This window comes from Pygocentrus nattereri, chromosome 4, assembly GCF_015220715.1.
Source record: "Pygocentrus nattereri isolate fPygNat1 chromosome 4, fPygNat1.pri, whole genome shotgun sequence".
NCBI lineage: Eukaryota > Metazoa > Chordata > Actinopteri > Characiformes > Serrasalmidae > Pygocentrus > Pygocentrus nattereri.
Window position 1 is genome coordinate 47,057,169 of NC_051214.1, and position 138,562 is coordinate 47,195,730.

The following is a 138,562-nucleotide window of genomic DNA, read 5'->3' on the forward strand; positions in this document are numbered from 1 at the left end:
CTAAAATGCCAACTTTTCCTACTCGAAAAACCAGGATGGTGCTTTTTGGGCTTTTTGTAGGCTTTTATTTTACATTTTAAATACCAGTATCATTCATTTATTTAAGTTGTCACCTCACTGCACGGTCCAAACATTTAAAAATGAAACATTTGAAAGAAATGTTACTGTTCTGATGATGTTCTGTGTGTTTTTTTTGTGCAAACAGAACAAGAAGAATCATACAAATAATCAATTAGGACAGTGTATCCAAAGACATTAAATTGATGCAACATATCGAAATCAGATACACACAGACACACAAGGGAAAGCCAGACCATCATCTGTAAGCTTGTCTTCAAAAAGTTGGTTATACTAATTCAAAAATCTTAGGCTTAGTTTCTACAAGTGTAAGGACCGGAGAAGTGATTTAAGTTGATCTTTGGTTCTTTGGTCTTATTGGACATACAGTATTTTTGAGGCAAAAGTCTTCTGCAATTTGCTCTAAGCACTTTACTAGGAACACTAATTCTGGTGTAGGGTCTCCTTTTTCTCTCGAAACAGCCTCAATTCTTCGTGGCTTGTATTTCACAAGACACAAATTGGAAAAATTCCTTTGAATTTCTGGTCCATGTTGACATGAATGCATCAAACAATTCCTGCTGATGTTTTAGCTGCACTTTCATGCTGTGAATCTCCTGTTTTACCACATCTCAAATGTGTTCTATTGCATTCAAGAAAGCCGAACTCATTGTCATGCTCATGAAACCAGTTTGCGATGACTTTTGGTTTGTGACGTGGTGCATTATCATACTGAAAGTAGCTGTAAGATGATAAATTGTGGCCATGAAGGGACGAACATGGACAGCAACAATACTCAAATAGGCCACGGCATTCAAAGGATGATTGGTGTTAACAAGCCCAAAGTGTGCCAAGAAAACCCCACACCATTACACCACCTCCACCAGCCTGGACTGCTAACATAAGGTAGGTTGGGTCCATGGATTTATACTGTTGGTGCCAAATTCTGACCCTACCATCTGTGTGCCTCAGCTAAATTCAGATTCATCAGACCAGGTGTTTCGGTGAGCCTTCGTCCACCGCAGCCTCCGCTTTCTGTGCTTGTCTGACAGAACTGGAATGTGATGTGTTCTTCTGCTGTTGCAAACCATCCACCTCAAGATTCGATGTGTTGTGCATTCGAAGATGCTTTTCTGCTCAGCACAATTGTACAGAGTGGTCTGATTTACTGCGGCCTTTCTGTCAGCTCGAACCAGTCTAGCCATTCTCCGTTGACCTCTTTCGTCAACAAGGTGTTTCCGTCTGCAGAACTGCCACTCACTGGATGTTCTTCTTTATTGTACCATTCTGAGTAACTCTAGAGACTGTTGTGTGTGAAAATCCCAGGCGACCTGCAGTTACAGAAACCAGCCCGTCTAGCTCCAACAATTGTACCATGGTCAAAATCACAGAGATCACATTTTTTTCCAATAGAATTTTGCTTAGTATTACTTTTTTTCTGAGCACACTTATACCACCCGTTGATTGATGCTTTGATCGATGCTCACTACAATACCCAGCATGCATTACGTAACTAGCCGCTTTTACAGGCTAAAAAATAAAACATAGCCGTACGTCAGCCATCGAACAAAATGGTAAAGAAAACAGTGATTCCAGCTTTATTCACCAAAAAAGCACAGCAGAGAGATGTTTTTCTGTTTCATGCAGAGAAAAGAGGCCAAACTTATGTATCAAGATGGCCATGTGGCTACCGTGCTAACTTATCTTCTCATCTAACGAGCCATTTCTGTCATTTGATAAGCCATATTCTCATCACTGGATTTCAAGAGAATTGCTACAGCCATACACCTTTAAGACATTAGGCTTCCTAGCAGTAACATAACAAAGAAAAACATTTAAAACACCTAAGAATTCACCCCAAAGCAGTTACAGTTAATAAAAGCTCCTCCCACCTTCAATATACTTCATCAGAAGGGGGTTTTCCTAGTTGTCAAACTGAAAAATCTCACTCTCACTCTGCTTGAAAGCTGGTTTTAAATTGGTTTTATACAGCCTAAAGCATTGATTTTGAACGTTTGTGTATCTGACAACAGTTTAAAAAGGCATTAAACTGAGTTCTGGTAAGCAAATGTGAGACTAGTTCGCTCATTTGAGTTGTGTTTTTGTGTAAAACACAGATTTGGCCACTTCAGCTGCCAGTCAGTCACTCGAAAGTGAAAAATGAAAGGCAACTCCAAGAGAGTCATTTGCATTACTGAAAAGACTCGGGTGCTGGGGTTAGCTGTAAACCCAGAGTGGGCAGGAGTAGGAGGAGAGCTTCAGAGAAACCGGTAAAGCACTGAATCTGTGTGTGCGTGTGTAGAGTGACTCCTTGTTGTCTAACCCTAACCCAGGAACACGGTGGGTAAAGGTGAGATATCACAGGTGACTATTCACTATAATGCACAAAAATAGATAAATACCACACTATGAATCACGCCATCCTAAGATACCATCAGGAAACAAGCGGTTATGCACGTTTTCGGCACCATGAACACTCACGCTTATGGTAATTCCGCCACTGAAAGGACAAAAACAGCCAACGGTTACAGGCCCCACAGGAGCTCACCCTACATACTGTGGGTGTAGATGTAGATAGAATACAGTACTACCTTCTGTAATATATGTTTATTAGGTACACTCTTAAAAAAGATGGTGCTTCGAGGGTTCTTTAGTTAAGAAAATGGTTCTATATAGAACCATGGGCACTCAGAGAACCATTTGCATGGTTAAAGGGTTCTTCAGATAGACACAGAGAACGTGCAAAAGATGCTGTTATATAGAACGCTTTTGAAAAGGGTTCTGCTATTGTTTCAAGCTTGGCATGGTAACAGTAGAATAACCCTTTCTGTGCTATATAGAACCCTTTTCAAACAGGTTCTATACAGATCCATATATAACACATTCTCCATCAGTGTGAAGAACCATTTCAGGATCCGAAGAACCCTTTGATCATGCAAAAAGTGTTCAAGGTTTTGCGTGGAGACATTTTCCTAACCACAGAAACTAAAATCTTTGTTAAGACTGCATCCATCCATCCTCTAAGCCGCTTCTCCCTCAGGGTTGCACAGGGGTGCTGGAGCCAATCCCAGTGGTCATCAGTCGGAAGGCTGGATACACCTTGGACAGGTTGCCAGTCCATCGCAGGGCAGACAGACGCAGACAGTCACTCACACCCAGGGGCAATTTAGCAGGTCCAATTGGCCTGACTGCATGTCTTTGGACAGTGAGAGGAAACCCGCGCAGACACGGGGAGAACATGCAAACTCCACACAGAGAGGACGCCGGTCACCCGGCCGGGGAATCGAACCCAGGCCCTCCTCGCTGTGAGGCGACAGCGCTACCCACCACGCCACCGTGCCGCCCTGTTAAGACTGTATGCTGAATGAAATGATTTGAACACTTACTCACTACTCAAACTTTCTCTTTTAGAAGTGTTTTGCTTTTTAACCTTTTGAAGACAATCTGGAAGGAGGAGTGTTAGCACAGACATCTACAGCTATAGAGGTCATTTTAATGGTGATAAGCATCGTTTACATCGTAGATAAATGTAACGTGATTATGGTAGTTATAGCGAATTGTGCTGCATAAAACAATAGATGGTTAAACAGAAGCTAAGACTCTCTGGGGTTTATCTTAAAGTTAGGACAGTATTTAGGAGATTTAGTCTAGTTTAGGATGTTTGTGTACTACTTATCTGTGACCCTGAGGGGATAAGCCTAAACATTGACCTCTAAAAGCTCCTTCACAGAAAGTTATTACCAGTGGTGGACGAAGTACACAAATCATGTACCTGAGTTAAAGTAGAGACACCCAAGGTAAAATATTCCTCCAGTAAAAGTAGAAGCTTCTCCCTTTAGACCTCAACCTGAGTAAAAGTACTAAAGTATTTACCTTCAAATGTACTTAAGTATAAAGTAAAAGTACTAAAAGAGTAATTCTGGCTCTGATGTCCTGTTATCATTTTTATAACCAGACTGGCTTCATGAACTCATTTCAGGTGAAAGTCCTCCAGCGTCTCTCTTGGTAAACCAGTCTTTTAATAGAACGTCATTAATTAGTGACGCTGACGTCTATTAAAATGATCAGAAGCACAAAACACTGAAGGTAAACAGTTTCCATCAGGGAGAACCGAGTGGCTCTGAAATCACTTTTTACACACAAGCAAAGTTTCAGTTTCAGATTTATTTACAACTTAGTTCCAAGTTTAAGTTGAATAAAAACTGGCTTTAAACTCAGGATCACAGATGAGCTCCTTTACTGTGTTGATCTGTAGGCGTCTGTTCATAAACATAAACCAGCCCAAACTCATTTACTATAAAATGAAATGGTGTTTGTAGAAATTCAGAAAAAAGCCGCGTCAGTCTCGACTGCATATGTGGACATATTTCTATATTGAGCTCTATTTACACAAAGTTAGGTTAGTTCATCATTTAGGTGACGCATGTGGAGGAGTTTAAAAAGAGCTCCAGATGTACCTACAAACAAAGACCAGAACTGTCCAGGTGGTCTTCTCTGTAGTTCTTTATGGATGCGAAAGCTGGACAGGACAGGAAAAGTCCTGGCGCCTTTGAACTGTGGTGTTGGTGAAGAGTTCTTAGAGAACTTTGGACATCAAGACAAACGTCTTGACCAAATCAAGCCTCATATCTCACTCAAGCTCAGATAACCAAACCGACGTCCTTATTTTGAGAGCCAATTCATTGGAAAAGACTGTTGGAACAGCTGAAGGTAAAAGAGGAAGAGATGCAATCAGTGAATCATGAACCAGTCATTCAGGAGCTTGAAGATCCAAACAGAAGACAGGGTATTCTGGAGCAACACTATCCATGCGGTCACTAGGAGTCAGAGCTGACTTGATGGCACTTAATAAATACTAGCAACTTGACAACGTTTGAGGCAAATGAGTAACGATTTAGGTTGCAGTCCGAACGATGCTTTGAACATGTCAGTGAGGGCATAAACATATAAAGATATCATGTGCTGTATATTTACTGATCTGCTGAAGCGGATGTCTCTGTCGGGGATGCTCCAAGATGAACCCTCCAGACAACTTTCTCTCGTACACAACTGCACGATTACACAAACTATAGACTATAATTTCAGAGACAGAAGAGGAATTTCCAGGCCATTTTTCAGAACATCTACATAGCTCAGTGGCTGAGATGTAAACAAAGACGTTCAGGGTGGTTTGGTATGAAATGGGTGATTCAGAGTCTTAGATTTCTTTACAGTGGTGGTGATAGGAACCAGGTGTCACCAGGACTACAACACTCTCCAAAACCACCAGTGAACCTACTCACGTTTTCTAAGCTTCACATGGAACGTTGAAGATATTGGTTTAAAAAACAAAACTTTTTTCTTACGACATCCTGGACGTGCCTCCGCATTCTTCTCACAACTATCGCAAAACAACTCTCCGATGTCAAGCAGTGCATTCAAAATAATTTCATGTAGTAACTTTCTGTGAGGGATCTTTTAGAGACACCAAATGCTTTGGAGATCGTGGTCCAGATTCAAGAAAGCGTCTCAAAATAGACAATCTACTTAAACGTTGCCACTTCAAGACTTCATACTTCAGACTATAATTAAGAAACAAATTTTTTTCTTAAGAAATTGATTTTTCGTCATTTCTTTGTGAACTTCTCTTCCAAGAACACTTGTAATAAAAAGTGGTATTTTTGAAAAAAACGGGCCTCATTCATGAACCGTTCTGAAGAAGAAATTTCTTCTTAAAACCCACTTACTCCCATTTTCACGAAGACTCTGACGTTCACTAGCGTTCTCTTAGCTGTTTTTAGGTAAGAACAGAATCCACACACACTCAAGAGCACAACAGTTGTGAACAGATGTGTTAAGAACACTGAATCTGGTGGCTTTTCTTTGGAAAGCTGCTGTTAATCTGGGCCCTGATTACCATCAACACTGTCTTAATGTCAAGACACTAGACGTTTAATTCAAGTTCGCACACTCAGCGTCATTCTGAGAGTGAGTAAAAGCAAAATAAGGGGCTATAATGTACGAAACGGTGCAAAAGGCAGAACAGTAACAATAAACAATACTGACTACTTAATATTCTATTATTATTAAATATTTCTTTAACATGACTTTTTAACATTTACTCGTCCTTATAAAACATCTGAATATGCAAAAATGAAAATACTGCAGTTTCACTCCTATAAATTGAGCGAAAGTGAAAACAAAGAGACCGTTTTAATCGAGTATTCAAATTAATTTAATTTGCCTAACATAGAATTAAAACATCCTTAAAAAAAAGAAAAAAAAAAAAGAAAAAAAAGAGTAAAGTAAAAACAGAACACAGTCAGATTGCATTTCCTCTCGTCCTCCATACGCGTGGTGTTAACGTTCTCCAAACAAAACCCAGAGACGTCTTTCAAACTGACACATTCACATGGTGGGCAAGACGGGCGTCTCTCCTGGAGAGCAGCATCGCGCGCACACACACACACACACACACACAGATGAATGCAGAGAAACGACTTGAGCGATACCAAAAAAATAAATAAATAAAAAATTTCATGTGTGTCAATAGCGCAGTGACCTGTGTGGAACCGTAAGATAGACGCTGTCTGGGTAGTGTGCTCTCATTTCTGCAGAGACGTCCACTTAAATACATTTTTCCTTCTTATTTGCATAGCAACCTTGAGTGTGAACCTATTTGACCATAAACATGAAGGACTTACAAATTAAAACAACTCTCGGAGAATGTACATGATCAAAAAGTACTTCCATAAAGGATAAAAGGGCTTTTCTGAAGGACTCTGGATAAGAAGGGCAGCATTCGTAAGGCTACACGACACCTACATTTTATGGCATAAAGCATAAAGCTTCAGATATCATCCGGGCTGCTTTTGTCAACTTTGACGTCATTTTCACTTCACTTGAAGTTGAAGTTGCTGTCGGAGGAAAACCTTGCATCTCCATTTTTGGCATTTTTCAGTTGTTGACATAATTTGAAAGTATCTGTCACTCTTTACACTGTTTGTAAATTTTATGATAAGAGGCCTAAAAGAAATGACCCAAAATGACACGGGAGAAATTCTGGTTCCATTGACTTGCATTGAAAGCGAAGTATGTTTTTTCCTTCTCCTGTAAAGTTACTATTTTGGAGATACGAGCTTTCTTCCGACAGCAGCGATAAACGTTTATGTAGTTGAGAGGCTTATGTAGGGGACGTAGAGTCTTACGAATATGCCCCTTAGAAATATTTCACTAGAGTTTGTGTATTTACAGATAGGCAAGTGTTTTATTCCTCCGTCTGCCTATGTTTCGAAGACTTGTAAATTATCCTTATGTTCAAAACGGAATGTGTATAATTCACATTTGCAGTGTATGCAGAGACAGCCGCTGTTCACACTGACCCTTATCCATCAAAGTTGAGCAAAAAGAGCACAGGTTTGACCATCTTTACCCTTAAACTCGGCATCCGATTCATGAAACTTTTATACGGCATGGAAACGAGTGGAGATTTGGGCGCACTCAGCTTCAGCGAGTGAAATCAAGCGCCAGCCTACCAGCGCCTCATTTACATATCATTTACATAAAGCACTCTCTGATTCATGTGGATGTTTCCAAAAGAAACAGCGCTCAGCGGCTTGAGAGCGATGGTTGTGTTTGTAGGTGGAGTTGTGTTCAGTGCACTGCTCCCCCTACTGACCAAACTTTATAGGGTTAAAATGGGAAAGAATAAGCTGTGAAATGAACAAAACGTCTTAGTCTTGTCACACAATCACATCATTCTACCGTTTACTAAGAAAACTAAAGATTGTTTTTACCCCTGTGTTGATTTGCCATGTGCACAATTTTTATATACGTATTATATACAAGTATTACGCTCAAATTGAGTTCGATGAATGAGTTAAATCGTACAAATACACCAAACTGGTGATTAACATAACCGCTACATTTGCGTGAGCTCACTTTACGATCGGATACGCAACTTTGATGAACAAGGACTATTATTATCATCATCATCATCATCACCCCCCTTCATTACTGCACGCTGGTGGTGCATCCTTCACATTTGGTGAAAGCATCTGATCATGTGACCAAATTCATTAAATCAACAAACAAATCTGTCCTATTAAAAAATATATAAAGGGCGAGCATTCTTGCACACACACATAAGAAATGATTCCCAATATGACATAAATCATACAGCCAAACATTAGTGTTGTCCACAAATCTTATTTACCAATGCAGCTTAAAAAAAAAATTAAAATAAAATAAAAAGGATCCTCCACCACCATGTATATTAGTTGTTGTAGAAGCGTTCGCTGCTAACAGTAAGACAAAACATTCACACACAAAGAAGATAAATATTCAATGGGTAAGAACAGAGGAGAACTCTAATGTACATTACATTATTTTTATAATGGGAGGAGTCGTGTGCATCTTTTCTCTGACTCTAACTGCCTCTCGTCATACAAAGCCTCAGTTTAACAACAGCAGTGTAATTCCATCCAACTGCAGAAAAAGGTGTGTTGACGTTTGCACTTGCATCATACAAGAACAGCTGTCCTTGAATCCAAAGAAACCGCAGTATTAAGGTTGTTCCTCAAATAGCAGCTCTACAACACTACAGTCAGAATTAATAGGACAATTACCTTTAAAGGGGCAATACCTGCATTTTTCAAGATAATCCCTACCTGTCGCATCTGTAGCAGATGATCAATTACCACAGATGTCAATCTAAACACGTTGGGCTGGATGTAGAAAAGAACACAAAAGCTCCTGCCTCAAAACCCATGTAGAAAAGATTTCATGCTTAGTTGATTTTCTACGTGGAAATAAGTTCAGACGTCCTCTACAGAGAAAACACTGTGTTTTTCCCAGTATGTTAAACTGGGCGAATAAATAGGAATTATGCAGGTAAACTTGCTTTTAAATGCCATATTTCAGTGTGTTGTCTGTAGAGGATGTGTTGCGTAAAATCTGGCTGGTTTACACAAAAGACGTAGTCATCCTAACGCCGTTATATTCTTCAATCAAATTATCGCAAAATGATCCTTGAAGTTTTATATTTACATTATATAGTATACATTTAAATGTTTAGTCACAAAGTTCAACAACTGCCCTGTTGCTTCTACTATGAGTGAGTTTTGAGTCAGTTTTACATTTACAGCATTTGGCTGACGCTCTTATCCAGAGCGACTTACAATTTGATCATTTTGACACAGGTAGGCCAAGGCGGTGTTGGGAGTCTTGCCCAAGGTCTCTGATTGGTATAGTGTAGGGTGTTTGCCCAGGTGGGGATTGAACCCCAGTCTACAGTGTAGAAGGTAGAGGTGTTAATCACTACACTAACCAACCACACAGTTTTACAGGGACACATGGCAAAATCATTGGTGGAGGTTTTTTTTAAAAAAAGAAAAAAAAAAGAAAAAAAAGAAGAGGTTTGAAACAGATGCAGCTGGTAGAGATTAAGCTGGACAATGGTAGATTATCACTTATCATCAATAAGCGTTTAAAGCCACTCCATGATGGGGAGGCGACCAGACGAGTACCCTAAGTAAATGAACATCGGTAGCTGTTACAGCAAAGTGTTCACACACATCCTGGAGCAGAAAAACAATGTGAAGCAGGAGGTTAAGAGGCGTAAGAATCCCACTGAATGCAAACGAATGAACCAGCACCCTTTGGAATGTACCCCAAAATTACTTTAGACGTCATGATACACAATCACCTTCACTCCAGCCAACCAGGACAATGGACTTCATGTGAGAAAACATCTTTACAGGCGAGATCCACGTGCAAAGTATTACGCTATGCCTGTTCCAAAGAATAAGCCAACCATACTGTTTAACCAACAACTCCAAGGCAATCTACAATTCACAAAACACCTCTTCAATAGCATAACGGAGTTTCTACTGAGTTAACACGTTATCAAAGTTTCTGAATGATGCCGCCACCTGCAAATTTACACAGCCGTTAAAAAAAACAAACAAACAAACAAACAAAAAAAAAAAAACCCACACCACTCTATAGTTCAGTAGGCACTTATGGTCTGTGGCTGAAAATCCTTTAGCATCGAGTCCACAGCCACGGATCAACCAACATAGCAATGTTAAAACCCTGCCAAACAGCCAGATGTAACACAATGAAAGCCTTAAACCAGACCCTCAACAAAGAGCACAATCCAATCGAAATATATTCAGAAAAGATTCTCAAACAGAACTTCACTCGTGACGAACCGATAAGGCCTGTCATAATTACTACGGTCACCCGGTCACAAATACTGCAATTTTCTACAGATGTCAACAAACAGAATGTAAATCGAGTGTGTCGGGGTGAACAAAACAAAGCATACACTTAAGACACATCCTGGGGTCTTATAAAAACAAGAAAAATTCTAGCTTATATGACTTTGTAATATAACGCCTTTAAAGGGCAGCGGCGAGTAATGCTTATTTATCTGATAACACCTAAAGGCGTGGCGGTAAGAACTGTTTGTTCATTGGGTGTTCGTTAGGAACAAGTTTAGAGGGCGGCGGTGAGTGACATTTGTTTATTTGATGTTTGTTAATAACACCTTCAGAGGGTGGTGTTGAGCAATGCTTGTTTATTTGATGACACCTTTAGGGGGCAGCAGTGAGTAACGTTTGCTTATTTGATGTTTGCCAACAGCACCATTATAGGGCTGTGGTGAGAACTGTTCGTTAATTAGGTGTTCGTTAATGCCCAGTTCAGATGGCAGTGATGCTTTTTACTTGATGATCGTTAATGACACCTTTAGAGCACTGCGGTGAGTAATGTTTGTTTATTTGATGTCTGTTTCTAACATCTTTAGAGGGCAGCAGCTTATTTTTATCATAGTACCTTTAGAGGGCGGTGATGAGTAATTTTTTTATAGTTGATGTTTGTAAAAACCTTTAGAGGGCATCAGTAAATAATGTTTGTTTATTTGTTTATTCACTAGATGTTTGTTAATAACACCCTAGGGCAGCCGTCACTAACATTTGTTTATTTGATGTTTGTTAATAACACCTTTAGAGGGCGATGACTAGTAATGTTTGTTTTAGGGGTGGCGGGGAGAACTGTTGGTCGATCAGATCTTTGTTAACACCTTTAAAGGGTGGTGACGAGTAATATTTAGTTGATAACATCTTTAGGAGCGGCGGTCAGAACTGTTTGTTTATTAGATGCTCATTAATAACACTTTTAGAGGGCTGCGGCCAGTGATGTTTGTTAATAACAATGTTATTAGGTGGAGGTGAGTAATGTTAATGTTAAATTATTTGATGTTTGTTAGCACCTGTGAGTAATGTTACCTTTACAGGGCAGTTGGGAGCTACTTAGTATTAAGAGCCATGAAGCCAGACAGCTAATATGACCACTTTAGGCTTGTAGCTTAATACCTGCACACAATGAACAAAAAATACAATTATTACTTGAAATTATTTAGACAGCAAATAAATAGTCGGCGGCTAAAATCTCAATCATGACAGGCCTAGAGACAAACATGTTTTCTCAAAGACAAACAATATGCTCTCTAAAATGATTGTTGTGACTCTTGGATTGGACTTAATTTAAAGCGACTATAAATTAAAAAAAAAAGCAAAAGAATACGCCTAAATCGTTAAAACAAAAATGAGTAAGAGGGTTCAACACTCCTCCAACGCAACAAACAAAACCTCCAACAAGTTGTGATCAGTCACTGGCTCAGTAATATCACCCCCATGAAAACATTCAGAACCACTCACTCACACACACACACTCATTTTTCAGTATATAAGCTATTCCTCCCATCTCTGTAAAACGTGACAGCACAGTCAAGTCCAAATCCCTTTTCTTCACAAAACAAAAAAGTCATCCCTTTCAGTACCTGTTCATATATATATATGTATATACAAAGAGTAGAAACAAAGTTGTGCAAGACACACAGAGACAAAAAAAAAAGACAAATAAAAACTCCAAAACAAGCCAAACCACTAAAAATGTGGTTTTCCGTACAGATTTGTTTCCCAGTGTCCTTCATCTAGACCTTCTGAACAGGTGGCTGGGCAGCACGCTTGCTGCCTTTCTTCATGCGGCTTCGGGCATAAATACGGAGGAAAAGAGCGAGGAAGACCACGGCCACCCCGAGGGCACCCACGAAGGTGATGGCGTGGCCGTAGATGAAGCAGGACAGCAGGATGGCGATGGCCTGCCGCAGGGTCATGATGATGGTGAAGACAGCGGCGCCGAACTGGGAGATGGTGTAGAAGATGAAGAGCTGACCGCAGGCAGAACAGATGGACAGCAGCACGGCGTGGAAGGCGAACTCTGAGTGACGGGACATAAAGGCCAGAGAGTCAAAGAACGCGCCCTGCTCCAGCAGAGAACCCACGGTGAAGAGACAGGAGAACAAATTCACTCCAAACATCATCTGCACTGACGACATCTTATACTTGAACAGGTTGTCCTGCCAAGAGAAACGGAACAGTTAATGGTTTTTATTCACATGTGAGAAAGTGTGGTTTCACCTGTCGGATCGATGCACTACTGCACCTCACGTGGGTGTGTTGTTTGTTTACTGTACCAGGAGCATGACTGTTCCTGATGACCAGTAAGATAAACATGCATTTATTGTTAGTCCAGCTGATGTGGAACAAAAGCATGTCAACACATCTACAAATTCCGATTTACTTCTATATATGTACTGCGCTGTTGTGCAGTTCTCACTGAGGACTATTTACAGTACTGCGCAAAAGTCAAGAGTATTGCTAGAAAATGGACTGAGGGGTTCTCACTTCCTCAAACACCCAACAAAACCCTCAGCCAAGTGACAATTCAGCCAAAGGGCATTTCCACTGAGTTTATTTTTAATTTCTGCATAATTAAAAGGTTAAAACGTAAATTAAGTCATTCAGAGTGATTTGGTGTGAAATGAATCTGTTCTAGAGACTCAGAACAGTTCTCAGTGGCGGTGATAGGAACCAGACGGTCGTCTCTAAAAGCTCCCTCACAGAAAGCGGTTATATGAAAAGGTTATGGATACACTGCCTGGTGCTGAAGGCGCTGTTTTACAACAGTTTTGAGGAGGGTTTGGACTACGGCATCTTTTCTTAATACACGCACTGCAGAAAGCAAAATAGTATCCAAAGTACTTGTAGGATCACTGGTGGTTTTGGACAGTAAATAAAAATGGCTGTACTTGTGTGGTAATCATATTGACCCCTGGCTTCTATCACTATAAAGAAATCTGAGCCTCTACAACCAACCATTTCACATTCAACCGTTTAATTCATATCTCAGAAAATGAATTACACTATTTTTTTTTTTTTTTTTTTGCAAAACTGGTTGAATTCTCCTTAAACTTAGCATTTTTAGCTATGAGGCTAATCCAGCAAACTTAAAATGGAAGTTTATATCCACCAAATTCAACAGTGCTAACAGCATGCCTTAATGATAACACACTTGTTTTAAACTGCACAGAGTTGTTGAGTCAAAAATAGACTTAACATTACTTAAAATCAGCCTTTAGGACAGCTACTACTACTGGTTTTAACACACTTTTGTCCATTTTCAAAGGTAACCGTGCATTACGCAGGGACAAAAACCAGATAGGACAACTATGATTTAGGCACAGTCTGCACAGTGGTAACTGGTGTGGTACAGTTTTTGCACTGTCCCATTCGTACCTGCCAATTGGAGGTGAAGCTGTCGAACATTATGTATCCAGCTAGGATGACGACACCAGAGAAGGTGGTGACAGTGGACGGATGTTTGTTGGTGGAACTGGACAGCAGGAACATGCTGACCCCCACGGAGATCAGCACGGCTGTGAAATATTCCCAGTACTCGTAGCTCTTGTGTGACACAAGCTTACCCATCAGCATCACAGGAATGACTTTGGAGGCTTTGGCCAATACCTGAAAGAGCCAGAGAAAGAGTCAGCCTCAGTTACAGTGTCAAGGTAATGGGTTAAAAATACATCTCAACTGCCTCAATTCTGGAACGTTCTCTTTTATTTGAACCCACGGGCTACAGTGGTACTGCTGGGGGGGCTGTTGGCTGCCAGTATTTATTTGTTGATTTATTTTTAAATTGTTATAAGGATCCTTCTACTGATTTAGTTCAAACTAAGGTCCCAAAGTTAAAAAAAAGATTCAGAAAAATGATTAAGCATTCAGAGCTTAGTGAGCTCAGAGAGATATTTACAAAGATAATTTTATGACCTGTCTGAACCCAGAACACGAACATAGAGGTGTTTTTAATTTCTTTTATTAAAAAGGTGAAAGATTTAGATTTAAGAGATTTATTTTTTTTGTTTAATAAAAAAATGCTGTCCTATGTTTTCATGTCACTACTAAAAGATAAAGTTTTCGTCTGCATGCGGAGCCTTATTTTAGCCACGGCCCCACATTTTAGAGCAGAAAGTGAGGCTGCATCCCTGTTCCTCACTGCCACATGGTGGGAAGTTATTTCTTTTTGTGTGAATGTGCCCAAAAGTCTGAAAACTAATGTAAAACATTGGAAAAACCAGCCAACATGCCAATGTTGGTTTACACCAGTTTCTTGGAAAAAAACTGAGTGAGCTTTCAGATTTACAGGTATGGCATATTTACATCATGTTGTAAAGTTTCTCAGAGGTATCCCAGGCAGTTACAGTTTCTAGGCTATGAAGGAACAACTGGGTGAATCAGTCTGCTACAGCGCCACCTTGAGGCAGAGCAGTGCTGCATCTCTAGTTAGTTAAGAACTCCAAAGATGGAAGCTTACGGACTGTGGATGAAGCAGCTAAACAATGAGCTTTCCCTGAATTTCAGGGTCTATTGTAAGTTTATTTTTCAGGAATCCCCCCAAAATTTTGATTGAGTCATTCAAGGGGTTCAAGAAGTTAATTAGGTCCTGGACTCCTCATGACCTCCTGTATTAGGCACCTTGGGTGCGTTGGGCTTCGTACCTCTGATATGGGCAGATAAAAACTTGCGTGTCATAAATCAGTGGTTGAGATGTGAGCAGAGCCATTCAGAGTGGTTTGATGAGAAGTGGTGCATCGTAGAGAAAACCTACTGATCCATATTTCTTTACAGTGGTGGTGATAGGAACCAGGGGTCACAATATCTACAGCACAAATACTGCCATTGTATTTATCATCCAAAACCACAAGTAAATCTAAACTTGAGTTTATAAATGAAACGTTGAAGGTGAAATAGTGGAAAATCTGAAAAATAGGTTTTCTTTGGGGACTATTTTGCCTTACAACATCCTGCATGTACCCTTCCACCATGAACAGATTAAAAGACACATGTTTTAGGCCAAAACTTTATCACACTTGGATACCAGGCAGTGTATTCATAACCAGTGTGTATGTAAAAACCTTCCATGAGAGAGCCTTTAGAGGTGGGCATCTGGCTCCTATCATCAACTCTGACTGGGTTAGATTCTCTAGAGCAGAGCATTTCACACCAAACCACTCTGAATGACTTTGTTTACATCTAAGCCATTTATCCATTTGACATTTAGCCAGCTGTGGGAACTAAAAATGCAGAATGCCAGCTTTTATTTTAAACCCTACAGGCAAACCATGTGCTCTACATTTAGCCCATTTTAGGAAACTAGTATCAGGATAGAAAAAAAATCCCAGTAAGGAAGTAATGCTTAACAGTCAGTTGCACATCCTTTGCATGTAATGATAACCTCAAGTGTATTATGCACAGACATCACCTGACTCTGGGTATTTTCCCTGGTGATTTCTGCCACACTGCAAGGCACTTATCTATGTGCGAACTGCCTATTAAGCTACAAAACCAACCCCTCAACACACTTTTTCTGGGGTAAATGTATGCAAATCCAGATTTTAATTAGGTCCTCTTTTTACATTTTGTTTCAGCACACAGACACAAGGCGTAAATTGTGTGAAGAGTGTAGACGCTAAACTAAATTTCATTCTGGCCTCCTACAGTAAGTTACTGTTGTCTGTACAATCTTGTTTTGTGAAGAAAAAAAAAAACATCCCATGTTTTGGTCATTTTGTGTCACTGAAACAAACAGAAAAAAAGTTGAATGAATGATGCAGATATATAATTACATATAATATATGCAATGAATTGACTGTACAGGGAAATGGAAATAACATTTGCGTGTTAAATTAAAGCTGACTGTGTTCACATCAACCCCAAGTCAGCATGTGTTTAAAATATGAAGTGCTGCAATACAGAGACAAAACAGCAACAACACAAAACCAGGTATTATGGGGCTCCACTATTAATTATACTTGCAAGAGAGAAATATAATGGTCATCATGATGATTCATTGAGTAGGCAGAGTTTTTAAAAAATGCAAATTACAGAAACTGGCATTAAACTGAACACTTACTGAACACTAACAAACAATGTAGAAGGCTCCAAAATATGTCAGTGGAAAATAATAAGCTAAAGAAAGATCTCATTTGAAAAAAATATACAAACTCCCATCAGGCCTGGTTTCTTACTGTAAGAAATAGCAGCATGAGAATTTAAAAATATGGACATTATCATGCAAAGTGACATCTGCACATCACTGATTCATCAAGAGGGTATATTTTCAAGTCAACCTGAAACAACAAAAAAAAAATCAAAACACTTTTTTTTTTTTATTTGGTGAGTTCATGTTCCTAGTCATATTAAGCACCATTAATCATCTCACACCATTTAAAAGACACGGATCTTGTTTTCCCGTAACCTTTCATCAAAGTGCAGTGACTTTTCCCCCAGATGGTGGATGGTGAGTGTATTAATCTGCCTTTTCAGAAGTGAAGATTTATGAGCTACACAGAAAGCAAATTGGCCAGTGTAACAGTGAAGAACCACGGCAGTAGTGTGACACATATGGGATACTAAAGACAAAAACACTTCTTTGCTCTGTATTACACCCTTCTGAGCACATTTAGCCTCCTGCAGTTTGTTGATGGGCATAAACAAGGATTTCTCATCTCCTCATAACCCTTACTCCCCTAATACCTTGAGGTCCATACGCCCACAAAGACACCACTGGCCTCACAAAAACACAAAAGTCAAATAAATATATTCCAAGCTGGAAAAGTACACACTTAAGAAATTCTACATTATTATTCTATATTAAAAGATTTAAATTTGATTACTTAAGGTAATCTACAACATTTTCATATATATGCTTATATGCATATATATGCAAATATATGCAACTCTTATTTTATTATTATTCTTATATTGTTGTAAACAGTCTAGAGATTTAACTTTTAATTTTTATTATTTATAATGTTTATAACGTTACCCGTTTCTATTACTGAGTGCCTTACTTCTATTTCTCTGCTGCTGCTGTAATACTGTGAATTTCCCCGCTGTGGGACTAATAAAGAATTATCCTATCTTGTCTTTCTGTGGTTTATAATTGCTGCTTTTGCCTTTAAACCAACATTAGGTGACCTATTTTTCTTTAAAATTACAGCTTATTTTCTTGATACATTAATTCAAAGGACAATGGCATCTCAGTCATTGCCACTCTGGGATGAATTGCCTGCTATGCTATGTAACTATGGAAGAATAAGCACAAGACCCCAAGTGAGAACTGTGTAATGCTTAGTTTGTTTAGTTCGACTACGGGTTTTCAGCTACGTATAAGAAGCAGCTCTGTTGCCAGCATGGACATCTTAGCAGAGACTGCGAAGTGACCAAAGACATTGCAGGAGGAAGTGAAGAAGAGGAAAAGACAGCGAGACTGAGATAGGAACGTGTCAGAGGGTAAACCTCAGACTGGCTTTTACTCGTTGGCATAAAATGACGCAGGACAGTCTCACGGCTAATGGGAAAACAGTGAAAATCCGACAGAAGAGTGTACATTCTTGCTAGTGTTATTTATGGAAGATTGTGACGTAGGCTGTAACTTCTCACCGTCTCAGAGAGTTTTGTAGTTTTTCAGGACACCAAAAGTCATCTTACCTTAGTCCCGTTTCAGGCTTAGTTAGCATGCAAAGAAATAAATTCATCTCACGCCTGAAGGTTTGGTCAGTCTTTGTTAATCTCATGCCAAATATGGCTTAAAGCAAATCCTTAAATTAAATCCTGTAATGTTACTCTATATTGTAAGTCAGCATGGCTCTCTTCTTCTCTTCTGATGTCTTTGCCCATGCCGAATATACCTCCTCGTTGCACACACGTGCATCACACAGTGTGACTGCTAAAGTTTACACTACCAACTGTAATTCCAAGTGCAATCTGTATCGCGTATATGCCTGTGTGACGTGTGTGTGCACAAAGGGAGAGGCAAGGTTCTGTATCCTACAGCTCCTCAACAAATACAGCTGTCTGTGAGAGGGGCCTCACGTGTGATCTGTATTTACAACAATGGTGAAATACACTCTGCAACCACAGGTGGACCCAAGAGCAAAAGATACCAATTCTCACATAATGCTGATTAAAAGTGAGTCACTGCATATTACCTGTGTGGGGAAGCTGATGTACTTGAGGGCCTCGTACTGACACCAGCTGCTGAGTATGTTGGAGAGGGAGGCAAAAGAATATTTGTACATGGGGGCGCCGTGCCTCGGCTGCTTGAACAGAACACAGCACAGTCCAGACACCGTCAGCGCCAGGATGCGGTTCATAAACACCAGAAACTGAGAGTCCCTGAAGCGCTCTCCGCCACCCTCCGTCTCAGAGCCGCCGTACGAACGGGTCATCACCCGCTCCTGCAGGACACCCCACGTCAGATACGAAACCTGCAGCACAAAAATTGGAAAGGAAAGGGCGGGAAATTTTCTGCTAAATTAAACTGAAAGTTTGAAGTCACAGTTTCACCCCTTTCCCCAATTTTGTCAACCATTCAAGACAGGTTTAATGTCTGAAGTGTACGTCTTTAGGTTTGCACAAAACAAATCAAGTAATGAAAATCAACTGAATCCAAGCAGCACACACACCTTTTAGAGCCAATAGGGCACAACTAGGGGCCCAAAGTGTGCAAAGAAAACATTTCCCCACACCATTACACCAACAGCAGCCAAAAATGTTCACACGGCAGGCTGTGCGCAAGAATTTGTGCTGTTTACGGCAAATTCTGACCCTAACATTTGCATGTCAGAGCAGAAATAGAGGAAATTTGACCAAGTGATGTGTTTTTACAATCATCAACTGTCTAGTTTGGGTGAGCCTACGGTAGCTTCAGATTCCTGCTCTTGGCTGACAGGAACGAAGCCTGTTGTGCTCTTCTGCTGTCGTAGCCCATTCACCTCAATCTCTGACACGATGTGTGTTCAGAGACGCTTTTCTCATTACTATTGTAATGACCTGTGCAACTGTAGCCTTATCAGCTTCGTGAAATTCTCTAGAAACTCCAGACACTCCAGTTTTGCTTGAAAATCCCAGAGATCAGCAGCCTCTAAAACCCTTGAACCACAGTCAGTCAGAACACAGTCAGAACACAGTATTTCCCCATACTGACATTTGTTTTGAAAGACTAACTGAAGTTCTTTACTCATGTCTGGTGGTTTTACATGTTGCACTGCTGCTACATGTTTGGGGAACTGCATGTTTGAGCAGGTGTAAAAGTGTTCCTAATAAAGGGAAAGGTGAGTTTTACACTGAAGTTATAAGGAGTGTTTCTGCCTGGAGTGCTTTTGTAACAAGGCACAACGTAGGCAAATCATCAATGACGGATGAAGTACGCAAATCATGTACTTGAGTTAAAGTAGATACACTCAAGTTAAAATATTACTCCAGAAAAAGTAGAAGTTCCTCCCTTTAGACCTCCACTTGAGTAACTACAAGGATTTGCCTTCAAATGGACTTAAGTTAAGTGATACTTTTTTAATCCCACAACCAGGGAAATTCCACCTCCGCATTTATCCCATCTGTGAAGTGAAACACCACATACACACTAGTGAATACACACACACTAGGGGGCAGGGAGCACACTTGCCCGGAGCGGTGGGCAGCCCTATCCACGGCGCCCGGGGAGCAGTTGGGGGTTAGGTGTCTTGCTCAAGGACACCTCAATCATGGACTATCAGCCCTGGGGATCGAACCGGCAACCTTCCGATCACAGGGCCAGTTCCTTAACCTCCAGCCCACGACTGCCCCCAAAAGGTAAGTATCGGAAGTAAAAGTATGAACTAACCTTTCGCAAACAAGCAAAGTTTCACTTTGAGATTCATTTGCAATTTAGTTACAAGTTTAATAAAAACTTGCTTTAAACACAGATTCACAAATGAGTTTTCCTTTAATAAACTGCATCTCTAGGTCTCTGTTCATAACAAACTAGCCGAAACAAATTTACTACAAAACGAAAGTGTTTATATAAATTCAGAAAAAAGACAACAGTCACGACTGCATATGTGTACATATTTCTATTTACACAAAGTTAGGTTAGTTCATCATTTATGTTGAACAGACTCTCCCAAAGTTTTACGCTGCTGCGCTGACGTTGAACCGCGTGCTGCGCTGGGTCGGTATGACCAACAGGTCAAAACCAGCTCTATACAAAGTGACCGCTGGGCCCTGATTGATGTACGTCCTTCATGCTTCTTCCATTTTGACGTTATGTTTTTATACACACATAAACCAAAAGGAACAATAGACTTCTCATAACGCAGTGGAGTAAAAAGACATTTGATTTGAAATGTAGTGGAGTGAAAGTAAAAAGTTGGCCAAAATGGAAAAACTTCAGTACAGACACACACACAAAAAAATCCTTAGTACAGTAACAAATGACATTTACTTAGTTACTGTCCACCACTGTCCACCACATCAATGAGAATCTATATCAGTCTAAAAGGCACAGTAACAAAAACAGCCTGTTTATTTATGAGAGATGAGAGGTTGGAAAATGAGCACGTAAAAATATATTTTCTATATAAACCTCCTGAAATGTCACAAACGTATCTAAGCGGAAAAAAGTTAAATGCAAGATAAAGGGAAATCATCCCCAGCTTGAAGATATCGCATAAAATGAAAGCTCACCTGCAGTCCAGCAGCACAGAAGATGAGTTTGAACGCTTGTCGTGCTGATGAAGTGGATTCTGCCTCATTTCTGGTTGCTGCAGATGCATCGTCCAGCAGGGTGGTCTTAGAGTCACTCCCAAACACGCAGGCCTTTATTACGGGGAAACAGAGACCCCGCCCTGGAAACACAGAAGAAACTTTCATCAAATGGGATGAAGTTGTCTGGGGAAAGATGGAGATATATAGCAGTGGTGACCATTAGAGCTAAAGCAAAACAACTCTTTGATAACCGAGCGTTTGCTGTGGAACGAGCTGCCGCTGCAGGTTCGATTGGCACCCACTCTGTCACGTTTTAAATCTAGTCTTAAAGCTCATTACTATTCCATGGCTTTTATGTAACTTGTTTTATCTCTTTTAAACTGTTTTTACTACTACTGTGTTAAAGGTTTGTGTTTGTGCAGCACTTTGGTCAACTAACGTTGTGTAAAATGTGCTCTATAAATAAATTGACACTGACATTGCCATTGGCATAACACTCAATCCTGTTAGCACCTCTATGGGATTCAAACAGTATATTGCCGCCAAGCTGAAGATGACAGTGATGTACGCAAAACTTTCATAAGACCTAAAGTGACGTATTTCCCTCATAAAGTTGGCCCCACACTACAAATGAAAACGTGGTTGATTCCACCGTCACTTCCTAAATATGTTGCTGGTTAAAATCAAGGCCTTTAATTTCGCTCTTGACGTCCTAACCAACGGGAGGGCTTGCTTGGCTGTATAGGCATCTACCTAGAAACTACAGAAAAAACAACCCTGATTGGACAATTATCTGCTGGGCGTTTAAAAATGTCGCAGTTTAGTTTCCAACTAATAGTGAAATAAGAGACTTACAATATTTACAGAGCTTAAATACAACAAGCTTCATTATGTTAAGTAAAAACTAAACTAAAATCACACATTATCTCCTAAATCAGTAGGATTTATCTTTCATAATACGTGCATCAGAGTGAATATTCCCATCCAGTTGAGCCCTAACATGAACTGGAATTGCAATCGTCCATATTTAGGATGAAATGGTACAATAAAGAAGCAACAGCGCAACTAGCACTGTTAGAATCATCAAGCACCAGAAAAAGCTTAGGAGGGTCATATCAGTGCTTAAAAAGAAGTATTTTAAAATCAGATCATATACAATCTGCATATGCAACACTCCATGCGCAATTCTAGTAAAATATTCTTAAAGTGTAAATATAGTTTTTTTTTGCTTTATTTATTCATTTATAATTTTTATATTGTTAATTTTAGTGAATAGATTTTATGGGAAACAAAGTTTTTTTTTTCTTTATCTTATCTTAGATGTTTTTTTATCTTTAGTGTTCTTTTCTTGAAAGCCTTGCTGCAGCACTGTGTATGGGCCATAGTGGGACTAATAAAGGATCATCTTATGAGTTTAAAGGGGGCAGTCGTGGGCTGGAGGTTAGGGAACCAGCCCTGTGACCGGAAGGTTGCCGGTTCGATCCCCTTGGCTGACTGAAGTGCCCTTGAGCAAGGCACCTAACCCCCAACTGCTCCTCGGGCACCGTGGATAGGGCTGCCCACTGCCCCCTTGTGTGTGTGTATGTGTGTATTCACTAGTGTGTATGTGGTGTTTCACTTCACGGATGGGTGGGATTTCCCCATTTGTGGCATTAAAGTAGTATCACTTAATGTAAAACAATAGTCTGGTAAACAACCAAAGGCACAAAATCCTCCTCTTACCCTCAGTTTAGTCAAAAATATCATGTCTCTAAAGATGAACAAAAGCATGCACAAAATTCAGACTTAAATAAGGCAGAGCTGCTACTACTGTTTTTAGTTATGTAAGGCTTTTATTCCATGTTTACAGAAAGCAGACGGTCATAGGAGGTCAGAAATCATATAATCTAATCTATTAGAAAGTTCTTAACAACTTGATTTTAAGGTGAATGAGTGGTGATTTAGTCATGCACTTAACACAGCGCTAACTGGTGGGATGAAAGCTTCCACTACTTGTTAGGTACATTAGCACCAAAGCTCTACTGCAAAACTAAAGAGAGACCAAACAAGTTGGAGTAAAAGAGAGAAAATAAGGAGAAAATTTTAATTTGATTTTTTTCCAAACTATTTAGTTGAACAAAGATTGCAGTTGATCAAAGAATCAGAGAATTCCAGCAAGCCTGATGATTTACCGCACCTGTTTCCAGGTAGTTGATCCGATTGAAGTAGCTGATGAGAAAGTATCCTGGGATGACGATGGTGGAGTAGCCGAGGATGTTGAGGAAAAAACGGAAAAGCCACACGTCCTGCCAGCCCTCCAGGAGTGGAGTGTCTGCAGTATCAGCTAACACACACACACACAGACACAACAGCAAGGCCGGACGCACACTGGACACAGACACACACGTGGTTCAGATTAGTTAGACTGAATGGCATGTTTACCCTCCGCCGTCTCTAAGGTGTAGCTACACACTTCATTTGTAAATTTGTCACACAAAGGCAATATTCAACCACACAAAAGCCTCTTTCAACACATTCTACCTTCACGCTAAAACCCAAAACCAACAACTGCATTCAGTCACGCTCCTAAAATAAACCCAGAGCGACAGCAATTCAAAACTCTTCAGGGCAAGTCATACAGGAACTGCTTTCACAGAGATGCACTCTAATCAGTTTCACAGCACTGAACACTGCTCTGATGAATAATATAAATGGTTTTGAAAGCAGGATTGTACAGTCATCGGCGCTGTCCCGAGCACTTATTTAAAGGACCCACATCTTACACTTTTCCTGCATTTTCATTTTAAGGTCCACTTCTGATCATTCTGTAGTTTTCATTACATGGTTTTCCAAAATCTCTTTGTCCTTTAGAATGAGGACGTTTTTGAGACTGATCTACGTGAAGGAGCACTGCTTTGATCCTGTAGATTGTGCCTCTTTGAAAAGGCAATACAGGCTAAAACACTGTAACTTCAGGGCCAATGGGCAGACTAAACTGCTGCAGGCTGAATAGTGAATAGGTGGATGTGGCGATGTAGATGTCGAGATATATATATATATATATATATATATATATATATATATATATTTCAGTTTTTGACATAATTTCAAAGGACCTGTTGTTCTTTACATTGCGTGTATATTTCATGATGAATGGACCAAAAGAAACGGCCCAAAATGACTTGGAAAGACATCCGGTTCCATTGACTTCCATTAAAACAACAGTTGGTTTTTTTCCCCCTTCTCCTGTAAAGTTACCATTGTGGAGATACGAGGTTTTCTCCCGACCACAGCGAATATATATATATATATATATACACACACACACACACACACACACACACACACACACACATACATATACACACACACACACACACACACACACACACGTTAATAAAATATTTTAACATTGGCAGAGTTGATCACTGTAATGATCTTCCTACTGGACTTCCTAAGAAAACAACACATCCTTTACAACTCGCACAAAATGCTGCAGCATCCTAACAAAAATAAAAACAAGGCGATCACATCACTCCCGTTTTAGAAGAGCCTCACTGCCTGAACGTATCGTATAATTTTATTGCTCTGCTTTTAGATTTTAAAGCTCTAAATGCCTTTAAAGCACGGCTTATATCACAGAGTGTATGTCTGTTTATGTTCCAGCACATAATCGTAGATCTGCACATAGCGGCCTTCTACTAATACAGAAAACACAGAGAGGCCTAGTTCAGTTACTCCGCTTCTAAACTGAGCTCAGCTCACATTTTATTAGACAGTCAAGCTCAGAGCTCACTTTTAAGAAGCTTTTAAAAAATGCATCTCTTTAATGTAACATTTAATTAAAAATGCTACACTGGTATTTTGTCTTTTACAACCCCAATTCCAGTGAAGTTGGGATGTTGTGTAAAACATAAAAACGTGTTGCAGGCATCAAATTCAAAACGAGTTGTTCCGTTTATCCGTTTGAACATTAAATATCTCGTCTTTGTAGTGTATTCAACTGAATATAGGTTGAAAAGGATTTCCAAATCAGCGTATTCTGTTTTTATTTATGTTTTACACAACATCCCAACTTCATTGGAATCGGGGTTGTAAGTTAATCCGTCATTTTCTAATATGATTCTAAACTAATACTCATAACTTTGCCCTAAAGGTTACAGGTTACATACCTCATCTGGACATTAGACACTTTATTGGGTACAATATATGCACATATTTATTTATTCATTCTGTGGTCATTATATGCCATCATCTGTAAATTTTGGTACAGTCATTATTGCACTGCATCTCTCGTCTCAGGTTATAGATATTATCACAGACTGTGGTATTTTTTTCCTCTATTTGTACATATGCCTGTAGATAGGTTTGGTTTATTTATTCTTGTTATATGTCTACACCCATTTACGGTTACTGTATAGTGTTGTGTGTCTATTGCTGGCTGCTAAATTTCCTTTGGGATCAATAAAGAAGTATCTATCTATCTATAATCCATAAATCTGACTGACTCTCTCCTGAAGGGCAGTGTGAAAGTGCACACACTCCTCTTAGACAAAAAAAATGTTAAAAGGGCTAATATGATCTATCAAAGTGAAAGTGTAAAAGAGTGTGTGGTTAGCACAGTTACAAAGACGAGAGTAACAGTCATCAAAAGTGATGCAGCAGCATGTAAAAGAAAAATAACTTGCTCTATAAAGCCGAACAGCACTGTATGAGTATGTGTTGAACATTCTTAGAGTGGGCCTCCTCCAAACCCAAGCTGCTTTCAACAGAGCCTCTTTGTGCACGAGACTCCGTCAGGCCACGACAGCACTAAAAGTCCTACAAGCCAAAGCAAAAGCACTCTTTTAAATTCTTTTAAAATGGGAAAAAGAAGAGCTTTTGGGACAACTGATGCCCCCAAAATTTTAATAAATCATTTGAAACCCCCAACCCCCCCCCCCCCTCCCAAAAAAGGCCTCATTTAGCCTCTGGTTACCACGCCTCTGGTTAATACTTTAAATTTTCATACGTACACAGAAATTCTATGAATGTGAACGAAGCTGTTTGGACCCTCATCCACTAAAAGTGTCAGTCCTCACTCTTCAGTTGAAAGTTGTCAATTTCAATTTGACTTGAAACCGATCAAAATATACACATATATCTTAATTCTAATGAAAATGAACTGGCTTATATGCAGAAATCCATCCGATATACTAAAACCGAAGATAATAAACACAAATTTAATGGTTAATGTGTCCACAACACCACCCACAAGCACCACACAAAGTTACAGGTAGAAGACTAATGTCTGTACTAACCCTTAACTATATTTGCAAAAGTCTACAATTAAGCCTCTTGTCAATAGACAAATGTTCTTTACAAGCTCATATCCGGATCCCAGGACATGGTGCGACATCCATATTTCAGTCTGAACTTTAAACACATAAATTATATTGAAAACAGTCAGACGTGCAGCTTATAAAGGTGAACCTAATCTTTATGCCTCCTTGTTATATACAGGAGGTAAGGTTATTTAAGCAGATCGAGATTTAATCTGAAAAGTAAAAATTGGATCTTGTGCAATTTATGAAAACCAGTTTATCAAGATCTCATTTAAAGTTTGTGAACTGGCTGAATGCGCTGGCTCAGGGGAGTGTCTCAAAATAAGGCCCTGATACATTCGGCTTAATATCAGTTTAGACAGCTACAGTGGAAAAAAAATAATCAGACAAATGCAATGAAGCTTCTGAAAATAATGAACATTAAAAGTATATTTCATAAAGCCAACACTAAAGCCCTAAAACTAGCTCTAAACTAATGGTGATGACATGTTCAACCTGCAAAACACACGAGTTCAGTTCCACATTTGATCCAATGACACCCTTGAAATAGACTGATTGAGAATGGGATGTATGGTGTTATATAGAACCATTTTCAGAAAGGTTCTGTATAACACCAAAAGGGATCCTTCTGTTGTGACCAGCTTGACATCGGAACAATAACAGAAGCCTTTTGGTGTTACACGGAATCATCTATACAGGTTCTATACAGAACCATCTCAATCAGTCTAAAGAACCTTTTCACCATGCAGAGAACAACCTGAGAATGAAATGGTTCTATACAGAGCTCACAGTTGTAAATACACACTAAAAACCACTGTAGAACCATCTTTTTTAAGAGCGTCTTCCGATTCAGGGACAGTCAGTGATCACTATTTACATTTTCACTGTAACTCAAGTTAATGAAATCCTCATACCCAGGCAGCTAAAGAATTAGCCGGCTTGAAAAAGGTCTTATTTCTTTTTCTAGGTCAAGAGAGAGCGGGGAAATCTCACGGGGGTCATTTAAAATGTATAACTAATTACGCTGTTTCGATAAAAAGCAGTCATTTTTAAGCCAAACTGGCTAATTTTGCCAGATGCTTAGCTCGGTAAACTAAGGTTGTTGTCTAATACGCGCACTTCCCTTATGACTAGGGCGCCTAGGTAGTGCCTAGAGCTCAGGCCGGGAGACAAGAACCACGCGCCCTATCTAGGCGCCCTAGTTCCAGCACAATATATTATTAGGCAACGGCCGTACCCATTTAGCCAACCAGCTAAGCTAAGAAGCGAAAAAAAGAACAAAATCTCTTTCTACGTATGCAGCCGAAAAACCAAGTCAGGACAACTTTTTAATCATTAAAAACTTTTTGTATGTCAAAGTCCACAAAAACGAACGTAGTGTCAGTCTTACCTCCATAAAAAAGATGACATTTTTTCACAAGAAAGTTTAGTTTTGCCAGCTAGTGAGACGGCTAGCCTCAGCTATATCGTTACACCGCCACGGCGCAACGCAGTACAAAAACGGTCTCCGGGATTAAAAAATAAGCTCCAGGGATCTTTTTTTGGTTCACAGGCGAAATTTGGCTTTGCCAGCTCATCGGGTAACTAACATAAACTCGCTGGATAGCTGTGTGTCTCACACAGAGACCCAACAAAGATGATCATCGTCCTGCAACAGCTCAGCGGCTCCCCAGCATTCAACAGCCGACAAGCCTTTTCCGGTGCTACCGGATAAAAATATATTAAATGACATCTAATAGCATTATATTCCCAGATGTATTGGATCATGCATGCAGCAGCTGCTCCAAACGAGTGGAAAAAACACAGGAAAACGTTAGGCTTTACTGAAATTCTGTGAAATTTATTTCCAGGAGATGCCAATAGGACTTTTATTTTGAAATCTAATGAGGTACAAAATCTTAAAGCTGCAATGAAACAGATTCTTACTAAAAGCAGATAGTTCGATATGTTTAAATGTTTAAAACGTGTTGTGGGGGGGACTCCGCTGATTAAAAGTCATTCAAAGTGATTTTAGTGTGCAATGTTCCGTTCTAGAGAAACCTACCGAGTGCGAATGGTTCACAGTGGTTGCTGATAGAAACCAGACACTCACCTCTAAAAGTTCCCTCACATGAAGTCGTTGCATGAAGTGGTCATTTATGTCGTTGTTTTATGGTAGTTTTGCGAACACGTTTTGGCTTAAGGTGTATTTTAGTCATTTTATTAGAACCCCTGTATAGTTGAGGGGTTCATGCAGGGTGTTGAGAGGCAAAATAGTCCCCCAAAGAAAACTTCTTTTCTTATAATAACTACTATTTTACCATCATCAGTAATCCATACAAAAACCCCAGACGACACGTGTGGGTTCACGGGTGGTTTCGGGTAGTAAACACAGTGGCTAGAGCTGTGCTGTTGTCATGGCGACCCCAGAATCCTAACCGTCCGATCATTAAAGGGTCGATGTCCTTCGGTTTGTACGTTATGTATTTCATTTTTTGGCCACGAGGTCAGCTTATGTCCTTTGTGACGTTTTGTGACCAAAAACACTCTACACGAGTAGGCATGTGGGCTAAACAGGTGGACGTGTGTAAATGTGTTGATTTTCATGACATCACGCAAACAACACATTCAAAACAGCTGGTTTTGCAGCGTAGTTTTCTATGGATGGACTGTGAGGGCATCACCAGAACGTTCTGAAGCTTGGACAATGTTAATATGACACCACAGTGATTTATACGAATCCTACATCAGCGCTAAAGATTGGGGTCAAAAGTTTAAGCCTTGTCCTCCTCCAAAGAGAGCTCTATTTGCATAGAAGTCCAAAGAACTGACAGCACATGAACAGAAACAGATTTTGCTTTTCATTTGTCCCCAATGGATATTCAGAGGAAGTACGCTCATGAAAATGATCCAACTGTATAAAAAAAAATACTCTCTGGTTTTGCATATTTATTTATGAGAAAGGCTGGAATCAGCTAGCACCGGGGGCATTTTGGATAAACACCAAATTATCACGTGACTTACAAAAAGAAACAGCAGTTTTGACTTACAGATAAAAGGAAATGAACCCAAAGTGACTGGGTTAACTGAATTAAAGTAGGTCGTCATCCAGGAAGTTATTGGACGACACACAGAAGGGCTGGTCAGGGTAAATGTGGCCAGTTTGGGACTCTCTGTACTCATCACAGGGGAAAACAGAGCCCATTCAAAGGGACCTTTATCCAAGTTCAAACCGAAATATTTAAATTTTCCATCATTGCTCATCCTCCAATTTGTTCCTCTTACACCACTTTCCTAGAAAGACAAATCTTACCTCCCTGATTTGCAATACCAATTTGGCAATCAGGGAAATATTTTAGTCAGCAGTGTGACTAAAAGACTGATATGTTTACTAATAGACTAAAAGGCAATATTCCAAACATGTTTGCCATCTGCTAATAATAATAATAATAATAATAATAATAATAATAATAAAACCTAACGTTTTTCATAGAAAACACTTGTAAACAACAAATCCAAATCATTTTAAAAAACTCTTTAATACAAAATAATCTGCTTGTTTTTTTTAATAGAGATCTGTAAAATTCAACTGTACATCTTGCAATTGTAGATGTGTAACATTAATATGGCATTTACATCATGGCAGCAGAACTGGAAATATCACTACATTGTGCTGCTGAATTCTGCTGGACAATTAAAAGACATGTGACTTATTTCCTGGTTATTTATGGCAAACTGCACAATAGGAAATGCAAACTGTGCTCAGCTTGTTTCAGTATATACAGATTTTCCCAAACTGCTCAAAAAACTGATCTTTTAAAGCAAAGGAAAACAAAACAAAACTAAAAAAAAAAAAAAAAAAAAAAGCAGGAACACCACATAATAATCCAAATCTACAAAACATCGCAGGCCCAGCTCTTCACTCCGCAGGCATGAATGAGCTGGGTAAGGTGTGTCTGATGAGGCTTAAAGGGAAATTCCACACTCTAAACTTCTGCATACTTCAGTGGCTGAGATGTAGACGGTCATTCAGTGTCATTTGGTGTGAAATGGTTGATTGCAGAGGTTTCTTTACAGTGCTGGTGATAGGAACCAGAGGTCACTATGACTACAACACAAATATAGACATTTTATTTCACATTCAAAACCACTAGTAAACAGACACCCATCCTCCAAGTTCGTATATGGAATGTTGATAAGTGATAAATCTGAATTCTTTGAGGCCTTATAATGTACGTCTTTCCCGTGAAAGCATTTAAAAAACCCATTTAACTCTTTAGACGTCTGGTTCCTATCACCAACACTGTGATTAATTCTGACTCTTAAGTTTCTCTAGAACTGAGCATTTCACGCCAAACCACTCTGAATGACTTTGTTTACATATGAACCATTTATTCATACAGAAATTCTGGAAAAACTGAAATTCCCATTAAAAGGATACTCTACACACTGACTGCTGACACACAAATCCATGGATCAGGACAGTCCTACACACGTCTAGGACTTCATATGAATACAGAAAGGATTTAGCAGGAAGAGGAAAAAAACAATTTCTGTCTTTATGGATTTGGCATCATTTCTGGTTACTAATTGGTAAAAAAATACTGTACTCAAGTCCAAAGCACACAGAACCAGTTACTTTAAACATCTGCACTGAAAAATGACAAAATGTGTCACAGTTTTTTTTTTCCCCCCCCAAGTGTCCCAAAAGTTCACAGCACGGTGCAAGTCATGAGGAACGCCAAAATGAGTCCGCTGGCGTCGCAGAACCGAGCTGCTCTGAACATCCAACTCTGTGTTTAAAGAAGCAACTCCGCTTTAACGGCCGATTTGCATGACATCAGTTTAGGGGAAGTCTAGGCAACACTCACCACACACGCAGTTACACTGAATTAGAGATCATATGACTTAGCGACTCTGGGACGAGGAAGCGAAATTCATTCTTAAAAAACAGAGACGGGTGGGGGAGGGTGGGGTGAAATATGAGAGCTGTGACGACTCAAAAAGTTGTAAACCTAAAAAAACACTCCAAAGCCAGAGCGGACAGCGCTTCATCTGTTCAGCAGCTGACGCTAACATCTTCACCAAAGCCTGAATTCACCTCCGGACATCTTCACTTTTGTATTCATACTGACGTTTGCCACTTTATGAGGTACTTCACAGATATACACTACCGGTCAAAAGTTTGAAACCAATGTTCTATGTAAACCCAATAATGATTAACACGCATGTACTCAAACTACTGTAAATTAAAAATGAAATGCTGGATGATCCAGAATGATGAATCTGTCGGAGACTCTAAAATGAGAAAGTTGTAGATCATCAAGAATTAAGTAACAATCAAATTGCGTCAACGTCAATGCAGACAACTCGACAAAATCATAAATAGACAGAATTTTATTTTGAATGGAATAACTTATTGCATTTTTAAAAAAAATACTGAATAAAACACCTAAATATTCCCACATTGTGGATTAACAACATTGGGTTAATATAGCATATTAAATATATAAAAGAGTAGTACACAGAAAATGGCAAGTGATTATAAACTTTTGAACGGTAGTATATTTTATATTTCATGATCTACATGATGGGATTAAGTCATTCATGATCTCAACACTGAAAACCGTGGACCTTTCAGCAGCAGGGTGGACGGCGTTTTTAGCGGCGTTTGACAAAAAACATGCAGAATTTCCAGTTCATTTTAACTGCTTCGTCAAAGTAGTGTAAGATTACTGTATTTGTTTGCTGCAGACAAATTTTCGTCACCGATCACTAACATTTTTATGTAAAAATAGGAAATATGCTAAGCATGGATTCTGTTTTTCACTCCAATATGTTCACACATTTCAGCCCGTTTACAAAAGCCATTCCTCACTTCATCATTCCAGATCACTTTGGCACTGAATGACAGATTCTGACAAGCAGTTTTGAATCCCAAACATAAATTAACACCTACAGCACACAAAAGCTGGACTATGGAAAGGCACTAAAAAGAAAGCCATAGTTAGTTTGTTTACTGGAGTTTACTGAGCTCAGATCTCAGCACACTAATTCTCCCGTCTGTCCGAAAAGCCCTCAGAAGTTCACGCCAACAGTTCTGCCCATGATCTGAATGTCATCAAACGGGAACAGTGCAAGTATCTGAAAGGCAAAAAGCAGAAACGGTGTTAGTTTTCACATGAAGAAGTACGGTACACTGGGAATCCACCCAGAATTTTCTGAATGTGTGTAAAACAGAGACTTGGCTACACCGGCAATGCATAAGTGTGTACTTCAATTCAAGTCCCGTACAGTACTTAGCTTTAGTATCCTTTTACTAAACTCAGTTGCACCACAAATCCTTGAATTATGCCTTAGCTAGTAACAATTAATGGTTACACTTTACTGACGGGCAGCATTTTGAAGGCTGTGTGATGCCTACGCACTTAAATGATGGTTCTTGAAGGGTTTTTAGTAAAGAAAAATGGTTCTATATAGAACCATGAACATTCAATAAACATTTTCTATGCTTAAAAGGGTTCTATGCATCGATATAGGCGTCTTCAGATTGTATATAGATCCATTTCGAAATGAAAAAGGGTTCTTCTGTTGTAACAAGCCTGACATCGTAACAACAGAACAAACACCTTTTGGTGTTTTAGGTCATAAAAAGGGTTCTCTGAATGTTCAAGAACCCTTGACGAACCATCTTTGAGTGTTTATATAAACCTACATAAACATTTAGAGTAAGCCTTTATAATCAGTGTCAGCTGTCAACAGTTTCCGAGCAGAAATAAGAACAAAATTCACAAAAGCAGCGAAAAAAAAAGCTCAATTTTGACTAATGCATACATTTTAACTCGATGACAATGATACCCCAAGATATCGTAACCAAAAAAGTCAGATCATATTTTATTTTCCATGTGGTTTTACTTACTCTTACAACCGGCTTAGTGGAACATCGAAATATCTGGTTACTACTAAGCTCAATGTAAAAACCAGCTTGTGTGGTAAAACAGTTTGGATTTAGTTTGTCGCTTATTAATGCATAAACCTGAACTTAGCAAAGATTATAACTAGCCCAGGTTTTAACATACATATAGCTGGTGCAACTGAGCCAGGTCACTGTCCAAAGGCAAATGGTACATGGTCAATGTTAATCAGCCTTGACGATTAAAACTACAATACTCAACTTGGCATTATAGTGCACATTAGTATATAATAACTAAAAATGACTGGGTGGTGGTTTCAAATCAAGCACCACTGTGTATCACTTAGACAAGTCCCCATGCTATATGACGCGACCTTGGGTTTGTGAAAATAAGTGTATAAATAATAAATAATAAAATAAAATAAATAATACATGTAATTTACATTTACATTTATGGCATTTGGCTGATGCTCTTCTCCAGAGCGACTTACAATTTGATCAATTTACACAGGGAGGCCAAGGTGGTGTTGGGAGTCTTGCCCAAGGACTCTTATTGGTATAGTGTAGGGTGTTTGCCCAGGTGGGGATTGAACCCCAGTCTACAGTGTAGAAGGCAGAGGTGTTAACCACCACACTATCCCAACCAATAATAATAATAATAATAATAATAATAATAATAATAATAATAATAATAATAATAATAATAATAATAATAATAATAATAATTATTATTATTATTATTATTATTATTATTATTATTATTATTAGACCAGCATACAACAAAATACATAAATAAGATGAAAAACATGAAGCATGTTTTCTCCGTTCTCCGGGTCCCAGTGCTTATGGGACCAGTTTCCAAAGGCGAAGCTTCTAAGCTTCATTATGAAATGAATCAGCCAGCAGTGCTTCTCCACTGAGAAAGCTCAAGACTTTCTGTGCCAAAAAACTGCCCTACAGAGTTGGTCCAAATGAAAGAGTGTCAAGTCTGAAAACCTAACATGTTTTGCACCACTTACTTGGCCGGCTTTAGCCATCCTTCAATATAAATAAATAATTCTTACATCATCATTGCCATCTGCGAGGTCCAGCGCCGTCTCGTCCTCCATGTTCCGGATCATTTTGTCGGCTCCTGCTTGGCACAGACGGGTGGTGATCGTGGCATCCTGCCGGCCGACAGCCAGGTGAAGAGCGGTGCAGCCGTTCAGCATTGCGGCGTCCACATTAGCGCCCCTGTTCAGCAGCAGAGTCACTGCTTCCACATCGTGGAGCTCTACCGCAATGTGTAACGCTGTCTTCCCACTTGTGCCTTCCTGAGGGGCAGAAAAGGTGTGTGACGGGTCAGAAAAACAGGTGTAGCGACATACCTCTTTAACCTCTCAAGCCCTGTAAGAGGGTAAATAGTTGGAACAGCCTGCAAATTGGCATGTAATGTTGCAAATGGAACCGAAAGTGTCCAGCATTTTTTTATGTGATGGTGCCATTAATACACATTGACTTGGCCTATCTGTAAAATCATCCATATTATTAATTCAGTAGCTTTTTTCCAGTACTCATGTTGGAAAGATGTCTATAGCTTTGTGACCGAGCTCTGTGAACCTGATCGGGGGCCTTCTGATATTTTTAAACATGCTTGATTTTTACATGCTTGATTTGCGCACACTGGTGCACAGTCATGTTGGAAGAGGAAGGGGCCGTCCCCAAACTGTTCCCACAAAGTAGGGAGCATGAAATTGTCCAAAATCTCTTGGTGCTGAAGCGTCAAGAGTTCCTTTCACTGGAACTAAGGTTCCGAGCCCAACTCCTGAAAAGCAACCTCACACCATGATCCCCCCTCCACCAAACTTTACATTTGGCACAATGCAGTCAGACAAGTACCGTTCTTCTGGCAACCGCCAAACCCAGACTCGTGATTGGTCACTCCAGAGAACACGTCTCCACTGCTCTAGAGTCCAGTGGCGGCGCTTTACACCACTGCATTCCACGCTTTGCATTGCGCTTGGTGATGTAAGGCTTGGATGCAGCTGCTCGGCCATGGAAACCCATTCCATGAAGCTCTCTACGCTGTTCTTGAGCTGATCTGAAGGCCACATGAAGTTTGGAGGTCTGTAGTGATGGACTCTGCAGAAAGTCGGTGACCTCTGCGCACTATGCCCCTCAGCATCCGCTGACCCCGCTCTGTCACTTTACGTGGCCGACCACTTCGTGGCTGAGTTGCTGGCGTTCCCAATCGCTTCCACTTTGTTATAATCCCACTGACAGTTGACTGGAATATTTAGTAGTGAGGAAATTTCACGACTGGACTTGCTGCACAGGTGGCGTCCGATCACGGTACCACGCTAGAATTCACTGAGCTCCTGAGAGTGACCCATTCTTTCACTAATGTCTGTAGAAGCAGTCTGCAGGCCTAGGGGCTCGGCTTTATACACCTGTGGCCACTCAAGTGATTGGAACACCTGAATTCAATGATTTGGATGGGCAAGTAAATACTTTTGGCAATATAGTGTATATATATATATATGTGTGTGTGTGTGTGTGTGTGTGTGTGTGTGTGTGTGTGTGTGTGTGTGTGTGTGTGTGTGTGTGTGTGTGTGTATTTTGCTGCTGGCAAAAAAAAAAAAAAGAAAGAAAAAAACAAGAACTCATCTCCATTTTCAACACCAGCTGCCCTATACAACATGCTAAAGTTTCACGATGAATGGAGAGATAGAAAAGATCCAAAAAAGGTTCGATTAACTTCCATTCAAAGTTAAAGAAGTTTTTTACCAGTAAAGATACTATTTTGGAGACATGAGATATTTATCCAACAGCAGTGATATTAGCTATAACTCTCTTTGCCTCATCCTATAGTGTGTGCAACACAAAAAGACAAGATATTCTCTGAAAGACCGATAAGTTTATGGTGCTCTATTCTATTCGCATTTTAAAGGATACCCAGCTTAACATCATATATCATTTTGACCTTAAAACACGTTACAAGCTGGCAAGTTTGTTAATGCTGGAAGACACAACAAAAAGGTTTCACAACAAAATAAGCTCTACTCACCTGGATGTTCAGATCGGCACCTTTCTTTATCAGGAGCCTCATGAGGCGGTGCTGTTTGTGCAGTGTGGCAACATGCAGACAAGTGAGACCTGATTTTTAAAGAAAAAAAAAAAATGATACTGTAAAGCTACGACATTTTTGGACCACAGAATTCAAAATTTCACCCAGTATGATGCAGTCTTGATATGATACATTTTTCAATACAGCAATAGTAAGGAAATTCTGAATGCATAGGTTTGCATGCATGTGCACCAGAGGTGTAATGACCACAGATTTTCAGTTCCGATATTATTTTCAATTCTGAGGTCAACACAATTCAATTTTTTGACTCAGATAGATAAAGGTTCTCAAGCAGAACTTTTTCCATGCTTACTGTACCATCTTCAAAAAAGAAAAAAAAAAAATAATAAAAAGAAAAAAAAAAAAACACCCCCCCCCCCCCAAATAATACAACTCTTAGAATTTATGATTGATTAATAAAGACCCATTTGCGGCCCACTCTCCCCTGATAGGCAGCACCCAGTTTTGATTACTGACAGTGGTTTCCATGAAAGATGATAAGCGAGAGATTTGATTTCTGTAACCGTTGCGCTCTTCCTAGAAACACATTTAAAACAGATAAAATAAACGAATAAATGTTTATCTGCTAGCCTTCTACAATAATCACATGCAAACCACACTGTTGTCATGTCAACAGGCCTGGTAATTCCAAAAACATCTCTTTACTGATTTCCTCCTTTCTATTATTGCCATGTTTCTGTTTCTGTTCACGGAAAAAGCCACAACAAACTGAAAACAATTCCACTTTCACTGAAATCTTAGCATTACAGTGCACAATGTTCTCCTTTCAACGTGACTCGCTCAAACACTGGGAACTGAGACGCAAACAGGAAGGAAGAGGTACTAAATTAAGCTCCTGCTTTAAGAGATCGTGTTCCGCTCCCTGCTGCTACAAGTCAGTGACTGAGGACCCCAAAACATCCTTCTACTCCGCCAGCCATCCATCCACACACACCAACCAACCATCAAGACCAGTGTAGTACCTCTCCAGTTCTGCGTCTCAAATACTTGGGCCAGTTTGGTGGGAGAAATATCCAGGATCATGTCACTGGCACACTCTAGTCTGCCATGCTCACAGGCCACATGCAGCGGGGTGTTCCCATCCTGGTCCTGCAGCTCCAGGCACGCCCCGTTCTCCACCAGGGCCTTCACCACATCGGGCTGGTTCAGGTACACGGCAAGGTGCATCGGCGTCTGCGTGAGAAAGAAGGCCGTTTGTATGTCTGACCCTGAAATAATAACACTGGCACAAACGCAGGCGATTATGCTTCGGATATTAAAGCAATGCATTACTATTTTGATGTGTAGGTGGTCTGTCAGGGTTTAATCTGGTACACTGAAGATGGAGGGTTATTATCCCATTTGATGGAACACGAACAACAAACTTTACAATAAACCCCCACTTGCACATACAGTGGGGAAGACATATCTATGACTATTTGAAATGATGTAGAAAAATAAAAATCAATTTAAAAAAAAAAAAGGAGGTTTTCTTTAGACAGCGATGAAATGTAGGCAACATTTTGTTTTGTAAAACATGAGAAAAGAACAAAATAAGAAATTTTACTTTTATTTAAGCTGGATGTTGACCCTCTTACCATAATGGAAGAAAAAATAAAATCAATGCCATTAAAAGAGGACTATAATAACTATAGGCTGTTATTTCTATCCAATATATGGTGCAAACACAAGCAGGTACTTTTATAGCTAATTGCATCTACAAAAGCATTAGATATGAATTAACGTATGAAATAATGAAACAGAAATGACACGGAACTGTTTCACAGGTGAAAATGAAACGCAAATTAACCCAGAATGGCAAGATAGAGATTTAATCTTAATCCTCCTGATGAGCTCCATTCATAATCATAAATTCTAAATTTCAATCAAATGTTCTAAGACGTCCAATTTAAAGGAGCACTTGAAGAAGTCCATCTCAAATGTTAACCACTTGCATCCTGTGCTCAACTTATCTTGGCCACTATCTTTCGATAACAAAAGAGGATGCTGAAAGAAGTTTAGCAGATTCCACCAAAAGGAGAGCAACAATGCTCAGCTTACTCAATGTAGGAGTGCATGTTGACTGTGCCGATGTGACTAATATGACCAATGTCCCGTCGTGATTACGTGGATGTCGGTAATCTCGGCTCAAAACAGCATTTCCATTAGTCACAGTTTAAAATGCTGACTGCAACCACTTTGCCTTTTCACTCAGTTTCCTCCTTATTTTTTTTTTTTTTTTTCACATACTGCAAAACGCCTCACATAACTTTTCTTCTTCAGACTATTTCAGACGCTGCAGGCTTCTCACCAGAGACTGTGAAACTAGCAAGAACTTTCATGCTGAATATTTATGCTTGCCTCCAAATTTGAAGGCTTACTTACAGAACCCATATCACTGAAAACTGAATTTTCCTCAATTTATTTCGAATTAAAATTTGAAGTAGTAAATAACATTGTTGAACTATTAAAATATAATTGACTGTCAAAACAGCCTGTTATTAAAAAAATGTACACACACACACACAAGCTTGAACAGCCCTGGTCAAATGACTTTTTGTTGAGTGTAAAAAAAGTTAAAACATTCCCTACAGAGAACATAAAAACACGGCATTTTCTGCACAATTTCTGGTTATTCTTGCAGAGCTTACTACGCTGGGGGACAAATGATAAAATCTGGATGTGCTAGTTTATTTTCACTTACAAAACCATCTAAACATATATAGACACATACAGACACTATTATTTACATTTACAGCATTTGGCTGACGCTCTTATCCAGAGCGACTTACAATTTGATCATTTTACACAGGGAGGTGAAGCTGGTGTTAGGAGTCTTACCCAAGGACCCTTATTGGTATAGTGTAGGGGGCTTGCCCAGGTGGGGATTGAACCCCAGTCTACAGCGTAGAAGGCAGAGGTGTTAACCACCACACTAACCAACCAACTATTATGCAAACGTCTCGGGCACCTAAGCTTAAGCGTGTTATTCCAGTAAAAACACCACATATCAGTAGATTGAATACAAATGACCAAAAAATTACCAAAAAAGTATAAACTAGTCAATATGGTTCTAGATTTCTCCATAATGCCACCAGCACTCACATGGATTTGTTCAATTCCATCAGTATTGATTAGCCAAACCAGTTTCTGGTTCATGGCTGCAGTTAATACGAGCTTCCATGAGGAGAGGTTTGAAAATATTTAAACAAATATTTTCACTTCATCTTCATTAAACAGATTTTCTGAAGAGATGAACAGCTTCTTAACCCTCCTATGATCTTTAGACGTTTACCGACTCTAAATCATGGCATCACTCTTCATATGTGATAATGTTTTCTACTTTAACGGGAACAACTGAGTAAACATAAAATTAACATGTGTTTTCAATGTTCTGTACACATTTTGTACACATCTTCTTTTTTGACCCCAGGCTGTTTTAGTAACTGGATTTCAGCCCAGATTGCCTTTTAAATGAGGCACAATACAAGCCAATCAGAACAGAGATGAGTGACATACAGTAGATCAGTCTTAAAGGCATGGTATGGTGTGTGTGGGTGAGTGTGTGTACACACACAGTTCAGAATATATAGTCATGTAAAAATAATCACCAAAGAAAACAAACAAAAACAAACAAACAAAAAAAAAAAAAAAAAAAACCCACAAATTTATTATATATATATAACATTTTGGTTTAATCACCCATACAAAAAAATGGACCTAAATATAAAATGTAGGTCATGGGACCTTTAGCCTTTAAAAACTACACTAAAACCTCAGCAGACACAATAAAACAAGTACTGCTAAATGATATCTGAGTACTTCAGAAATATTTGTGTATGATGACTCTCATTTCTGGCTGAAGTGGAGTTTCCTTCACAATAGCCTTGACCAACCACAATACCAAAAGCATGCATACACTAGGATGCACTGCAAAACGTTTCACCGTTATTGTGAATGAGGGTCTACGCTGCGACTAAGACCAGCGCAAGCGCCTGGTTATGGACGATGTGTCTCACATTTACCTGATACAAGTTATTCTGAATGTCCAGGACCTCCTTCGGGAACAGCTTCGTGAGCTCGTGCGTGGATGGCTTCAATGCATGGATAATGGCCAAGTGTAGAACTCTGCGCAGGGAGAAGAAACACAAGAAAAGAGCTTCAGGTTAAAAGGCATTAGAGGTGAGCTTAGCGTTCCACAGTTAAATGTGAGGGGGTAGGCCACGCGCAAGCAGAGGAAAGTATTTCACAATCACTGCTGGAAAGAAGTATGCTGTAAATAAACGATACTAAGAAATTCTTCACACCCTTCTGCAGCATGAGCGTGGTGGTAGGCCATGCGGCAGACAGGCCTGCGAGTGTTGCGCAACGCTGGAACTTCTTTACAGACAGTCAGATCAGGACTCTCAGCACAATTCGCTTCGTGGAAAACCGGACATTAAAGCAGAGCTAGTTTTGGTCAGCGAACTCCAGGAGACTTCAGGCGAAATACCGGAGAAAACTTAAAGGAGCCTATGCAAAACAAGGAGGAAGCCTAGACAATGGCACAGGTTAAGAGTACAGGAAACAGTACACAACCACAGAAACGTTTACGGAAGCCTCTTCGGCCGTCTTTTCACCTACAGACCTGTTTTTACTTGACAAGCACAGCGCAATTCTTTTACGGAAGCCTCTTAGGCCATCATTTCATTTACAAACCCACCTCTACTTGTGAACACAAAAGTCGCTGAAACTGCTAAGGAGTGCTATAATACATGTGATGTCTATGTATAGTGAAATACTATAGCAGGAGCCTAGCTATTGTCCGTGGGTGTGTGCAAGACGACAATATTAAAAAGTGATCAAATGTTTTTCTGAGCGCGTCATAAATACCCCAAGCACACAAAGACAAACCAACAGCATGTTTTACTAGAAAGAGCATAGTTAGTGGAGTATGGCTGTATATAGTGAAGGGCAGCATGTAAAACACGGAGCAAAAATCGTGGTACTCACAGTTTAAGACATTATCTTTTCTTCCTTTATCTCTTTTTTTTGAGTGCCTTGCTCAAATGATAAAACCTAAATATCTTCTACTATATCATCCAGCCTTCTAGGCAGGGGTAGACAGATTTCACCAAGGCAGGAGGGAAACGAACGGGACCCTGACGGAGGAAATTTGTCAACAGTCCTGATGTGAAATAATGTTTCATCCGTATGGAACGACGTACTGGCCAATCGAGTCACCGAGCCGATTAATCTCGTGGCCAAAATTCAGAATTTTACAGTTACTTATTTTATTTGAACTGTATTTACGATTAATAAACATGCTTAGAAAAAGGAAATACTCAAATCTTCACACTACTAAGAACTCTGTGGTCATGTTAGAAATCAATGTGGTTCCAGCTGACAAATTCCAACCAGTCTTATTTGACGCAGTTAGTTCAATGGGCAATGTCAAGCCATTCATCTGGGCAGTTTGCAGCTCATAAGCTAAAAATAAACTATATATAAATCAGTTAAAATGACATGATTGTTATGCCAAAATCATCAGAGACAACTGTTTTAGCTCTTTAAACGCGTCTGTTTTCAGAAGCAACCAACCACCCACGTCTTGCGTGCATGACAATACATCCACAGATAACTGACAGTCTGGCACAATATATTTAGTGCTCAAGCCTCAGGTGTGAAAAGTAGATGTGCTGGTATTCATGGCCAAAAAACAGGCCCGGGGTGAATAATCACAACTTAAATCACATCCACAGTATTCAATAAAGAAAAAAAACGTTCACCTAATCGTTCCGTCACCAGCAGCACTATGGTGCTACACTTGTGGTAAAGAGTTTTACCACTTTACAGGCAGCAAAAAAAGTGATGGTTGGTGCCGTGCATCATTACTGTCAAAATCTTACATAGGATATAATCGAGCGATTGCCCATCCCTAACTAAGGAAACTCATACTGGATACATGGCTGGCACACACACACACACACACACACACACACACACACACACACACACACACACACACACACACACACTTAAACCACGGCCGTTTTAGCACACAGGGAATACTGCTCTGTACAAGTAAAGACCTGTATCACTGTTACAGTAACACACAAGGAAATAGCCGTGGGGGGGAAAGTATCACTTCCCAATCGATTCATGAACTCTATAGACTCGCACATACACCAGTGGAAAAAAAGTTTAGTTAAGATCAAGGCATACAGGCAGTGGGGGAATGAATGGGATTTTTCCAGAGAGAGGAAATCTGTCAATAGTCCTAAAGTGTGATTCAGGCCCTTACGTGGGAAATTGTTTTGCCCATAGGGAATGACTGGGGGATTTCATTGAGTTTCACTGCTGCTGACGACTGAAGGGGGGAGTAAAGTGAAAAAAGTTTCCTCACGGCCCAGAAACAGAGACGGCGGAAATAAAAAGAGGTCATACTGGCTACACATACACACACACACACAGGTAAAACGACCATACCCATGTTGTTTCTCGCCTACGTAACATTTGATAAAGACCGATCAATAGTGAGAAACTTTGTGCACACATGGAAAGCTACGATGATAAGAGGAAAAGGGAAAGCTGATGAAACAGACGGCGTGGGTGTTAAGTCATGCACATTTACTTTGTACAGCGAAATACACAAAAGGTTTTCAGACATCAGAACATGCATTAACTCATCTCGTACGTCGTTTTCTGATGTGTGGCGTACGCCGCTCTGTACGAGCCCTAAACAAAAGTGCTTTTCTACAAAGGGAGCTATGAGAACGCGTTTCCAGCCCAGCGCTGGGGAATTCCGCAGCCACTGTGTGCACTTCTGCTTTCTCACACAGATGCGCCACCGATAAGAGATCCAGTTTCTAGACCCGTGTGATGGCCTGCAGAGTTATATCAGAAACATTGCAAACTGTTCAATCACACACACACACGAGAGTGAATCACCAAAGACATTTCACTAAACTGTAAAGCCATGGACGGAGCAAATAATGTGCCCTTGCTGAGACTCATGCAAAGCCAAAGAAGTCAAACCTCGGAAGGTTTATCTTTATACACTTTCTAACTATCTACGCAACAAACATACACAAACTAAATCATCTCAACAACAACATTAAAAGAACAAATCTGAAAAACGGGGCAAATAAAGTTGTGCTGTTACTGAAACTCTCCCAAAGTATCAAAAATCAGCTTCCTGTGAATACATACATCATAAACATCACACACACACATACATACATACATACATACATACATACATACACACATACATACACACACACAAAACAGGGGCAGATTTGAATGAAGATCTGTTCATTTCAGGGTAAAACCTCTCATTGTACCGCCGAACAGTTTAAACACAGTTATTGGCAGTTTGTCCAAAATAGTGACAGAGGAAACGCTGTTGATGTAAGGGCTAATTTTAGCCCCAGAGCCAGTTTAAAAAAACAAAAAAAAAACAACAACAAAAAAACACACACACACACACACACACACACACACACACGAAGGTGCAGCTTTCCATGCGCACATCCAACACCCTGTTGTTAGCAAGTCCATGACAGGCCAGACTGAGCCTACATGAGATCACAACACCTAAACCAGCACGTCAAGCCCTCTAAATACACAACAGCTGTCTGTGCTTGATTTGGGGCTTGAAACCAAACAAAACCAAGCCTGCCTGTTTTTCAGCGGAAGTCTTTCAATGAAAAATGCTTTAAAGCTTCCACACTGACATGCAGGGGTGTTTAGAAACTATGTACTCAAAGACAATGTCGGTGCAGTCCTCAGCATTCTCGAAAGATGATACTTCTAATCAAGAACACGCAGGAACATTCGGGTTTTCCTCAGTTTGGAGCTTCAGTGCTTCACTTTAGATGGAAAGGATCCAAAAAGAGAAGAACAGGGCCTTAACAAATATAAAGTTATGCTGATGCGGATGTACTAAGAGGTTGGGCTCCAAGTCTACGGGGAAATGGGAGATTCCCTATACATTGTTACAGCATTTATTTTCCCCCAGAGTCATTATTTTGCAAAGAAACACAGACTTTAACTTTGTTAAACTGAAACTAGCTTTACTTCACTATGGTCCTTTCCTACGCACCCCTGCTCATTTGTATATCTGTTCCAGCTCTGCAGACTCTTATTCTTAAGTAGTGCAGCTGTTGTAGTTATATATATATATATATATATATATATATATATATATATATATATATATATATATATATATAAATAAATAAATAAATAAATAAATACAGAAAATGTGCATCCAGCACATCTCTGTAAGGTCCCCTTTGGCGTTACATTAAGAAAACAGAACAAAACATTAACTCATTAGCTTTATTCATGCTAACCTGAACATCATATGTTAATCATGACACTCCAAGTGGGCAACATGACGATACGTTATAGATATTATGATTAAATGACATCACTGTATGCTTTCCTGAACAGATTGCGGAGCCTGTTGATCGTAAACAGGCCTTGCTAAAAGCATTTTTCATCCTTTCATTAATAAAGAAAGCAGTTAGATCAGTTTAAGCGAAGTATCACGATAGCACATTTTTTTTGCCAAATCGCCCAAATCTAATTCTTCATATCATAATACATCTAATATTATAGTGAAATGTCTTCAAATATCACGATTTTACATTATCGCCCACCTCAGATAAGTGGGCATGCGAGTTTTGGAAAATACTGCGATTCATGAAGTATCGCGATCTTATATTTTCGGTGGTATCGCCCACCTCTAATTCAGAAGCCGTCACAGCGCAGGCAGCGTTCTCGTGAAACAAAAGTATCGCGATTTCACGTTATCGCCCACCCGTAGCGAGATAAGTTAACCCACCGTGCTACTGTTGGGAAAAATAATATAAAAAACAGTGAAATTCATCAGTTCCGACCAGCAGCAGCACAAAACTGCTCGATTAAAGTTAAAAACCTACGTGTCTCCATCTTCTGTGACCGTTGCCAACACGTTTACTTCCTCCTCGGTGTACTCCGAGCTCCTCTCCGCGCTCGGCGGTTCTGAAATGCTGCACTTGTCTATGATTTCTCCCAGACCGTCCACCGTGATCGAGGTGATCGAGGAGGACCCATAGGCCGAGTCCAGCCGCTCCTCCACCACACTCAGCTTCTCCTGCTCTCCAGCCACGGATCCAGTAGACACGCCGCTGTTGTACTGGTCGTCTCTGGTCAGAGACCTGAACGAGTCAACACCAGAGTCAGTCCGACTTTCCTCCAGCCTCCAGTCCAGCTTCCCTTTCTCCCCGCCGCCTTTCGCCATTGGGTCTAATAAACAAAACAAAGGTGCTAGCTTTCGATCGGACTCCTTAGCTGAGGATCACCGCGCCATTGTAAAGCCAACGTTTCTCATGACCCCCTCCAGCTTCTCTTTTCGCCTCCCCCAAACGTAAAACACGCGAGGTTCCACTTCCATAAACTAAATCTGGAGCTTTCTGGAAGGGAAAGTTTACAAAAAGTGAAAAACGCGTAAATAAAAGCGCTCTCTGAGCGTCACTGAAGCTTCAGGAGACCGTTAAAAAGACGGTTACCAAGCTACCAGCTCGCGCTCCGACTCTGGCGAGAGACCGAGCGAGCGAGAAAGAAAGCGAGCAGGGGGCGGGGTATACTGTGGAGTGGGCGTAGCCAGTCACACGACATTGGTTGTGGGCTAATGAGATGGGCGTGGCGTGCGCCGAATGTTTGTGTGCAGTGGGGGAATTCCCCCGGCAAACTGATCCACAATGACACTCACTGCCTCGGTGCTATTCAGTGGGAAGTCAGCCAGAGACATTCAGGACAAATGTAATCACCTTTTGCAATGTGGTCTGGTCGACTTAGACACGCTAAAAATACAAACGATCTCTGCACATAGACCAAAACATGTATAGATTTCAGCTTTTTTTTGATGAGCTGTCTGAACAGCTACTTATACGGACAGTAACATGATCATACACACACACACACACACCAACAATCCATCGTCTTGCGTGTGAATGTTAGTTTCCAGAGTCCACATTATAATACCTATTATGTCGAATCAATTCCTTATCTGTTTTTTTTTTCTTGAGATCACAAGATATCTTGAGATCAAAGGAAGATTAAATCTCGAGAAAGTGACTATTGTTATCTCGAGATCTCAAGATGATAGTGCAGAAAATTATAGCTACCTCGTGGCCTCACTGGACTTCCATAACACATAGACATTGAAACATATGTAAACATATCTGAATACCTGTATGTATATGTTTAATCATGTTTTACAATAGTCTAATTGTTAGCAGTGAAAAAAATAATCAACTGACAAGCAGAATAATCGACTGACAAGCAGAATGCATGCCTGAAGTAGACACATCTAAAACAATAACGAGTCTTCTACTTTGAAATGATGTCTCTTGAAACATTGGTATTAAACTTTTGTTTTGTTTTTTTTTAATGTAGGGTTTAGAGATGCACTACAGTGCGCACTTAAATGCTTCCCTGCTTTAAGAGACAATTAAAAGTTTGGTTGAAGGTTCGAATCGGACGTGTTGGAGCAGCAAGAATCAGTCCTGTGGTGCAGTTCAGGTAGAGGAGTCCAGAAAGCCCTGTTATTACAATCAGCGAGCAGTTTCTCTGTGTGGCCAGCAGGGGGAGCTCTGGCGCAGCTGCAGAATATATACAAAGACAGGCCTCTTCGTTAAGAACACCACCTTGTATCACTCTCTGTCCATTTATCAGCTTCACTTACCACATAGCAGCACTTTGTTGCTTTACAGTTAAGCCGGTAGCCCATCTGTCTGTCTTCAATGGTCAGGACCCCCACAGGACCCCAGCAGATCAGGTGCTATTTGCGTGGTGGATCATTCTCAACACTGTAGTGACACTGACATGGTGGTGGCGCTGTGTCCACTCACCGTCCACTCTGTTAGACACTCCTACCTTGTCGCTCCACCTTGTAGATGTAGAGTCAGAGACGATGGCTCATCTGCTGCTGCACAGTTTGTGTTGGTCATCCTCTAGGCCTTCATCAGGGGTCACAGCATGCTGCCGACAGAGCACTGTTGGCTGGGTGTTTATGGTTCTCAGTCCAGCAGTGACACTATTCTCAGAGAACCCAGAGTTAAATGGTAAGAGAACACCCCAAATAAAAGCCGCTGTCTGTGGGCTAAAGCTCATTTAATCTGCTCTATGGTGGGACATGGATCTGCAAACCACAACACCCAGGCAGGGGGTCTGAAAATGGTCAAAGCTGACCTTAAAGCTATTTACCTGGAAGAAAAAGCCCAAACATCTGCCTCATGTTGGTGGATGAGATATTAGTGGAAATGACCATAATGTATAGGATGTACAGGATGCACAGGATGCGGACATGGATCTAAAATCAAAACAGCACTGTCTCTCTGGAGTAAAGCTGAGCTGAGCCTGGCTTATGGTGCTGCAAGGAACCCAAAGAACCATAAGGCCCAGGCTGGGGGTCTGAAAAAGTCCAAGTGGACTTACAAACTACAATCTTTTTTGACAAGTAAGTGTTTTTTTTACTTACTTACTTACTTTTTTTACTTACTTGTTCTTTTAAAGAACACTGTTGAAAGCTTTTAGAAGCTTTTAGAATTGTAGCTTTTAGTTTTTTAAGTCTGACTGTAGAATTACAAAGAACTTATACTTTGCCTCATATAAACAAATTGCTAGTGCAACAGTATACAAGTATTTTGTTCTGTGTTAAAAAAACTAAGAATATTTACAGGTCGAAATGATTTCAGAGCAACATTAATTAATAAATGCTAACAGAATGGTATCAGAATGTTATTAAAAGCTTTTAGAATTGTAGAATGTGTTTGCGATTGTTTTGTTTTAGAATATATGAGAGCCATATTTTGAGGTAAAAATGTTGTTTTGCTATTTTAACTGCATTAATCTATACATGACTATTAAATATACGATTTCAATGACAAAGAAGACAAATGCCGAATAACATTTACATTTATGGCATTTGGCTGACGCTCTTATCCAGAGCGACTTACAAATTTGATCATTTTACACAGGTAGGCCAAGGTGGTGTTAGGAGTCTTGCCCAAGGACTCTTATTGGTATAGAGTAGGGGGCTTGCCCTGGTTGGGGATTGAACCCCAGTTGTACAAGTTGTGAGGGATGCATAGTTTTCTTAGGAAGTCCAGTGAGAAGATCATTACAGTGATCAACTCTGCTTACTTTCATGAACAAGTTTCTTTGCGTCGCTCTGAGACAGAAAAGGCAGAACTTTAGTGATATTTCTCAAAATATCATCAGCATTTTTGTTTACATGCGGAAAAAACAGAACTCAGAGTTCTGATCACAGATCACAGGTTTTGTACTTTCTGAGTTTTAGTACCGAAGATCAATATTATCCATTTTTTTGGATTAATTGTAGAGAATTTGCTGAGGAATTTCTGACACACAGCCGGTCAGTCTGTCTGCAGAGTCTTGATCATCAGAAGGAATGGAAATGTATAACTGGGTGTCATAAGTTTTGAAAATTGATATTTGGTTTCTTAATGACATCACATCAGAAGGTAACGTGTACAAAGAAAAAAGGATATGTCCTAAAGCTGAACCTTGAAGGACTCCACAAGAATATTATATCTTTTTTTGATGATTGATTTCCCATTTACACTATGATTTGTTTATTAAATAAATATGATTTAAATCTTTCAGAAATTGTACCTCAGAGGCGAATCAGTATTCAAGACAGTGTATTAGAATCTTGTGGTCAACAGTATCAAAAGCTGCCCTAAGATCCAAAAAGACCAGAACAGAAGACTTTTGTGCATCAGCGCTGAGCCTAAGGTCATTCACAACATGGACCAATGCTGTCTCAGTACTATGGCTAGAACAAAAACCTGATTGAAACTTTATACATAACTTGTTTGATATTAGATGCACATTAAATTCTCTGAAAACAAATTTTTGCTAAGATTTTACTTTTAAAAAGGAAAGTTTGAAATGGATCTAATTATAAAATTAATAATGGGGACCGTTCCACTTATTTTCAAACTGTTGTTTATGACCATTTGTCTTTTACTTGGTGCTTTCATTAAGTATCAGCGATAAACCCTTGATTTTATGCCAAATGTAACAATTTTCTCACATTTTCTTAATGACATTTGGGAGATTTTTGGTCAAATGCATGTCACTGTGTTTTTCTGTCATGTGAAATAAAAAGTGGCAAATTTGACCTGATAATAATTTTATATTAATTGACTTTTGCTACATTCAAAAGTTCCGATTTAAGGCGTTTCATCATTACTTATGACTTTTTTTCAAATATTATATCCTGTTATAGCAAATATATGGTTGTGCAAGTAAAACAAAACAGACCTAACAGACATTTAACAGATAGAAATAAAATAAATAAAACGTATAATCTCCTCGTTTGTTGCATTATTATTATTCTGTTACTCTGACTACATGTGCTGAAGAGATTGGCAAACAATATTTCATAAAAGCCTTTAATACTTTAATAAGGAGTGAGGTAACACCAGTGACAAAAATACGGTGCAAACCATCTTTAAACAAATTCACAAAAAAAGTTTTAAAAAATGATTAAACTGTCATTTATGTGTATTTGTACAGCTACTAAGTTATGCAATAACAATGTCTAAGTTTAAATGTTAGAAAAAGAAATACATTTTAAGACGTCTTGCCGCTCTAAAAGTGGACGTTTCTGTAGAATGACCCTTTTAAATGCTTTGGGAACATTTTTAAAAGTGTTTACAGTGCTTTAAAAATTAGATGCTAGATGCTAATTGCTTTTAGATTGCTATTAGGATGTTTTAGAAAACCATGAGAACACATTTAGAGCAGTTAGAATGCTTTTACAAGATCTTTACAACTACTGTAGAAGAACGCTATTAAACGCTTTGGGAACATTATTAAAAGCTTTTAACATGAGAAGCCTAGAAGTGGTTGTAGGGCGCATGCTGGTGGGTTTGAGATAAATAAATAGGTATCACTTGCGACCCAACATCCCACCCCACCCTAATACCCCACCCCACCCTAGGTGCAGGAGGAGCGGCAGAAGGTGCAGGAGGAGCAACAGAAGGTGCCGGAGAAGCTGCAGAAGCTGCAAGAGGAGCAACAGAAGGTGCAGGAGGAGCTGCAGAAGGTGCAGGAGGAGCTACAGGAAGTGCAAGAGGAGCTACAGAAGGTGGAGGAGGAGCTGCAGGAGGAGCGACAGAAGGTGCAGGAGGAGTGACAGGTGTGCAGCAGGAGCTGCAGTAGGTGCAGGAGAAGCTGCAGAAGGTGCAGGAGCAACAGAAGGTACAGGAGGAGCTGTAGAAGGTGCAGGAGGAGCTGCAGAAGGTGCAAGAGGAGCTACAGAAGGTGCAGGAGGACCTGCAGAAGATGCAAGAGGAGCGACAGAAGGTGCAGGAGGAGCTGCAGAAGCTGCATGAGGAGCGACAGAAGGTGCAGGAGGAGCTGCAGGAGGAGCTACAGGAGGAACTACAGGAGGGGCAGGAGGAGTTGCAAAAGCTGCAGGAGGAGCTGCAGGAGGAGCTACATGAGGTGCAGGAGGAGCTGCAGAAGGTGCAGGAGGAGTTACAGGAAGTGCAGGAGGAGGTACAGGAGGAGCTACAGGAGGTGCAGAGGGGGCTGCAGAAGGTGCAGGAGGAGCTACATGAGGTGCAGGAGGAGCTGCAGAAGTTGCAGGAGGAGCTACAGGAGGTGCAGGAGGAGCTGCATGAGGAGGTGCAGGAGGAGCTGCAGAAGGTGCAGAAGGTGCAGGAGCAGCTGCAGAAGGTGCAGGAGGAGCGACAGAAGGTGCAGGAGGAGCTACAGAAGGTGCAGGAGGAGCTGCAGGAGGAGCTACAGGAGGTGCAGGAGGGCCCCAGTCTGCGCTGCTTTCTTCTCTCTCCGCTCAGACCTGGAGGAGCTGCTGCCGCTGGGAGGCTTTAGCACACGCAGCGCGTGCACACGCGTCGCACGGTGCAGGCTGCACGCGGCTTCAGCGAACACATGGCGCGCGCGTTTTTTTTCCGTGCTCCTTATTAATTTAGTCTTCATGTCGGCGAGCGCGAGTCGCTGAGTGTCGTCTGTGCGCGCGGGTCGTGGATGATGCATGGCCGGTTGGTGCTGCGGTCCGAAGTGGAGCTCGTGATCCATGCCCCGCCGCCCGCGCAGACATGTCCCCAGCATCGGCCGCCGCGGCCACGGCCACGGCCACGGTCTGCGCGAGCGCAACCCCGGGAGACGAAGCGGAGAGCCCCCGCGAGGAGGTGAGAGAGACTTAGAGAGGCGAGGGCGAAGTCAGCTTCTTATTCGCAATTGCTCGTTCCACCTTAAATGGCTTGGTTCCACCTTAAGAAGCTGACTTCAGCTTCGTGACTTATAGAAACATGCAGTGCACTGCCTTCCATGTTTAGAGCCGCGCTTTCTGCTCCTGCACGCGTTCACGTTTTCGCGCAGGTTTGTTTCTGCAGCGTGGCGTTTACGTGTTCGCACGCCTTCGTGTTCCTGTAGGTCTTTTTTTGCGTGCGTGTGCTTCGTGGAGCGGCTCATTGCTGACGTGCTGACAGAAGCACAGAGTCTCGAGTCTCTTTATGTTTGAGCAAAGCACAGGTGACCGATTTCGTGTGTGCGCCGAAATGAAACCCCGTCTGCGGTGCGTGTCGCCTCTCTCTTACACAGCAGACGGAGCAGAGCGGGTTCAGAGCCTGTGGCGAGCCCGTCTGGTGTACAGTAGACTGCCCACTAGGCTTTATAGGTAAACAGTAAGCCACAGTTAGGACTGTACTGGTTTGTACCTATTCAGCTAGTTACCTCATTTGTGTTCAATCAACCAGTTTATAGGTAACAGTGTGGCACACAGGGCTGCTTGATTATAATCATAATCATGGCTATTTGGGGGGGTCGTGGACTGGAGGTTAGGAAACTGGCCCTGTGACTCCGCTCAGGTTGCCGGTTCAACCCCCAGGGCCCTGAGGTGTCCTTGAGCAAGACGCCTAACCCCCAACTGCTCCCCGGGCGCCGTGGATAGGGCTGCCCACCGCTCCGGGCAAGTGTGTGTGTGTGTGTGTGTGCGTATTCACTAGTGTGTATGTGGTGTTTCACTGCACGGATGGCTTAAATGCGGAGGTGGGATTAATAAATTATCACAACTTATTTTGGTCAATATTTAGAATTATTTAACAGGATTACTCCTTGATCTTGGAAAATGCATTTTTAGAACTTTATGCATAAAATATGTACATATATACACTCAGAAAAAAGGTACCACACTGTCACTGGGGCAGTACCCCTCTTGTCACTGGGGCGGGACCCTCAAGGGTACATCCCAGTACCTTTCGTCAGGGAACATAACTGAACCATAATTCACTGAAATGACATTTTCTAAGTTGTACTGACTCCACACACCCCATCTGGTCTCCAGGCTTTTCTTTTGTTGTTCTGTTTAAAACATTAGCTTATGTGCTTTTCACTGGGGGGAAAACGCACTTGAGGTGTGCAGATGGACCTTAAAACCGCTGTCGTACCTTTGAGGAAACATTTACATTGTTTGTACCTTGATGAATGAAAAATGTGCCTGTACAGAATTTCTAACAGGATATATCAAAAGACGCCTGGGTTTGATTCCCTGGCTGGGTAACCAGGGTCCTCTCTGTGCGGAGTCTGCATGTTCTCCCCGTGTCCGTGTGGGTTTCCTCCCACAGTCCGAAGACGTGCAGTCAGGGTAATTGGAGATGCTAAATTTCCCCTAGGTGTGATATGTGAATTAATATGTCTGTGTGTTAGTATTGTGATGGTCTGGCGAGCTGTTCAGGGTGTTTCCTGCCTTCCGCCCGATGACCCCTGGGATCTCCAGCACCTGAAAACTACTAAACATATAGAAAAAAATAACAAACAAAAAATAAATAACAAAAATAAAATTTGGACCCTCAGGGAGGGACGTACAGGATCAGAAACTACATAAGCATGTCCGTTAGAGATTCCACCTTCTGCGTAATTAAATTGTTACAGTGCTGAAGCTGAATTTTCAAAATTTTCTTAACTCTCCCTTTAATGCAAACAGCCGGCTTCTCCAAACAGCGCACGCTGCCTAGTGAAAAAAGCTTGCAGGCATAGACACGAGGTTTAATTGTTGGCCCAAGAATTATAATGGGCTAAAAGGGTGATATAAGCCGCATTGACTGTGGTGTAATTGTCGGTGCCAGACATTGTGGTTCCAGCATCTCGGAAACAGGAACAGCTTCCCCCGAGACGTTCGCACGCTACAGTCTCCAGAGCTCACAGAGAGCTGTGTGATAAACAAAAAACAGTCGGTGAGCAGTTCTGTGGGTGAGGACACCTTGTTACATGGCTCATATCACACACTGTCTCATTTCGCTTTCTCACATTCCTCATATTTCATCTCACATTTCTGTTATAGATCAGAGGAGGATGGGGTCCCCTTTGGTCTTGGTTCTGCTCCAGGTTGCCTTTAGGGAGGTTTTCTTGCCACTGTTGCCCTCGGTGATGCTCATTCGGAAATTGGACCCGACTTTATGTTAAGATGCTCTGTGACAAAGCTCTTTACTGAAAGTGCTAAATCAAAAAACGTGAAAATAAACTGATTTTACGTACCAAAAACAGTCACGGCTCATTTGCATGAGCCAATTTTTCAGCCTCTCTTTATCACTTAGAATTAAGCAGGCTGTTTGTGTTACTGTGCTTTAAATACTGATATATGTAAATTACCCTTCATCTGATTGGCTGCCCTGTGTTGTGATTCATTCAAAAAGCAGTGTTGGCTGAAACTCCTCATAGGTTAATTGTGAGGGGCGGGGCTTTGTCGCTGTAGGCTAAATAGGTGGATATATGTAAACATGACATCACAAAAGCAATGTAATTGAATTGATTGGGCTTTTGAAGTTCAGTTTATTTGGATTCATGTATGGACGGAGGAGCAAACAGTGTGCTTTAAAACAATCATCAGACTCTCATTTCAGAAAGGTGGGGAAGATTCAGTTTTCCATGATATGGACCCTTTAATGAGACAGGTTAGAGGACATGCTAACAAAAAGGCCATACATTCGCAACAGTGGTGAGCAGAAGGGCGTCTTTCGGTACGCAGTGCATTGAACAATGAAGTAGATACAGCAGTAGAAGACTGTGGTGAGGCTACACTCTTAAAAAAAAGATGGTCTGGGTTTCATTAGTAAAGGGAATGGTTTTCTTCAGGACCTTGAGCTCCATATAGCACCATTTCTGCTTAAATGGGTCTTTGCATGATGAAATTGTTCTTCAAATTGTTGGAGAATGCCTTCTGTATAGCACCAATAAGGGTTCTTCTATTGTTACAAGCTTAACAATAGCAGAACCCTTTATTTATGATATATAGAGCCATTTTTAAAAAGGTTCCATATAGAACATATATAAATATATAGAATATTACATTGTCCCTCAAGCAGAGTTCATGCATGGAATGGTTCTATATAGACCTCATGGTTCTAAATGGAACCATTCCCTATACTAAAGCACCTTTTGAAGAACCATCTGTTTTTTTGATAGTACATCATGCGCAGGTAATCATGCAACCATGAAAAGCTAGATAGATGGGAAAATGTCGCGCGGTCTGAAAGCTGATTTCTGCTGCCACGGGCAGATGGTAGATCACAGTTTGGCGTACACAACACAAATCCATGGATTCATGGGGGGCAGGGGACGTTCGCTAGCCAGTCACTGTATAAGGCTGAGATATATCCTCCACTTTATTCTTGGTATGAATTTGATATCCTACCTATTAGACATGCAATTGCCTACTGTGTCTGCCTGTATCACAACCAGCATGATCAAAGAAATAAACTTGACTTGCTTCTCTTTATAGTTGATCGATAACTAAAAGGCTTCCATATAGAACCACAAAAGGGTCTTTGACTTGAAACAGTAGTGGAACTCTTTCTGGTACTATATAGAACCATTTTTCAAAAGATTGTTAAAGAAGCTGTAGAACCACTTAACCATGCCACGAACAGTTCAAGCGTTCAGGTTCTTTAAGCTGTCGTATGTACACGTTGCTTTTACTACAGAACCCTTAAAGAACCCCCCCCCCTTTTTTTTTTAAAGAGGCGTGGAGCTCCAGTGAGTGTCAGCAATGAAAGGAAAGAAAGAAGCGGCATAAAGTGATAATTGCTTTCTTTAGATCAAAGACGATTCAGAGAGGTTACCATGACAACCGAGGAGGGTTGGGGGTTGATGCTTGGCCCCACCCCACCCCTAAGATACATTCTGTGGCGCTTGGTGTGGGGAAGGCTTTCTTGCCATACGTGAGGCCGCTGAAAAACAATGAACGCTTTCATCATAAATGATTCAGAGGCAGATCCAGTTTTTTTTTAAAGCTGATGTTTTAATACTCAGGACTGTATAACCAGTGGTCGAGTTCTGGGTGTTCAAACTTCAGATTTTGGATGGAATCACTTTCATTAGCTCTGCCGTGGTCAGTCAGCACTGAGGTCAGTCACGTCCCTTTTCAGGATCTTTTGTGGATTCCGACTCTAATGTATCTTCCGTCCTCAGGAACACTGTGGGACATGAGCTACTCAGAGCTGCTCACTGTATTTAACACTCGATGATTTACCGGTGTCTCTCAACCTGGTAGCTCTTTAATCAGCATTTGATCTCCTCTAACGAAACCCTACAGTGATCACCAACAACATTTATAGTATCAGACACAGTAATAACACTCATCACTGTAAGTTAGGAACACTGCCGGCAGTCACTACAATTGGGAATTTTTTTGTTAGGCTGTTCACAGTGTCTTATAAATGTGTCCTGTATCCAACATTAGTCTAAACAGATCACACTCCTAAACTGACCCTCAATGGGCCAAAGAAATGCTTCATGTCGTGAGTTCATCCAGAGGTAAAGTGGAATGAACAGTAACAGGTTTCATCTTCTCCAGCATCGCAGGAGCTAATAGGACGTTCAGATGGCTGACAGCTGGAGCTCGCTGTGAAAATGGCATGTTATTCTGCCACAGACACGTCTTTCGTTCGCATGCCTGGTTTCTTTAAACTTTGCTTTCAGATGTTCGACTTTTCTTTGACACTAGTCTCGTTCTCCTGCGGCCGCAGGTGGCCAAAAATCAATTCAAAATCTCTTCGAACACGGAACGGTTCGGATTAGTGTCTTCTAATTTTATTTTTACTAGAGACGCACCAATACCATTTCTCCCCTTCAGATACCAATACCAGATACAATACAGAGTACCAGTACTAATGCTAAGCCTAACCTAACTGGCCTGATATTTATACAGTTGCATTTAAAAAAAATAATTTTGGTAAAATCTGTGTTCTGTGTCACACTCAGCTTGGCTAGATGGCATTTACTTATTAGATGCTTAAGAAAACTTTTGTTTATTTACTGCATATATTTACTACTTACTACTATGTATAATTAGTAATAAGAACCATGTTTAACAATGTAAATAAATGTAAAATATCTTTATTGTGTAAAACAGTTCAAAACAGGCTAAACCTGTGGTGTTTACACTTCAGCACGCAGCAGCTTCTCTGGCTTAAAACCTGATCTGAATTTTTCCCACATCCAAATTTCTCGAGTCATTTGTCTCCTACTTGTGTCTTGTTCATTCACGCTCGACTATGAGCATCAGTTCAGTTAACATCAACATCACTCCCTCTGTCAGTATCAGTGAGTTAACGCATAGGCCCAGCTTGCGGGCTGCTACACTAAATGCTAAATCAAGGCTAAATGCTGTCATGATGCAGAGAGTCCAGTGGTTCCTTCAGCTCTCTCAGTATTTTAGACCATAAGTGACCACGACATACGAGTGATTAGGTAAGCGGCTCCGTTACCGTGTTCTTAGAACGGAAACCTGCTGTTGCAGATTATGGCATGAGCAATTTTACTGCCGCTTGTTGTCCCACCCCGCTGACATGTTCTGAAGTTCTGTCTACTGGTGCACATGCATGAGAACTTGTAGAGAGGAGAAATACCACTCTGGTTTCCTCAAACACTAGAGGGCGCTACCGAGTGAGTCCGAAATGAACGGGTTGATATGGAGCATTTGAGCAAAATCATAGTTTATACATGTGTAAACATTTTAATGCAAAAGAATAGTCTTTTCCTGAACAGTGACTAATATAAAACGTTTTAACAGCCCTGTTATATTTTAAGAGCTTTTAAACCCGAGTTATAGGAGTTTAAAACTGCGCTCCATGCATGTCCATGACGTCAGTGAGCGCCAACAGCCAATGAGCTGCTCCGCTCGCCAATCAGTCATTATGCTCTAGCAGGAATGCCCGCCCTCTGCTGCCCAAAGTCCGTTTGCTGTAGAAAAAAGTAAATATATAGTTGAGTTTTCTTAGTTTTTAGTGAAATACATCCTTCTTCTTTCTAAAATTAAAGAAGCGTTCTGGGCGACTGATTAGACACTAGCTTTCCATTTTTAGCCGTTGAGCTCCATTTACTTCCATTCATTGAGGACTCACTCGTGGGCGCCCTCTGCTGACTAGCTGCCCTGTTTTTGATGTAACGGGAGGAATAGTTACCGGCTCTGGTGCTCTGCAAAACGGCCTGTAATGAGGAGCAGTATCAGCTAGAGTCTCAGTACTCAGGAGAGTGAGACCTCTGCTGGCGTGGAGGGGAACTGACAGTTTCACTGACACCAAGCACAAATCAGATGCATTGTTGCTAAAATCTTAAATCCTTGTGAGAAATCGCTTGTGTGCTTATTTTTATTTAATCCTTGTGTCTGTGCAGTGAGTATGTGAATAAAAAAGCATTTGGTACTGTATATTTATATCTATATAAACCAAAAACAGCGCACTGTTTTACAGCGGTGAAGATAAAGCGTGTAATAGGCTGCTGAATGCTCACTTCCTATTGGTAATCCCCATGTTGCTTTGCTCCCTGTTTGCATGAAGTTAAACTCCCCTCAACTTTGCTGCGTCGCTGACTTGGCCCACTTAATGTCATCAATGTTTATGCTGCCGGGGCGGCATGGTGGCGTGGTGGGTAGCGCTGTCGCATCACAGCGAGGAGGGTCTGGGTTCGATTCCCCGGCCGGGGTCCTCTCTGTGTGGAGTTTGCATGTTCTCCCAGTGTCTGTGTGGGTTTCCTCCCACAGTCAGGCCAGTTGGACATGCAAGGTGTGAGTGACTGACTGTCTGTGTCTGTCTGTCTGCCCTGCAATGGACTGGCGATCTGTCCAGGGTATATCCTGCCTTCTGCCCGATGACCGCTGGGATACCCTAATATAGGCCTTTTATTCGTAGGAGGAAAAGCAAAATGAAAAGGCCGCTAATAGCGAAAAAACAGCTCTTTACAACAGTACAAACTAATGATTCAAGATGGAAAAACATTGCTTGGTCTGATGAACACTGATTTCTGCTGCCACAGGTGGATGGTATGTCAGGTCCAGCAAAAACCATCTGCCCAAAGTTTGTTTAAACCACCAGAAGCTGAAACGCTATGATTTGTTCTTGCGGCTGCATTTTCAAACTAGCCCTGTTTGGCGGGAGAATCGCGAACCTGGCAACACACTGTATCAGTGAAAGTGTGGTTTTACATAAGCATCTCTTCTGTAGGCGCTCAGTCAAGAGCGTGTTCATTTAACATGAAGATCTCATGCAGTGTGTAAATCTCACTTATGGATGGGATGAAAATATCGATAATAGAGATCTTAAGTGATCACATTAATCTAAAGGGGGGGTGGAAAGGGAGGAATATTGCTCTGCGGCCCTTTATGACCCTTTTAAAAGATACTTCCAACTCGGTAATGCACCATGACATAGTGCACGCATCATCTCTAGCTGGTCCCTCAAGCATGACAGCAACTTCAGTTTACTTCAGCACACATCTAGCGCAGTCTCCAGACCTCAAGTGGAGCCCCTTGAGAAGAAGTGAAATGGGAGGTTTTTTAGTATAAATTTGTGATGCCATCACGACAGCAAGTGCCTGTCCTTAAATACCAGGCACTATGATTCCTTCTTGTTCAAGTAAACAGTTTTTTTCAGTATTTGCATGTGGTTTTAGTTCCAGTCCAGCCTTTTACAGCTCATCTTGCTCGCTGAATTGTATTGTGTTTGTTTCTGACACAGTCCTTATGGTAAAGTCTGTCCAGTCTGTGACCATCTTGGCAACATCACCAGGCAGTTATTTCCAGTCGTACAAGATAAGATCTCTTTGAATAGGGTGAGACATAAAAACTTGATACTGAAGGTCAAAATATTGTTTTAAAAATGTAAAATCACTGGTAAAATCTGGCAACTACTTCGTAATATAAATGAAAAGAATTCTCCATCCATGTCCTTCGTCCAAGAACCTCAATGCCAGCGCAGTCACAACCAACAGCCTTTCTTCTCTTCTGTAGTTCTTACATTATTACGGCACTATGTTTGATGACAGGACTGTCTTCTAGTGGATATATTGCTTACCATCCATGGCAATTTAAGCTAGACGTACACCGCGGTTTCAGCCCGTTTTTAAGTCCGATTTGGTTGGAGCCGATTGAGTTTCATGAGTCAAATTTTGTCGTTCGCTGTGTAGCGTGAGAAGGGAAACAATGCCCGATTAACTGCCCAGACGAGCTTCGATTGAGCAGTTAGAGGATCGGATGGATTTCCGACATGTCAGAAGTTTTGGTCGCTTGACTCATAAACCAGTTGCTCAAAGTCTCACCCAAAACCACACACAATCACAACCACCACTCCTGCACGAAGTCCACATTTGCGGTACCAGCGTCATATATAGAGCTGCACCTGTTCTTCGGCTTCAGTGGACAGTGTGGGACAAGTTGGCAAAGCTGTTGTAGCGGTTTGTCAATGGCCGAATGGGGCTTCTACACCTAAACAGCTCACTGCCTGTCCAGTATGGCACTGTGTACACATGGCTGAATCTCAGAGGGCTATTTATTAGACATGTGATGCACTTTCTGGGTGCAGGAGCAACTATTTTAATATGTGGGGCACTATGTAGGGAGCAGGGAGTCAGACGGTTACATCATTTGAAATGGACATGTTTTTGTTTTTTCGTACTTAAAGGGAGCCTTTAGGCTAACAAGATATCTTTGTCCACTTCCTAAAAACCAAATTGGACGACTTCAATCAGTCAACCTTTATTTTCACTCGGAGGTGCATTGAGGGCATTGACCCTCGTTTACAATGCAGCCGAGTAAATTGCAGATTGAAAACGTTGAAATACAATTCATCCAAATAAAACAACTGATAATCAGCAAGACCAGATGTATAAAAAAGTAAAAAAAAAAAAATAGCTCAAATAGAAAAGAGGCATAAAATATCAATAAAATATATCATAAAAACATTAAAATTAAGTAACCAGCTCAGATAATAAGCAATACGAAAACTAAAAAATCGGATTATTTACTAGAATAGAATAGTAAAACAATTAACATCAAAAACAGTTGCAATAAAGTAGTGAGATGATGATGATGATGATAATAATAATAATAATAATAATAATAATGATAATAAAAAGCAGAAAGGAAAACTCAACTAAAACAGTCACAGGCTAAGTTTTACATCAGTGAGCGAGTTTTAGAGACTTTTGTAGTGAATTCCTGCTCACTGGTACTTTGCAGCTAAAAGCAGGGAGGAGGAGAAGGATCTAGATAGCAGAAGGTGATCGAGGGAGGTGATTGCAGGCCTGCTGCTTTTTTATTTGAAAGGTGACACACATCTCTACCATAACATAACATTATTGTGTTTTTGCACTGTATGTATGTTGTATTATCTGCAGTCATCCATCCAAGTGTTTTCGAGCAACCTGAGAAAGATGTTCAATTCTTCTCCTACTCCTAAACATCTAATTAATGTTTCTGTCATTTTTAATATCCATATGCAAAGAATTCCCGCTGGATCAAAGGGGGTCCTACTCAGTAAGCCCATGCAGTCTAATAGCATTTCCAGATAATGAAGCGCTCAGCAGACGGGGGAAGATTAGGTCTGTGTCAGGTCATCATTTAGTCAGGGATGAACAAAGAGCGGCTCTGTTCCCTACGCGGTGATGATGCAGCAGTTACGCTGTGCCAGCCGACTTAAATCCTATCAGGAAAGTCATTGTGCCGTCACTCCTTTAACCACGGAACCTCTCTGGTTATTACATAAGGGCCATTCTTCAAAAGACTATTTAGGCTGAACGTGGAGCTGTGGGACATGAGCTGAGCGCTAGACGAACAGAGGCGTACCACAGAACACTACTGAGAACCCTACCTTTTCAGGTAAAGTGAGAGTTTAGCAAAATTCACTCCCTTACTCAAGAAGTAGTCAGTCAGCCTAGACTGGAGGTGTTTAAGCTGTACTTTGTCCAAAGTCAACAAAATCTAGGATGCTCACATTATCAGAAAAAATCAGTAGAAGTCAATAGTCACCCAAATCTTTTCTGTAAATACATCAGCAAAACGTTTCTCAACCCACACAAAGTCTTAAATTAGTGCAGGATGATTGTTCACTGTGGTTTAGGAATGTTTATGATATGACTATAAAAATTATAACACAACTTGTAGCCGAATGCTGCAGGCAGCCACTTTAAACAGGAGTTGGGCCAAATTCTGACTCCCTTCACGCTCACATACCTCACGCAGGCAAGTAGACGGTTGATTACCTTCACAATTTGTTTAGAAACATATATCTTCAGTTCAAAATGTAGCAATAATTTATGAACAGAAAAAAAAACCGCCTCTCTGTCCTGAGTGTTCAGCCACACGGTGACGTTTTGCTCTGTTTTACAGGCCACAGTAAGTCATACTGTGCTGTAAAACACATTGACAAGTCTGTGCAACCTTAATGAAGACGTGCATGTGGTTCCAGCGAGCTGATAGAAGTGCTGTGGTTGTATTTATGGAAAAGATTTGGGTGGCAGCTGAGCTCTGGTGCTTGCTAGCAACATTAGATTTAGACATCAAACATTTAGACATCAAACTTGTCTCGGATGGGATGGGAACTTGTGTGGGTAAGCTGGTAAGGTGTGGACATTTGATTTTTCACCCCAACCTGTTCTTTAACACTTGCTGCCCATAGAAACTCCTGTGGAGTAATGTATAGGTATAACAGTCGTCACCTCTGTCTGAAGGACTGAATATGTTTTTCTGCTCAGTTAAGAAAATGCCATATTGTGCTTCATTAAAACAGAATGAGTAACAGTAATAGGAGCTCAGACGAGGCCTTTGGGCTCATATCACAGAGCCGACAAACTCCAGCATGCTAAAATAATCTGCAGGAAAGTGGGACGCCGCTCTCCAGCAGCCCCCTCTCCAGCAGCCTTATCAGAACCAGCAGCAGCTCGCTAACCAGAAAGGATTCCCGCCACATTACAGCCTGAAAAGCCCTGCAGAAACCGCACAGGCCCATCAGCGCAGCCGCGGGTGAGAGGGGAATATCGCTCAGGTTTTGTCTGACGGATTAGCTGCTTTACGGTGCAATCCGGATTTGCCCAAAACTGAGCCGCTGCAGTCACTTCTGGTTTTGCCAGGAAAATAATACAGCTAATCTCCCAGGGACTCGACTGGATGGTAAAACACACCTCCTTCCTGGGATGTTTGCAGTGGTGGACAGTAACTGAGTAACTGAGTAAATGTAATGAGTTTCTGTACTTTAGTATTTTTGGTGTATCTGTACTGAAGTTTCTCCGTTCTGGGCGACTTTTTCCTTTCACTCCACTACATTTCAGAGTCTAATATCCGACTTTTTCCTCCTACATTTTGAGAAATCTGTCGTTCCTTTTGGTTTCTGTGTGTATAAAAACGTAACATGTCAAAACGAAAGAAGCGCAAAGCCAGAGCACCAATCAGGGCCCAGCGGTCACTTTGTTTAGAGCTGGTTTTGACCTGTTGGTCATACCGACCCAGTGCAGCACGCGGTTCAACGTCAGCGCAGCAGCGTAAAACTTTGGGAGAGTCTGTTCAACATAAATGATGAACTAACCTAACTTTGTGTAAATAGAGCTCAATATAGAAATATGTCCACATATGCAGTCGAGACTGACGCGGCTTTTTTCTGAATTTCTACAAACACCATTTCATTTTATAGTAAATGAGTTTGGGCTGGTTTATGTTTATGAACAGACGCCTACAGATCAACAGGAGCTCATCTGTGATCCTGAGTTTAAAGCCAGTTTTTATTCAACTTAAACTTGGAACTAAGTTGTAAATAAATCTGAAACTGAAACTTTGCTTGTGTGTAAAAAGTGATTTCAGAGCCACTCGGTTCTCCCTGATGGAAACTGTTTACCTTCAGTGTTTTGTGCTTCTGATCATTTTAATAGACGTCAGCGTCACTAATTAATGACGTTCTATTAAAAGACTGGTTTACCAAGAGAGACGCTGGAGGACTTTCACCTGAAATGTGTTCATGAAGCCAGTCTGGTTATAAAAATGATAACAGGACCAGATCAGAGCCAGAATTACTCTTTTAGTACTTTTACTTTATACTTAAGTACATTTGAGGGTAAATACTTTAGTACTTTTACTCAGGTTGAGGTCTAGAGTAAGGACTTCTACTTTAACTGGAGTGATATTTTACCTTGGGGGCCTCTACTTTAACTCAAGTACATGATTTGTGTACTTCGTCCACCTCTGGATGTTTTGATGCGTTTCCTGTGATCGTTATTTGACTACTGAGCAACTTTAAAGAGGAGAAGCACTTTGGTGATCTTCTTCTCTGTTGGGGCTTCGCGAAGAAAAGATTCAACACGTCAGAAACAATTATACTAGTAGACTTATGGCAATTACATGCATGAATGCTTTCACTAACAGCAAGGAGATCACAGCAGCCATAAAGTGCAGTTTCTGCCCGTTTTGGAGGTCTCTCGGTTGAACTATGCATACAATGCATGCTTTGCAAAACCAGAGGAGAACTACATTTTCATCTTTGCAGTTGAACAATAAGTTAAGATTTCTAAAAGTATAAAAGTTTTTTTTTTGTGTTTAAATGCTGTTTTGTTTATTGTGTCAGTTGCACAGGACTGTTTGTTGTAGTGTCCTGTTACAGGCTGGTGCTGGCACTGAGAGACTCTGGAGGCTGGCTAGACAGAGGGCCACATGCAGCGTCTCATGGTAGCACATGCTCCCAACTGAGGGACTTATTGTGTTGTTTTATGCTATTCGCTATGGTTATTGTTATGTGTAAGTGTTTTATGTGTAATTGTCCGTTTTGGGTACAATTGCCCCCCCATTGCTTGCTAGCAGCTTAATGCAGCATTTCACACAGAGAGCCAGCAGTGTCCTAGTCAATTTGATGTAATTTGCCTGTGCAAAAGTTTTGGCACAGTGTATGTTCTAAAGGTGCACTGTGCAATTCTGAAGAACGATTGTTGTGATTTAAGATTAAGACCCCTATTCATCCCACAACAGGGAAATTCCACCTCCGCATTTAACCCATCCGTGAAGTGAAACACCACATACACACTAGTGAGCGCACACACACACACACACACACACACACACACACACACACACACTGGGGCAGTGAGCACACTTGCCCGGAGCAATGGGCAGCCTAATCCGCAGCACCCGGGGAGCAGTTGGGGGTTAGGCGTCTTGCTCAAGGACACCTCAGTCATGTGCTGTCGGCTCTGGGGATCGAACCAGCGACCTTCTGGTCACAAGGCTGGTTCCCTAACCTCCAGCCCATGACTGCCCAAGTTTGAACATGCCTTTTTAGATCTTTGTGGCCATTAAACCCTCCACACACCTTGTATACACAAATACCGTGGTATAACGTTAGTGATCAACCACACAACGAGCAATGTAGACCGGTAATGTTAGCTCGGTGTGGGTTAGCAAACTCGCTACAGTTTCTACTGTGAAGCTGACCAGTTGCTATCATGAACATTCACAAAACAAGACAAAGCAATACTGACCTATTCTGTTAAAGAGCAAAAATGAGTTAGTGTTACCCACCTGTCCAGCAGGAGCAACCTCCTCATCGGTTTTCAGGCATTTCTGCTCTCAGTGAAGCTGAAGCTTCTCCTTTTGCCAGCTTCTTGTTTGAATTTTCCCATTGCGCCCTAAATTGTGCATGCATGCTGTGGCAGTCACTGTTTGGGGAGGGCAAAACAAAACGTGAGGTGGGCTGACGAGTTCACGAGGCAGGACTGACATGCATGTGCGGCCGGACTGGCTATGTAAACGAAAGAGAATTACGGGAGGATTACAGCACACACAGAGGGTGTGCGACTTTATTCTCCACTCAGGATGGCGTTACTCCACTTTGAAATATAAATATGAACTGAGCAAATAAAATAAAAACGTGCTCTAAAGTTGTGTTCCCTGTACGGGACTAAGAAAATAAACAAAACATGTAATTTGACCCGGGATATTCAAATGTATACGCATGACTGTATGTCCTCTGTGCTTTTCAGTTCCCTCTCACATGATTCTGTCTGTATTCCATACAGAGCAATAATGTGTTAACTACCTCCTCGTTTCGCTCTGATTACTTCAGCATAACATCTGCTCTTCTCATCAGCCTCAGAGTGAAAGCTGTGATCACACGCATGTAACGTGAGACAATGACTGCACTATATTTGCTCATTGCATATTTGCAGGGCAGACAGGATCAAGCCATTATCGTGCTTCTGTACCCTTCTTTCCTGGCAGGGTGGAGCTCAGGGGGGCTCATGTGACAAGGTGGGGAGGATAATTAAGGAAGCATCAATTATTTAAAGCATGCTGCTGTGTAAAGAGCACAACACAAGCCATGCCGTTTCACGCTCATGGAGCATCAGCCTAAAAGCACATCAGCGGAGAGCCACTGTCCATGCCTGCCTCGTATGTACCGTACTCTTATGCCTTAAAGGAAATAGGTTTAAAACCATTTTCAAGCCTTCTGCTGACGTTCTGCAGTGTAGATCCAGAGATATTGAATTTTTTATATTACAGAAACTATAAAATTTGATACCCCACGTTTCCTAGAGGTCATCTGCAGTGTTTCAGCTTAGTGGGGGTGCGTCAATATCAGCACTGCACTGCAATTAACGAAACCTGAGGCAGCCAATATGGTATTTTTGAAGAATTTGGAGGATTTTGTTTGTGTTTAATATTGTTATGCTTTATTGGTGACAGCGTCTGTACAACTCTGTGACTGGTCAACACCTCTGACTTTGACTTTGAATTTTATTTTAGACCAAAAGAGTTGTTAGAGTCTCACAAGCTTCAGTTCCTGTGCTAATAGATGCTGCATGTACTAAGTTCCACTGCAGTTCTATACAGAACATAGAACTTGAGTAGTCTGTTGACCTGCTACTGTTATGCTACTGAAGTTGTTTTTTGGAAAAGTGCTCTCACTCGCTCATTTATTGTACCCAAGTATAAATACTTTTATTTATTGTTGATTTAGGCTACTCTTAGGCTCTTTGGCTGCTGTGAATAACCAGAACACCAACACTATTAGGTGTAATGTGAACGACCAATACACTTTAAGCCAGAAAGATATATATATATATATATATATATAATTCAGACATTATACACATCAGATCAAGACTCAAGCTCATTCTTTCTGTGGACACTATGGACAGAAACATCACCAAATGGGAAAACCACAGCTAAGGAAGACTGTCTATTACTGTTAATAACTAATAACTGAGTCACAATTGCTGACAAATTCACTTCAGCTACGCTCATAAAAAATATTCTTTAAGGGTTCTTTAGCAATGGGAATGGTTCTATTTACCACCATGAGATCCATATAGAATCATTTGCATGCTTAAGTGCTTGTTTGTATGCTTGAATGGTTCTTTGCATGGTGAAATGGTTCTTCAGATTGATAGATCGCTTCTGTCATCTCCTCTGGGGACTTTGGTTAAATATTACATGGTTTTATGGTCGTTTTATAATCAAATCTTTCATATTCCGTCTCTACCCTGTCATATTCAAACACATACAGGCTGCTCCATCAGACTGCTGTGGCTTTTTTTGGCCACAGTTTGTGTTTGAAGGGAGTGTGTAAGTGAAGGGAAGTGTACAGATTGTACAGACTGTGGTGATTCTTGGGAGCTGAGCCTTGTTTGTGATTGAAGCGTGGCCAATGATGTCACCAGTGCGGTTTTCCCTGCTTTGTTCTCTGAAATGACTTTGACAGTAAAAAGTACGTATCTTCAAACCCCTAACATGATGCAGCATCTTCTGACACTAAAAAATAACCAAATAAGACTTGCCTTTAAGTGGAAATACTATATCTTACACACTTTGGGCCATTTCAGCCTGCTTTTATATCTGAAATGTACTTGTTTTTGGTATTTGCTGTTATCGCACAATTATTTTCCCAGTGGCCAGACATTCCGTCTGTTCTGCTAAAGCTAAGAGCTAGTTTTTGTCCTCCAACCCATGATCCCTCTGTCCTGGAACAGTGCCAGCTCAATGACTGGGCAACTGTGAGGAGCTTCTGCTGTTTCCTCAGCCTCACCGTGCCCTAGGGTGAGGCAAGATGGCAGCTGCCCCAGGATGTTTGGTTGGAATTTCTGCACAACCTCTGAATGTCTAGGCCCACAGGATTCCCAGGAAGCTTTTACTCTTCCATTTCAAACAAAGTACTGAAGCGAGAGCTTGTGTTCACATAATGACGTTTAGTTTAGGCTGGTCCAGGCAGCATTTTACAGGCTTTGATGTTACTCAAATTCTTATTCTCATTCTCAATACTACCTTCAAAAACATTTAAATGTTTACATTTTATACTTAACCATAATACATACAGACAGTGAGCTAATTTTGCATTTTGACACATCACAGTCTCCAGTAAATGATCATTTAATCAGCAATCATCAGCGGTGGTTGGTCAGTGTAGTGGGTAACACCACCTCTGCCTTCTACACTGTAGACTTGGGTTCAATCCCCTGTTTGGACACGCAGCCTACACTATACCGATAAGAGTCCTTGGGCAAGACTCCTAACACCACCCTCGCCTACCTGTGTAAAATGATCAAATTGTAAGTCGCTCTGGATAAGAGTGCCAGCCAAGTGCCGTAAACGTAAATGTTCACTGATTACCAAACAGTAAAATTCCACAGTCTCAAACTGTTTGTCAATACAAGTGCTTGAGCTTTTGCTAGTAGCTTTCCAGACCAGCTGTTTTATTTCAGGCCTAAATTAAACAAAAACGGTTTCGGAAAGTTATGTTGGGGTTGAAAAAATTTTGTGGCACTTGACTTGAAATGAAACTTTCTTTGAACATTTTTTCTCATTTTCATCAATTTCGCGTACAATCTGCAGCCTTTATTTTCTGTATTTAGGTAGTCCAGTAAAACAGTTCAGCACGGAAAAATTTGTGAGTGCTTGGATGCTGACAGAATGGTTTGTATTATACAAGCTGAAAGCAGTATGCCTGGAATATAGTGTTAAGTCACTTGTAAGAAATGCTTTGGCACCCACTGTAAACCCCAGACACTGATCATTAGCATTTTACATGTGGTAGGCCTGAGCCACTTCCTGCCGCTGACTTCATTCTAGCAGATTTGGTATTGAGTATAAAGTAACTGTTGTGCTCAGTAGGGGTGTAAAAATGCAAGCAACAACCTGAAGGCAGCAGTTCAAATACAGGAGTGGCCTTATAATTATTATAGATTATTATAGAGATTATAAAAATTATAATAATGTGAAATAAAATATCCTCCTTCTAGCAATTTTTGCCAAAGAACTCAGGCTATTTTAATTTCCACTACTGTCCCTCCAGTCACATTTGTGTGAATCGTCATGTCTGTCCCTCCTGCTCTGCATGTTGCCTACCTGAACCTGGACTGTCTTGACCCTGACTTTGGATTTGCCCATAATAAACCTCGCTTGTCAATTCAAAGAAAAACTTTGAAAAATCTTTTCAAAATTGATTGTGTGGATGGGGCCTTAAAGAAGAGACCAAAAAGGGTTGCATGGCCAAATAGCAAGAGATCTCAGTTCAAGCAATAAACCTCTCTCTCTTTTACAAACACTTTCCCAAATGTTTCAGAACTGCTACTTCCAACACAAGATTTCCAAAAGATTTGAAACTTTCATGATTGTCAGGCTCATTTTTATCATCCCTTCAGAAGTGTTAAAATATAATCAGATCAAAGTGAATTGTGGTCAGATCTGAGCTTTTATGATGCACTGCATTGTTTCCTAAATAGTTGTAAATTGAATCATTGTGAGTACAGAGATTCACACCCCTTGCATTCACAAATACTTCTTTTCTTTCCTCTTCCTTTTTTTCCCTGTCCAGCAGCGTCCCCAGAAGCAATCCCTGAGCAAAGCCCTGTGCCGTGAATCGCACTGGAAATGTCTTCTCCTCACCCTGCTCATGTACGGCTGTGTGGTGGCCATGACCTGGTGCTCGTTAACGAAGGTGACTCGTCTCACCTTCGACAGCGCTTTCAAAGGGAAGTCAATGATGTACCATGAAAGCCCTTGCTCCAATGGCTACATCTACATCCCTGTGGCCTTCCTGCTCATGCTCTATGTTGTCTACCTGGTGGAGTGCTGGCACTACTACATCCACAGTGAGCTGCAGTACAAGGTAGATCTTGAAAGCATAGCGGAACGGGTTCAGCGGATGCAGCAGGCCACCCCTTGCATCTGGTGGAAGGCCATTAGCTACCATTATGTACGCCGGACAAGGCAAGTGACCCGCTACCGGAATGGAGATGCCTACACAACCACACAGGTTTATCATGAGCGGGTCAACACGCATGTGGCGGAGGCTGAATTTGACTACGGGAACTGTGGGGTGAAGGACATCTCCAAGCAGCTGATGGGTCTGGAGGGATTCCCCATCACCAAACTTCGCTTCACAAAGTGCTTCAGCTTTGCCAATGTGGAGTCAGAGAACTCTTACCTGACGCAAAGGGCCAGGTTCTTCACAGAAAATGAAGGTCTGGACGATTACATGGAGGCACGTGAAGGGATGCACCTCAAAAATGTGGATTTCAGGGAGTACGTGATGGCCTTCTCTGACCCTGACCACTTGCCATGGTATGCGAGGCACTGCACATTCTGGATAGCAGCCGTAATGACACTTTCCTGGCCCTTGCGGGTTTTGATAGAATACCGTACAGCTTACCTTCACTACCATGTGGAGAAGCTGTTTGGCTTTGATTATGTCCCTGTCACACCTTTGGACGAGCGGCCGTATTGTCGGCATATCCCTCGAGTCAACACCATCGACAGCACGGAGCTGGAATGGCACATCCGTTCCAACCAGCAACTGGTGCCTAGCTATTCAGAAGCCGTGCTGATGGACCTTGCACAGCTTTCGGCCTGCAACACATATTCTTCCCGCAGAGTTAGCGGCTACCGGCAGAACTGCGAGCGCTGCCACAGGGCCATCAGCAGCTCGTCCATTTTCTCCCGCAGCGCCCTCAGCATCTGCAACAACAGCAGTAGCCCCCGCCTGCCCTTCAGCGGCAGCCGCTTCTCTCTGGGACGACTCTACGGCTCCAGGCGAAGCTGCCTGTGGAGGAGCCACAGTGGCAGTCTGAATGATCCGGGCTGCCCCACCGAAAGCACACGCTGCCTAGCAGGTCGTCCTGGCCAAGAAGAGGACAACCCACCCTCACCTCCAAACTACCAGGATGCTCTGTACTTCCCTGTTCTGATAGTGCACCGCAACGAAGGATGCCTCAACCATGACCACCGCTCACTGCATCGCAATGGCTCATGCGTGGAGACATCTTTATGACCCGTGCTTGAGGTTTGCAAAGCGTTGACGTTTGCTAGGAATTTCACTGACCTTCTGGTTGGGGACAAGAGCATGATCACATCTCTATGTGTTTGCTGGAATCTTGCGGACACAGGTATAACGGGTTCGTATTGAGGAATGTACCTTCAGGGACTGTGTTTGGGTCAGAATGAAAAGTCTTTCCCAGATGCGGATAATAATGAAACATTTACTCCCGTTAGACTTTAATAATGAATGGAAGGCACTATTTAGAGGAACTGGGACTTTTCTTTTGAACTTGCCTGTCTGGGTCAACAATATGACCATATTGCTGGATAATACTGACTTTTTCAACAAATACAGAGCAAATGCAGGTCCATCATATGCATAACAAAAATATAAGTAGCCAGTGTACGGTAATGTTTCTGTCATTGTAGAAATGCTACAGCATGAAGGAAAAAATTATTCTGCTTATTCCGTCCCCTGCAGGCAAACTCGTCTTTTTGGCTCACCTTGTTAGCTTTAGTCATGGTCCCCAGTAATATGAGAAAAGAATAAGATACAGGTCCTGAGTCTAGGAGATAACTGTCTTAACACTAACTTTACCTTTCATATGTTTTGGTAAATTGTACCAGTAAAAAGTCCGGGATAGGTCCTGTCCTGTGCCAGGGGAAACTCCAGAGTCAGTTCTGAAGTAAATGTGGCTATAGTGCTGAACATGTGAAACTCTACCCTCTGGAATTACTGTGTTTTGTAAAAGCTGAATTGCAAAAAACGGATCTTTCCTCTCTCCTGCGACCATGACAAGATGACATAAACGGACAGATTAGCTACGTAAGGCATTTTACCTCACGCCACTAACTTCTAATACATCTGACTTGTAAAGCAGAGAGAGAGAAGAAATGCAAAAAAATGCTGGACATGTGTAAATACTGCATCTCCAAAACAGTTTTTCTTCCTCTCCTATTTATAACGACGGAGTCATTGCTATGAATAATTTAGTGCAGGCAGACTAAAGGACATGAGAAGTTCAGACAGAATACATCATCTCAAGACATTCAAAGGTCTGGGATGCAGCTGATCGTAATTACTGTTAATAAATATACTTTTTAAATCTCTTGCATAGTTTTCAGCACAAGAATATTTGTTTTGATACAGCATGAAATCACTTAACTCCTTCTCCTCTTTCTTCTTCTTCTGTTCATTTTTACAGTAATTTAAGTGCCTAAAGTTAGTTTTTTTGTATCAGCACTTTGGTTAGGCTGTTTAGATGCTGCCCATTTTTCATGTGATTTAGGCAAACGTGATTCTTCCACTGCATCGGATCCATCATCATACAGGGCGCTAATTAGGCTCGGACTGAGGAAGGAAGGGAAAGATAAAACCCTAGATCTGCTGAAACGTAAAAAACCCTTCTGCTGAAATGCAGATTGTGTTGTAGCTAATACTAGACTGTGATACCAGAATATACAGAGCTTCAAACAGGAATATTACAGCACCGCTGCCCATTTTGGACACTTTAGAGAGTCGTATTATTCCATATCACAACTACTTGAATCGAAGATAGACAGCTTTGTTATAATTACACTGTGGGTGTTTTTCCACTGCAGAAAGTACCAGAACCTTTGGCACCAGTAAACTGGAACTGTGTTCTCCATTGGCCGTCGGTGCAGTACAGAGGGTTCCAGTTTTATTGTTGTTGGTACCAACAGGGCCGAATGGCTGACTCCGCTGTCTTTGCTAAGACTTACAGCTAATACGTTCTAACAGTTTGTTTTTACTTCTCCAGGTGAATATAAAGTCACCAAGTGCTGTTACCATCAATAGGTGCACCAGAAATCAAACTGGTGACTGGAATGTTGATGTGTTCACTGCTAATTTTAAAATTACGATAGATGATAAATGCGAACTATCCATTTGAACTAGCCTTCATCGAATGAGGTGTTTTTGACGTGCTTTGGGTTTGGTTAGACATTTATGTGAGTGTGAGCACAGAATAGCGCAGTACATTGTTTCCCAGCAATACATAAGCCAACCCTTATTAGCCCAACAATAACGGACGCAAAAGGTCATTAATTAGCCGAATGGGGTCTTTTAGAGTGGCATAAAATGACAAGACAATACAAAATGGTTCAAGCTGCTGTCAGGTAGGTGGACATCCTTTGTTTTCCATTTGGGTCACTTCTTCTTTTTTAACGTGCTGGTGAAGAGCACCCATCGTCCAGATCTTCTTTAGCAGGAGCTAAGAACTTCATGTTACTCACTTCAGCCCTGTGGCATTTTAGTTATTGCTTTCAAGAAGGGAGTTCTTGCATGTGGCTGTTGAATTTGTGATGTGGCTTTAGAATTTGATCGTTGGCTATTATTAGCCAGATCTTGATATCAGCGCTAGCTCTTCAGTATAACACAAGTGTGGCTGTGTTCATGAAAGCGTTCAATGAATCATCTGAGAATATGTTCTGCATTCTCCTGTTCTGTTTCTTATTGAACAGTGAGCACTTCTCATGCTACTTATTTAGCTGTCATCTTGTTGCTGTTGAAAGAAAACCTTCTCTATATGTCCCAAAGTATCCAGACTCTGACATAACGTACATGATCACCACCGAAAACATTGACAAATAGAATGGGATGCTCTGGAGCAGTTGCACATGAGCTTAAGGTCACCATGCTCAATGCCAAGTGTGGACTAGTGAGGTTTAAAGCCCCCCAGCACTGGGCTGTGGAGCAGTGGAACTGTGTTCTCTGGAGAGAACCTTTGGGATGAGTTGTAGTGATCCACAACTGATCATCCAACATCAGTACCTGACCTCACTAATGCTCAGACAAATCCTCGCAGCAATGCTCCAACAACTTGTCTAAATCCTGTTACTGTGGCAAAGAGGGACAAACTCCCTGTTAAGATGCTGGGGTCTACAAACATTCTGACATAGTGTATCATAGAAGCCTTTATTTGAGAAGGAAAAACGTTTTTAAATGTAAAAGTATGTTAATGTAACCTGATTTTATTCTAAGTGATTTTGGACCATTCAGGCCATCAGAATTCATGAAATCTCATGACAATGATCTGTTAGTGGACATGCCATCCTATCACACTTCTAACTCGTTGTTTTACGTTTTTCCGCATTAGCCGAGTCTAACCCAACATACACAGTTCATAAGTATCCCATCATGCATTGCTGATGGGGTAAAAAAAAAAAAAAAAAAACGGCGAGCGGGCTGAACTGTTGGGCTTCCTGTTAAACGTACAGCAGATAAGGGCTCAACGTAAAGCACAACCAGTCACTCCACACTCACTGTAGGAAGAACTACTGACTCTAATGCATGCTCAGCTATCACTCCATGTCTATATGTGCTAAATAGTGCTTTTTTAAGACGTATTGCATTGTAATATTTGTTATAAGTAGCTTCGAGATGAAGCTGTGTCCAGTGAAGAATATTCCTCCAATAAACTGACACTCAGGTTTCTGTGCTTACGTTTTGTGAACCACACTGTAAATACCAATGAAAATGCTCATGATAGTTAGTGCAGGAATGTAGAATCAATAGCAGAGAAATGAGTCAGAATTTCCTTATTAAAGTGATATTTTGGCCAAAAATGAAATGTGTATGACCCCTAGAAACCCCCCCCCCCCCCCCCCCCCCCCGCTCCACTACACGAATACTCAATCAGACAAGACATGTTTGGTTTCTGAAGTTTGTTTCTTTAGTTTTTGTATTGACAGGTAATGCAAGCTTATACCCCACCTATTAGCATGGTGTTAACTGCATGGTTAAATCAACTCACTTTTCTGAAAAGGTATCCTATTAGCGAGTAATACCATTTATACATTAACTGTTTCATAAAATTGAACAAAAACACCAACAAGGCCAATCAAATTGGAACTATATGGCCCTCCAAGTCTCTTCTAAATTACCTTACACGTTCTGCCGTGTCTCCTGAGCATAATGCTTGTGTGAAGTTATACCAAACCATTTGCTGAGAAAGAAAGTAGGCAAAATGCATTTGTCCATGCTGACATCCGCTGGAAAGTTCCCAGATGTTGGGATTCAGCTGATTAGCCACCTTGCCAATGCGAGAGACGACAGTGATTGGTGGCGTGAGTTGATGTTGCTTGTGAAACTTTGCAAAAATCAACAGAATCAAAATGACACTGCATTTTGCATCAGATTTCGAGGTTGAATTAATGTATTGACATTGCACAAAAAACATCATGCAATTCGCATCATGCAAATTGGTCAACATAAGCTTCCACTACCTTTTAGCTACATTTGTAATGGGGAGCGAGGATGCAGATGCGGATGCATATGCGGAGATAAGTGAGATTTATTATGGGCAAATCCAGGGTCATAGAGCCAACACAGATTGATAGAGGGGATTGATAGACATGACAAACCAGAATACAACATACAAAGCGTACAACCAGAACAGTACAAACACCACAGCAGATAACAAAGACCAGCCAACACAAGGGGCAAACACAGGGCTTAAATACAACAGGGCTGACGAGGGACAGGTGGAAACAATCGGGTCAGGAAACGAGGGGGCTGGACCAAAACAAACTCACATAGGCTAAACCAAAACATGAACACATGGACAGCACTGGGAGGGGCCAATCGTGACAACATCAGCCACATAATGACAGTGCACAACTTCAGGTACCAAACATGTTCTGGCTGATTGACCCCGTTTGTAGGAAGATTGTATAAATTAGATTTTTGGCTGAACCATTGCTTTAAGATTCAGAGTTAATTGTGTCCAAGAGTAGCTTCATTCCTAGATATGCCACACCAGTGATGCCATTTTTGGGAAGGAGGTTCTTGTTTAACGAAAAGCTCATGAAGCTGCTCATCATAAACTTTCCACAATGAGAATCAAGACGAGTTATTAGCTCAATCTGTCAAACTGACGTATTTAACGATTGTATATCCTTGACATAAATGTATCTTCGTTCCAAAAAGCACGTGAGGTCCTTTAACAGTCCTAGGAGGCTATCTAGGAAAAGCAAAATGTGGGGTTGAGTTGGATTTCCAACTGCAACCTGTTATGAACTTTTAACTGACCATCTCAGTGGTTTAAATGATTCTTATTTGGCGAACATTTAGTAATCTTTGTATCTAATTGTGATGTGCTAAAATGTGTGCACAGAAAAAAAGTTGTTTTTTGTGTTTTTTTTTTTATGTTCCATAACAACAAGCTATAAAATGTTCTCTTAATGGTTTGAATTAATGCATTAAACTGTTAAACAATGTACTACTGTTTGTGGCCACTGGTACACTGACTGTGATGCAGATGTGGATGATAATCACATAGTTAGAGTCATAATGAAACAGCTGTAGTAAACTGCAGGACATGAGAAAGTGCCAGAGTAGGCAGATATTACATTTATGGCATTTTGCTGACGCTCTTATCCAGAGTGACTTACAATTTCATCATTTTACACAGGTAGGCCAAGGTGGTGTTGGGAGTCTTGCCCAAGGACTCTTATTGGTATAGGGTAGGGCGTGGGGATTGAACCCCAACCACTACATTATCCCAACCACAGGATAACCAATGTTACTAAAGCCAAGCACATTATAATTATAACCAGTCAGAGTAAAATATGTTGGTTTACAATTTGTTGGTGGAACTGAGGCCTTCTGGAAACTTCCAAAAGCATTTCACTGCCTATTGCATATTTCCAGAATATGAGGAATACTAATAACTGCTAATGAGCAGCTACTGAACCCCTGCTGGTGGAGACTGTGTGGAACAGCATGTCTTCTGTTTAGAAATGTGCACAAAGCTAATTGACATACATGAATTCTGTAGACACAATGTTGCCTTTACAGAATGTGGCATATAATACATCTGAGGCCAAACGTGTATCGAAGTTGCAAAAAACTCAATAAAGCAGTATCTGTTCTGATTCAAATGAGCTTCATATGAAACATTCTTGTCTGAAATGTTCATTTTCATAGATTCATAGATTTGACACATCAGATGTGATAAACACTACTTTGTTTCACAGTGAGAGTGTTTACATGCACTTAATAATCCGATAACTGCAGAAAATCAGATTTTGTCAGTAATCCGATCAACGCGTTTACATGCAGTTGAGCAATCAGAGCTAATGGGGAAACTCCAGGTCTACAGGAGTCAGACAGTAATCAGATTTCCAACTTAATAAATCAAAGTATGTTTATTTAGTACATGTCAACACACGCAACTAAACATGAAAACATTTTCAGAACCATTTCAGCAAAACCTTTTTTGAAGGCGGTTTGATTCACGGTGCTTACATACCATCACAATATACGTATAGAATCCTGATGAATGTCCTTTTTTGAATTTACACTGTAAGAGTTCTGTACTGAAGAGCAAAACCTCCATATGAAAGAAAGAATTCACCACAAGCGATTTTTCAACATGCAAAATTCATTTCCTTAATTTCCAGTGAAAACAGCCATTAAGTACAAGTTCTTCATTTTTCAGGAGATATTTCTGAGGAGGATTAGATATAAGATAGTCCACTTGCATAAGGAGGAAGGACTGATTAAAAGCTACAGAGAAAATGGGGCTCCTAACAACCACCTGGAAGACCTGGTAGACACTAAAACTGCCCCCGTCAGATAAACAGCAATGAAAGCTTTCATCTCTGAGAGAGAGGAGAAAATCAAGCTGCTTCAGATCTGAAAACACACACAGGTGTTTCTGTCCATCCTTCCACTGTGAGAAGACCACTCAGCGCTGTGGGTCTGAAAGGATGTGTAGCTGTCAAGAAGACCTCATCGAGAAAAGGAGACGGACACACCAAACAAAGAAACTAAATGATGAACTGACCATCGCAGAGTCCAGACCTCATCATCACTGAATCAACCAACTTCTAAGACTGAACTTTGGAGGTGTGTCTGCAGATTCTTTGAGAAACTGAAAGTGAGTCTCCTAAAAAGAACGGAAGCAGTAATAAAGGTAAAGAGTGGCACACTAAACACTCAGACATCTGATATTATGTTTAGATGTTACGGCTTCTGTGTGAAGTTTTTTCCAAGGCTGAAACATGAATATCTTGTCCTGTTTTGTCTGGAAATTAAACGAATGAAGGTCTGACGTTTGCACAGTGTATACGCGTATCCTCTTAAATTTTGCCTATTTTATATTTCGTTTTCTTTAACAAAAATAAAACACAGAAGTGGTTGGTTTGTTTTACATTTCATTTTTGGATCATAGTTTACATTTTGCTTCGTTTTCCTGTTCTCAGTGTGATTTCCGTAAATAAATGAAGCACATTTGACACTTGCTCATCTGGAGGCAGCGACGGCCTGTGTGCGTTTGCGGCGGACTTTAGCTTGGTTGGTGCGCAGAACCTTTCCAATGCAGTACTCACTCTCCAGCCCAACGTCAGTGAGGCGGATGTCACACTCCAGCAGGCTGCTGTTGTGAGACATTCCCTCCTCCAGCACCTTCCCTCCATCCTGCACAGCAGCAAAACAGCACAGACAATACAGCACATCAGTTAGACGTCTGGTTAGACTGGCTGCCAGTCATTACTGCACTACACTGTACAAAGGTGGAACGCATGCTAGTGGACACTTAACACTACTATTAATAACTGTTTAATTCAATAATAGTGTATATTTTGATAGAGGACTGAATATCACCCACTCTTTTCTCCCTGTAAATTATTCATGTAGTCCAATGAAGTTGATTAATTTAGCTATAATTCTACAGTCCGATCTTTAATCACGTAACGTTATTGATTCCGGTTTGTTTAAATATATCACAAGGCATATCACAATCACAGTACGCAGAAATATAATCGTCAAATAAGTATTTTGTCCATGGTTTATATTAGTTCTGACTCCTGGATAGTGTTTCTCCAGAAATAGTCTGTCTTCTATTTGGATCTTCAGGTTCTCAGTGGCTGGTTCACGATTCATCTGATTGTGTCCATCCATCTTCTAGCTCTTCCAAGCATAACTGTCTTTTCCACTGAATCGAGGGATTGATGGACACATTTTTGTGCAATGTTAATACATTAATTCAACCTCAAAATTTGATGCAATTGATGTTTCTGGTGATTTTTGCAAACTTTCACAAGCAACATCAACATCGTCTCTCGCACTGGCAAGATGACTAATCAGCTGAATCCCAACATCTAGGAACTCAGGATGGATCCAAAATAAGAGCTTCGGTTTGGTTATCTGGTCTTCCAGTGAGAGGTGAGGCCTGATTTGGATGAGGATCCATTTGTTTGTTTTCTTTGCTCTCTCAAAAGTCTTCACCAGATGTCATTCTCAAAAGAAATGTCAAAAAAAAAAAGTTCTCAGATATTCTCTTAAAATAATCTTAAGTCCTATTCCTACCATAAGTTCATTAAGATGCATTTTGGATTTGTATTAACTGTCATTTGCATTATTTAGATTAATCCACTCAGAGGAGCAAAACTGAGGAAAAACACCAGATCAAGCGTTTAAAACTTTTTAGCAAACAAGAACTAAAAGTGACGGTGGAAGAAACAGACACCACTATTTGGAATATATGATAATTGTGGGGTGACGGATGCAGAGGGGCAGGAGTAGTAGAGCTTAGCTCATCAGCTCTTACGGCTTTAAGACAAGTTTGAGCCTCTCATAAAGTTACGAAAACATTTAAGAACAATGTTTTCAAGAATAGTTAAAAGAAAATAAGATAACTTGTAAGAAGTTACTAGAGGAATAACAATTTCTCATAACTTATCTCTTATAAATGAAGTCAAGAAAAGGCACACATTGAAGAAGATTTTCATTCTTAAGGCACTTTTGTGAAGCTGGCCCCTGGTCCTCGTTTTGCCGAGTGCCAATCTGTGTTCTATTCCCTGAGTGCTGGATCCTCTGTTGTTAATAATTGATCTGTGTAGACAAAAGTCTACCATTCCCACATTTTCTCCGTAGTGCTCTTTCCTGTCTTCCTTCAGGTCATCCAGATTTCCTGTGGTGAGTGTTGTTCCACCAATCCTGAATCCTTAATTATCTTCCGTCAGTTCTGCTTCTCTCATAAGCTCTGCATACAGGTTAAACAGGTGAGGTGACAGTGGGCAGCCTTGTCTAATTTAATGCCAATGTTGAACCATTCTGTCTGTCCATTTTCTGTCCTGACTGTGGCTTATTGATCAATGTAGAGATTCCTCATTAGAACTCCGGTATTCCCATGTTACTGAGAAAATTCCATAATTTCTAAGTCAAATGTTTTACTGTAGTCAGTGAAACACATTCTGATCTTCTTCATGAATTCCTTTTCTTTTTTTAATGCGTATATCCGCAATAATATCTCTAGTTCCTCTGCCGTTCCTGAGTCCTGCCTCCATGTCCGGCAGTTCATAATTTTACTGCCGTGTGATATTAAGGAAATTGTGTGCTTAATACTCCAATACTTAATATAATAAGACAGAATTACAAGAACTCTCTGGTAAAATGACATGTTTTGCTGATTTTCTACAGCAAACAGGGTCCATATCACTACTGTTGGAACAAAACCTTATACACTATATTTCCAATAGAATTTGACCGTTCTTCCAGAAGCGCAGTGAAGGCCTGGCTCGCAGTCTCCGCTCTAATTCATCCCAAAGGTGTTCTATCAGGTTGAGGTCAGGACTCTGTGCAGGCCAGTCAAGTTCTTCCACACCAAACACACTCATCCGTGTCTTTATGGACCTGCTTTGTGCACTGGTGTGCAGTCATGTTGGAACAGGAAGGGGCCGTCCCCAAACTGTTCCCACAAAGTTGGGAGCATGAAATTGTCCAAAATCTCTTGGTGCTGAAGCTTTAAGAGTTCCTTTCACTGGAACTAAGGGGCCGAGCCCGACTCCTGAAAAACACCCCCACACCATGATCCCCCCTCCACCAAACTTTACACTCGGCACAATGCAGTCAGACAAGTACTGTCTCCTGGCAACCGCCAAACCCAGACTCATCCATTGGATTTCCAGGCGGAGAAGCGTGAGTGAATACTTCTGGCAATACAGTATATCTCTAAAAAAGGTAATTGTACAGGACAAGAAAAACATCCTTAACTTTTCAGGGAAGTAAATAAATAAATAACTAATAAGTAATTTAAAAAATGTTCTGTTGGTCTGTTCATCAGTAAAATTTCGAGACATAATAATTTAACCTTTATGTCAAAAAATGAGAAACTACAAAAAAGATTTTGTCCTGATGGCAAGGATATACTATATTTTTCTCTTTTCTCTTATAACATGTGTGTGTTATGTACCAAAAAATCATAATTCATTTCCAAATTCTCTTTATGCCTTAAGAAACAGGTTATTTTTGTTACCATGTCATTATGACGATTTCTGATTTTCTATGATTTCTGAGTTCTGATTTTCCTATATTGCCTCATTCAAAAAGTAGTCCTTTAAGGTTGAAACACTCCTTACAACTTGGTGAGTGGGTGGATGTAAACTGCAGGCTGAATACAGAGATACTAGTAAATGCTTTAGCTTTTGTAGCATCACAAAACCAGTGAGTTCAACATGGGCAGTAGATTGCAGCTAAGCTTACATACGTGGACTGCATGGATTGAAGAGTGAATGGTTTTGAAATTTTAACAGCATTAATATACTGCATCACACTCTTTTATGTCAAAATGGTAGGAAAATGTATTTTTTCATGACAGGGCCCCTTTAATTACTATTTATTTGCTGAATGTAACATTGGAAAAAATTAAACAACAAATTTAACGTAATATATATAAAGACGTTAAATTTGTTGTTTAATTTTTTCCAATATGTTCCAATATATATATAATGATTTTTTGTTGTTATTCTCTGCAGAGGATATGTTTACTTATTTTAACTTAGAAAATCAATAAAATATCATTTGACTAGGGGGTGTTTAGACTTTTTGTCAGCTTTCGTCTACGGGCTAATTCAAGACTTATTTAGTATTTAAACAGAAAAGATCAAATAGTTAAATATTAAATGATGAAGTGTTAAACAGGCCAGTGTGTCTATGCTGACAGACACCTGCAGTAGCATCGCTCGAATACACTGTAAATATTTGCTTTTCTTCCAGTTAAGCGACAGGCTTTTTTACTCACGGCAGCAGAACAGTGTTCCAAGGTCAGAGCACAGCGATGACCAAGCAGATCATGTTCTGCACTCTGGGTACACACAGGCTAGACATCATGATTCTAGCAGTCTAATGTTTCTTGACAAAGGAGCCAGAGCTTTCTCCTGAATGAAGCAATTATTTCTAATGTAATTTTGCTTTGAAGCGAGTGGAAATGGAGGGGTGGAACACCCCAGTGAAGAAGCAATAGAGATGATGAGACCCCCAGGGAGTGGTAATCCCATTCCACAGCTCGGCCTGTTAGTGCACTTCTGTCCCGGCTCCGTTAATAATTGAGCATGCTTTACGGTCAGATTGACGAGAGGGAACCTTTTCATGTTCGAGTTTGTAAATTGAGCTGCTGCGAAGAGCCGGATCACATTAAAAACTGAATTCACTCAGGTGTAGCTCATAATCTGTTAGAATATGGCTAAGAAACATGTCAGTTTGCAAACATGGCTAATCTTAAATCCTCCTAAAGCAAAAAATCCAATTTTTGCCTCTTACCCTTAATGAAGTCAATCAAGCAAGGCTTGAGGTTAAGGAGCCAGCCTCGTGACCGGAACAGTCGCCGGTTCGATCCCCAGAGCCGACAGCACGTGACTGAGGTGTCCTTGAGCAAGACACCTAACCCCCAACTGCTCCCCGGGCACCGCGGAGTGGGCTGCCCACCTCTCCAGGCAAGTGTGCTCACTGCCCCCTGGTGTGTGTATATTCACTAGTGTGTATGTGGTGTTTCACTGCACAGATGGGTTAAATGCAGAGGTGAAATTTCCCCGTTGTGGGACTAATAAGGGTCTCTTAATTAATTAACACAACATATCCCCCCAGCAAGTCTGGTGCTAGCTGCATTTTGAAATCATCATTAATCTCTAATAGACTCGATTATATGATTTCCTGAGCTCAGCCATAACTCGGTCAACACTTGATCAAAAACACCTCTACAATAATGCTAATTTCCGCTACAATCCCTATGATTCACATGAACGTTTAAACCTTTTAAAATACATCCCACGTTTTAAGTAAGTGATACTTTTTAAATCCCACAAACGGGGAAATTTCACTTCCACATTTAATCCATCCATGAAGCAAAACACCACATACACACTAGTGAGCACACACACTAGGGGGCAGTGAGCACACTTGCCCAGAGCGGTGGGCAGCCCTATCCACGGCGCCCGGGGAGCAGTTGGGGGTTAGGTGTCTTGCTCAAGGACACCTCAGTCATGGACTGTCTGCACTGGGGATCGAACCAGCAACCTTCCAGTCACAGGGCCAGCTCCCTGACCTCCAGCCCACGACTGCCCCAATTTGAAGTTTGCAAACAGACATAAATGTCCTATGTATCTGTTTTACAGTGACTCTTTATGTGATGAGCCCTGGCACAGAGCTGGCAACCCGTTTTCCATTCCTAACAACCACGGCTCGTATTCACACTCAATAACATATCTAGAACTTCCAGAGGGCCTGGAGTGACTTTCATTGTAAATTGTGAAATTCAAATTGTGATCTGCTGATTCCTTCCTGTTTTTTCATAGGTCATTTGACATGTAAGGCCTTCAGTTCAGCTTCTGAAGTATTCGGCTACACCAAATCTACCTAGATACGACCGAGAAAACAGTTCTGACTGGGCAGTTTTTCAATGAGTGGTGCAAGATTTGAACCTTTTTGTTTCCAGCCAAAAATTAACAGTATAAGAGTATTGCTTTTAGAGTTTAAATACAACATAATGGAATACTCTTTTAAATAACAATGAACTACAAATTACGGTTAAAGAGCCTAAATTAAGCACATGGCCTTGCAGTCTCAATAGACAAACACTGGCAGTAGAATGGGTCGTACTGATGAGCTCAGTGACTTTAAACATGGCACAGTCACAGGATCCCATCTTTGCCACAAGTCAATCTGTGAAATTTCTGTCCTGCTAGAGCTGCCCCTGTCAAATGTAAGTGCTATTATTGTGAAATGGAAGCGCCTAGGAGCAACAAAAAGCTCAGCCATAGACTACCGAAGCTGTAGACTACGCAAACTCATAGCGTAGGGCCACCGAGTGCTGAAGTGTGCTGAAGAGTCTATCCTCTGTTGACTCACTCACTAAAGAGTCGCAAATTGCCTCTGGAAACAAGAACAGCAAAAGAACTGTGTGTCAGGAGCTTCACAAAAGGAGTTTCAATGTCCGAGCAGCTACACACAAACTCAGAATGCTCAAACGTGGGGATGGGGTGTAAACTTTGGTAGAGTAAGGATAATGCTGTGGGGTTGTTTTTCAGGGGTTGGCCTAGGCCCCTTAGTTCCTGTGAAGGGAAATCTTAATGTGAGATTACTTAACGACCCAATGTGGTTTAATTGACGTGTGACGCTAACATAAGATTCCATTACTTGTTACCTCCATTAGCCTCATAGCTCTTGAACAATAAGAGAGAAGTAAACTTTGGACAATGAGTGCATCTTTACAGACTGTTGTATAAGGAAAACTGTGAATTTTAATGTTCCAGCACTCACCACTCCTAGTCTGTTGCAGGACAGGTTGAGGCTCCTCAGTGTTGAGTTTTGCACTAAAGCATGGGACATCGCTGTGGCTGTGGGCTCTGTCAGCTCGTTGGCTCCCAGATTAAGGTTCCGCAGAGTGCCATTCTTCAGCAGGGCCTGGGCCACAGCCTGGCCACCTTCATCCCCCAGCCGGTTAAGTCTCAAATTGAGGTATAGTAGGGAGGTGTTTTTGGAAAGAGCGTGGGCTAAAGCCTGGGCTCCTGAGCCCCGGATCTGGTTGTCGTAAATGTCCAGGCGCTCCAGACGGCTGCGGTTCAGGAGCTTGCCAATGGCTCTTGCTCCTCTGTCGCCTATGAGGTTGTGCGAGAGGTCAAGCTCCAGCAGAGAGGGATGGTCCAGCAGGTAACTCAACAGCTTCCGACACTTCTCATCGTCCACTTTGCTCTGATTTATTCTGAGAACCTGTTAAGGAAAACAAAATAACAAAAAAGCAAAAACATCAACAACATTTAATTTTAATTTTAATTAAGACTTTTCCTATCAGTCACTTAGACACATCTCACTTTTAACTTTTTTAATCTTAAAGACTTTAGCTTAAATACTTTCAGTTTGTTTCTAAGGCAAATATCAATATGTCTATGTACAGAGTTTGGCAGTATACTTTGGAAAAGTAGTGATGGCTGATTACAGTCATGTGCAAAACGTTTGATCACACTTGATCAAATTGCATATTTTGTTGATTTTTTAAATGAAAATAAGAGATCACATCCTCTGCAGGGAGCATGGCATACGTCACCTTTAAGTACATTTCAGTGAACATTTCTATGTTTTAGCCGAGTAACATAATGGGAAATAACTTTTTTTTTTCCCTCAACATTTCCAATATCTAATCATTCAGCAAACAAACAGTAATAGTTCATTAAAATGTGCAGAGGTGTGTTCTCTGTAGAGAATGAGTTAACGTATTTGCACTTAGAAAATCAACAAAAACATGTAATTTTATTAACGGTGCCCATTGTTTTGGTACAATGTGTAACCGATCACATTGATTTATCAGTCTACTCAGGCTTTAGCAGAGCTCAGTAACACTGAGATTAATAACTGATCACATTGATTTATCAGTCTACTCAGGCTTTAGCAGAGCTCAGTAACACTGAGATTAATAACCGATCACATTGATTTATCAGTCTACTCAGGCTTTAGCAGAGCTCAGTAACACTGAGATTAATAACCGATCACATTGATTTATCAGTCTACTCAGGCTTTAGCAGAGCTCAGTAACGCTGAGATTAATAACCGATCACATTGATTTATCAGTCTACTCAGGCTTTAGCAGAGCTCAGTAACGCTGAGATTAATAACCGATCACATTGATTTATTAGTCTACTCAGGCTTTAGCAGAGCTCAGTAACACTGAGATTAATAACTGATCACATTGATTTATCAGTCTACTCAGGCTTTAGCAGAGCTCAGTAACACTGAGATTAATAACTGATCACATTGATTTATCAGTCTACTCAGGCTTTAGCAGGTCTCAGTAACGCTGAGATTAATAACTGATCACATTGATTTATCAGTCTACTCAGGCTTTAGCAGAGCTCAGTAACACTGAGATTAATAACTGATCACATTGATTTATCAGTCTACTCAGGCTTTAGCAGAGCTCAGTAACACTGAGATTAATAACCGATCACATTGATTTATCAGTCTACTCAGGCTTTAGCAGAGCTCAGTAACACTGAGATTAATAACTGATCACATTGATTTATCAGTCTACTCAGGCTTTAGCAGAGCTCAGTAACACTGAGATTAATAACCGATCACATTGATTTATCAGTCTACTCAGGCTTTAGCAGAGCTCAGTAACACTGAGATTAATAACCGATCACATTGATTTATCAGTCTACTCAGGCTTTAGCAGAGCTCAGTAACACTGAGATTAATAACTGATCACATTGATTTATCAGTCTACTCAGGCTTTAGCAGAGCTCAGTAACACTGAGATTAATAACTGATCACATTGATTTATCAGTCTACTCAGGCTTTAGCAGGTCTCAGTAACGCTGAGATTAATAACTGATCACATTGATTTATCAGTCTACTCAGGCTTTAGCAGAGCTCAGTACCACTGAGATTAATAACCGATCACATTGATTTATCAGTCTACTCAGGCTTTAGCAGAGCTCAGTAACACTGAGATTAATAACCGATCACATTGATTTATCAGTCTACTCAGGCTTTAGCAGAGCTCAGTAACACTGAGATTAATAACTGATCACATTGATTTATCAGTCTACTCAGGCTTTAGCAGAGCTCAGTAACACTGAGATTAATAACCGATCACATTGATTTATCAGTCTACTCAGGCTTTAGCAGAGCTCAGTAACACTGAGATTAATAACTGATCACATTGATTTATTAGTCTACTCAGGCTTTAGCAGAGCTCAGTAACGCTCAGATTAATAACTGATCACATTGATTTATTAGTCTACTCAGGCTTTAGCAGAGCTCAGTAACGCTGAGATTAATAACTGATCACATTGATTTATCAGTCTACTCAGGCTTTAGCAGAGCTCAGTAACACTGAGATTAATAACCGATCACATTGATTTATCAGTCTACTCAGGCTTTAGCAGAGCTCAGTAACACTGAGATTAATAACTGATCACATTGATTTATCAGTCTACTCAGGCTTTAGCAGAGCTCAGTAACACTGACATTAATAACTGATCACATTGATTTATCAGTCTACTCAGGCTTTAGCAGAGCTCAGTAACACTGACATTAATAACTGATCACATTGATTTATCAGTCTACTCAGGCTTTAGCAGAGCTCAGTAACGCTGAGATTAATAACTGATCACATTGATTTATCAGTCTACTCAGGCTTTAGCAGAGCTCAGTAACGCTGAGATTAATAACTGATCACATTGATTTATCAGTCTACTCAGGCTTTAGCAGAGCTCAGTAACACTGAGATTAATAACTGATCACATTGATTTATCAGTCTACTCAGGCTTTAGCAGAGCTCAGTAACACTGAGATTAATAACCGATCACATTGATTTATCAGTCTACTCAGGCTTTAGCAGAGCTCAGTAACGCTGAGATTAATAACCGATCACATTGATTTATCAGTCTACTCAGGCTTTAGCAGAGCTCAGTAACACTGAGATTAATAACCGATCACATTGATTTATCAGTCTACTCAGGCTTTAGCACAGTTCAGTACCATTGACATGAATAACTGATCATCAAATTGTAATGTGGATTGAATACAGGTACTTAATTTCCTTATTCTGAGCACGTATTACCAATGCTTGTATTGTGCTACATCCCAGTCCTACCTATGCATATATTTATGATCATTAGCCCCACTAACCACCAGTCTTTTTTGCTTGATATTAGGCCTAAACCTGGACTAAAATGATTTTTATTATGAATCACTATTCTTTATTTAGTCCAAGACAAAATCCGTATGTGGAGCATTTGCTGTTAATGTTGCACTAGTAACAGCCTGTGGCCTAGATGCTATTCTATTCAGGTAAACATAACACAAGTAAACTCAATCACAATAACCCAGTCAAACCTTCAAAGACTTGCAGGATTTCAAGGCCTTGGCCAGGAATTCACAGTCACGGAAAGTGAACTCAAACAGATTCCATTCGAAGTTCATGCCACACCCTTTAACCCCATAAACCAGCTGCAATTCCTCCAGGTTGGTCAGTTTGTCCAGCAGGATTCTGAAGTCAAAGTGATCCATGGATGGCCTGTCGTTGCCCACATCGCTGGCAGAGTCTGAAGCGTCGTCCTCATCAAACTTTGGCGGTTCTTTTATAGGTGGAAGAAGCTGAGATATCTTCAACCTCCTCACGTAGTTTTGACAGAGTGGCACGACATCCAGCACTGCTCTGGGGTCAGTTACATCTGGAATGAAAAGTTCAATGATGTTCTCCAGATGACGCTCAAAGAACATGCGCTTCCAGCTGTGGCTGTATTCAGAGACATCGCTTACGCCCCAGCGGCCCTCGCAGCAGCGTTTCCAGTAACCCTCATCGCTGATCAGGTTGGCTGTTACACTCAGAGGCAGAGATGGAGGAAGTTTCTCCAGGACAAACGCCTTCTGATCGGGCACAAGCTCATCCAGAATCGGCCTTTCTGGAACATATCCGAGCGTAACCACAAATCAGCAAGAGCTGTTACCATGAAACACACATTACATCAGCTGTACTGTATCAGTCAAAAGGGTGGAGACATTTATATTACAATAATATAAAATCAGTTCAGTTGCAGATTCATCTGTAAAATGATTTGAATGTGATGCTAGTCCTGTGCAACTTGTCCCGAAGGATGAGCTGTAACTGTCTCTACAATAACTAAGAATGGTGTATAACATAAAGGATAAAATCATATTAAACGTAATATCCAGAATAATGCCTTGTATTTCAAAAGTAGTGATCAAATCAGGCAGATTACCTGTCAAAATGATTATTAATAGACATTTACAGGATTTATTTACCATTTAATAACTTATTTCCTTTCCAAAGACTTGAAGTAAAGAATAAACAGTCTATAAATACTTTTGGTTTCTAGTTTATGTTTAAACTGCATTGTATTATTAACGTATTATTTATGGGGGCAGTCGTGGGCTGGAAGTTAGGGAGCCAGCCTCGTGAGATCCCCAGAGCCGACAGCACATGACTGAGGTGTCCTTGAGCAAGACACCTAACCCCCAACTGCTCCCCGGGCCCTGCGGATTGGGCTGCCCACCACTCCGGGCAAGTGTGCTCACTGCCCCCTAGTGTGTGTACGTGGTGTTTCACGTCATGGATGGGTTAAATGCAGAGGTGAAATTTCCCCGTTGTGGGACTAATAAGGGTCACTTAATCTAGTTTATTATTGAATAAAATCACAGGTAACTCCAAACAGTATGTGTTTTTTTTAAGTTATAAAGACCTTTTGATCTAAATACTTATGCTTTAATGGCTGGCTTTTGTTTCTAAGCCAAATAGGAATCAAATCAAACCATGTATATTGTCACATCACATTTAAACAGGTGAGAAGGTGAATGAAAATCTTAGGTGTGTAGCCCCCTTTGTAGTATTTTAACGCAAAATATCTTAAAAGTATATAAACAAAATTAGATGCGTACACGTTTGCATATAAATAAGGAAACTGGTGCCTGTGTAAGAATTAGTTTTCAACTAATTTAAAGGACCTATATCATGGAAAACTAATTTTTTTTAATAAACTGAACTTATTTGAAATAAAAGGATTCGTAGTTTGTAGTTTTAAGTTTTGAAACATACTAATCAGTCCTCAGTCCACAAAAAGGCAATTAAGCTATTAAAACGCTCTGTTTTGAATTCACTGCTTTTGTGACGTCATAAACACTGATGCATTTACATACAGCTGCCTATTCAGACTACAGCAGTTTATCTCCATTTAGCCTGTTTAACTGAATCAAGGCATCAAGAGGGGTTGGAAAATGATTTTTGGTGCATCAAACCACACAAATATCATAAGTGGACATAAGGGAAAAACTTAGAGTGCAAGAAAAGTGTAGGATGTGGGCTCTTTAAATGTTCAAATAAATAACTAAATAAAGGAAGGTTTTGTTTATTTGATGCCCTCCAACATGTAGTTGTCTGTGTGTGTGATCATGTTTGTAAAGGGGGGCTACTTAGAAGCATCAAAAGTAGAATACTTCATAGTTTTAATTGCTGCACTATTATTCTAAGATGTAGAACTCTTTGGGTATTTGTGTCCAAATGTTTTGATATTTGTTCGGTATAAATTAGTGGAGGTATTATATCAGATATATTGAAGGCTGGAAAACATTGGAGTGTTGTATTATTTTGGAATGTTACCAGTATATTTAGAACAAAACAGACAAGTACTATTAAAATTCAACTAAAATCTAAAAGAAAAGATCTGCTTTTTAGACCTTCTATCTTTATTTAGGCCTTTATTTAGAGTACTTGTAATACATCACGAAGGACAGGACAGTTTTCCTTATCAGTAACTGAACCACCGAACAAAGAAAACTTCTAATTTATTTATTAAAACATATTTTTTTTTTACTTGTACACACATCAGTATGTTTACACTGCAGCTCAAATGTGTTTTGCTTTAGTTTTATTGAGTAAGATGGAAAAAAAAATATAAATAAATAATTAATTAAAATATTCTGTACTTCACACTTCTGGATGTTTCTACAGCATCACTGAAAACCATACTGAGTTTCTAGACTTACTTCTACCATATAGCAGCAGACCGAAGATTACCTTCAAAATGTTTCACTATGTGCTGAAGGCACAGGTTTGTAAGCAAGGGCACCACAGCTAGAGACCACTCTGGATCTTCAGCTATAATCCTGCGCATTCTTCGGGGGTCCGCAGCAGGGTTAAGCTTTGCTATTGGTGGGTAAATGCCAGCTGGAGCGTTGCCCTTGAACATAGTTGCTGCTGCCATGTCTGTGCTGTAAAAGACACAGAACCTCAGACGAGTCCGCTGTTTAGCAGAAAGCACAAAATAACGAGACGGTCTTTCTCTGGAGTCACTATTAGGCCTTCAAACTGGGTACTAGGTTTTGCTAACATCCCTAACTTTGTTTATTGAGAGGTTTGCTCATTGCACGGCACACATGTAGTTTGTAACTGTGTTGTAAAAGCCTTTAAAACATTTTCCATTAATGCTAAAACACTGACTACAGGAAATGTACACTCACTGGCCACTTTATTAGGGCTAGTAAAAGGTTGGACCCCCTTTTGCCTTCAGAACTGTCTTAATTCTTCATGGCACACTTTCAACAAGGTGTTAGAAACGTTCCTCAGAGATTCTGGTTGGTTATTTGAGTTCCTGTTGCCTTTCTATCATCTGGAACCGGTCTGCCCATTCTCCTCTGACCTCTCACACCAACAAGGCATTTTCGTCCACACAACTGACCGCTCACTGGATATTTCCTCTTTTTCGGACCGTTCTCTGTAAACCCTAGAGATGGTTGTGTGTGAAAATCCCAGCAGATCAGCAGTTTCTGAAATACTCAGACCAGCCCGTCTGGCACCAACAACCACGCCACGTTCAAAGCCCTTTAAATCCCCTTTCTTCCCCGTTCTGATGCTCGGTCTGCACTTCAGCAAGTCGTCTTGACCACAAGAAGCCTAAATGCAGTGAGTTGATTGGCTGATTAGCTATTTGTGTTAACAAGCAGCTGATCAGGTGTACCTAATAAAGTGGCCGGTGAGTGTATCATCATCCTTTGCTAATAGAACAGGAACTCCTTAGTGACTCCGTTTTGGGGGGAAAGCGGATTTATTACAGAAAACTGAACACTTAATGCGTTATGTATGTTATTTAGTGGAAGTATTAACTTATAAGTCACATATAAATCAACAAGTGCTCAAATCCACTGTTCAGGGTTTAAACGTAAACCAACTTTTCAAAGTTTCTGCATAATTAAACGCTTAAAACGTAAAGGGAGGGATGCAGCGCGAAAACGCAGCTTACATTTCAACGCATTTTGCTTATCGCTGTTGTCGGAACAAAACCTCGTATCTCCATTTTTGTCGATTTTCAGTTTTTGACGTAATTAGAAAATAGATGTTGGCCTGTGTATTGTGTGTAAATTTCACGAAGGACGGACCAAAACAAACGGGCAGAAACGACTTGGGAAGACGTCTGGTTCCATTGACTTACATTAAAACTAATGTGTGTTTTTTGCTTCTCCTGTAAAATTACCATTATACGAGGTTCTGCTCCGACAGCAGCGAATATATTAATATATGCATAGCCCGGGACACATGGCGGTTTCAGGCTTTGCACTACTGTAGGTTAGTTAACTACCACCATAAACATTCCGTGTAAACCTCAGAAGACACGTGTAGCCTCACTGGCGGTTTGGGGCGGAAGTTTAAAGGAAAGGGCCGTGTTTGTGTTGCCATGGCGACTCCTGGTTCCTATCGACCACCACGGTAAAGACATCTGAGCCTCTACGGTCAACCGTTTCACACCAAACCAGCCTGAATCACATCGTTTACATCCCAAACACTGAACTATGTAGAAAAATCAGTCGAGCTCCTCTTTTAATATTTTAAATGAAAGCGTCCAAGCAGGTGCTTAACCATAACCTGCGAAATCATCTAGCTAGACAAACACACAGTGCAGAACTCCCAAAGCAACCATTTAAAGTTAAACGCTGGAATGTTTTTTTAAAATAACGCCTTAAATTCACGTTTTTAGAGCTGTTTTCCTCGCTACCTTCACTTCCTGCGTGCTCACGGCCGGGGACTCTCAGGTCGTCATGGTAACATCTAAGCGCTGCGCTGCGATTGGCTGCTGGCAGCAATGGAGACGGGAGTCTCAGGGATGCCCCTGAGGGAAAAAGTAAATCCACTGCAGTTTTAGTTTAGTACAGCTCGTACAGACTGATTTCAGAAACAGCCACTGATCCAAATCAGATTTAAATGTTCTCCTTCCTGCTGTGGACTAATGAACAGTCCATCACCACTCTGTCACATCTGTATTTAAAGGGGGACTCCACTGACTTTTCATCATTTCTACACAAGTCCATGGTTAGGATGTAAACAGCAGTGGGGGACAGTAACTGAGTAACTGAGTAAATGTAATTAGTTTCTGTACTTAAGTATTTTTTCATGTATCTGTACTTAAGTTTTTCAGTTCTGGGCGACTTTTTCCTTTCACTCCACTACATTTCAGAGTCTAATATCCGACTTTTTCCTCCTACATTTTGAGAAATCTGTCGTTCCTTTTGGTTTCTGTGTGTATAAAACCGTAACATGTCAAAACAAAAGAAGCGCAAAGCCAGAGCACCAATCAGGGCCCAGCGGTCACTTTGTTTAGAGCTGGTTTTGACCTGTTGGAAATTGGCTTAGAAATATGTCCACATATGCAGTCGAGACTGACGCGGCTTTTTTCTGAATTTCTACAAACACCATTTCATTTTATAGTAAATGAGTTTGGGCTGGTTTATGTTTATGAACAGACGCCTACAGATCAACATAGTAAAGGAGCTCATCTGTGATCCTGAGTTTAAAGCCAGTTTTTATTCAACTTAAACTTGGAACTAAGTTGTAAATAAATCTGAAACTGAAACTTTGCTTGTGTGTAAAAAGTGATTTCAGAGCCACTCGGTTCTCCCTGATGGAAACTGTTTACCTTCAGTGTTTTGTGCTTCTGATCATTTTAATAGACGTCAGCGTCACTAATTAATGACGTTCTATTAAAAGACTGGTTTACCAAGAGAGACGCTGGAGGACTTTCACCTGAAATGAGTTCATGAAGCCAGTCTGGTTATAAAAATGATAACAGGACCAGATCAGAGCCAGAATTACTCTTTTAGTACTTTTACTTTATACTTAAGTACATTTGAAGGGAAATACTTTAGTACTTTTACTCAAGTGGAGGTCTAAAGGGAGGAACTTCTACTTCTACTGGAGTAATATTTTACCTCGGGTGTCTCAACTTTAACTCAGGTACATGGTTTGTGTACTTCGTCCACCTCTGCTAAACAGAGCCGTTCAGAGCAGTTTGGTGTGAAACGCTCTGTTCTAGAGAAACCTACCGAGTCAGAACTGTTCACAGTGGTGGTGATAGGAACCAGACGTCCACCTCTAAAAGCTCCCACAGAAGGTCATTACACACAATGAATTTGAATACCCTGCCTCATGTCTGAGACACTGTTTTATGATAGTAAGTGATAATGTTTTGGCCTAAAATGACTTCAATTTATTTTAATCCATTCATGGTACATGCAGGAGGTTCTAAGGCGAAATGGTCCCCAAAGAAAACTTTTCCACAATGTCAGTGCCATCAACATTACATAACATTACTGGCGTAGGTTTGCTTGTTTTGGAGAGTAAATGAAATGGCACCCCTGGTTCCCATCACCACCACTCTAAAGAAATCAGTCTGTTTCTCTACAATGTACCATCCCATCAAGCCACTCCGAAAGACTCTGCTCACATCTCAACCACTGAGCTAAGCAGAAATTTTCCCCTTCAAGCAGGTGACTGGATGCTGGACCTGCCTGAGTTCCTTATCATGTTGCTAGATCACCAGATGTTGACAGACGTCTCACACTAGTCACTCGTCTCCGTTGGCATATCAGACCAGTTCTGTTTAAACCCCAGGCTCGCCTTCATTTCGCTTTTCTTCATTTCTGCTTGTTATTATTGTGAGTTTGCTGTCCAGTGTGGATATGACCACGCAATGAGGTTCCCTTTCTGGGTCTTGGTTCTTTTCAGGAGTTCAGTACTTTCTTCTTTTTACTATTTATAATCATGAGATCTATACGACCGCTGGGATGGGCTCCAGCACCCCCCGCGACCCTGACGGAGAAGCGGCTTAGAAAATGGATGGATGGATGGATGGAGATCTATATAGAACCGTTTCAAGCTTAAATGGTTCTTTGCGCTGTGAAATAGAAGCTCTTAACAATTTTAGGCCCTGCACACTTAAAACAATGATTAGTAAAGGCAAAGGTTCTATTTATACCTGTTGTCTTTGCTAAAGACCTTTAAAGAATTACCGTCTTATGCGTGCAGGACCCCATGAAAACACATATTACATATATTGTATGTGTTCATGTTAAATGACCTTTTATGAAATACATGCATTTCAAAAATAGCTGTTGTTTGCAATTGTTATTATAATGCATGGATGATGATTATATAATGTCGTTACATAATGAAACGACTGCATTAGACTGGTATGAAAAAGTTGAGGTAATTATGGAAAGAAGGAATTCTTTAAAAGTTGATCATTATTCCTCCCAAAATGTAATGGGTTTATATTATTTATACTAGAAAATTTAATCGCCTTACTTACGTCTCTGCAATGATGCCCCACTTTATCGCACCGTCTTGGCAGATGACTTTGATTGTTTCAAGCACTGTTTCTTAAAACAAGCATTTATCTGTCAATACAGTGAGATTATTTCACTAAATGAAACACTTAATAAGAAAAACAGAGCGATAAGCTGAGAAATCTTATATTTTCACATTGGTCTGAAAAGAGAAATATGAGATATGTCAAGTTTCACTCGCAATAATTTTTTGTGTAGTGCAGACAGTTGCATCACTCAAATGTCCAGAGTGTCAAATAAGGTAAAGGGCCCATATCATGGAAAAGAAAACTTCCCTCACTTTTTAATATTTAAATAAAGAAATATTTAAAAAAATAAAGTAATATGTAAACATTGTTAAAGTTTCAAAACATACGATTCTCTCCTCAGTCCATGCATGGACATTAAGCTGCAAAAGTAGTCCCTTATGAATTGATTATTTCTGTGATGTCATAAAATAAACTAATTTGCATATATCCATCTATTTGGCCTACAGCTGTTTAGCCCCGCCCACTTAAATAGAAGTTCTAGGGAGTGCTTCAACTCTTTTTCTTTTTTTCAAGCGTTTTGAATAAGCTACAATCCAGGGCAGCCAATCAAAACAGAGCTCATTTACATCATGTATCAGTCTCTAAGGAGCAATGTGTATGATGTACTGATATGTAGTGGTGAGGTGGTGAGATTACAACCTAGCGTGTAGCAAAACCTACGGTGGCCGTCGCCTGTCCTGATTCCTTGAGAATGGAGATTCACCCTCCGTCGCTTTTTTTGTGTGCTAAATAATAGGTTTGACTTTCTATTTGTCAAAATTTAGACTCTCAAACATCCCATGGTTAGTCAGCACCCGCAGTAATCACTGATTCTTCTTTCTACGTCTACCAACCGGAGCCACAGCACCACAAAATTCAAGTTGCCACTTCACCATAAATACACAAAAGGCGCCCTCTAGAGCCAGTGTGAAGTCTGTTTGACTACTAGGCTACTGTAGACACATGGCAGCGCAACATGACGGCCTCTGTCAGAGGAGGAGCTACTCCCTATGTAGATATGAAGGGCTCATTCTAAGTTAATGATTATACTGATTATACACTTATTAAGATTGTGTGACCCTTATTAGTCCCACAAGGGGGAAATTTCACCTCCGCATTTAACCCATCCGTGAAGTGAAACACCACATACACACTAGTGAGCACACACACTAGGGGGCAGTGAGCACACTTGCCCAGAGCGGTGGGCAGCCCAATCCGCAGCACCCGGGGAGCAGTTGGGGGTTAGGTGTCTTGCTCAAGGACACCTCAGTGCTGTCGGCTCTGGGGATCGAACCAGCGACCTGGTCACTAGGCTTGTTCCCTAACCTCCTGCCCCAAAAGTCTGACGCTGTACCGACTTTTTGTGTACAGTGTTACATTTCTGCTAATAGACCCCTCTAAATCTTACACACTGCACCTTTAAAGTAATAAAAACAGCCTGTTTAATTTTGAGGGATAAAGAGAGGATGGAAAATGTCCATGTAGAAATGAATCATGTCTGTTTTTGAGACATAAAGCCACGCAAACCTTATAAGTGAAACAATCAAAGAAATGAAAAAAAAATTGTATATGGCACCTTTAAATTTGTGCATCCAAGAGGCCCCATTCCTGTCTTTGGCCTAAGGCCCTTGAATCACTAAATCTGGCCCTGGGGCTTAAATGTTGATTGTCGTAAAGCGGCTTTAACTCTGTAAAAAGCCATATGCAAATATATTTAAATTGAATTTCCAGAAATGAATCCTCGAATGAGCATCACCAAAGGAGACAGTGTCAGGAGAAACACTGAGAGGAACCAAGAATCGCCCATCCTCCTCTGCACGAAACAGAGAGCAGCGCAGACGTGACAGCAACTTCCAATCCACCGCCGAGAAATCTGAATGTGTGAAACACACGGAGACAGCTCTCTGTGTCCATGAACATGAAAAACTCTACCGCACCTCACGTCCTCACCGCTTCAGGTGTGAAAACAGTCAGAGAATTCAATAAACACTTCAGCCTCACTTCAGCGAGGAAATTTCACACCTTTACAGACAACTTGGCCTTTGGGCATGGTGAACTTAGGATCATGTAGCTGTGCTGTTAGGCCGTTATGTTATTGTAAGCGGTTGCTAAGATGTTGGGAGGTAATTCTTATAGTATCCCTGGTGGTTGTTATGGTGTTGCTAGGCCATTGTTATGTTACCCCAGGTGGTTTCTAAGATGCTGCCAGGCCATTCTTATAATATCCCTTGTGGTTACTAAGGGGTTGCTAGGCCATTCCTACATTATTGAAGGTGGTTTCTAAGCTGTTATGTTAGGCCATTGATATGTTATTCCAGGTTGTTGTTAACAGCAAGCCATTGTTCCCGGAAGCACAAGCACACTGTTCCAGTACAGACTGAAAAAATGACATCACCACAATTACACCAACAAGCAAAAAATAAACCGAAAGACAAAATTGTGGTGTCATTTTTTTCTGTTACTTCATGTAGAAATGATGGCCACATTTGAGCTAAACAAATCCAGCGTGTTACTGTTTTCAGTTCACATTTGCATTTGTGTTTTCTGTGAACTGCTCAAATGAATGGTGAGGAGGCAGAGGTTAATCCTGCCCTGCAGAGACGCGGCGGCTCATTTCTGAATCATATTCACGAGTAAACAGTGATCCAGCGCTGGCGGGGTGCCTCTCAGTTTACACAGTGCTTAATTCCACTTGAAAGAGATGCTAATTTTAGGGGATGGGGGGGTCTGAAGGGTCTCCTTCAGTAGCATGCTCTCTATGCTATTTCTAACTCTGAATTAAATCTGGGACGCAGCATAAATCTGTCAATTAGCAAAATAAGGGTCATGGCAGACTACACTGTAGCACACTGGAGCAGACATGACAACAAAGAAGGGCATCATCAGTGAGAAATCAGACTTGGGAATATCGACGACACCATGAGAACGGAAACAGGACACCACGCTTGTGAGAGCTTCACACTTCTCAAAAAAGAACCTCAACTACAAAGGTGTGGAAATGTCTCTCACTTAAAAAAAGCTGCACCATAAGTGTAAAGCTTTGTTGTGACTGCGTGTAAAATCACCTGAAATACCACAAGTGCACAGAGACTTTGATCTTGTGAGGGTTTTTTTAGTCACCTGAACAACAAAGCCATGGTGGAAGTTCGTTTACACGTAATTTATGGGGGCCCTTCTAGAATTCAAATGCCCGTATCAAAGAAAAGCAAATATTCCGTGTTTTTTCCCCAGAAGAGTTTAAAGCATATAAACACTATTTGTTTCAAAATGTATCATTCAGGTTCCAATCCAGACAGTCCATGTATGGGAATTAAGCAGGCTGTTATGAATTCACGGTTTGTGATGCCAAAAAAAAAAACAGCCTAATGCTGTTTAGCTTGGCTTCTTCACACTTTGAGGTTATAAGGAATGTTTCAGCCCAGACTACGTTTTGAGTGAGGCACAGCCAATTAGAACAGAGCTCATTTACATATATCATTCTTACAAAATAAGAGAGGTTGGAAAATGGTCTTGTATAAATGAAATGCCTCAGCCGGGCAGCTAACATCCTGGAAGACCCATCTCATCCTGGTCATCATCTGGTCGGCCTGTTCCCATCAGGCAGATACCACAAGTCCATCACATCATGGACAGACTTAAGAGCAGCGTCTACATTGCACACTACCATCCAGGCACCAACAACACAGGAACAGAGTGTCTACCAGCACCTTTCCAAAAAAGATAAGCACTATCTGTAATTAGAAATACTCCATTTCACACACGTGCAATACCACAGCTGCTACGTTCTTTTAAATCCACTCTATTTTACTTTTATAATTTTATTTTTAATTATTTTAGTTTTATTCTTTTTTATGTTTTAAAATAATTTTAAATTACATAGTCTTTTTTAATATCTTGCATTTTATATTTTAGAGTAGCTCATATATTTTTTTGCTTCATTCCTAGTTTAATCTTTTTTTGTTAGGACTGCTTCCCAATTTCGTTGAACCTTGTGCAATGACAATAAAGAATCTTGAATCACATAACAAAAATTATTAGAAACACTAACTACATTTTAGATGCTCCTGCTACAGAACGCACTGTCACACTTCACCCAGCACCCATGCAAACATGTCAGCTCGCTTCACTCCTGCACCCTCCAAAACCAGTAATAGCCTTGAGTCCTGCAGAGACAACACTGCAAAGAGCCCTGTGTTATTGTGAAGTATTAAAAATCGAATTTACACAATTTGCCTCAAAGGTAGCCAAGCCAAGACTGAAATTACATATCAACAGTCTAGCAACACCTTAGCAACCACCTGGGATAATGTGGAAAAAGTCTAGCAACACCTTAGCAACCACCTTGAATAACATAGGACTGGCCTAGCTCCATAACTCTGGATGTGAGTCATGTATGATCTCGGGATAAGATGGAACGGAAAGGGCGACTCTACAGATTCAGGAAATGTTTGAACCGTGTTTTTTTGTGCTGACTTATCATAAAGAGAGACTGTTAGGTCCTAATGTCGGTGCACAATCCTGGGTTCATGACTATATCATGACCTGTGGGGTTCAGGCCTATGGTGCGCATAAGGCCATAGGGCTTGCATCATACAGAGGCCTCAGCTTATGCTTGTGCGTCCATATGGTGAGTTGTAGCTCATAGTGACAGCGATATCCGATCAGCAATGTCCTAACACTGTCTGTTGTTTAGGCTCCATGTTCCTGGACATGGTCATAAACGGCCTTGGGCGCCGTCGTCCACCTAAAGCTCTATTTCATCCAGTCCTCTCTCTCTATTGTCTTGTCGCATGATCACGCGATGGTCGTACCATTTGTATGTATATAAACTCGGCTATTCTGATTAATAAATGGGGAAAGTCTTCTGAGCACAGACACTGACTCTGTGGTCATTTGAGTCTCCCCCCCCCAGCTGGCTAGACTCTTGGGAGGACGGAGGGCTTCTGGCTAAGTTCACAGCTTTGATATTGAGGTCGAACCTGGTGTCAGAAGTGGGATGCTGTGTTGGTAAGTAAGACTTTGTTTCTTCTTCTGTCTTATTACTCACACAGCCTCTCATGGTTGTCTGAATGTATTACATAACCCTGTAAAGGCATAAGAAGCCTCCGCTGTAAGCAGAGCCGAGTTTCTCTTGACACGGGCAGGCTGGGATTCTGCCCTGTGCAAGAAAGGGTAGATTTGTGTGCACTGAGAGAAAGGAGAGGATCACTCCTTGTCCAGTTTGAACTGTTTTTTCATGCCTGGGTTAAGCTGAGTACATGCAGTGTTTGAGAAACTGAAGCCTCCCTCCTTCGAGTCATTCGTTGTTTTCATTCTTGTCTGTGTTTTGTTTTGTATGTGTTTACTAACCATTTAAATTACTGCCTGTGAACCAGTGGGTTGGGTGTTAGTTATTTTAAACCTAAAGCAGGGGAAACGCCAAACAATTGGCTTGAACGTTGTAATTTGGGCTCACATTGCAATCCTTATATCGATTGTTTGGCTGGGTGGACTGAGTGTTTAACTACTAAATGGCACCGGTTTTGGAAAAGCCTTCTGAGTACAGACACTGTCTCTGTGGTTATTTGAGTCTCCCTCCCAGCTGGCTAGACTCTCGGGAAGACTGAGGGCTTCTGGCCAAGTTCACAGCTTTGATATTGAGGTCGAACCCTAGAACCTAAAACATCATCAAACGGTTCTAACAGAGACAAACAGATGTAGAAACAAAGAACTTGATGTCCGGCTCTATTTGTGGACCCCAGATGGAGAAGTAGTTCAGTGTATCAAACTCAGTCGTAATTCTTTTCTTCACAATTTTCCAACGTCTCCTGGAGCTTCAATGTGAATAGGCGGAGCTAAACTGCTGAAAGCTAAATAGGTGGATATATGTAAACACATTGTGACATCACAAAAACAGAAATCAAAACAGACTGTTTTGAAATGGAAATTGGAAATGAAAGATACATATTGAAATGTGAGAAATTTGTAATATTACACAGACATAGCCATTTTATTTTCTACCCAAAACCAGCAATGAATGTGCATGAATCTGCATTTTTAAATGTAATGTTGATAATAATAAAATAGTGGTGAATCTGAATATCAGAATGCTTCTTCCACAGCCTCCCTGCTATGAGTGAACTTATATACATTATATTTACAGCATTTAGCTGACTTATCCAGAGCAACTTACAATTTGATCATTTTACACAAGTAGGTGAAGGTGGTGTTGGGAATCTTGCCCAAGGACTCTTATTGGTATAGTGTAGGGGGCTTGCCCAGGTGGGGGATTGAACCCCAGTCTACAGCGTAGAAGGCAGAGGTGTTACCCACAACACTAACCAACCAATATAAACACAGTTTACGTCAACAGACTTCAGGCAGTGCTTTCATGACCATTTAATGCAAGAACCTTCTGTGAGGGAGCTTTTATTGGTGGGCTTTATAGGTTTATCTACCACTCTTTGTGGACATTTCATTTATCAAGGCAGGACTTGCAGCAGGACTGCAGACATGGCAAAGGACATGATATAACAGTCCTAGATATTCCCAAAGCCCTGCTTTTCTCATTGTTTGATTACATAATTAGCGGCCCTTGGTCAGACGGGGGAGGAGTCGGATGTATCTGTGTGGACGGGGCCCTAATTACAGACTGAACGCGATAAGGCAGCAGGAGTGTGAAGGAGTTAGAGGTAGCTGTGGGGTGGAAATGTCGCTGACATGGTTCTTTTAATGACACATCAGGGCTGAGTGTCCTGGCTGTGGCAGCGGTGGCCCCGGGCCGTCCGTCACCGTCTCCCTGCTGCAATAGCAGCTGACACACACACGCTTCCCTGTGCACCGCACCACTAATGGACTGGCATGTCAGAGGTCCCACCCCAGCACGGACGGTTCTGGATGCTGGCGGTGAAATGCACTCTCTGTGCAAAGCCCCAGCGGACTGAATCACAACTCCAACAACCCACAGCTGCAATCAGGCCAAATCTGAAGCCTCATCGATCATTTGCCACGTGTGCAACACACAGGAGTGCCAGATTCTAGGACACCAACTTAAGTCTGTTAAGATCTACCTCAACAAAAGCAAAGGACATGGTTTTAAAAGCAGTGCTATAAATACTGTGGGGCCTTTAAGATGCATTATTGGAATTAAACACATAAAATTACCAAACCGCTGCCCCCTACTGGTCAGTCTAATACATGTAGTATGTATTATAAGAGATTTTTTTTTAATCCCACCTCCACATTTAACCCATCCATGAAGCGAAACACTACATACACACTAGTGAATACACACACACACTAGGGGGCAGTGAGCACACTTGCCCAGAATAGCAGGCAGCCCTATCCACAGCACCCAGGGAGCAATTGGGGGTTAGGTGTCTTGCACAAGGACACCTCAGTCATGTGCTGTCAAGCACTGGGGATTGAACCGGCAACCTTCCGGTTCTCTCCTCATAACTTCAACATGGTAATCTTAGAGAAGGAACATTTTCATGTAATATAAAAAGAAAAAAGGAGCTATTAAGTTCTGATAGGACCGTGACAATATATAGTATTCTAGAGGGGTATAAAGCCCCCTCACATTGGGCTATGTTGCAGTGGAACTGCATACTCTGGAATGATGGAGCTCCATCCAACACCTCTAGGACAAGCTGGAGAGATCCAGAACTGACTGTCCAACATTAGTACTTGACCTCGTTAATGCTCAATCAAACCTTCACAGCATTGTTCCAACATCCAGTGCAAAGCCTTCCCAGAAAAGTAAAGGCTGTGACTGCAACAAAGAGGGACAAACTCCTTATTTATACCCTTCGTTGCAGAAGAAACGCTGGAAGAGCAGGTGTCTACAAACTTGTGGACATACAGTGAACAGACTTGAAAAAAGATGGTTCTTCAAGGGTTCTTCAGTAAAGGCAATGGCTACATTTAGAGCCATGAGTTCTATATAGAACCGTTTCCAGCTTAAATGTTCTCATGGTGAATAAGTTCTTCAGAGTGATGGAGAACGTGCTTTACATGGTTCTATACAGCAGCAGAAGTGTTCTGTAACAAGCTTGACATCATAACAAAAGCAGAATCCTTTTTGGTGCCATATGGAACCACTTTCAAACGGATTCTATACAGAACCACCTGCAACACATTCTCCATCAATCCTTCCTCAATGCAAAGAACTATTTAAGAATGTAACAGTTCTATATAAAACTCATGGTTCTAAACAGAACCTTCTTATTAAGTGTGCAGATGAGAACTGAAACACGCTTCAGGACACTATCAGATTCTTTTGCTAGTTATCAACATTAGTAATAGCTGAATGCAAAAACAAATAAACCTGCTTTATTTATACAAGAAAAGAAAATAACAATATGGTACACTGATCTACAACCAAGTAAAAAACAAACAAAACCAAAAAAAGAACATTTCAAAGTGTAAGAGAGAGAGAGAGAGAGAGAGAGAGAGAGAGAGAGAGAGAGAGAGAGAGAGAGAGAGAGAGAGAGAGAGAGAGAGAGAGAGAGAGAGAGAGAGAGAGAGAGAGAGAGCGCCACAACACTGTAATTGGTTTTAATCACTCCATGAAGATGAGTCGCTGGAGTCGATGCAGTACAGACACCTGGGGTTGACCAGGTAGCCCTCTGTGGATGAGTAGACCGACAAGTCGCCGTCACTGCTACTGCTGTCCTGGATCACTACCACTGCCACAGATGGGACTTTGCTCTGACCTGTACAGACAGACAGACAGACAGACAGACAGACAGACAGACAGACAGACAGACAGACAGACAAGATCCATTAACGACCCATACCATGGAAAAAAAAAATTTTTCTTCTCAATAAATAATAATATCTCTCCATGGATCACTACCATATCGTGGTGGAGGGGTTTCTGTGCTTGAATGATCCTAGGAGCTATGTTGTCTAGAGCAAAAGCTCCTGGTAGGGTCTCCCATGGCAAACTGGTCCTAGGTGACAGGCCAGACAAAGTGTGATCCATAATCACCCCTATGAAAACAAGAAAGCAGGACTTGTGTACCCTGCACGGAACAGGGTTACCGGGGCCCTCCCTGGAGCCAGGCCTGGGGGAGGGGCTCGCCAGCGAGCGTCTGGTGGCTGGGCATTCACTCATGGTGCCCGGCCGGGCCCAGCCCGAAGGAGCTACATGAGTTCCCCCTCCCATAGACCCACAGGGGCCCAGGAGGGGCAGTAGTAGGGGTTCGGTGCTTTGTGGATCGGGCAGTGACCGAAGGCGTGGGCCTTGGCGTTCTGATCCTCGGTTGCTGAAACTGGCTGTTGGAACTTGGAACGTTACCTCACTGGCGGGGAAGGAGCCTGAGTTGGTGCGCGAGGTTGAGAGATACTGGCTAGATACAGTCGTCTGTGTAATCCTCGAACCCGGTGGTGGACACCCCAGGTGAGAGATGCCGTCAAGCTGAAGAAGGAGTCCTACCAGGCATGGTTGGCCTGTAGGACACCAGAGGCAGCTGGCAGGTATCGACAGGCCAAGCAATCTGCGGCTTCAGTCGTTGCCAAGGCAAAAACCCGGGTGTGGGAGGAGTTTAGTGAGGCCTTGGAAAGTGACTAAGTCGACTCCGAAAAGATTCTGGCAAACTGTCAGGCGACTCAGAAGGGGAAAGCAGTGTGCCACTAGCACTGTATATAGTGGAGATGGTGTGCTGCTGACTTCCGACTGAAGACGTCATTGGGTGGTGGAAGGAATACTTTGAGGACCTTCTCAATCCCACCAACACGTTCTCCAGTGAGGAGGCAGAGTCTGGGGACATGGGAATAGGCTTGTCCATTACTGAGGCAGAAGTCGCTAAGGTAGTTAAAAAGCTCCTTGGCGGCAAGGCTCCAGGGGTGGATGAGATCCGCCCTGAGTTCCTCAAGGCTCTGGATGTTGTGGGGCTGTCTTGGCTGACATGCCTTTTCAACATTGCGTGGACATCGGGGGCGGTGCCACTGGATTGGCAGACTGGGGTGGTGGTGCCTCTTTTTAAAAAGGGGGACCGGAGGGTGTGTTCCAACTACAGGGGAATCAGACTCCTCAGCCTCCCTAGTAAGGTCTATGCAGGGGTACTGGAGAAGAGAGTCCGGCTTATAGTCGAACCTCGGATCCAGGAGGAGCAGTGTGGGTTCCGCCCTGGTCGTGGAACACTGGACCAACTCTTTACCCTCTCCAGGATTCTGGAGGGTTCATGGGAGTTTGCCCAACCAGTCCACATGTGCTTTGTGGATTTGCAGAAGGCATTCGACTGTGTTCCCCGGGGTATTCTGTGGGAGATGCTTCGGGAGTACGGGGTACATGGCTCTTTGCTACGAGCCATTCAGGCCCTGTACAAACAAAGCAGCCGATTCTATTCATAATTTTTATGGATAGAATTTCTAGGTGCAGTCAGGGGATGGAGGGTGTCCGGTTTGGTGACCTCAAGGTCACATCACTGCTGTTTGCAGATGATGTGGTCCTATTGGGGGCATCAGGCCGTGAACTTCAGCTTTCACTGGATCGGTTTGCAGCCGAGTGTGAAGCGGCCGGGATGAGGATCAGTACCTCCAAATCCGAGGCCATGGTTCTCAGGCGGGAAAGGCCCTCTCTGAGTCGGGGATGAGCTCTTGCCTCAAGTGGAGGAGTTTAAGTATCTCGGGGTCTTGTTCACGAGTGATGGTACAAGGGAGCAGGAGATTGACAGGTGGATTGGTGCTGGGTCAGCAGTAAAGCCGCTGCTTCTCCACGTCGAGAGGAGCCAGGAGGTGGTTCAGTCATCTGGTTTGCATGCCTCCTGGACGCCTCCCTTGGGAGGTGTCACAGGCAAGTCCACCCGGGAGGAGACCCCGGGGAAGACCCAGGACACGCTGGCGTGACTATATAGCCCAGCTGGCCTGGGAGCGCCTCGGAATCCCCCCAGGGAGCTAGTGGAAGTGGCTGGGGAAAGGGAGGTCTGGGCCTCATTGCTTAGGATGCTGCCCCCGCGACCTGAACCCCAGAGAAGCAGAAGATGATGGATGGATGGATGGATGATGAATAATAATAATAAAAAAAAAAATAGAGTATAATGCCGTATGACCACTGTTGTCATTTCAACAAATACCCTTCACTTCCCAGTCCATGTGGCCCACATATGAAAACTGTGCTGTAAAACCAGCCGTTGTTTTTGTGATTCCACTACAACCAACTCATTTACATATATCCTTCTATTCAGGCTACAGCAGTTTAGCTCCACCTATTCACACTGAAGGTACAAGGAGTGTTTCAGGTTGGACTACTTTTAAATGAAGCACAGCCAATCAGAAAACAGCCCATTTACATTATTACAGTCTAAACACAGACTGAATATGTGGACCTCAAAGGAGAGAGAAAAAAAAAAGAAGTGGTGTATGGGCCCTTTAATGGGACAGACATATATCCATTCTTCTCCCCAGAGACTTTTAAAATGTCTATAATATCTCTGACATCACAAATGATAACCTTTAGATAATGATTCGTTAGCAAATGAGTCAGTTTTTATATGAAATCTCAGATTTTACCACAATTAATTATCAACTAACTCGTATTGCAACTAGTAACTAGTAATTCAACTCGTATAATTAACTAGTATTTCATTCTACACTGTATAAATTATCATTGAATACATCAACAGCAATTATTACTATGACAAGTTATTAAAATCTTTTGAAAAGTAGTGTAAACATCCTGTGAAAACATCTAGAAAATGTTTTGTTCAATACCGAAAGCATGCTCTATTAAAAATTATAATATCTAATTATAATAAATTACGACATACCAAAACTGAAAAAGATAAAATGCCACCTTGAGACTGACTGACGACTAATGAGATTTGAAAAATCACCACCAAAAGAAACGGTTTTCCACACTATAGCCATTTTAAAAGTAGAGATAAACTGCGGGATTTGTAGAGTCGACTCTTAGTTTTACCCGACAGCACATGCTACTGAAGACATGATGAGAACGCACCTCTCACCTTTCCTCTCCCTAATCAGAGCCAGCCTCCTCTCCTTCATCTCCGTGCTGAGGTTCTCCACCATGCGGTCGATGCAGTTGTCCAGCACCAGAGAGCGAGTCTGGGAGAGAATGGCCTGCCTGCAGATCGGACACTCGTCCTTTCGTCTCCGCCAGTCACCGATGCAGTGCTGACAGAAACTGTGCGCGCAGTTCAACGTCACAGCCTGAGAGAAAAAGTGCAGTTTACTATTCAGCTCATCAAAAACAGTTCATGCTTCTTGGGCTGTCACAATTATTTATGTTAGTAGTCTAACAAAATAATCTAAACAGTCTGAAGCAGGGGTCATCAACTGGTGGCCGAGAACCAGCAAAGGATCTCAGCAGACGGAACGGAGCACTTGGGAAGAAGAAGAAGAAAAAAAAACAGCAGCAAAGCCAATTAAAATAATAATAATAATAAAGAAAAACATTTTTGCGAAATACTACATTCAATATGACCCAGTGCGGCATCTGTAGCAGCCCTGTGTTGCAGGTTTTAAGTAACGACTTTAGCCGAAGACATCACATCATAAGACACTACAGGCAGAGGTGGACGAAGTACACAAACCATGTACTTGAGTTAAAGTAGAGACCCCCAAGGTAAAATATTCCTCCAGTAAAAGTAGAAGTTCCTCCCTTTAGACCTCCACTTGAGTAAAAGTACTAAAGTATTTCCCTTCAAATGTACTTAAGTATAAAGTAAAAGTACTAAAAGAGTAATTCTGGCTCTGATCTGGTCCTGTTATCATTTTTATAACCAGACTGGCTTCATGAACTCATTTCAGGTGAAAGTCCTCCAGCGTCTCTCTTGGTAAACCAGTCTTTTAATAGAACGTCATTAATTAGTGACGCTGACGTCTATTAAAATGATCAGAAGCACAAAACACTGAAGGGAAACAGTTTCCATCAGGGAGAACCGAGTGGCTCTGAAATCACTTTTTACACACAAGCAAAGTTTCAGTTTCAGATTTATTTACAACTTAGTTCCAAGTTTAAGTTGAATAAAAACTGGCTTTAAACTCAGGATCACAGATGAGCTCCTTTACTATGTTGATCTGTAGGCGTCTGTTCATAAACATAAACCAGCCCAAACTCATTTACTATAAAATGAAATGGTGTTTGTAGAAATTCAGAAAAAAGCCGCGTCAGTCTCGACTGCATATGTGGACATATTTCTATATTGAGCTCTATTTACACAAAGTTAGGTTAGTTCATCATTTATGTTGAACAGACTCTCCCAAAGTTTTACGCTGCTGCGCTGACGTTGAACCGCGTGCTGCACTGGGTCGGTATGACCAACAGGTCAAAACCAGCTCTAAACAAAGTGACCGCTGGGCCCTGATTGGTGCTCTGGCTTTGCGCTTCTTTCGTTTTGACATGTGACGTTTTTATACACACAGAAACCAAAAGGAACGACAGATTTCTCAAAATGTAGGAGAAAAAAGTCGGATATTAGACTCTGAAATGTAGTGGAGTGAAAGTAAGAAGTCGCCTGAAATGGAAATACTTAAGTAAAGTACAGATACACGAAAAAACTACAGTTTAGTACAGAAACTAATTACATTTACTTAGTTACTGTCCACCGACTACAGGCCTAGATATCAGGCCAGAAGGAGAACAATGTCAGACGTCTTCATAGATTTTTTAACTTTATTTTGCTATTTCGAGTCTGAGTAGTGAAGAGACAACAGGGTTTGTTAAAAAGGACGATGCTGATGAAAACATGAATTAACAGAGAATTTAGAAGCCAATGGATCCGACGATTCGACGAAAGAAAAATGACCTCAATTTAATCTACCTACAAAATTCAGCTCTGAGGGCAAATAAAATGAGTCAAAGCTCAACATGAAAGACCGACCAGAGTCTCGTCTACTTTGACGAGGGCAAGAGCATGAAACGCTCAGTAAGAAAATGTATTGATTTTTATTTTTATTGATTTTTAAAATCATCTAATTACATTTATCTTGTGAAAAGATACGTTTTTTTCCCTTTCATTAGAGTTAAGTGACACTTCTGCTTCACAAACAGCAGCCAATGGCCATACAATGTTTAAAAGCTCATGAGATCATAAAGTATGTTCAGAATAAGAGTTTAATAAAATACACTGGATTTATTTTTAAATACAGGTCTTAGACTAAAACTCAACTACACATTTAGTGTTTTCCTTCATGTCAGCTGTGTTGGAACAGGGAAAACTCAGTAGGAAAGAGCCAGGTAGTTCCATAAATGTGTAACCAACCTGTCATTCCACTAGACATTTATATTAGAAATTAATGGAGAAGATGTGGATAGAGTGGACAGCTTTTGTCTACTCTAATCATTTATTAACAACAGAGGATCCAGCACTCAAGAAACGCAAAATGGACCAGCACTCGACAGAACAAGGATGAAGGAGCTTGAAAATATCTTCAATGATTTTTCTCTAGAAACAAAATCCAGAATTGTAGAGCCCAAGTTGTAGTTTTCTCTGGGGTTCTTTATGAACGTGAAAGCTGGACAAGTATATATTTATAGTAAATGAGTTTGGGCTGGTTTATGTTTATGAACAGACGCCTACAGATCAACATAGTAAAGGAGCTCATCTGTGATCCTGAGTTTAAAGCCAGTTTTTATTCAACTTAAACTTGGAACTAAGTTGTAAATAAATCTGAAACTGAAACTTTGCTTGTGTGTAAAAAGTGATTTCAGAGCCACTCGGTTCTCCCTGATGGAAACTGTTTACCTTCAGTGTTTTGTGCTTCTGATCATTTTAATAGACGTCAGCGTCACTAATTAATGACGTTCTATTAAAAGACTGGTTTACCAAGAGAGATGCTGGAGGACTTTCACCTGAAATGAGTTCATGAAGCCAGTCTGGTTATAAAAATGATAACAGGACATCAGAGCCAGAATTACTCTTTTAGTACTTTTACTTTATACTTAAGTACATTTGAAGGTAAATACTTTAGTACTTTTACTCAGGTTGAGGTCGAGTAAGGACTTCTACTTTACTGGAGGAATATTTTACCTTGGGGGTCTCGACTTTAACTCAGGTACATGATTTGTGTACTTCGTCCACCTCTGCTAAAGACCCAAAGAGAAGACAGAATATTCTCGGAAAACATCATCCATATGGCCACCAGGAGTTGGAATATTAATATTTAGTGCCACAAGGCGACCATACCTCGATGAAAAGCTCGGAGCAGATAATGCACTGCAGTTCATTTTCTAGCACTTCTGTCATCTGTGTGACAACCTCCTCCTTCTGCGCTCTTGCCTTCTCCTTCTCTTCCTGCAGGAACCAGAACCACAACATTTCAGTCGAACAGACTACAACGCACAGGGACAAGGGCACTGAGGATGATGAGGGTGCAGCAGATTTAAAAGGTTGGTTACCTGCAGCAGCTAAATAAATAAATAAATGAATGAATGAATAAAAAAAAAGATCCAAATGTGAAACTAATTTGAAAATAGTGAAGATGTATACCTGCTTGTTTTAGTAGAGAGTTTACTTTTTTATGTTTTTATATATTTTTATCATTTTAAAAGCCTCCAGAAGCCATGCACTAAAGAAAAGAGGTGCACAGAGTGAAAGTGTGTGCAGAGCTGTGGACATTTCTTAGCCCAAATGCTGCCTCATGTTATTTTATAAATAGGGTTAAAAAACCTAATGACAATTCACTTTATATATCACCTGTTGTATCTCCTGCTTGGAGTGTGTTCGAATGTGTGACTGTGGGCATGACAACTGGTTACCATGCTACACAACAATTTGACTGCATGTAGCTCAACTCGTCTGCATGAAGTTTGTCCAAAAGAAGCGAAAACAGAGAAAAACGGTGTGCATCAGCTGTTCGATGCATCAGGTATGTGGCTATTATTTGTCTTATTATACACTTTGTTTCGTGTAAACTGTGGAAAAAACAGTCAAAACAAAAAGTGGCAAATCATTTTTGCATGACGCCACCGTTCACGTTACAAATATGCTGTTTAAAATTTCAGTACCCCCAACTCAACACACTTTCCAGCATCTCTAAATGAGCGACTAGTCTGCTATTAATATTGTCTGTAATTCACATCCATCAGAAACTCCTTTAAGGCATAATCATGATGATGGATGTGCAACTGATGTCCAAATGATAACTGAATGAGTTAGGCATATGAAGCTGATGACATCTCTCGTGAGCCATTTGCTCTTTTCTCCTTCTCATTTAAGGCACTTTTTAATCCTTTGGTAAGTAGTAATAGTTTCTGTAGGTCTGGACTAAATACTGAAGGTGGTCGGTGTAAATCTAATCAGTCCCCACGTCTCAGAGGGTTTACCTTGGTAACCTCCAACTCCTTGTCTTTGGCCTGTAGGACCTCCTTAAATCCTTCCCTTGCATGTTTGAGCTCTTCTATCACTTTCCGTTGCTGCGACAGAAGTGAAAATGAAAGAAAACATAAAATAAGTACAATAAAATCCTGGCCTGACTGCTGGGATTTGAAAAACACAGCTCTTTGCAATTCCTACCTCTTTTAACGCCTCCTCCAGCTGTTTCTTCAGACCAACTTCATTCTGTTGGGCTTGCTGCATCTTTGACAAGCAACAGTTGTTGTAATGAATTGCTATTAATTACACAAACACATGGCAAAAAAGTCAAGAATAACTACTTGTGAGTTCAGGCCGACATTTTTGTGGAGGCAAAACTGTGAAGGCAAGTTTTCCACTTATTGTAAACTGAAAAGAGTCGCTCATCGAAGCCCATAACAGCTGAGAACATCTGCCCAGGACTCCAACAGTACAACAAAATTTACCCCTTACCCCAAATATTACTACCGCTGATTTCTAGAGGTAACAGTGAGTCACACAGGATCAAATCAAGTCTATTAGAGATACTGAACAACGTCACACTATTTGAGGTTGTATTGTGGCTACAAGGCTAATGTAGTAAGGATGGAACAATCCACCAAATTCAGTATTTGATCTGATACAGCAGTGTCTCAATTCATTTTAATACAGCAAAAAAGCCAAAAACGAGTTAATATTTTATATGTAATACGTTGATGGTTCCGCTTCAGATTATTAGAACACTTAAAGGGTTTTGCTTTTTCGTTTCATAATGTTCTGCATGTATGTCTCAGCCATGAATGTCTTTAATTAATTAATTAATTAATTAATTAATCAATGCCCGGAGCGGTGGGCAGCCCTATCCACAGTGCCTGGGGAGCAGTTGGGGGTTAGGTGTCTTGCTCAAGGACACCTCAGTCATGTGCTGTCGGCTCTGGGGATCGAACCGGCGCCCTTCTGGTCACAGGACCAGTTCCCTAACCTCCAGCCCACGACTGCCTCAATACTTCATACTTTAGCACAATCTAATTCTGAACCTTACGTTGATCCTGAACAAGCTTTTCGATCAGCAGCTGTGAACGACTAAACTTGGAAAAAAAGCCAGAAACAAACAGAATACAATTCAGCACGAGATGGTGTGAAACGCTTTACAGACTGACTGGAACGAAACATTCAGGTTAATTCATCAAATACTGGAAAGGCTGAAGTGAAGCCGACACTGCCACACTTTCATTCCACAACACAAAAAGGTACTAAGGAATTGGTTATATTAAAACATTTGATTCAACGTTCGAGGGTCAGCAACGTGGTGATATTTTGTAATTCATATCCTGGCTGCTGTTCATCAGTACTTAACAACTGCATGCTTCATTAAAAAGGCATAGTGAGTCTTGCTCAACTAAAGTACAGTAAGTAAAACATGCAATAAAAGTATCCACAGTTTTTTAAAAGTGGCACGTGTTTATGCCGTGGAAAAATGTCTAAGTATCGCGATATGATATTTTGGAATCATCACCCACCCACAGACTTCATTTTTAATTTTTTCTTTATTTGACAGAACTGCTGGAAAAAAGCAAAAGAGCATTGAAGGTCGTGTTTTTATGAGCAACATCACTTTCACCTATAACTTTTACCTTGAATTACTGAGTGTTTTACTTATTGTTGAACATGAATTACAAAATATCACCATACTGCTGACCTCCCCCTTGAACATTGAATCGAATGTTTTAACATCACAGCCACCGTGTTACTCAAGACAACATGCTCTTTTTACTGCTTAAATACGATATCGCTGCTGGAACAAAACCCTGCATCTCCAAAATGATCATTTTAGAGGAGAAGGAAAAAAACAACTTTATCTTTAACGTAAATCAATGGAACCAAAAGTCATTTCGGGTCTTTCCTTTTGGTCCATTTGCCATGAAAGTTACACACAATGTATTGTTAGTCAAGTCCAGATAGGGTTGCAGTAGCAGTTGGGAGAACAGAGAATCCCAGATGACCCTGTCCCTGGCAACGTCCTCCAGCTCATTGCTGGGGGACCCCAAGCCGCTCCCAGGCCAACTTGGAGATGTAATCCCTCCAGCGGGTCCTAGGACGACCCCAGGGTCTTATCCTGGTAGGACCCCCACTGGGAGGTGTCCAGGGGGCATCCGGATCAGATGCCCGAACCACCTCAGCTGGCTCCTCTCAATGCGGCTCTACTCTAATCATCTCCTGGATGGCTGAGCTCCTCACCCTATCAAATAGAGTGTAGCCCGCCACCCTGCGAATAAAGCTCATTTCCGCCGCTTGTATTCGCGATCTCATTCTTTCGGTCATTACCCACAGCTCATGACCATAGGTGAGGTCAGGATGTAGACCGTTAAACAGAGAGCTTCGCCTTATGGCTCAGCATCTTCACCACTACAGTCCGGTACAGTGACCGCATTACTGCTGCCGCCTGTCCCGGCCTGCAGCCGATCTCACGATCCCTCTTGCCATGACTCGTGAACAAGACCCTGAGATAATTAAACTCCTCCACCTTGGGCAAGTCCTTCACCCTTCCCTGGAGTGGGGTTTGGTTTATTCTTAAATTTTTAAGGTTATTTAGGTGGACTCTCCCTGCACCATATATTTTGGTATCTTTGTTTTTTTTGTGTGTATTTTAAATTGAGCAGAAATAAAAAAAACTGCTGCTTTACTGTGCAGCAGTAAACGTCTCTCACCTCAAGTCTCCTTTCCTCCTCACAGATGGATTTCTCCAGCATCTCCACACGGTGTAGGGCCATTTCCTGCTGGGAGTTCAGCTGGCCTCGTAAAACCTCCATCTGTTCCTGCAGCTCCTGCATCTTTCTCTGCTGCTCCGCGCTGGCACGCTCTTGCCCTGCCAGCTCGGCCGCCCGTTTCTGAGTGACCTCCATTCGTTCCTTCAGCGCTCGCAGGTTGTTATTGTAGCGCTGCAGGGTGGCTAGCTGCTGGCTGCCATCACTGCAGTGGGCGGAGCTACCGGGTGGGTCATTAGGCCCACTGTAGGCAGGTAAGACGCTCTGATGCGCTGCTGCCGTCGGACACGGCTGGGCACTGGACTTGTCTGTATTGGAACTGCGATACAGCTTGCTCTTGGAATCCAACGTCGTACCTGCTTCCACTTCATCCGTGCCAAACTTACGCTTCGACTTTTTGGGTTTAGGGACAGAGATGTTTGCTACAGCCTCTGCGGCAACACCCTTAGTCAAGAAATCTTTGATTTTGCTGAGTCTGCGACGAACCAGGATGTACTCAAACTCGACTGGATTGCCGTCCAAAGGAACACCTAACCTCACAACATCACCCTGCTGTATGGCGTGAGGTTTCCGAGGGGAAATACGTGTTCCGTTCACCCACACTCCATTTATGCTCTGAAACAGCGGAGAGGGGAGAAAAAAAAAAAGAGTAAGGATAACAGCTTGAGCTCAACTCAAATCACCTACTTCAGTACAATTTTGAGCCACTGTTAAAATAAAAACTGAAATAAAATTTGATCTAGAATTGTTGAAACACAATGCAAAAACACGAATGGTGGAACCACTGACATTTGAGAACATGTATCAAAATTTACTGATTTTTAAACCTTTTAATGGGTTAACAGCTTAATATAAATCAGAATGCCTGACCATGTCTGAATTTTCTGTTTTCTGCTTTAAAGGAGAACTGCATATCATTGATTTTTCTAAATTTCTGCATATGTCAGTGGTTGAAACACAAACAGGGTGATTCTCAGATTTCTTTACAGTGGCGGTGATAGAAACCGGGGGTCACAGTGTTTACACACACAAATATAGGCATTTTATTTACTATCCAAAACCACCAGTGAACCTATGTGTGTCTTCTGAGCTTTTATTTGTAATGTTAATGAAGGTAAATTAGCAGTAACTCTGATTTTTTTGTCTTTGAGAACCATTTTGCCTTTTGAGATAAAGATCTGACCTAAAACATGAAGTATATCAACATCTCCGGCATCAATCAGCGTATTTATATTTATGTCTGTGAGGGGCCTTTTAGAGATGGACGCCTGGTTCCTATCATCACCACTGTGAAGAGTTCTGACTCGGTATGGACCTCTAGAGCACCTAACACTTAATTATGCAGCATTTCTGAAACATCTGAGGAATTTCCATTTAATGGTTCACATTTCTTTTACACTTTCACTTTTATTAAACATTGTTTCTTCTAGTGCTCTTTTAATTTTATGCTATTTCTTGCCATGTATTGCTTTTACATTACTGCTATGAACAGTAAACTACATTTTCATATATAAAACATACAGTTATTATTATATATTAGACAATAAGACATATTTCAGAAACTACTAGTTACAATTATGAATCCAAGAGAGCTGTAAGGCATAAGCACAATAAATCAAGCTGACCTATGTAAAGTACTGTACCTCATTATCAGTGACTGTCCACTGTCCATCCTCCCTCTGCTTTAGCATACAGTGATTCCTGGAGATCATCAGTGGACAACTTACCGACAGGATCTGATGGGTGACATTCAGGCCACGGCCTATGGTAACCTGGTCAAGAAACAAAAGGGTCATTTTTAAAAAAAACTTACATCCCTAAACTTTTCAAATGTTTTGAGATAATCAGGTAATCAGGCCTACAGGTCATTAACGGGGCTGATATTAAGAATGTTTTGCCAACCACTTGTCTTCAAAAAATAAAACACAAAATATATGTGAAGATGTGTTCATCTTAAAGAGGGAAATGACCAATTATATCCACCAAGTTTTCCAAATGTCTGCATATTTCAGGGGTTGAGATGTAAACAGAGTCATTCGGAGTGGTTTGGTGTGAAGTGGCTGATTTGCAGAGGCACAGATTTTACAGTGGTGGTGATGGGAACCATGATTACAACACAAATACAGACATTTTATTTACCACCCAGAACCACCAGTGAACCTACATGCATCTTCTGAGCTTTATATGGAGTGATATGAAAATAGTGACACATTTGGGGGGGAAGTTCTCTTCTATTCCGACTTATAACACCCTTCATGTATCCATCTACCATGAGTAGATTAAAATAAATTGATCATAACACGTGTTAAACCAGGACTTCATACCAGAACTACCATAAAACAATGTTTTAGACACCAGGCACTGTATCCATAACCATCTCATGCCAGCAGCTTTCTGTGAGGGAGCTTTTAGAGGTAACTAGATGTCTGGTTCCCATCACCACCACTGTGAACAATTTTGACTTACTTTCTCTGGAACGGAGAAACGTTTCGCGACAAACCACCCTGGATGACTTGTTTACATCTAAACCGTTTATTATGCAGATGTTTCAGAAAATCGATGGAGTCTCATCATGCAAGTTAGCTTAGCTGTGAGCTTCATAGAGTTTCGCTCTGTTAGCATTAGCTCCGCCCTGTCGAACAAAGTAGTATTGTAGTTATAACTACAATACAGAACCAAAACACCTCCGTTTACATTCAATGAGACATGTTATTATGCTAAACGTGTCAATATGCACCCAACTGGCTCCAAATGGTCACAACTGGGTGTAAACATTAGCTGTAATTAGCTTAGCCACTCAGCATTTTACGAATTCTCCGTTCCACCTTAAATAGCGACGCTGGGGCGCCAGGAGAAACCGAGGCGCGTTACCTGCTGCTCCATTTAAGGTGGAACGGGAAATTGGAGTAAGAAGCTTCAGCCTCAATAACAAAGCTTCAGTTAACGTTACCTCAGAGTTTTCGTACAGCCGTAACCAGCCGGTGTCTTTCCCAACTCGTTTTAAACACCATGTTTTGTCATTTACACAGTTTTCTCCCTCAGCACTGCTCTGTTCTTCATCGACCTCCTCCATATTTCACTCAAAATGTAGGACTAAATAACCACGACGACGAGATTTGCTGTCATTGTACACGGCAGATCTGCAGGAAGCAGAGCTAAAACCAAACTAAACAACAAAACTGGCGTAAAATAGCATTAAACTGAACAAATTTGAACAAAAAATAACAAAAATGAACAGAATTATAAACTAATGAACTACATTAAACCGCACTAAACCAACCCAGCTAACCAACTTAGCTACATTAAACTGAACTGAACCGCTCAAGGACAAAACTAAAACAGAAATGATCAAACTACAAAAAAATGTACAGTAAACTGCACCAATTAGCAGCTCAGTCAGATTTATGAGAATGCAGATTACACCAGATAAAGGCGAGAGATAACACACACAAAAAGCACGAACATAAAAATATGAAAACAGCCGATTTATGTCTTATTTTGTTGTGCATTTCAAAATAAAAGTCCACGCTAACCCTTTAAAGGGTCCATACTCTACATATTTCTAGCATCTCTGAGGTCTACATAAAGGTATAGGTATTGTGAATACGTAGACAGAACACAGAAATTAATATCTAAAGTTAGATCTGCTTGTTTATTAACTATTTTAATTTATCAGAATACATGCTTGTTAGACAGACCTGAATAAGTGTGGTAAACGGTTATGTAGTGAAAATTTAGTCATTTTACATGGCCATTTTGCCACCTCTCTGTATGCCTTACAATGGAACAGGCTGTTTTTGTTACTGTGCCTTGAAGACTGATTTATGTAAATGAGCTCTGTTATGATTGGCTGCCCTGTAACGTGTCTCATTCAAAAAGTAGTAACAGCTAAGAAAACTTTATTGTGAGTGGGCGGGCCTAACCTGCTGTGTGTGTGTGTGTGTGTGTGTGTGTGTGTGTGTGTGTATATATATATATATATATATATATATATATATATATATATATATATATATATATATATATATATATATATATGAATGAGTTGGTCTTGTGACATCACAGAAACAATCCATTCAAAACAGGCTGTTTTTGCAGCATAGTTTCCATGTATGGACTGTACTGAGTGGGCAGTGAATGGTTTGTTCTGAAACTGTGACAATGTTTACATACTATTTTAAACTTAAAAAAAGGTTTTCCATGTGGGAATAATTGAAGTGAAGAATTAAACAACTGGAAAAAAGTTTTAAGAACAAAAAAAGTTTCAAACAGCCCACCCCCATGTATACACACTTTAAATGTCTTTCAAAACTAACGCTCACCTTCAAGATCAGCAGAGGTTGACGAAGTACATAAATCATGTACTTGAGTTAAAGTAGAGACACCCAAGGTAAAATATCACTCCAGTAGAAGTAGAAGTTCCTCCCTTTAGACCTCCACTTGAGTAAAAGTACTAAAGTATTTACCTTCAAATGTACTTAAGTATAAAGTAAAAGTACTAAAAGAGTAATTCTGACTCTGATGTCCTGTTATCATTTTTATAACCAGACTGGCTTCATGAACTCATTTCAGGTGAAAGTCCTCCAGCTTCTCTCTTGGTAAACCAGTCTTTTAATAGAACGTCATTAATTAGTGACGCTGACGTCTATTAAAATGATCAGAAGCACAAAACACTGAAGGTAAACAGTTTCCATCAGGGAGAACCGAGTGGCTCTGAAATCACTTTTTACACACAAGCAAAGTTTCAGTTTCAGATTTATTTACAACTTAGTTCCAAGTTTAAGTTGAATAAAAACTGGCTTTAAACTCAGGATCACAGATGAGCTCCTTTACTATGTTGATCTGTAGGCGTCTGTTCATAAACATAAACCAGCCCAAACTCATTTACTATAAAATGAAATGGTGTTTGTAGAAATTCAGAAAAAAGCCGCGTCAGTCTCGACTGCATATGTGGACATATTTCTATATTGTGCTCTATTTACACAAAGTTAGGTTAGTTCATCATTTATGTTGAACAGACTCTCCCAAAGTTTTACGCTGCTGCGCTGACGTTGAACCACGTGCTGCACTGGGTCGGTATGACCAACAGGTCAAAACCAGCTCAGAACAAAGTGACCGCTGGGCCCTGATTGGTGCTCTGGCTTTGCGCTTCTTTCGTTTTGACATGTTACGTTTTTATACACACAGAAACCAAAAGGAACGACAGATTTCTCAAAATGTAGGAGGAAAAAGTCGGATATTAGACTCTGAAATGTAGTGGAGTGAAAGGAAAAAGACGCCCAGAACGGAAAAACTTCAGTACAGATACACCAAAAATACTAAAGTACAGAAACTAATTACATTTACTCAGTTACTGTCCACCACTGAAGACCAGATGATCAGAAGAGGAGTAATCTCTAGGGTAAAGGTAAACCTGGGGTTTAACAGATGTAACTATGCTTACATTTTGTGTTTTGGCCAGAGCGTGGCTCCTGCTTCGTACTTACATTTTATGGCCTCCACCTGCCTTATAGCTCTACTGTGTAGGTGTAGAGTTACAGTCTGTAGCCCACCTGTTTATTCCTAAAGTTTATCTGCCCCGTCTATTCCATGCATCAACAGCCAGTTTCTGACCACAGAAACCTCAGTCCACTCTCAGCACAGCAGTGGCATTGAGACGGTAATGTGTGTGGTGCTGGTGCTAGTATTAGACCCAGCAGTCGTGCTGGAGTTTGACACTGTGTCAAAGGCTAGAAATTGGATGACACAAACTCTGCAAAAGATGAGCTGCAGTCTCTAATTGTGCAGCAAGATGGAGATGAAAAACATTTCAATTACCTTAGTCACCAGCAGAGGGCGACACAGGATTTCTGTTCATGTCATGACTCGAGCACATCTCTAAGATCCTCTGTACTTGTACCAGCTGCAAGATAGAATCAATCAAATATAATCAAAAGAATGAAACTGCCATTGAGAAGCCTAAAGACCCTGCTATAAACACCAGCATAGACTGGCATGGCAGGTCGTCAGCAAATCCAGCATATCTTGTGTTTTGGATGCTGGCATGCTGCTCAGACGCAATGGACGTTATTAGACTGATCACCAAAAAAAGCATATGTTGTGTTTTGGATGCTGGTACACTGGTCAACCAGCATGACTGTGCTGGGTGACCAGCTAAACCATAACCAGACTGGCATGAACCAGTTCATGCTGGTCTATGCTGTTTTTTGTCAAGAGGGGACCCGTCACAAGACAGGATATTCTAGAGCAGGGGTGTCAAACTCAACCACTGACAGGGCCGTATGAAAAAAACCTCAACAAATCTGTGGGCCAGAGAACATCTCCGCTTCAGGTTTAAATAAGATTTTACTATAATCCACAATATCCGTTCTTTATTCAAAATGCGCTATTCACAGCAAAATATAGGCACTTGTAGCAGAAATATTGCATGAATATTTGAAATATTAAAACACACACACACACACACACAATATATACATATAGGCTGCATGGTGGGTAGTGCTGTCTCCTCACAGCAAGAAGGGCCTGGGTTCAATTCCCCGACCAGGCATCCAGGGTCCTTTCTGTGTGGAGTCTGCATGTTCTCCCTGTGTCTACTTGGGTTTCCTTCCACAGTCCAAAGACATGCAGTAAGGCCAACTGAACAGAGTAAATTGACCCTTGGTGTCTGTCTGTCTGCCCTGCAATGGACTAGTGACCTGTCCAGGGTGTATCCTGCCTTCTGCCCGATGACAGCTGGGATAGGCTCCAGCACACCCTGTGACCCTGAGGAAGAAGTGGCTTAGAAGATGTGTGTGTGTGTGTGTGTGTGTGTGTGCATATATGTAACATCAAGCTACAGATAATTGTTCAACCTTTTAAAAGATCCCCAAGGAAATCTTTTAAACCTACCTACTATGTGCTTGTTAAAGACACATGTTATGTGGGATCTCATGATCTCTTTCTTGGAATCATTCTCTGAGCTGCTGAGCTGAGCGTTTATAGTGTTCATAGTCTTTTGAAACACAGCTGGTGTTGATAGCACATTAATGACACTTATAATAATAATAATAATTTGTGTTAATTATTTTACATTTGTATAATGTGAGCTTACTGTAGTTTATGGAAGTCCAAGCCTTTTGTTTCGTTTGCGTATTTGTTCAGCAGTGTCCACATCTCAGGTCCAAGCCTTGGAAATTTCCTGGATAGATAGATAGGCAGACAGATAGATACCATCCATTTTGTAAGCCGCTTCTCCATCAGGGTCGCAGGGGGGTGCTGGAGCCTATCCCAGTGGTCTTTGGGCAGAAGGCAGGATACACCCTGGACAGGTCGCCAGTCCATCTGACAGACACAGACAGTCACTCACACATTCACAAACCAGGGGCAATTCAGCATGTCCAATTGGCCTGACTGCATGTCTTTGGACTGTGGGAGGAAACCGGAGAACCCGGGGAGAACATGCAAACTCCACACAGAGAGGACCCTGGTCACAGACCCGGCCGGGGAATCGAACCCAGGCCCTCCTTGCTGTGAGGCGACAGTGCTACCCACTGCGCCACCGTGCCACCCTAATGAGATACCAGTGCATTACATACAGTACATCTGACTATTTGGCATACAGCGGTTTAGCCCTGCCCACTCACATTGAAGTAATAAGGAATGTTTCAGCCTGGGTTGCCAATCAAAACAAAGCTCATTATTCTGAAAGGCACAGTAACAGTTTATGGGACAGTTTAAGGGATAAACCAAGGTTAGAAAAAAATGATGTAAAAATTGAATTATTACTGCTTTGGCTACATAAACAAATGTTATAAGTGGACTTCAGAAAATAACAGAAAAATATAGACATTGGGCCGTTAAACCAGTGGTGGGCAGCTGTTAGGTGATATTTCCAGAATGCTCTGTTAGAAGTCCACTCCTCTCTTATAACGTTGCGAATTTTAAAAGATGCAGTGGTTGGCTGCAGATTGGTGGGCATCGCATCACCAGGAGACTTAAATAGCAAGAGAGAATCAACCATGACTAACATTCAGAGGAAGCTGGGTAAAAAAAGCCACTATGAACATGCTAAGTGTGAACGGTTGGGACTGCCCCCAAGTTTCACTGACTCCCCCATTAATAGGCTTCATAAGAATTCTCACTTGTGATTAATATATTCTTAGACATGACTGATGAATACTGATATATATATATATATATATATATAAAAGGCAAATGAATGACAGTGCATTTAGGAATCCCAGCAGGTGGGATCACAGGGGCGTGGAGAAAATGAGTCAAACAGGGTCAATTACTCCTTTGAGAAATGTAAATGTGGCCCAGATCTGTTTTGTAATGTCCTGGGCATATTAACATTTTTTATGAGGGCCACTTCGTGGGGCAGTTGTGGGCTGGAGGTTAGGGAACTGGCCCTGTGACCAGAAGGTTGCTGGTTCAATCCCCCATACCAACAGTCCATGACTGAGGCATTCTTGAGCAAGACACCTAACCCCCCAATTGCTCCCTGGGCACTGTGGATAGGGCTGTCCACCGCTCTGGGCAAGTGTGCTCACTGCCCCCAGTGTGTGTGTGTATTCATTAGTGTGTATGTGGTGTTTTACTTCACAGATGGGTTAAATGCAGAGGTGGAATTTCCCTGTTTGTGGGATTAAAAAAGTATCACTTACTATTTACTTATTTTCATTCCCATGCTATTTGCCATTAGGCAGCACTGTCAAATCTGTGCCAGAAGCGAACCAGATCTGTTTTGACCTATGGCTCACATGCAGATTGCTGGAGATTGCTAAAGCACTACAATAGAGCTTACTGTAGGCGGAGTTCTGTGTTCCAGTAAAGCACATTGTGGCAGGATTCACAAATGCTTTCCAAAGTAAGAGCATTCCCAACACTAAAATGTGTTTCAGAATACACTCCCATATTAACCAAACGTATTTTAAAATGCATCACACCAGATCTTTTTGCTTGCCACTGGTGGCTGTTTTATGTTCATATATGGGATGTGGTTGGTTAGTGTAGTGGTTAACACCTCTGTCTTCTATGCTGAAAACTGGGGTTTAGTCCCCCCACCAGGGCAAGCACCCTATACTATACCAATAAGAGTCCTTGGGCAAGACTCCTAACACCACCTTGGCCGACCTGTGTAAAAATATCTCTGGATAAGAGTGTCTGCCAAATGCCGTAAATATATGGAAATTAAGGAGCTGTATTGAATATATATATATATATATATATATATATATATATATATATATATATATATAAAATATAAACTTTTACACTGTTTCCTGTTGCACTGAAGCTTACAACGAGTCTCAAATACACACTTTTATGCTTAAAGTTCTCAATATGCATCAGTTGCCCACACAAGCTAGAAAGTTAGCTTGCTTTACCTCAAAGGCAAACTAGCTACCTTTGCAAGTAACCTACAAGCAAATCAATCATACAGTCAAACATCTTCCCTGCAAATCGTCACTGTCAACGCTGCTGTGTAATACCAGATATATGTAAAACTGTTATGGATTCAACTCAGAGAAAGAGAACCATTGTTGCCCTTCTCCACTTTTGGAGAAGTTATGTTTGTGATGAAGACCAGTCTAACGTTGCTGATTGGCCGATGTGGCAGCCACATTTATCTGCAGAAAGTTGAACTCTGCTTGCCTTTTCTGCTGATTTTGAGACACTGAAAACCATCAGGCACTGTGCGATGCAACAGAGCTCTCTGCTGAATTGAAACGGACAGGATGGAGTGAGGCAAAATTGCAAGTGGACACATGCTGTCACTGAGAAAAGGACATAGACACAAAAGAACCGAACAAAAAACCTCCGGCGGCCCGGAGTGTATGATGGCTGTTAGTTCAAGGTGAAATGCAGCCTCCATCTGCTGTTCCTTGTTTATCCACTCACTCGCTAGTCAGCACTCAGCAGACACTTAGTTGCATATGGATAATAAAAAGGCATTCTGTTTACACTTGTTTTGAGTAATTCCATCAATCGTGTGACAACAATGCATTCTACATCTTTTAATGTAATCTGAATAGGCAAAAACACTGGTTGATGCAGAGCATAAAATGGGCCCTTAGTGTCACTGCAGTGCTGAGAATGATCCACCACACAAATGTAATATATACTCTGTGGGGGTCCTGACCTTTGATAATTAGGAAAAGTGAGGCTTACAAACCATAGAGAAAAGCAGATGGACTACAGTCTGCAATATGTAGAACTACAAAGTTCTCCTGTATCTCCTATATTCTCCTATGCACTGGCTCCCCTCAGGGCTGTGTCCTGAGCCCCCTCCTGTTTACACTGCTCACATATGACTGCTCAGCCATCCATCCAGGCTGTCATACTGTAAAGTGTGCAGGCGGCAAATAGTGATGAGCCTGGCTATAGGCAGAAGGTGGAACACCTGGAGAGTTGGTGCAGTGAGAACAATCTCTCCATCAACGTGAAGAAAACAAAGAAGATGATTGTGGATTTCAGAAGGGGCAACACCACCGCCCCCTGGAGTAATAACACTTCCAGCCTGATCAGGAAGGCACATCAGCGCCTCTACTTCCTCAGACGGTTGAGGCGTGCTGGACTCGGGAGCTCAGTCCTCACCTCATTCTACAGATGTGTGGTGGAGAGCGTTCTGTGCTCCAGCATCACCGTGTGGCATGGAAGCTGCTCTGCGGCAGAAAGGAAAGCTCTGCAGAGGGTGGTGAAGGCTGCACAGAGGACTGTTGGAGTCAGCCTTCCCTCCACCGTGGACATTTACACCTTCAGATGCAGGAAAAGGGCCACTGGCATCATGAAGGACCCCACTCACCCAGCACACACACTCTTTTTGTCCCGCTCCCCACAGGTAGGAGGTTGCGGAGCATTAAGAGTAGAACAACCAGACTGAGGAACAGCTTCTTCCCTGAAGCTGTAAGACTCTTAAATTCCAATTAGACAATCACTTCAACGGCACTTCATGTCCACTTATTTACCTCTGCTGCTGTACTGAACCAGTGCCCACCACTATATCACCCCTCCACTATATCACTCCTCCACTATATCACCCCTACACGTCACTCTATACATGTCACTTTATACATCACCAGTATTAAGATGTACACCTTCTACCTCGTACTCATGCTGCTGTGGTCCATGCTGCTGTTATTTGCACCTTCTATTTATTGTTTGTTACTTTGGGAGTTGACTGGACCGTGAGTACAATGTTTCGTTCCACCTCATGTACCACATGTGATGCGAATGACAATAAAGCCTTATCTTATCTTATCTTATCTTATATGGTAAGTGGGGTTGATAAAATGTGTTGTTCTCTCAAGAAGGTACCTAATTAAGTGTCCAGTGAGAGTGTATTCATTAGTGTTGCTTTTGTTAGGCTGTTTTTTGTTGTACTAGTACAAATTGTCTGGAGCCTCTTGTGTAAGTACATGTGAGCAGCTCTAACAAGAATTCCTCTACGAGAACTGTGCACTGTATAACACCTTCATGTAACAAGTAAGGTGAAACATGGAACTACAGAAGCTGCCGTCCTCTTTGCCCTTTATGCTATTTCACTTCTCCTCCCTCTGTGTGTGGTTTTATTCTCTTCTACGTTTCTGTTTAGCATTAATGCTCTGCAGGAAAGGACAGCATACACAACTCCTGCTCAGGCAGTGTGAATATGCCTGTTGTCTCTGGTTGGCAACAGAGAACCTTTACCATTCGTGCTAGGGCCTTCGGTTAAAGTCAAAAACTCTCAAAAAACAACCTCTATAGTAAAGCTCATTTCTGCCAGCATCTCTCTGGGATACTAGTAGCATGCTAAGTTAACGGCAATTCACATGTACTCGTAGCTTTAAATTGTTTAATTGACTACAGCTGGTAAAAGACATTCCATGTTTTATTTGAAGCTTGTAACTGTTATGAAAACTTTTGCCAAGGTAGGTGACCACACCTTTTCCAAACTCACACTTTTCTGGGTTAAGCACAAGGGAGGCATCTCGTAACCTGGTCAATACTGTTTCCAGCAGCTGCATGTGGTGTTCCCAGGTGTCCGAATAAACAACAATGTCATCAAGGCAGGCATTGCAATTTGGCACGTCTCCTAGAACAATAGTCATGAGGCGTTGGAAAGTAGCTGGAGCATTTCGTAAACCGAAAGCCATTGATACAGCAGAAATGTATCAGGGGTAGCAAATGCAGGGATGTTAGAGGAACCTGCCAATAGCCTTTCAGTAGATCTAATTTGGCAGAGCCAACTCGATCAACACAATGGCGTTTACTTTTCTGTAATAACATAACATGGCATAACATAACAGACATTAATATGTGTATATTGTACGTATGTAGCAGTTTTACACAGCTTTGATGGATTTTATACTTGTATAGAGCTGCCGTCGCTGTTTTCCATTCCTAACAACTACCTGAAAGTTGGTTAGCCTACATCTTGTGTTCACTGTCAGTGACATATGTAGTTCCAGAAGGCAAAGAGTGATGATTTATCCCTCAAAATTGATCCCATTGTAAAGCAAAGCATGATTGTCAGGTCCCATTTATATTGGTGGTCAATCTGACTTGGTAGGCCTTCTGTTCAGCTCTTGAAGTGAACTGACCAATAGCTCGCTTAGCTGTATCTGTCTAGACACCACAGGGAAAAAATATTTCCATCGCTGTTCCGCTTCAGGAATTTAACCCTTATGTTCCCAACCAAAAAGAAATGAGTATCGCTATGATGTTTACAGAGTTTAACAATAAGCATAATGAATTTATACATTAAAAATGAAAATTGCAGGCGCCCCTGGTGCATCTCCTCCTCTGCTCCTCCTACTTTTGATGTTAATATTCCCTCAATGCTGCGCAACTGCCTGTGGTTTAGTGTTGTCCTGTTATAACACAGCCTGAGTGAGTGATAATATGTGTTATATGTGTGTTATATAATAGATCCTTCAGTGTGCGTATGCCATTCATTGACGTTTTGACCAGACTATTTCTACTTCCTGACCTCTGAAGATGCATTTTCTGTGTATATTCACTTATATTTATATTCCAAGATGCCTCAGAAGTCTGGGAGAAGAAAAACATGTGAGATTCATGGGACAATGTGATTAGTCAATTTTTCTCAATTTCCACCGCAGGATGAGTCTCCCGCCGTCAGTCGCATGCCGACATGATTTGAGATTAAAACAGACACATCTGCCCTTATTCATCAAAGTTGCATACAATCAAATCTGATCGTGAAATGAGCACGTGGACATTTCACAGACAGTTTTGGGGCGCATGAACTTTGGCGTATCTTTGGCAAATCTTTGGCATATCTCTATGATTAAACGCATGTCTGGTAGGAGCATGTGCACATTTTAATGTATTAGTTTAATAACCTGAAAAACAAATGCCTGATCTGCAGTTAACTAACCAAAACCATTACCAATATCATCTGTAATACTGCTAGCAAGAACAAAAACAGAAAATAAAAACAATAATAATCATTTATGGACATGGTAAATAACAAGGTATACTTATTTTAGATGCACATTGATAAAACTGGACATAATACATTCCATTTAAAGAATGGTCGACTGACTACAGCTGCTAAAGGAGAACCCTACGCCGACCACTTGGCCGTAAACTGTTATAGCTGTATTGACTTAAAAAACCAGGAATGCGGGGGGTCTACCAGACCACTGAGTGACAAAAACATCAGTGCCACACAAGAGTTAAAAACTAAGAAATCTGGTCTATTTCACTTTCATTCTTTTCAGCAGTTGTAACTTCAATACTGTAAAGTTGGGTCTGTAGGCGGGGCTGTGCACTCACTGATGTCAAGTACAGCCTTGTCTCACGAGCTCTTTTTTAAGCTGCTTTGATGAATAAGTGCTAATGTGATTGATGTTCTGTAAATGTTGATTCTGATAAATAGTAGCTTGATGTGTTAGACTAGCATACTAGTAGCACATGTTCCATTACCTTGAGTAAGAAATTGCTATCAGCTCTGTGAAAGTCGCAGCTGTCAGCAGCTAATTAGGCTATTAGCGATTTTGTGAAAGACAGATTATGGCTACAAAACATTCAGAAACGTTTATAAACAAGGTGGATGACGTCACCGATGTCAGGATTTAAAAAAGGTTTGTAAACATTTAAATCTCAGAAATATTTAGCAATTTTTAAAAATGTTGTGTCCATCAGAAAATGACTGAACAAGACAAAGAACAGAGAAGTTGATTCATTGGCCAGGTGTGCTGGGCTGATCCTGGGGTGGCACAGATTTTAGTAGGTGCTGCTGGGCTGCTGGTCTGCTATCCCAGGTGACTGCTAAGGTGTTGCTAGGCCATTGCTACGGCACCCCATGTGGTTGCTGACGTATTGCTAGGCTGTTGCTATGCTATCCCAGGTGGTTGCTAAGGTAATGCTAGGCCATTGCTATGGTATCCCATGTGGTTGCTGAGGTGTTGCTAGGCTATTGCTAAGGTAGTCCAGGTCGTTGATAAGGTGTTGCTAGACTGCTGCTATGGAATCCCAGGTGGTTGCTGAGGTGTTGCTAGGCTATTGCTAAGGTAGCCCAGGTCATTGTTAAGGTGTTGCTAGACTGCTGCTATGGAATCCCAGGTGGTTGCTAAGGTGTTGCTAGGCTGTTGCTATGATATCCCAAGTGGTTGCTGAGGTGTTGCTAGGATATTGCTAAGGTAGCCCAGGTCGTTGCTAAGGTGTTGCTAGGCTGCTGCTACGGAATCCCAGGTGGTTGCTAAGGTGTTGCTAGGCTGTTGCTATGGCATCCCAAGTGGTTGCTAAGGTGTTGCTAGGCTGTAGTGGTAGTATCCCAGGTGGCTGCAAAGGTGTTGCTAGGCCATTGCAATGGTATCCCATGTGGTTGCTGAGGTGTTGCTAGGCTGTTGCCATGGTATCCCAGGTGGTTGCTGAGGTGTTGCTTGGCCATTGCTAAGGTAGTCCAGGTGGTTTCTAAGGTGTTGCTAGGCTGTAGCGGTAATATCCCAGGTGGCTGCTAAGGTGTTGCTAGGCTGTAGCAGCAGTATGCTAAGTGGTTGCAAAGGTGTTGCTAGGCTGTTGCTATGGTATCCCAGGTGGTTGGTAAAGTGCTACAGTGTTGCTGGGATGTTGCTATGGCATTCCAGGTGGTTGCTAAGGTGCTACGGTGTTGCTGAGATGTTACTATAGTATCCCAGGTGGTTGCTAAGGTGCTAAGGTGTTGCTGAGAAGTTGCTATAGTATCCCAGGTGGTTGCTAAGGTGCTAAGGTGCTGCTGAGATGTTACTATAGTATCCCAGGTGGTTGCTAAGGTGCTAAGGTGTTGCTGAGATGTTACTATAGTATCCCAGGTGGTTGCTTAGGTGTGGCAACTCATGAAGCAAAGGTGTGATGCACATCCAGATGGTAAGTTGCAGTACTGAAAACTGAACCAGTACTGCCCCAACGCAGTTTGCAAATAACAGCCAATTAATGTAAAATATGACATTTTATCTTTGATCATTGTGGAACGTCAATGTTTATTTCATGTGTATGGACAAGATGGATGTCACTGATCTTTTATCTTTGTTTGAATGTTATGTCATTCAAACAGTTCAATCAGGAAGTGGTTGACAATTCACAGTCTTATAAAAACTCAACTAGTCAGTCACATGAACTGACATCAGGATTTATTGTGTATTATTGTAAAGTGGATAAAGTGTCTCATCAGGGATGGCATAGGACACTTTCAGAGAGAAAGAGAGAGAGAGAGAAACAGAAAGATCGAGAAGAGAAACAAGAACGAGAAGAGAAAGTGGCACAGAGAGAGAGATGGAATGAAAGAGAGAATGAGACAAAAGAGACAGAAGGAATGAGAGTGAGGGAGAATGAGAGATGAACAGAGAAAAAGGAAAAGTACAGGATTTCAAGTGAAGGAGAGAGAGAAAGAGCGAGCGAGATGGAGTGAGATTTAAAGAATGAGAGAAAGAGAGAGTGTTAAAGAATGCATGAGAGAGAGAGAGAGAGAAAGAAGACAGGAAGCACTGTGGGGGAGGTGCAAAGGTGAAAAACCCACAGCAGCTCAGTGAGACATTTATTCAGCGCAGAACTGAACATTCAGACCAACATTAATTCTCCAAATAGAAAAAAGGGTCAGAAAGATCTGAGTTAGTGAAATATTTTTGTAGCATTTGTGAATTTTGTCTTCATAAACAACTGCAAACGTCACTACACTGGTAAATATAATTTTAAAAGCTCAAAATCTTTTTTATCCTTTTCTGATTTCATAGACAATTTCATACAGTGAACTCACGGCTCCATAATCTCAGTCTCAGCCCTTTTTTCACACTTCTGTATTCAACGAAGTTAAAGTTGTCATAGCAGGGTAAACATAACAGCAGCGATGGTGGTGTTTATGAATGAAAACCATCTCCTTTATAATGTCTCTAATGTATATGATTTGCTAATTTAAATGTCCTTGTTAAGATATTTACTTCAAGTCAAGTCAAGTCAAGAGTCAAGAGGCTCTTATTGTCATTCCATCTCTGTACAAGTACACAGTGGAGTGAAATTACGCTCCTCCAGGAGCAACACGGAGCAACAAGGAACACGAAGTACAAAGTGCGAACCTGCAGACATCGTGTGCAAACAAAAAATTAAACTAGAAACAATAAATAGGACAAATTAACCAGACATTAGACACAGTAAACAGACAGGACAGTGCAGCACCGACACAGCACTCATTCTGGACATGAGGTCGTGGAGTAAGGTGCAGAGATATTAACACACTGTGATCTGTGAGTCACGGAGTCAGATGACAGACATAAACACAGCAGTTACTGAGGTAGAAAAACCTGAGTAAACAGTGTAAACACAGTGTAGCAGCAGCGATGACCAGATAGTGCAGGTAGAGCATCAAAAGAGTTGTGTGTGTGGAGTGTGTGTGTGTGTGTGGGGGGGGGGGGGGGGGGGTGGCGGTTAGCTCAGTCCTTGTGAGTTTAAAAACCTGATTGCTTGAGGAATAAAGCTGTTGCAGAGTCTGGCAGTGGTGGCACGGACGCTCCGGTACCTTCTGCCAGACGGCAGCAGTGAAAAAAGTCAGCATGAGGGATGGATGGGGTCGTCCACAATGCTAGTGGCTTTCCGAATACAACGTGTGGTGTAGATGTCCATGATGGAGGGGAGAGAGACCCTGATGATCTTCTCAGCTGTCCTCACTATACGCTGTAGGGTCTTGCGGTCTGAGGCGGTGCAATTCCCAAACCCGGCGATGATGCAGCTGCTCAGGATGTTCTCCACAGTCCCCCTGTAGAACATTGTGAGGATGGGAGGGGGGAGATGAGCCTTCTATCAGTCTCTGCAAGAAGTAGAGGCACTGCTGGGCTCTCTTGGCTATGGAGTTGGTGTTGAGGGACCAGGTGAGGTTCTCTGCGATGTGGACACCAAGGAGCTCCTGACGATTTCCACAGCAGAGCCAGTGATGTTCAGTGGGGGGGGTGGTCACCTTGCACTCTTCGGTAGTCAACAACCATCTCCTTAGTTTTGCCAACATTCAGAGACAGGTTGTTGGCTTCGCACCAGTCCGTTAGCCGCTGCACCTCCTCTCTGTACGCTGACTCATAGTTCTTGCTGATCAGACCCACCACAGTTGTGTCATTAGCAAACTTGATGATGTGATTTGAGCTGTACTTTGCCGTACAGTCATAAGTCAGTAGAGTGAACAGCAGTGGACTGAGCACACAGCCCTGAGGAACACCGGTGCTCAGTGTGGTGGTGCTGGAGATGTTATTTCCTATCCTGACTAACTGAGGTCTCTCAGATAGGAAATACAGGATCCAGTTACAGAGGGAGGCATTCAGGCCCAGCTCGCTCAGTTTTCCAATCAGCTGCTGAGGGATGATGGTGTTGAAGCTGAACTGAAGTCTATGAACAACATTCTGACACAGGTGTCTTTATTGTCCAGGTAGGTGAGAGCCAGGTGGAGTGTGATGGAGGTGGCGTCGTCTGTTGAGTGGTTGGGCGATAAGCAAATTGCAGTGGGTCCAGTGAAGGAGGAAGCTGGTCTTTAATGTGCCTCATGACAAGCCTCTCAAAGCACTTCATGATAATGGGAGTGAGTGCAACGGGATGGTAGTCATTGAGGCAGGACACTGGAGACTGCTTCGGCACAGGGACGATGACGGTGGACTTGAAGCACATTGGAGCGACTGCAGTGCTCAGAGAGATGTTGAATATGTCTGTGAGAACATCAGCCAGCTGTTCAGTGCATTCTCTGAGCACTCTGCCTGGTACGCTGTCGGATCCTGGTGCTTAATTTTTTATTGAAACACACTCGCTCTGTGGAGCAGTTCTCATTTTGCGAGGGGAGAGAGTTTTACCCTGTAATGTATTCTGAGGCAGCAAGACACCAAGACATATCCAAATCCAATGTTTGTATAAAACGCTACCTGCTGAGACTCCTCCGTTTGGCCATAGTTCAAAGCAGCAGAGATGTGTCCTTCACCTCATTTTATATCCCATAGTTCCTTGTGTCAGTGCTGAAAAAAATACACACCGAAAAACACCATTGCTGTCTCAGTGGAGGAGAGAAACCATTTCATTCAGAAAAACAATACTGTTTATTTTCGTTATAAAAAGTTCAGCATGCTTCTTAAAAGACATTTTATGGGTAAAAGATGGTAATATCTAATCCTAACAGGTAGCATTTACATTTACAGCATTTAGCAGACACCCTTATCCAAAGCAACAGTGACCTGTCTTATCTTTGCAACTGTGTGTTGTATCACTGCCTTCAGAATGCATTGGTTGCAGATACCTTTATCACAACCCTGCCTTCTAAGGAGCTGACTTATGAAACAGCTCATGCAGCAAGGCATCAAGACAGCTGCCATCAGTTTCACATTCACCCATGGTCTGAACCCAGTGCCGCACTGTCTGTATCACAGTGCAGTCTTTCTGAGAAGCAGTTCACACTGTCAGGAGGAATGTAAACATTCACAAGAGAACAGCCAAGATGTTGTTAATGGATGAAGACTTGAGTGTCTGCATCCATTCACATATGTTGTACACTGCTAGGACTCTGCGGGCTACATGGCTTAAATGGCAGAGGCTCCATTTCACTAAGAGACAGTACAAAGTTCTAGGCCAAAACGAAAGATGTAATCATTGCGGTTCTGGTCATGCTAACTCACACCCAGCATTGGTTCTGCAGTGGCCTGTAGAGTGAGATCCAGTTTAAAGACTAGGATAAAATTCTTTTGGTCGTTTCAAGGGTTAGAGGAGTGTTTGAAAACCTACAGCCGCTTTGGGGAGGATTTTTGAGGGCAAGCTGTTCTGAGGAGAACATTAACTGCCAGATCTGTTACGTCAGCTAAGAGACACTGGTGCTGACTAACGTTGCGCTGAGTTATGGGGGAGAGGCGAGGCTAATTGTGTTCTCATAGACTTCCAGCCAAAGGTGGAACATCTCCCTCTTGTCCATCCAGAGCTGAAGCAACAACATCACTAGCAGGGGTGTAGTCAGCGCCACTATAGCGTGAAATTTGGCCACCCCTCTGGCCACCTAAGTTATGCATAGTAACACATTCAGGCATCATCAATAAGGCAGTGGCTACTTTTTTGTGTCTGTATGTATGTATGTATGTATGTATGTATGTATCTATCTATCTATCTATCTATCTATCTATCTATCTATCTATCTATCTATCTAGTATTATAAAATCAATTGGCACATCTTTTTTAATGTTTGTTAAAAGCAGTGGTGGACAGTAACTAAGCAAATGTAATTTGCTGGGGGCAGTCGTGGGCTGGAGGTTAGGGAACCAGCCTCATGAATGGAAGGTCGCTGGTTCGATCCCCAGAGCCGACAGCACATGACTGAGGTGTCCTTGAGCAAGACACCTAACCCCCAACTGCTCCCTGGGCGCTGCGGATTGGGCTGCCCACCGCTCCGGGCAAGTGTGCTCACTGCTCCCTTGTGTGTGTGTGCGCTCACTAGTGTCTATGTGGTGTTTCACTTTATGGATGGGTTAAATGCGGAGGTGAAATTTCCCCATTGTGGGACTAATAAGGGTCTCTTAATTAGTTACTGTACTGTAGTTACTTGAGTAGTTTTTTCCATTGGTACTTGACTGACTGCATTGTGCCAAGTGTAAAGTTTGGTGGAGGGGGGATCATGGTGTGGGTTTGTTTTTCAGGAATTGGGCTCGGCCCCTTAGTTCCAGTGAAAGGAACTCTTTCATGCTCCCAACATTGTGGGAACAGTTTGGGGATGGCCCTTCCTGTTCCAACATGACTGCACACCACACCTAAACCTTGTGGAAAGCCTTCCCAGAAGAGTTGAAGCTGTTATAGCTACGAAGCGTGGGCTGACATCATATTAAACGGATTAAGAATGAGATCTCACTCAATTTCATATGCTTGTGAAGGCAGACGAGCGAATAATTTTGGCAACACAATGTATGTACACATATGCATTTGTGACTGCCATCTTTTTTTTTTTTTTAATTTATACAAACACTTTCATTTTATAGTAAATTTGTTTTTGGTCAGTTTATGTTTATGAACAGAGACCTACAGGTGCAGTAAAGGAAACTCAATTGTGATCCTGTGTTTAAAGTTTTTATTAAACTTAAACTTGCAACTAAGTTGCAAATAAATCTTAAACTGAAACTTTGCTTGTGTGTAAAAAGTGATTTCAGAGCCACTCGGTTCTCCCTGATGGAAACTCTTTGCCTTCAGTGATTTGTGCTTCTGATCATTTTAATAGACGTCAGCGTCACTAATTAATGACGTTCTATTAAAAGACTGGTTTACCAAGAGAGACGCTGGAGGACTTTCACCTGAAATGAGATCATGAAGCCAGTCTGGTTATAAAAATGATAACAGGACATCAGAGCCAGAATTACTCTTTTAGTACTTTTACTTTATACTTAAGTACATTTGAAGGTAAATACTTTAGTACTTTTACTCAAGTGGAGGTCTAAAGGGAGGAACTTCTACTTTTACTGGAGTAATATTTTACCTTGGGTGTCTCTACTTTAACTCAAGTCCATGATTTATGTACTTCATCCACCACTTGTTAAAAGTAAACATTACCTCTTGCAAGAAAAAGGTATAAAGTGTTCCACTAATGTAAGAAAAGGCTTTTCCTCATAAACAATAACCTTCATACCACATACACCACTGAAATATCATTGCTTCCCCCACACATTCCTGTTTTATTGCACACGTTAATGCTTTTTGCACAAATAAACCACAATAAGCTCACATCCCACACATCACAGGCTGTGAATGTTTGAGTTCATGTCTTCTGCACTTTGTTCTATAACACCCAAATCAATCTATCTCCTGATGCATCAGTAACCACCTGTTGCTGAACATGCAAAACAGTGTAGAGATGGCAGGGTTGGGATAGCTATCGAAAAGCTAGTAGGTAACTACTTTGTAGCTATTTTCCCAAAATGTGTAGCTAAATACAACTACTTTTTATCTACTTTTTGAAAATTAGTGCACTACACTTCAGCCACTTTCAAAGCACGATTGTCAGAATGTTTGTGAATCTCCACCTGATGCACCAAACAAGTCCAACTGACACTGCATTTAGTCATGTGCCAGAAAGAAACATACAACTGAAAAGCTGTAAACACAAAAAGATCAGCAAAAAGGGAGTTTAAGTGTAACCGTCAATCAAACTTACGCAACCAAAGGAGTGAAATCCAACAAAAATTTAGACTAAAGGCAAACATTCCAGGTTTTCATTACAAAAATCAACAAAATCAGATTCAGAATCAGAAGCCAGCTTTATTGGCCAGGTACACTACACACACAAGGAATTTGGTTTTGGATACAGGAGCTCACAGTGCACAGTATCAGACAGACATTCACATATGAGGAATAAGATAAAATAAATATAAAATATAACAAAATAAAATAAATAAAACATGCATTCCTACCATCACTCACTCAGACACACACACACACACACACACACACACACACACACACACACACACACACACACACACACACACACACACACACACACACAGTCATACCTGTAAACCTTACAATGTGTAAAGTATGGGTCTAAAGTTAAAGTGCTGAGTGCAGCAGCAGTTAAAGGGTGTATGGTGGCAGAGAAAGGGGTCAGTGAGGTGACAGTCAGACACAAACCCTGGTTTGAGCGGCAGGTCCAGAGGATGGAGTTGAACTTGATACTACAGTATATACAAACTATCGGATGTCCTGATCCTCATCTGACTGAAGCGCCGGCCTGAGGGAAGGAGCAGGAACAGGTGGTGTCCGGGGTGAGAGGGGTCTTTGGAGATCTTCTCTGCACGCTTCCTGGTTCTGGAGGCATGCAGTTCCAGCAGTGTAGGCAACTTAATCCCAATTGTCCTCACTGCAGACCTGATGAGGAGTCTGTGGAGGTCATGCTTGGTAGCTGAGCTGCCCCACACTGTGATGGATGTGGTGATGACAGACACCATCAGCTCCTGGGGCAGGTTGAACTTCCTCAGCTGACGCAGGAAGCACATCCTCTGCTGGGCTTTTTCTCTTTATGAGAAAATCTCTTGATGATGAAGCTGATGTTGTTGTCCCACTTCAGGTTCCTGGTGATTGTTGTGCCCAGGAACTTGCAAGACTCCACTGCCACCACAGTCCAGGATGGTGAGTGCTGGTAGGGCTGGAGGGCTCCTCCTGAAGTCCACTGTCATCTCCACTGTTTTTGTTGTGTTCAGCAACAGGTTATTGTGGCTGCTCCAGAGGACCACCTGATCAACCACCTGTCTGTAAGCAGACTCGTCACCATCTCGGATGAGACCAATGACTGTAGTGTCATCTGCACACTTCAAGATTTTGACTGAGGGGTCTGTGGAGGTGCAGTCGTTCGTGTACAGAGAGAAGAGCAATGGTGAGAGGACTCAACCCTGTGGAGCGCCTTAACTGATGATCTGGGTGTTTGAGGTGAACTTTCCCAACCTCACCTGCTGCTCTCTGCATGTGAGGAAGTTGGTGATCCACTGGCAGGTGGGGCTTGGCACGTTGAGTTGGAGTAGTTTGCTGTGTAGCTGTCCTGTCTGGGTGAAATAATCACATGCAAACCAAACAACTTTGTGCAAAGCATGGTCAACTGTTGAAATAAAACAGCTCCTATTTAAACATTTCAGCAAGATGTACAGACACGACATTCAGAATCCTTTAAACCTCAGCAACACTTCAGCCTCAAAATCCTCATCAGTGACCCTGACTCTGGGGTGAGAATCAGGCCTGAATAATCTCTCCACTTCTGAATTGCTGCTGCAGCTCCACAGCAGAACTAGATTTCTAGGTAATAATCCTCCTTTACCACAAAACAGTTATACCACACAGTTCTAACACAGTTTTCACAATAAATGCTTAAACGCTGGAATTAATGCAGAACTGCTAATTCACCAAGCTTTAACGCTGGAGACCGATGCGCAGACTGTTGGATACACAGCAACGCAGAGAACGAAACGGCAAAGAAAGATTTAAGATGAACATCAATAATTTGGAGATGAATGGACTTATTTGCATTTATAATCACTCACCTGGTTTCCTCATAAGCTTAATCTGCAACAACTCATGAAGCTGAAGTCGCTTCTCTCTCTCCTGCTTCTCATTCGAATAGTCCCGTTCCACCTTAAATGGCGCAGCAGTACAATCTGGCACCTCATGCATCATTTAAGGTGGAACGGGGGAATTGGAACGAGAAGCTGGAGAATGAGAAGCTACTTCAGCCGTAAAAAGTCGAACGTTGAGAGACATTTTACAAGAAACTCACAGAGAAGTTTCCTGAGGCGCGAGAAAAGCGGCTACAGCTGAGCTAGAGGTTAAAGCAGAGCAAAGCGAGTCTGAAATAGCACATAAGAACATACTCCCCCATCCGTGAGAGTAGTGGTTACTGCTGCACCACCTGTTGCTGAACACACAAAACAGCGCAGGGATGGTTTTGGACTTCAGGGGCATCAAAGTCAGCTCAACCAAGCGTGCTGAGAGCTGTAGCACTCATTACCCACAGTAGAAACCTCACACATCACTTAAACTGAACTTAACAAACCTCTTTTACTGTATTAGAGCATAACTCCTCTGTAACATAATGCTGTAAAAATATTTTTTTTACAAATGTTTATATAATTATGTAATATATTATATATAATAGTTATTATATAGTTGTTATCTCCTCAGACCTGCGTATGGACAAATAGCAAAACATCTCTGTGCCCCAAGAAGTCCACCTCCTGCTGGATCTGCTTGCACTTCTTGGGGTTAAG

The 138,562-nt window shown here is 41.4% G+C and overlaps 6 protein-coding genes across 9 annotated transcripts; 2 read left to right on the plus strand and 4 right to left on the minus strand.

The window, feature by feature from the left end:
• Positions 1 to 7,072: 7,072 nt before the first annotated feature.
• On the minus strand, positions 7,073 to 27,930 carry slc35b2 (solute carrier family 35 member B2). Its single transcript, XM_017695626.2, has 6 exons — positions 27,669 to 27,930; positions 23,152 to 23,342; positions 20,955 to 21,115; positions 18,440 to 18,718; positions 13,680 to 13,910; positions 7,073 to 12,460 (listed from the first exon to the last, which is right to left on the minus strand). Exons 1-6 carry the CDS (start codon positions 27,686 to 27,688, stop codon positions 12,035 to 12,037), a joined length of 1,308 nt encoding a protein of 435 aa, XP_017551115.1. The 5' UTR covers positions 27,689 to 27,930; the 3' UTR covers positions 7,073 to 12,034.
• A 1,847-nt stretch (positions 27,931 to 29,777) lies between these two features.
• On the minus strand, positions 29,778 to 45,843 carry nfkbie (nuclear factor of kappa light polypeptide gene enhancer in B-cells inhibitor, epsilon). Its single transcript, XM_017695665.2, has 6 exons — positions 45,207 to 45,843; positions 40,302 to 40,404; positions 37,260 to 37,470; positions 36,217 to 36,305; positions 34,235 to 34,483; positions 29,778 to 32,401 (listed from the first exon to the last, which is right to left on the minus strand). Exons 1-6 carry the CDS (start codon positions 45,545 to 45,547, stop codon positions 32,336 to 32,338), a joined length of 1,059 nt encoding a protein of 352 aa, XP_017551154.1. The 5' UTR covers positions 45,548 to 45,843; the 3' UTR covers positions 29,778 to 32,335.
• A 4,629-nt stretch (positions 45,844 to 50,472) lies between these two features.
• LOC119263225 (probable inactive protein kinase DDB_G0270444) lies at positions 50,473 to 51,184 on the plus strand. Its single transcript, XM_037537799.1, has one exon. It carries the CDS (start codon positions 50,626 to 50,628, stop codon positions 51,175 to 51,177), a length of 552 nt encoding a protein of 183 aa, XP_037393696.1. The 5' UTR covers positions 50,473 to 50,625; the 3' UTR covers positions 51,178 to 51,184.
• A 42-nt stretch (positions 51,185 to 51,226) lies between these two features.
• Positions 51,227 to 74,066, plus strand: tmem151ba (transmembrane protein 151Ba). Of its 2 annotated transcripts, none has more exons than XM_017695664.2 (2): positions 51,227 to 51,497; positions 69,429 to 74,066. In XM_017695664.2, the coding sequence occupies exons 1-2, from the start codon at positions 51,405 to 51,407 to the stop codon at positions 70,878 to 70,880; spliced, it is 1,545 nt and encodes a 514-aa protein (XP_017551153.1). In that variant the 5' UTR covers positions 51,227 to 51,404; the 3' UTR covers positions 70,881 to 74,066. The 2 variants fall into 2 exon arrangements, with proteins under 2 accessions (XP_017551153.1, XP_017551152.1); XM_017695663.2 differs by having other exon boundaries at positions 51,229 to 51,497; positions 69,426 to 74,066.
• A 3,646-nt stretch (positions 74,067 to 77,712) lies between these two features.
• On the minus strand, positions 77,713 to 90,967 carry tcte1 (t-complex-associated-testis-expressed 1). Its single transcript, XM_017695607.2, has 4 exons — positions 90,703 to 90,967; positions 88,005 to 88,573; positions 84,429 to 84,878; positions 77,713 to 78,311 (listed from the first exon to the last, which is right to left on the minus strand). The coding sequence occupies exons 1-4, from the start codon at positions 90,887 to 90,889 to the stop codon at positions 78,138 to 78,140; spliced, it is 1,380 nt and encodes a 459-aa protein (XP_017551096.1). The 5' UTR covers positions 90,890 to 90,967; the 3' UTR covers positions 77,713 to 78,137.
• Positions 90,968 to 103,595: 12,628 nt separating this feature from the next.
• On the minus strand, positions 103,596 to 117,832 carry rnf8 (ring finger protein 8, E3 ubiquitin protein ligase). Of its 3 annotated transcripts, none has more exons than XM_017695624.2 (8): positions 117,304 to 117,832; positions 115,997 to 116,125; positions 114,297 to 114,968; positions 111,772 to 111,828; positions 111,582 to 111,671; positions 110,443 to 110,550; positions 107,260 to 107,464; positions 103,596 to 104,004 (listed from the first exon to the last, which is right to left on the minus strand). In XM_017695624.2, the coding sequence occupies exons 1-8, from the start codon at positions 117,424 to 117,426 to the stop codon at positions 103,847 to 103,849; spliced, it is 1,542 nt and encodes a 513-aa protein (XP_017551113.1). In that variant the 5' UTR covers positions 117,427 to 117,832; the 3' UTR covers positions 103,596 to 103,846. The 3 variants fall into 3 exon arrangements, with proteins under 3 accessions (XP_017551113.1, XP_017551112.1, XP_017551114.1); XM_017695623.2 differs by having other exon boundaries at positions 111,772 to 111,834; positions 117,304 to 117,830; XM_017695625.2 differs by having other exon boundaries at positions 103,812 to 104,004; positions 107,253 to 107,464; positions 111,772 to 111,834; positions 117,304 to 117,831.
• Between the last annotated feature and the right edge of the window lie 20,730 nt (positions 117,833 to 138,562).

What these genes read in the sequence shown, in the direction of transcription:
- LOC119263225 (XM_037537799.1), top strand. Translation starts at nt 50,626, where the DNA reads ATGCAAGAGGAGCGACAGAAGGTGCAGGAGGAGCTGCAGAAGCTGCAT.
- tcte1 (XM_017695607.2), bottom strand. Translation starts at nt 90,889, where the DNA reads ATGGCAGCAGCAACTATGTTCAAGGGCAACGCTCCAGCTGGCATTTAC. An exon ending in CATAGTGAAACATTTTGAAG is followed by an intron (nt 88,574 to 90,702) that starts GTAATCTTCGGT and finishes GATATGTTCCAG; the next exon opens with AAAGGCCGATTCTGGATGAG. An exon ending in AATCCTGCAAGTCTTTGAAG is followed by an intron (nt 84,879 to 88,004) that starts GTTTGACTGGGT and finishes TTTCCTTAACAG; the next exon opens with GTTCTCAGAATAAATCAGAG.
- slc35b2 (XM_017695626.2), bottom strand. Translation starts at nt 27,688, where the DNA reads ATGTCATCTTTTTTATGGAG. An exon ending in ATGTCATCTTTTTTATGGAG is followed by an intron (nt 23,343 to 27,668) that starts GTAAGACTGACA and finishes GTCTGTGTCCAG; the next exon opens with TGTGCGTCCGGCCTTGCTGT. An exon ending in ACATCAGCTTCCCCACACAG is followed by an intron (nt 13,911 to 18,439) that starts GTAATATGCAGT and finishes TGGCTCTTTCAG; the next exon opens with GTATTGGCCAAAGCCTCCAA.
- nfkbie (XM_017695665.2), bottom strand. Translation starts at nt 45,547, where the DNA reads ATGGCGAAAGGCGGCGGGGAGAAAGGGAAGCTGGACTGGAGGCTGGAG. An exon ending in GTGCCGATCTGAACATCCAG is followed by an intron (nt 34,484 to 36,216) that starts GTGAGTAGAGCT and finishes TCTGCCCCTCAG; the next exon opens with GAAGGCACAAGTGGGAAGAC. An exon ending in TCGCAGATGGCAATGATGAT is followed by an intron (nt 32,402 to 34,234) that starts GTAAGAATTATT and finishes TTTGCCTTTCAG; the next exon opens with ATACTTGCACTGTTCCCGTT.
- rnf8 (XM_017695623.2), bottom strand. Translation starts at nt 117,426, where the DNA reads ATGGAGGAGGTCGATGAAGAACAGAGCAGTGCTGAGGGAGAAAACTGT. An exon ending in GGACAGTCACTGATAATGAG is followed by an intron (nt 114,969 to 115,996) that starts GTACAGTACTTT and finishes CCGCTGTTTCAG; the next exon opens with AGCATAAATGGAGTGTGGGT. An exon ending in AGGAGTTGGAGGTTACCAAG is followed by an intron (nt 110,551 to 111,581) that starts GTAAACCCTCTG and finishes TGGTTCCTGCAG; the next exon opens with GAAGAGAAGGAGAAGGCAAG.
- tmem151ba (XM_017695663.2), top strand. Translation starts at nt 51,405, where the DNA reads ATGTCCCCAGCATCGGCCGCCGCGGCCACGGCCACGGCCACGGTCTGC. An exon ending in CGGAGAGCCCCCGCGAGGAG is followed by an intron (nt 51,498 to 69,425) that starts GTGAGAGAGACT and finishes TTCCCTGTCCAG; the next exon opens with CAGCGTCCCCAGAAGCAATC.